The sequence below is a fragment of the Pan paniscus genome, chromosome 8 (genome assembly GCF_029289425.2).
Source record: "Pan paniscus chromosome 8, NHGRI_mPanPan1-v2.0_pri, whole genome shotgun sequence".
Classification (NCBI taxonomy): domain Eukaryota; kingdom Metazoa; phylum Chordata; class Mammalia; order Primates; family Hominidae; genus Pan; species Pan paniscus.
The window spans coordinates 128,283,051-128,384,386 of record NC_073257.2 but is presented as its reverse complement, the minus strand read 5'-3'; the positions used below and the strand labels follow the sequence as shown (position 1 = coordinate 128,384,386).

The window sequence follows — 101,336 nt, the reverse complement described above, 5'->3', positions numbered from 1 at the left end:
GCTATGCTAAAAAAAGGAAGGAAAAAAGTCTAAACTAATAATTTGTGCCAACTGTTTCTTTTGTTCCATACCTAAGATAGCTGGGTGATCAATCTCTGTTTCTCAGCTTTGGCTGTATATTGGAATGACCTGAAGATCTCTAAAGAAAACACCGATGCCTGGGACCCATTCCCAGGGATGCTGGTGAAATTGGGCTGGAGGATGGGCTGGGATTTTTAAAGCTTCCCAAGAGAGTCTGGTGTATATCTTTATATCATTGGCTGGTGTAATGTTTGATTAAATTATACACCTATGTTAACAGTGTAAGTGGTAAATACATTTGAGAACACACAGACATACTGAGTCACAGTGGAATCACCGTGCTGCAGATACCTGTTGATGTTTTACAAAGAGAGTGACGAATATCTGAGAATCCAGCCATTCTTAACATCCTCAATTGAGGATATTGAGGTTTCTTCTTTATTCTTAAAAATATGCCTATTTGGCAGCAGGGCATAGGGCTGGAGGGGGCGAATGGGGAAAATTATTGAGTAACTAGAAAGAATCCAATCTTGGGCATCAAGCAGTTTCTCACCATATTTTTCTCTTCTTAAAAATTATATTTTTTCCCCTCAGCATTAAAAACTGTGGTATTTTATCCAAGAAGTGAGAGGTTCAGTCTATTCAAGAAAATAAATCTATTGCTAAGATCATTCATTGGAAATAACGGAACAGACATCATCAGGGATATTGAACACAATTTTTTCTTCTTCAACATGAACACACTTCCCTTCAGAACCGGAGTTCTTTTCTTCATACAGCATGCTAAATACATATTCCATGGCCACGATATTGTCATATCAAAAATTTCACAGTCTTTCTCAACACCATTTCAGGATCAGAAGGCATTTTGTAGACCAACTGTTCTTTGCACATTCAGCCATGCATAACTGGCATTCTGGTGCCATATTTTTCAGTTGTGTCCTCCAGCCTCTTTGCTGCAAACACAGCTGGTGTTGTCTGTATTGATCCCAGTATACCTCTTCCAGTTTATCTTATGGCTCACACACCAACCATTGAGCTAGGTGGAAATCTTTGCACCTTTTGGCATGGGCTTTCCACAATACAGAGGACAAAAGGTCACCACACTTCTCCCTCGTGCTACTTTACGTATCGATGGTTTTGTACAACTGTATAAGCCTGTTGGCGTGCACAAGTGATAGTAATTCCACATGGTATACTAGTGATATGATGCAACATCCAACAGCTTCATCTGAAAAGGCATTTAACCGATAGCTTATTCTGTTTTCTCAAAAATATTTGTCACTGACTTTGAGACTGGTTTTACAAGCTCCTCTGCGATACTGCGACTTGCACCTGTTTTTGCCATAAGGGCTGCAACATTGAGTGATGCTTGTGTACTCTTGAACTCATATCCTATTTATAAACCTAATTCTGGAAGGTATTGTTTTCTGCTTCTTTAAAAAATAACACACTTAGGCCGGGCATGGTGGCTCACACCTGTAATCACAGCACTTTGGGAGGCCGAGGCAGGTGGATCATGAGGTCAGGAGATAGAGACCATCCTGGCTAACATGGTGGAGCCCCGTCTCTACTAAAAACACAAAAATTAGCTCGGTGTGGTAGGGGGCGCCTATAGTCCCAGCTATTCGGGAGGCTGAGGCAGGAGAATGGCGTGAATCTGGGAGGCAGAGCTTGCAGTGAGCCAAGATCGGGCCACTGCACTCCAGCCTGGGCAACAGAGCAAGACTCTGTCTCAAAAATTAAATAAAATAAATAAATAAATACACTTAATCAAGAGGCCACCACATTTTGCTTAAAAATGTCATGAGAATGTCAAAAACTTGACTTTACTGCTGGAGAAATGTTTACACACTACAGACCTGAAGGAAGATGGAAAAAGTTTTGCTGTTCAATTGGCTTCTCATGCTTTCAGATTCATTTGAGCCAAGGCTGGGTTTTGGTTTATTACACGCTTCTGTGCCTGGTACTTACGCTGCCATTGTCATCTCTGATTTCCCCTCTCACTGAACAACTTTGGAGCCACTGATTCTTTTTAGTGAAGTGGGGATGTAACAAACACAGGAAACAAACACAGGAGTAACAAGAAATTGTGCAAATTAACGAGCTCAATTGAAGAATAAACCCACAAATGGTGCGAGAAGACATCAGCTGAGAAGGCTTGCTACTAAGTAAAATGCTTGCTGAGGCCAAAGGATAGATTCCATCCTCAGAGCACATTGTTAAGAAGGAAGCAGGGGTTCCAAGGAAATGACAGTAAATGTTACATTTCCTATTTGTCAAGTGCATGCAAACAACATTGTTTCATTCCTTCATTCCTCTGAAACTTCCAAGCTAAATGCTCACCTCTTGATGGAACCCTCTCTGTGAAGTGTGGGACAGTGAACCTCACGAGGCTGAGGGCCATGTTTATTTTCTTCTTTTGAACCCTGCTGCCAAACATGGGGCCTGGACAAGAGCAACTCTATAAATACTTGTTGAAGTAATGAACACACGCGCCATTATCAGCCTGAGATACATGAAGTGTTCGTGATTTCTCACTTTATCATCACTTGCCACTCTCAGGCCCTTAGTGCATGTTAAGGAGATGCAAACAAATCACCTTTTTACGCCTACTCAAAGTGCACAGGGGATAATAGTAACACCCGAGCCGAGGATGACAAATCATTTTTGTATATCAATAATAATTAACTGGTTGTAACTGCCCAGATCGTTGGAGTGAGAAGGAATCTGAGGTCACATTTGATTTCAGTGGGAAGAGGATGTTGATCAATTAGTCGCAGGGCCATTGGTTGGGAGTAAAAAATGGTATTACATTGGCTATGCATTTTCCATTCCCGTCTTTAGTGGGTTATTTTGACAGTAAAAAGCTAAACACTTTAAATGCTGATGGTGGAATTGAAGGTGCCAGCAATAAGGTGGAGGAGTGATTGAAGATACCAGCCTTTTGATGGATTCTCCAAAAATCCCAAGGCTTTACCTGCCTATAGTCTGCACCATACAGGGTATTAGATGAGGCTTTGGGGACAATAAAACACAGGCCAATGGTTCTCTTACATGGATGAACATCAGAAATACCTGTGAAATTTTATAAAATCAATTCCTCAACTGAGATCTATTAGATCACATGATCAAGGGCAGTATTTTGGGTTCAGTTTTTTTTTTAATTCTTTGATTACTCAGATGTACATACAAATTTGGGAAACAGTGATAGACATCTACTGGGAGGAACTGAAATCTGAATCGTTCCCAGTAAGATAACTAGGAAGCTGTTTGTCAAAGCTCCTCCTTAGGATTCTATGCAGCAATGGTAGGTAGTGTATTTCACGACTCTGATATCCAGATATCTGGTTGTCTCTCTCTTTGTGATGTTAGTAGCCAATGATAATCATTGCTTAGATACTATAATTCTTTAAGGTTTGAAAATAATGGTATCCTAATTATGTTACTTCTATTTCATGTATTAGCTAGAATATTTCTGTAAAGAGGAATTTGCCTCTCTATTTACTATTACTTGCCTCTTTAATAACTAATTACTGTGAGTTACAATTCATATAGGAAAAACAGGATAAATGATTTACCATTTATTTGCCAATTTTCAAAGTAATGAGTTTATCATCCTCCAAAGGTGATGAATAAACTTTTTGTTTTGATTTCTAGTAATGTTTTGAACTTATGAGTAAACAAATTTTTAAATGTTTCCATCTATGGCCATTGCCATATAACTACTGTTTATTGATGATTTATTGATGCTCATAGCGTCCCATCTGCAATAAGTATGAGCCTCTTTAAGTCAGCTCCTTAGTCTCTTTAACATGACCCTGTAATCCTTGACAGTGTGCTTTCACATCAGACAAGATGTGCTGGCCTCATCTTCAACCTGAATTCAGCCATTTCTCTAAGAAGCTTTGGTTATTTTTATTGGGAAATGGCAAGTGGAGGTCACAATTTGGGTGTTAGGGTGTTCATCAGTACTGGACTGGTTATTGTTTCTAGACTGTACAAAAGCTTTTTATTTTAGAAAAAGAAAAAATGGATTATGAGTTCCCACTGGAATTCCATTTCAGTACTAAAGGATTTTATGTAATCTCATTAACCTTGCATCTGTATATCCCTTTTTTTCCATGCCAGAAGTACTGGTTCTCAATGACATCAACTTAATTTTCATTTGTTTTATCCTACAATTGTCTCAAAATAACAACACAGGCATCAGTCTCAAAATGGCAATATCAACACCAGCAACAACAATATAAATACTGGAAAGAGTTTATGTGGTTTTTCCTCGCAGATCTTTTTATCCTTCAGGTTATCCCACTGGGGATATAAATCAAATGACTGCTATAAAATCACTTGCAGTGGTTTATGTGATTATGCAAATCAGCCAGATACACACTGAAGTTCATTTATTTCATATTGAGTCCAATATTTAGGGATTTTTTTCTATTAGTTTATTTTGTTATATAATCATGTAAAATACCTACGTTTCCAAAATGAAATCTACAAAACAAAGTAGATTCAGAAAAGTCAGGCTTTCTCTGTCTTTTCCCACCTTATTTCTCTCCACACCATTGGTAATAATTTTTTTAAATTAAAAAATTTTACTTCCATTTTCTAAGTGCAGTTAAACAATTATATATATATATTTATTTATTTATTTATTTATTCCATTTTCTTGTTAATATGTTTTGGAAAAATCAAGCCACAAATTGAAAACACAAATGGCATATTCTTTAGGTAAAATATATAAAAAATTATATATATATATATATAATGTTGAGTTCAATATTTAGTTCAAAAATTATATATATATAATTTTTTTTGGCCAGGTGTGATGGGCCATGCCTGTAATCCCAGCAATTTAGGAGGCCAAGTCAGGAGGATTCCTTGAGGTCAGGAGTTTGAAACCAACCTGGGCAACTTAGAGAGATCCAGTCTTTACAAAATAGTAAAAAATTAAAAAGTCAGATGTGTGGACATGGTGGCATGTTCCAGTAGTCCTAGCTACCTAGGAAGCTGAGATGGGAGGATCATTTGAGCTCAGGTGTTCAAGGTTGCAGTGAGCTATTGAGAAGTGAAGCCATCTGGGCTTCTGGGTCAGGTGGGGACTTGGAGAACTTTTCTGTCTAGCTAGAAGATTGTAAATGCACCAATCAGCGCTCTGTAAAAACACACCAATCAGCACTCTGTGTCTAGCTAAAGGTTTATAAATGCACCAATCAGCATGCTGTAAAGTGGACCAATCAGTGCTCTGTAAAATGGACCAATCAGCAGGATGTGGGCAGGGCCAAATAAGGGAATAAAAGCTGGCCACCTGACCCAGCAGCAGCAACACACTCGGGTGCTCTTCCACACTGTGGAAGCTTTGTTCTTTTGCTCTTCACAATGAATCTTGCTGCTGTTCACTCTTTGGGTCCGCACTACCTTTATGAGCTGTAACACTCACTGTGAGGGTCTGCGGCTTCATTCCTGAAGTCAGAGAGACCATGAACCCGCTGGGAGGAACAAACAACTCTGAACGTGCCATCATTAAGAGCTGTAACACTCACTACGAGGGTCAGCGGCTTCACTCCTGAAGTCAGCGAGACCACGAACCCACCAGAAGGAAGAAACTCCAGACACATCTGAACATCTGAAGGAATAAACTCCAGACACACCATCTTTAACAACTGTAACACTCAGCACGAGCATCCGTGGCTTCTTTCTTGAAGTCAGCGAGACCAAGAACCCATCGGAAGGAACCAATTCCAGACACATTTTGGTGACCCAGATGGGACTATTGCCAAGCAGTGAGCACCACCCATTTCGCTTGCTATTCTGTCCTATTTTTACTTACAATTTGGGGGCTAAATACCGGGCACCTGTTGGCCAGTTAAAAGTGATTAGCATGGCTGCTGCACTAAAGACACAGGTGTCAGGCTTTCTGGGAAAGGGCTCTGTAACAACCCCTGACTCTTCAGAGTTGGGAGCGTTGGTTTGCCTGGAACCAGCTTCCGCTTTTCCTGTACTTCTGGGCTGAGCTGAGGGTCGAAAGAGAGGAAAGCCATTCAGCTCCGGGGTCCCAGCAACAAGTTGGTTGACCCTGCGACCGTAAGCAGAACTCTCAAAATTACGTTGCCCAAGTGAGACTCGCCCATCTATCCTATCTATCCTGACTCTTGCTTCCTGGGTCCTAATGCCTGTCAGACAAACTTCCTCTCGCCTCTCTTCTCCGAGACAAGTCCCGCTTCTAAAAAACCACTCCCTGTCTCTGGTGCTTTTGTAGTTTCTCCTCTAAGTGTGATTTCTAGTATAAACCTCAGGACTCTATTCCCTTCTTTAGGCACTCAGGCTCACCAATCAGAAAGACATAATTTTTGCCCAAAGCCCCATCGGTGGTGGGGATTACTATCTGGAATTTTAGGATCCCTCCTGAGACTAGCAGGCCTAATAAAAGCTATTCCTGAAGCTAGGATATGGGGAGCTTCAGAAATGGTACCTTTCCTATTCATATAAGTGAGGACAAAAGGCATCACTCTTCCAACTCTGGAGATGCCTTCCCTCCCTCAGGGTGTGGCCCTCCATTTCATTTTTGGGGCATAACATCTTTATAGGACAGGGGTAATGTCCCAATACTAACAGGAGAATGCTTAGGACTCTAACAGGTTTTTGAGAATGAGGCCATAAGGGCCACTAAATCTGACATTCCTCAGCCCTCCTTGTGGTCTAGGAGGAAAACTAGTGTTTCTGCTGCTGCGTTGTTGAGCACAACTATTCCAACTAGCAGGGTCCAGGGACCGTTGCGGGTTCTTAGGCAAGAGGTAAAGTTTCTGTTGCTGCATTGGTAAGCACAACTATTCTGGCCAGCAGGGACCAGGGACCATTGCCAGTTCTTGGGCAAGAGGTGTTTCTGCTGCTGCGTCGGTGAGCACAACTATTCTGACCAGCAGGGTCCAGGGACCATTGCATCTTCTTGGATAAGAGGTGTTTCTGCTGCTGCATCAGTGAGCGCAACTATTCCGATCAGTAGGATCCAGGGACTGTTGCAGGTTCTTGGGCAGGGGGAGAAACAAACCAAAACCATGGGCTGTTTTGTCTTTTAGATGGGAAACACTCAGACATCAACAGGCTTACCCTTGAAATGCATCCTAAGCCATTAGGACCAATCTGACTCACACACCCTGAAAAAGAGGTGGCTCATTTTTTTCTGCACTGTGGCTTGGCCCCAATATTCTCTCTCTAATGGGGAAAAATGGCCACCTGAGCAAAGTGTAAATTATAATACTATCCTGCAGCTTGACCTTTTCTGTAAGAGGGAAGGCAAATGGAGTTTATGTCCAAGCTTTCTTTTCATTGAAGGAGAATCCACAACTATGCAAAGCTTGCAATTTACATCCCACAGGAGGACCTCTCAGCTTACCCCCATAGCTCCCCTTCCTATTAATGATAAGCCTCCTCTAATCTCCCCCTCCCAGAAGGAAACATGCAAAGAAATCTCCAAAGGACCACAAAAATCCCTGGGCTGTCAGTTATGTCCCCTTCAAGCTGTAGGGGGAGGGGAATTTGACCTAATCTGCATACATGTCCCCTTCTCCCTCTCTGATTTAAAGCAGATCAAGGTAGATCTGGGGAAGTTTTCAGATGATCCTGATAGGTATATAGATGTCCTACAGGGTCTAGGGCAAACCTTTGATCTCTCCTGGAGAGATGTCATGCTATTGTTAGATCAAACCCTGGCCTTTAATGAAAAGAATGTGGCTTTAGCTGCAGCCTGAGATTTTGGAGATACCTGGTATCTTAGTCAAGTAAATGATGGAATAGCAGCCGAAGAAAGAGACAAATTCCCTACCAGTCAGCAAGCCATCCCCAGTATGGATCCCCACTGGGACCTTGACTCAGATCATGGGGACTGGAGTCATAAACATCTGTTGACATGTGTTCTAGAAGGACAAAGGAGAATTAGGAAAAAGCTCATGAATTATTCAATGATGTCCGCCATAACTCAGGGAAAGGAAGAAAATCCTTCTGCCTTCCTCGAGTGGCTATAGGAGGCCTTAAGAAAATATACTCCCATCACCCGACTCACTTGAGGGTCAATTGATCCTCAAAGATAAGTTTATTACCCAATCAGCCACAGATATCAGGAGAAAGCTCCAAAAGCAAGCCCTGGGCCCTGAACAAAATCTGGAGGCATTATTAAACCTGGAAACCTCGGTGTTCTATAATAAGGACTAAAAGGAAGAGGCCCAAAAGGAAAAGCGAGATCAGAGAAAGGCCGTAGCCTTAGTCATGGCCCTTGGACAAACAAACAAACCTTGCTGGTTCAGAGAAAATGGAGCAGGCCAATCATGCAGTAGGGCTTGTTACCAGTGTGGTTTGCAAGGACACCTTAAAAAAAGATTGTCCAACAAGAAACAAGCTGTCCCCTTGCCCATGTCCACAATGCCGAGGCAATCACTGGAAGGCGCACTGCCCCAGAGGACAAAGGTTCTCTGGGCCAGAAGCCCCCAACCAGATGATCCAACAACAGGGCTGAGGGTGCCCGGGGCAAGCACCAGCTCACCTCATCACCCTCACTGAGTGCCGGGTATGTTTAACCATTGAGGGCCAGAAAATTGACTTCCTCCTGGACACTGGTGCGGATTTCTCAGTGTTAATCTCTTGTCCCAGACAGCTGTCCTCAAGGTCCTTTACCATCCGAGGAATCCTGGGACAGCCTGTAACCAGGTATTTCTCCCACCTCCTCAGTTGTAACTGGGAGACTTTGCTACAGATAGTAAGCATGCTTATCTAATCCTACATGCCCATGCTGCATATGGAAAGAAAGGGAGTTCCTAACCTCTGGGGGAAACTCCATTAAATATCACAAGGCAACCATGGAGTTATTGCACACAGTGCAAAAACCCAGGGACGTGGAAACAGCAGCATAAGTGGCTGGCAGAGACAGAGACACAGAGACAGAGAGTGAGAAAGAGAGAAAAAGACAGGAAGTCAATGAAAGAAAGAGACAGAGACGAAGAGACAGAGAGACAAAGAGGGAGTCAGACAGAAAGAGAAAGACAAAGTCAAAGAAAGAGAAGGAAAGAGAGAGGAAGAGACAGACAAAGAAGGAGTCAGAGAGGAAGAGAGAAAGAGACAGAAAGTCAGAAAGAGAGAGAGAGGAAGAGACAGGGACAAAGAGGGAGTCAGAGAGAGAGAAAGAGAGAGACAGTCAAAGAGAGAGAGGAGGAGACAGACAAAGAGGGAGTCAGAAAGAGAGAAAGAGACAAAGAAGAAGTCAAAGAGAAAGAGAGATAGAAGTAGTAAAGAAAAAACAGTGTACCCTATTCCTTTAAAAGCCAGGGTAAATTTAAAACCTATAATTGATAATTGAAGGTCTTCTCCATGACCGTATAACACTCCAATACCACCTTGTTTTCAGTGTAAATGTAGCCCAAAAGCACTGAGGCCACTGACAACCCGTAACCTTCCTATCAAAAATCCTTAACCCAACAGGTTTCCTAACAGGGGATCTAAATCTTAATTAATTACCATACAAAGGTCTGACCAGACCTAGGAGGAACTCCCTTCAGGACAGGACAATAGATGGTTCCTCCCAGGTGATTAAGGGAAAAAGACACAATGGGTATTCAGTAAGTGATAAGGAAAATCTTATAGAAGCAGAGTTCGGAAAATTGCCTAATAATTGGTCTGCTCAAACGTGCGAACTGTTTGCACTCAGCCAAACATTAAAGTACTTACAGAATCAGGAAGGAGCCATCTATACCAATTCTAAGTTAATATGGACTGAATGAGGTCTTATTAATAGCAAAGAATAATTGAAATCCCAAGCTTACAAGGTTTTCAACAAAAGTAAAGTTTGCTAACAGTGTAACATGTATTATCCTCCTACCACATGCTCTCAAAGGATTTCTCAGACAGTTTGCAAGAAATAACATAATCTATCCTTACTCTATAATCCCAAATAGACTCTTTGGCAGCAGTGACTCTCCAAAACCGCTGAGGCCTAGACCTCCTCACTGCTGAGAAAGGAGGACTCTGCACCTTCTTAGGTGAAGAGTGTTGTTTTTACACTAACCAGTCAGGGATAGTACCAGACGCTGCCCGGCATTGACAGGAAAAGTCTTCTGAAATCAGACAACGCCCTTCAAACTCTTATACCAACCTCTGAAGTTAGGCAACATGGCTTCTCCCCTTTCTAGGTCCCATGACAGCCATCTTACTATTACTCATCTTCAGGCTCTGTATTTTTAACCTCCTTGTCAAATGTGTTTCCTCTAGGATCAATGCCATCAAGCTACAGATGGTCTTACAAATGGAACCCCAAATGAGCTCAACTAACAACTTCTACTGAGGACCCCTGGACCAACCTGCTGGCCCTTCCACTGGCCTAAAGAGTTCCCCTCTGGAGGACACTACATCTGCAGGGCCCCTTCTTTGCCCCATCCAGCAGGAAGTAGCTAGAGCAGTCACTGCCTAATTCCCAACAGCAGTTGGGGTGTCCTCTTTAGAGGGGGGATTGAGAGGTGAAGCCAGCTGGGCTTCTGGGTCAGGTGGGGACTTGGAGAACTTTTCTGTCTAGCTAGAGGATTGTAAATGCACCAATCAGCGCTCAATAAAACGCACCAATCAGCACTCTGTAAAAACAGACCAATCAGCACTCTGTAAAATGGACCAATCAGCAGGATGTGGGTGGGGCCAAATAAGGGAATAAAGGCCGGCCACCCGACCCAGCAGCAGCAACACACTTGGGTCCCCTTCCACGCTGTGGAAGCTTTGTTCTTTTGCTCTTCACAATAAATCTTGCTGCTGCTCACTCTTCGGGTCCACGCTCTTTATGAGCTGTAACACTCACTGCGAGGGTCTGCGGCTTCATTCCTGAAGTCAGCGAGACCACAAACCCACAGGGAGGAACAAACAACTCTGGACGCGCCACCTTTAAGAGCTGTAACATTCACTGCGAAGGTCTGTGGCTTCACTCCTGAAGTCAGCGAGACCATGAACCCACGGGAAGGAAGAAACTCCAGACACATCTGAACATCTGAAGGAACAAACTCTGGACACACCATCTTTAACAACTGTAACACTCACTGCAAGGGTCCGCGGCTTCATTCTTGAAGTCAGCGAGACCAAGAACCCACCGGAAGGAACCAATTCTGGACACACTATGATCATGTCACTGCATTCCAGCCTGGGTGACAGAGTGGGGCCCTGTCTCTGAAAAATAAAATGAAAGCATACATTTTTCTTCAGCAAATATTACCACTTAACAGCACAGGCACCCAGTGCCATGGCAGGGAGAGCCTCCAAAAGCCAATTTGCATAGGGCACCTGGAGAATGAGTTCTACAGTCATCCTATCAAGATACAAATGATGACAGGTAGAAAAAATCAGACCCTGTGGGTTTTCACTCTTTGATTTATTGACTCTCTGTTGACCAAAGCAGTGAGAGAGACAATAGATAAACAGATATATGTTTTGGAGCATCACCGTTCATTTAGTTCCATTATTTAGAATGCAGATGCTTCCCTATGATGCTGCTATGACATGTTGGCGGCAGATTCTTTCCCAAATGGATCCACAAACTTCCCCCCAAGTAGAGTTTCACTCCCCTAGTTTCTCTGCCTTACTACTATTACTTCATTTGCACATCATTCCCCCACCCCTCACTTTGCCTGCCTTGTCATTAAAGTGGTTCATTGCCATGGCAACTAGAAATGGTGAACCCTCATTTTAGGTTCAGTAAAACTCTGTGCTCTATTTGGTCAGATTCCAGATTTTTTTTGGTTCTTATCACTCTTGTGGTCCACAATGTGTAAAACATTCACCTTTTTGCAGTACCACTGACACTGGGGCCAGACTGCTTGGGTCTGCCCCCTGTTTCTGCCATTAACCATCTGTCTGATCTTTGGCTAGTTACTTAATCTCTCTGTGTCTCAGGTGCCTCATCTGTATATACCTCATAGGGTTGTCATGAAAACTCAATCAGAAAATGCCCAAAGCTCTTAGAATTGTAGCTGACATGATCCTATATCTAGAAAAGCCCACTGTCTCAGTCCAAAAGCTTCTTAAGCTGATAAGCAATTTCAGCAAAGTCTCAGGATACAAAATCAATGTGCAAAAATCACTAACATTCCTACACACCAACAACAGACAGCAGAGAACCAAATTCATGAATGAAATTTCATTGACGATTTCAACAAAGAGAATAAAATACCCAGGAATATAGCTAACAAGGGAAGTGAAGACCTCTTCAAGGAGAACTACCAACCACTGCTCAAGGAAATCAGCGAGGACACAACAAATGGAAAAACATTCCATGCTCATAGATAGGAAGAATCAATATCATGAAAATGGCCATACTGCCCAAAGTAATATATAGATTAAATACTATTCCCATCAAACTACCATTGGCATTCTTCAGAGAACTAGAAAAAAACTATTCTAAAATTCATATGGGGCTGGGTGTGGTGGCTCACACCTGTAATCCCAGCACTTTGGGAGGCCAAGGCAGGGAGATCACCTGAGGTCAGGAGTTCGAGACCAGCCTGGCCAACATGGTGAAACACCATCTGTATTAAAAATACCAAAGTTAGCCGGGCATGGTGGTGTGCATCTCTAATCCTAGCTACTTGGGAGGCAGGGTCAGGAGAATCAGTTGAACCTGGGAGGTAGAGGTTGCAGTGAGCCAAGATCGTGCCACTGCACTCCAGCCTGAGTGACAGAGCAAGACTCTGTCTCAAAATAAATAAATAAATAAATAATAAAATAAAACTCACATGAAACCAAAAAAGAGCCTGTATAGCCAAAGCAATTCTAAGCAAAAAGAACAAAGCTGGTGGCATCATGCTACCCGACTTCAAACTATAGTACAGGGTTACAGTAACCAAAATAGCATGGTCATGGTATAAAAACAGACATATAGACCAATGAAACAGAACAGAGAACTCAGAAATAAGACCACACATCTACAACCACCTGATCTTTGACAAACCTGACACAAACAAGCAATGAGGAAATGATTCTCTATTTTAAAAATGGTGCTGGGAGAACTGGCTAGCCATACACAGAAAATTGAAACTGGATCCCTTCCTTACACCTTATACAAAAATTAACTCAAGATGGATTAAAGACTTAAATGTAAAACCCCAAACTATAAAAACCCTAGAAGAAAATCTAGGCAATACCATTCAGGACAGAGACACGGGCAAAGATTTCATGACGAAAATACCAAAAGCAATTGCAACAAAAGCAAAAACTGACAAAGGGGATCAAATTAAACTAAGGAGTTTCTGCACAGCAAAAGAAACTATCATCAGAATGAACAAACAACCTACAAAATAGAAGAAAATTTTTGCAACCTATCCATCTGACAAAGGTCTAACATCCAGAGTCTATAAGGAACTTAAACAAATTTACAAGAAAAAAACACCCCATTAAAAAGTGGGCAAAGGACATGAACACACACTTCTCAAAAGAAGACATTTATGCAGCCAACAAACATTTAAAAAAGCTCAACATCACTGACTATTAGAGAAATGCAAATAAAAACCACGCCAGTCAGAATGGCTATTTTTGTTTTATTAAAAGTCAAGAAATACCAGATGCTGGTGAGGCTGTGGAGACATAGGAACAACTTTTACCCTGTTGGTGGAAGTGTAAATTAGCTCAACCATTGTGGAAGACAGTGTGGCGATTCCTCAAAGACCTAGAACCAGAAATACCATTTGACTCAGCAATCCCATTACTGGATATATAACCAAAGGAATATAAATCATTCTATTATAAAGACACATGCACACAGGGCCAGGAGTAGTGGCTCTTGCCTGTAATCCCAGCACTTTGGGAGGCCGAGGCAGGCAGATCACGAGGTCAGGAGATGGAGACCAACCTGGCTAACATGGTGAAACCCCATCTCTACTAAAAATACAAAAAATTAGCCAGGTATAGTGGCGGGTGCATGCAGTCCCAGCTACTCGGGAGGCTGAGGCAGCAGAATGGCATGAACCCGGGAGGCAGAGCTTGAAGTGAATTGAGATCATGCCACTGCACTCCAGCCTGGGGGACAGAGTGAGACTCCATCTCAAAAAACAAAAAAAAGATACATGTACACTTATGCTCATTGCAGCACTATTCACAATAGCAAAGACATGGAATCAACCCAAATGCCCATCAATGATAGACTGGATAAAGAAAATGTGGTACATATACACCATGGAATACTATGCAGCCATAAAAAGGAATGAGATCATGTCCTTTGCAGGGACATGGGTGGAGATGGAAGCCATTACCCTCAGCAAACTAATGCAGAAACAGAAAACCAAACATAATATGTTCTCACTCATAAGTGGGAGCTGAACAATGAGAACACATGGCACAGGGAAGGGAAGAACACACACTGGGGCCTGTCGGTGTTGGGGGGCGGTTGGAGGAGAGAGCATCAGGAAAAATAGCTAATGCATGCTGGGTTTAATACTTAGGTGATTGGTTGAAAGGTGCACCAAGCCACTGTGGCACACGTTTACCTATGTAACAAATGGGCACATCCTACACATGTACCCCGGAACTTAAAATAAAATAAGAAGACTAACTAAATGGAGGGATATATCATGATTATGAATTGAAAGGGTCAATATTGTAAGCATGTTAACTTGTCCCAAACAACGTATTTGGAAATAGGAAAGGGAAAGAATAACAATGACCTTGAAAAAATATTTTAAAGTTGGAAGGACTTGTATTGTCAGATCTAGATATTAATTATAAAGACACAGTAATTAAAACTATATGGTGTTGGCACAAAGGTAGACCAAAAGATCAATGAAACAGAAAAGTCCAGAAGCAGACTCATAAAAATACAAACCATCTTATTTATGTTAAAGTACCAATGCAATTCAGCGACAGAATAAATGATCTTTTCAAAAAGTGGATCCACTAGATATATAATTGAAATGGGTCTTCACCCTGCCTCATACTGTACACAAACCATCTTATTTATGTTAAAGTACCAATGCAATTCAGCGACAGAATAAATGATCTTTTCAAAAAGTGGATCCACTAGATATATAATTGAAATGGGTCTTCACCCTGCCTCATACCGTACACAAACATTAATTGCTTGGTTCTAAAAATAAAACACTGGAGCTTTTATAAGATAACAAGGGAAAATATCCGCATGAATTTAAGTGGTAAAATTATTCCTTAATCAGAACATAAAACTCTAATCACCAAGGGAAAGTCTGATAAATCAAACTTAAAATGGATTAGAATTAAGAATTTTTATCCATCAAAAGATACTGTTAAGAGAGTGAAAAGGCAAAAGGCAAGATACAGACAGGGAGAAAATATTTACAATACATATATCCAACAAAGGAGTCATATTAATAATATATAAAGAATTCCTACCAATCAATAAGAAAAAGATGGAAAAGAGAAACCAATAATGGGCATAAAAGGTTAATAATGACTTTACTAAGAAAGACATGTAAATGTCCTATAAAGAGATAAAAATATGCTGTAGATCATTTGTCAAAATATGCTGTAGATCATTTGTCATCAAAGAAACAAATTAAAACCGAAATGAGATATCACTACACACTCACCAGAATGGCTAAAATTAAAAGGATTGTCAATATCAAATGTGGTGAGGATGTGGGACAAAAAGAACCCCTCAGCACTGCTGATGGGAGTTTAAATGACTACACCCACCCAGAGAGCTTCTCGACAGTACCTACTAAAGGGGAATATGTACATGCTTCATAAATCTGCAATTCCATCCCTAGGTTTATATTAAAATTTAACGCAACCACGCGCGTTTGCATTACAGGCTCATTGCATTGCATTACAGGCTCATCCCTGTAATCCTAGCACTTTGGGAGGCCAAGGTGGATGGATCACGAGGTCAGGAGATCCAGACCATCCTAGCTAACATGGTGAAACCTCGTCTCTACTAAAAATACAAAAAATTAGCGGGGCGTGGTGGAGGAAGACTGTAGTCCCAGCTACTCTGGAGGCTGAGGCAGGAGAATGGCATGAACCCAGGAGGCAGAGCTTGCAGTGAGTGGAGATCACACGACTGCACTCCAGCCTGGGCGACAGAGCGAAACTCTGTCTCAAAAAAAAAAAAAAATTAATTGAGCTGTACGCTTATGATTTGTGCACTTTGTTGTATGTATATTACACTTCAATAAAAAGAAGTTTAAATTAAAGTAAACTGTGGCAGCCCCTCTCCTAAGGGGCTTCCTTCCTAGAAATTAGCCTGGATTACACTGAGTATATTAGTGTCGTACATTTTCCAGTGCTCACTGTTTTTGCTCACCTGTGATTCACCCACTGTTCTCATTTATCCTCCTATCCTCCTCAGTGGGGTAGGAGCCTATCCTGTTGCCAATGATGTAAATAGGGAAAAAGAATACGAAGTGTTAGAATTAAAGATATAGGGAACCTCTGGAAACGTGAGTTACTCAGGTGACAAAAGCTAGAGAGATGGCAGGATTTTGCTCTGTTCAATGCAAGAATTTTCAGCACCCCAAAGATTTATTACTCATGGATTTTTTTCCATAGTTACATTAAAAAATGCAAATGTATTTTTTAAGCCAGTTGACGTAGAACTTTCTATTATCCTTTTGCTATGAGGAGTGATCTAAATTTAACATGAAGAGTTGTTATAGAAACTAATCACATCAGATGTTGTCCTAGAAGGTACTAAGTAAGGTAATTATTCAATCCTATGGAATTCAAGTGATCACATCTCTTTTTAGCTTTTTATTTACTCCATAACACTCTCTGTACATACAAACCAATGTTATATTTTGGTATGTTGGTATCTGGTATGTTGATATATTAAAATTGAAATCAGTAACTGGAGAAATTCTGCTTTAAAACATCATCTTTGTTGCTTGACTAAAATGCCTTTGTCACTTTTTAAAAACAAAACTGACCAGTTAATTGTGTGAAATTGGTTTGTAGGCAGAGCTTAAATATTTCCCTCATATGCTTTCAGTTGCTGGTCAACGAAGAGGAAAGTTCAGTTTCTGGAGAGAAATGTCTATTGATTACTACACCAACAGCAATTACATTGAAGCCGAGGCCAGTGAGTAAGATGGTAAGTTCCCATGTAACCTGAGGACAGATAGCTGAAGAACTCCCACAGCACATGCCCCGTGTGCTCTCACAACCTAAACAGTCGGTGAGGCTAGAGTTTCTCCATCCTGGTGCTCCTCTTCTGCGTTCCACGGGTACTGTCCCTGTCCCACCTGAAACATGTGACAGAAACATACATGGTAAACCAGCAAAGAGTTCAGGATATGAGAATCTTCTTTCTTTCCTGGTTGTAATTCATGCATTTGGAGAACGCATTGAGGTTTGTCCTTTATGTTTTATATAGCCCAATGTACACTTACTCCAAGAGCATCAGTCAATAATTAGGATAGGGTTTTTTAAAAAATGATATTCTACCTTAATACATGTTGTTGTTGCTAAATTTCAAGATTTGTTATAAACCAGAATTTTAATCCGAATGAGATCTTGAAAACTGAAAATTTCACTGCAAGAAGCATAGAGGTTTGATTCATTAAAAATGTGTGAAATGTAGAGGTTTGTTGATTACTAAGCAGCGGCAGGATGACACAATATGCTCATTCTTCCACTAGAGGGCACTGTAATAAATCTATTAAAGTCAACTAAGGCTTTCCACAATAAAAAGACAAATCAAACTTTTGGAAAATTAGAATTTATTTGGTGCAATCAGTAAACATCACTAAAACATAAAAATATGTAATTATAGCTGCATATGATTGGGGAGAATTATGACCACACATGAAAATCCAAAGCTTCTTTTGTATTGATTGACTGAGTCATTCATTCATTCATCCATCTATCCAGTCATTCCTGTACACATACTCTAACCTAATTTTCCTCAAGGATTTCACAATAAGAAAGTAACCCCAGAAATCATGAATGTTATCTTTGTTTTACAGATGGATACACCGAAGATTAAAGGGGAGAATAGATTTGCTCAAGTCCACTTCATTAATTGATGGTGGAATCAGAACTAGATCCCAGATCCTCTTAATTCACCATTCTATGCTCTATTCACTATATTAGATTCTAAGATATTGTGGAAGTTCAAACAGAAATAAACTTCTGTTTCTAAGATTTCAGAAAATGTCATCTGCATTGCTGGTACAAAATATCAACATGTTCCATTTGTTTTCTGGCCAAATGTTCCATTTGTCTTTTGCATTTTTCTTTTTTCAAGTTTTTTGGTTTGGGTGCCTTGGGCCTGTTTCTTTCTCTCTGTGATAACCAATGGAATTACAGTTTTTGGCCTCGAAAATTCATGGGCCTTTGTAAGTGCTGGTGAAAGAAACTTCTGTAAATAAGACAGAAAATGTTGCATATTTCCCCTGCAGCTTCAGAGAAAAAGTAAATGGCATCATGCATAATAAAAATGTTGCTGTAAGTGCTATTTCCAAATGCTAAAAAGACTTTGGTAAAACACCTGGACTTTAGATATTGACATTATAGTCTATGAATGTAGCCCTCATCTTACGAAAGGTCTAATTCTGATTGGTTGACTTAAAAATGTTTTGCTGTAGAAATAAAATTTAAATTCCTTTCTGCTCTCCAGAAGCTATATATATATGCATATATTTTCATTTTTAAGCCAGATGAGAATCACTCTCTTCCCTTTTTCCACACTTGCAATATAGCGACTTGGATTGAGTTTTTTTTTTGTTGTTTGTTTGTTTTTTGAGACGGAGTCTCGCTCTTTCGCCCAGGCCTGAGTGCAGTGGCGCTATCTTGGCTCACTGCAAGCTCCGCCTCCCGGGTTCACTCCATTCTCCTGCCTCAGCCTCCTGAGTAGCTGGGACTATAGGCGCCTGCCACCGCGCCCGGCTAATTTTTTGTATTTTTAGTAGAGACAGGGTTTCACCGTGTTAGCCAGGATGGTCTCGATCTCCTGACCTCGTGATCCGCCCTCCTCGGCCTCCCAAAGTGCTGGAATTACAGACGTGAGCCACTGCGCCCGGCCGGACCGAGTTCTTAGTTGAATAAAGAGTGTGAGAGTCTTGTCTGACATAAATGAACCGTCGGGAAGCATTGCCCGCTGCCAATATGCTCTTTTCTTTATTTTTAAGTGACTTTTTTTTCTTCCTTCACACACTCACGTTTCTAGCCTTAAGTTATTTTAAATGTTAGGTTTGCTGTGATTATTCCTAAATGATGGATTAAAGTTTGGTAATTGCATCTGTCTTCATGCTCAATGGACACTGTTCTGCAATTGACCCAGTTAGGGCCACTGGACTGTGTCCGAGAGGAGCCTGAGAAGAGTGGGTTAGTCATGGTCTGGTTGGATTTGTCCTAAATCTATTGGGCATGGCCTTTGCTCCCTTGGTCTAGCACCCTCAAGGAAATTACTGCTTCTCTGGCTTCAGATGACAGTCAATACATCCTTGATGGGTAGATGTATGTGTGTACGGATGAATGAAATGTCAGTTCTATTCTGCAGGACCATAGCTTCCAGAAAAATAAAGTACTCTGAATTCCAAAGTGAGATTGTTTATGACAACATATGTGTGGTAACCACAGAATTCAGAAAAGAAAACCCACTGTTTTCTCTCTCTGTAGTTATTGTTCCCATAGGAGATCAATGTGTGGAGAGCAAAGGTCTTAAGACTAGCTGAGAAAGCTGGTTCTTTTCTGTGCTTCTCTCACCCCTGTGCCTGCTTCTGTTATAATCTTTGTCATGCAGTATTAAAATCAGTGATCTCCTCTCCTGTGCCCTCTTCAATGCTGTGTGTCCCTTGAGAATAGGGACTATATATCTTTTTATTATATAGCCTCATTATTTAGCACAATGCTTGGCACATAAGGATAACTCAATAAATGTTTGTTAAATAAATGAATGGGAGAAAAGCCTATAAAAGTAAAGAGAAATATATGAGTATGTGAAGGCTAAATGTTTGCAAAACTCAAACATAGAAAATAGGCTGTATAAGGAAGAAAACATCTGCCAAAAATCTTTGGCCCTGACTATATAGACATTCGGCCTCCCTTATTGGAATAAAATCTGGTAGACTCTACTCTCCTGAGTATAACACTCAAATCCCATAGGGCAGAACTCACAGAAAAGCATGCATAAAATAAAGAAGCCCATCTAGTGTTATAAGTATGTATTTTTGGGAAAAAGTATAAAACAACACAACACAAGCTACATCTATCATTTTTATTACACAATCTACAGAAAGTGAAGATTTACAAAATCTTCTTGGCCAGAGGGTCTATGAAAAAAAAGATTGCTTTTACCAAGTGGAGAAGACCCCAGGAGGGACATGAGAATTTTTTGTTTATCTAACATGAGCTTAGGTTTTAAAAGACTGAGAAACAATAACTTGGCATGAATTATTATTCTCCTGTTCCTAAGGCCCCCCTGCTTGTTCTGGAGAGTTCCAGAGTCAACAAAATCTGAAGGCTGTATTGAACAGGAGAATTTCTATTATTCACTCCCATCACTGCCATCAATGATGAGCCTGGGGAAATAAATAGCCATGCAACTCAACCCGGTGTCAGAATCTTCCTTTAGCTTCTGCTTTATTTCCCCTAACCCTAGGCATAGTACAGAGGTCAGTGCTTCTGACGTAATTGGATCTTTACACAACTCTAATATTTGCCCCTTTCTTTCCTCCAGTCCTGGAGCACAAACCCTTGTAAACCTTCTCCCAGGTACCTTTCTCCTCTTAGCCTGCCATTGAGCAACCAGATTCCAAGCCATTCGATACTCTATTTTACCTACAATTTGAATTGGTATAGCCTTTTCAAATGTGTAAAATGCTATTACATACATAGTCCTTTAAGAAAAAAAAAGGGGGGGGTCTGCAGCTAACTTGAGAGCAGTAAGCAAGGTGTGAAAATTACCAGGGCTGTAGGCTACCAGGCATGCGGCCAGTCCCCAGGGCCTAATGAAGACACACCTGAATCTCACCAAGCCTCTCAAACGAACTACTAGTTACAGTACATATACAAGATAGAGAAATACTTTAAATGATACCAAGGGAATTCCATCAGTTTTATGTGAGCATTTTTATAGGATGAATGACCTGGTTTATTTAATAATTAGTGTGGAAGAAGCGAGAGGGGAAGCTGACAGAGGAAGAGATTTAGGAACATGTCAGTCAAACACAGTGTGTGGACCTTGCTTGGATACCAATTTAAACAAATTAACTGCCAAAAGCCATTTTTGAGACAATCTGGGAAATTTCAATACAACTTGAATATAAAATGATATTTTTAAATGACTTAATTTTTCAGTTAATCTCAAATTCACTTAAAAATGATTATTGTTAATTTTTATGAAATTCATTTTGTAGTTAACGGTAATTTCATGCACGTGCGTGTAAAGAGACCACCAAACAGGCTTTGTGTGAGCAATAAAGCTTTTAATCACCTGGGTGCAGGCGGGCTGAGTCCGAAAAGAGAGTCAGCGAAGGGAGATAGGGGTAGGGCTGTTTTACAGGATTTGGGTAGGTAAAGGAAAATTACAGTCAAAGAGTGGTTGTTCTCTGACGGGCAGAGTGGGGGTCACAAGGTGCTCAGTAGGGGAGCTTTTGAGTCAGGATGAGCCAGGAGAAGGAATTTCACAAGACAATATCATCAGTTAAAGCAGGAACAGGCCATTTTCACTTCTTTTGTGGTGGAATGTCATCAGTTAAGGCAGGAACCGGCCATCTGGATGTGTACGTGCAGGTCACAGGGGATATGATGGCTTAGCTTGGGCTCAGAGGCCTGACATTCCTGTCTTCTTATATTAATAAGAAAAATAAAATGAAATAGTGGTAAAGTGTTTGGACAGTGAAAATTTTGGGGGATGGTATGGAGAGATAATGGGCAATGTTTCTCAGGGCTGCTTCGAGCGGGATTAGGGGCAGTGTGGGAACCTAGAGTGGGAGAGATTAAGGTGAAGGAAGATTTTGTGGTAAGGGGTGATATTGTGGGGTTGTTAGAAGAAACATTTGTCATTTAGAATTATTGGTGATGGCCTGGATACAGTTTTGTATGAATTGAAAAACTAAATGGAATAAGAGAAGGAGAAAAACAGGTATAAAAGGTCTAAGAATTGGGACGACTCAGGACATCTGATTAGAGAGTGCCTAAGGAGATTCAGCATAGTCCTGCCAGCAAAGATTATTTATTTACTTCAAGAGTTAAGAGTGGCAGTTTGGGGATAGCACCAGGAGCTATCAGCTGTGATGGCTTGGAGAAACAGTGTAAACCGGCAGTGTAAACAAGAGCAGGGCATGTATGAGTAGTTGAGAATGGTGAATAGGAGTATGACTAGACAGAAGATAGTAGGAATGACAAGTTTTTCTGGGGCACAGTCTAAGTTGGTCTGGTGTCTGGAATGAGACTGGGGCCTAATAAAAAGGAGCATCTATACAGGAGCTCAAATGGGCTGTACCTTGTAGCACTCTGAGGACAGGTCTGACTTCTGAGAAGGGAAAGTGGTAAAAGTATTGTCCAGTCCTTTTTAAGTTGGTGGCTGAGCTTGGTGAGGTGTGTTTTTAAAAGACCTTTAGTCCGTTCTACTTTTCCTGAAGACAGAGGACCGTAAGGGATATAAAGGTTTCACTGAATACTAACAGCCTGAAAAACTGCTTGGCTGATTTGACTAATAAAGGCTGGTCTGTTATCAGACTGTATAGAGGTGGGAAGGCTAAACTGAGGAATTATGTCTGACAGAAGGGAAGAAATGACTGCGGTGGCCTTCTCAGACCCTAAAGGAAAGGCCTCTACCTATCCAGTGAAAGTGTCTACCTAGACTAAGAAGTATTTTAGTTATCCTCGAGCTTGATGTGTAGGGAATGGAGGGGGCCTGAATAATCCCTGAGGAGTAGTAGAATAGCAGATGGAATACTGAGAAGTTATTTCCTTGAGGATAGATTTCCACGATGGAAAGAAAATGAGAGGTTCTAAGAGGCGAGCTAGTGGCTTGTACTGTAGCATCGCTTGCCTTTGCTGGTGTGTGGCGATTAGGCCTGGTGGAACTGCCATCAATAAATCAAGCGTGATCAGGGTGAGGAACAGGAAAGAAGGAAATATGGGGAAATGGGGTGAATGTCAGGTGGATCAGAGAGATACAGTCATGGGGGTCAGGTGTGGTATCAGGAATAATGTGGGAGGCCAGATTGAAGTCCGGGCCAGGAACAATGGTAATTGTGGGACTTAACAAAGAGTGAGTACAGCTGAAGGAGCCGGGGAGCAGAAAGTATATGCGTCAGGTGTGAGGAAGAAAATAGATTTTGGAAGTTATGAGAAATGTAGAGAGTAAGTTGAGCATAGTTTGTGATTTTGAGGGCCTCTAAAACTATTAGGGTGGCAGCAGCCGCTGCACGGAGACATGATGGCTAGGCTAAAACAGTAAGGTCAAGTTGTTTGGACAGAAAGGCTTCAGGGTGTGGTCCTGGCTCTTGTGTAAGAATTCTGACTGCACTAATCATGCCTAGGAAGGAAAGGAGTTGTTGTTTTGTAAGGGATTCAGGTTTGGGAGATTAATTGGACATGATCAGCAGGGAGAGCACGTGAGTTTTTGTGAAGAATTATGCCGAGGTAGGTAACAGATGGAGAAGAAATTTGAGCTTTGGAAGGGGATACCCGATATTCTTTGGAGAATAAATGCTGAAAGAGCAGAAGTGTCTTGTTGAGAAGATTCAAAGGAAGGGCTGCAAAGAAGAAGGTCATCAATATATTGAATAAGGTAAGAAGCGGAGGGGTGGAAAGAAAGTAAATCATGAGAAAGAGCTTGGCTGTAGTAATGAGGACTGTCCCTGAAACCTTGCGGCAGCACAGCCCAGGTAAGCTGCTGGGACTGATGGGTGTCAGGGTCAGTCCAGGTGAAAGCAAAGAGAGGCTGGGACGAGGGGTGCAGGGGAATAGTGAAAAAAGCATCTTTAAGATCAAGAATGGAATAGTGAGTTGTGGAGGAAGGTATTGAGGACAAAAGAGTGTATGGGTTGGGCACCACAGGGTGGATGGGCAAAACAATTTGGTTGATAAGGCGCAGATCCTGAACTAATCTGTAAGTCTTGTCTGGTTTTAGGACAGGTAAAATGGGGGAATTGTAAGGAGAGTTTATGGGCTTTAAAAGGCCATGCTGTAACAGGTGAGTGATAACAGGCTTTAACCCTTTTAAAGCATGCTGTGGGATGGGATATTGGAGTTGAGCGGGGTAAGGGTGATTAGGTTTTAATGGGATGGTAATGGGTGCATGATCGGTCACCAAGGAGGGAGTAGAGGTATCTTATACTTGTGGGTTAAGGTAAGGGAATACAAGAGGAGGATGCAAAGGAGGCTTTGGATTGGGAAGAAGGGCAGCAATGAGATGTAGCTGTAATCCAGGAATAGTCAGGGAAGCAGATAATTTAGTTAAAGTGTCTCCGCCTAATAAGGGAATTGGGCAGGTGGGGATAACTAAAAAGCAGTGCTTAGAAGAGTATTGTCTAAGTTGGCACCAGAGTTGGGGAGTTTTAAGAGGTTTAGAAGCCTGGCCGTCAATACCCACAACAGTTATGGAGGCAAGGGAAACAGGCCCTTGAAAATAAGGTAATGTGGAGTAAGTAGCCTCGGTATTGATTAAGAAGGGGACAGACTTACCCTCCACTGTGAGAGTTACCCGAAGCTCGGCGTCCGTGGTCTAGGGGGCTTCCGAGGCGATCGGGCAGCATCAGTCTTCAGCCGCTAAGCCAAGAAGATCTGGGAAGGAGTCAGAGAGCCTTGGGCCAGAGTTCCAGGGGCTCTGGGAGTGGCTGCCAGGTGAGTTGGACAGTCCAATTTCCAGTGGGGTCCCGCACAGATGGGACGCGGCTTAGGAGGAATCCTGGGCTGCAGGTACTCCTTGGCCTGGTGACCAGATTTCTGGCACTTGCAGCAAGCTCCTGGGGGAGGAGGTTCTGGAGGAATGCCTGACCGCTGCGGTTTAGGCGTTTGGAAGTTCTTGTGTGCTGGAGATGTGGCTGGGGTTTGTCTCACAGTGGAGGCAAGGAATTGCAACTTTTTTCTATTATTGTACACCTTGAAGGTGAGGTTAATTAAATCCTGTTTTGGGGTTTGAGGGCCGGAATTTAATTTTTGGAGTTTTATTTAATGTTGGGAGCAGATTGGGTAATAAAATGTATATTGAGAATAAGACGGCCTTTTGACCTTTTAGGGTCTAGGGCTGTAAAGTGTTTCAGGGTTGCTGCCAAATGAGTCATGAACTGGGCTGGGTTTTTCAGATTGGATGAAAGAGCCTAAACGCTCACTGATTTGGGAGAGGTCTGATAAAGAAAAAGGAGCATTAACCTTGACTATGCCTTTAGCTTCAGCCACCTTTTTAAGAGTAAATTGCTGGGCAGGTGGGGGAGGGCTAGTCGCGGAACGAAACTGTAAGCCGGACCCGGTGTGAGGAGAGGAGGTGATAAAAGGATTATAGGGTGGAGGAGCGGAGGCTGAGGAAGAATTGGGACCTACCTTGGCCTGGCGAGGAGCAGCCTGGGGAGGAGGGGAGAGGTCAGATGGGTCTGTAGAAAAGGAAGATTAGAAAGACTCAGCGATGCTTGGGGTTGGGACTGAGGGGACTGGTGGGAGGGAAAGAAGGAAGATTTGGGATGAGTTGCATTGGGAACAGAGACTAGAGAGGGACTGATGTGTAAAAGAATGCCTGGACGTCAGGCACCTCAGACCATTTGCCCATTTTATGACAAGAATTATTTAGATCTTGTAGGATGGAAAAATTGAAAGTGCCATTTTCCGGCTATTTGGAACTACTGTTGAGTTTGCATTGGGATCAAGTGGCATTGCAGAAGAAAATAAGTTGCTTAGATTTTAGGTCAGGTGAGAGTTGAAGAGGTTTTAAGTTCTTAAGAACACAGGCTAAGGGAGAAGAAGGAGGAATGGAGGGTAGAAGGTTGCCCATAGTGAAGGAAGCAAGCCCAGAGAAAAGAGAGAGTAGAGACATGGAGGGAAGGGGTTCGGGGGTTCTTACCCTCCAGAAAAGCGGGAAAGGGGTCGGGGCATAGAGATACAAGGTTGGGGCACAGAAATAAGGGATCGGAGCACAGAGATATAAGGTGTTGGGGTGCGGAAATAAGAGATCAGGGCACAGAGATATAAGGGGTTGGGGCACGGAAATAAGGGATCAGCATGCAGAGATATAAGGGGTTGGGGTACGTGCCCCTCCCCTAGAAAAGCAGGACTTGCCGCTAAGGGTGAAGGACAAGGGGTTGGGGGTTTCTTGCCCCCCAGAAAGGCGAAGAAGGGGTAGAGACATGGAGATAAGGGGTTGGGGTACTTGCCCCTTCCCCAGAAAAGCGGGACTTGCCGCTAAGGGTGAAGGACCAAGGCAGGCGTCCTTGCGTGGTCTGACACCTCTGAAACCTGGGTGAATAATCAGAGATGCGTCCCTCCAATGATTAAACACCAAGGGAAGGCTGCCTTCCCTAGTCCGTGACCAGCGCCGGAGTTTTGGGTCCACGGATAAAACGTGTCTCCTTTGTCTCTACCAGAAAATGAAAGGAATCGAAATTAAGAGAAGGGAGAGATTGAAGTGTGGTGCCAAGATTGAAAGGAGAAAGAGGTTGAGGGATAATGAGGGAGGTTGGAGAAAAGAGTAAAAAGAGGCCTCTTACCGGATTTGAAATTGGTGAGACGTTTCTTGGGCTGGTGGGTCTGAGGACCTGAGGTCGTAGGTGGATCTTTCTCACAGAGCAAACAGCAGGAGGACAGGGGATTGATCTCCTAAGGGAGGTCCCCCGATCCGAGTCACGGCACCAAATTTCATGCGCGTCCGTGTAAAGAGACCATCAAACAGGCTTTGTGTGAGCAATAAAGCTTTTAATCACCTGGGTGCAGCTGGGCTGAGTCTGAAAAGAGAGTCAGTGAAGGGAGATAGGGGTGGGACCGTTTTATAGGATTTGGGTAGGTGAAAGAAAATTACAGTCAAAGGGGGGTTGTTCTCTGGCGGGTAGAGTGGGGGTCACAAGGTTCTCAGTAGGGGAACTTTTGAGCCAGGATGAGCCAGGAGAAGGAATTTCACAAGACAATGTCATCAGTTAAAGCAGGAACAGGGCATTTTCACTTCTTTTGTGGTGGAATGTCATCAGTTAAAGCAGGAACTGGCCATCTGGATGTGTACGTGCAGGTCACAGGGGATATGATGGCTTAGCTTGGGCTCAGAGGCCTGACAGGTAAGCAAGTTTATCGTTTACAGATACATACTAAAGTATAAATGGGAGAAACAGCATTATGTCTAGGATTTGGCTTAAAATACTCCAGCAAAAACAAACAAAACAAAAATAGGGAGTGTGTTTGTGTGCACACTCATAAAATAGGATTGGCAATATATGAAAATTGTTAAACTGGTTGACAGGCACCTGGGGGTGCTAGTTTACTGCTTTCTTTGCTGTTGTGAATATTTAAAAGTTTCTACAAATTTTTTTTTTTTTTGAGATGGAGTCTCGCTGTGTCGCCCAGGCTGGAGTGCGGTGGCAGTGGCGCGATCTTGGCTCACTGCAAACTCCGCCTCCCAGGGTTCACGCCATTCCCCTGCCTCAGCCTCCCGAGTAGCTGGGACTACAGGCACCCGCAACCACGCCTAATTTTTTGTATTTTTAGCACAGACGGGGTTTCACTGTGTTAGCCAGGATGGTCTCGATCTCCTGACCTCAGGATCCGCCCGCCTCGGCCTCCCAAAGTGCTGGGATTACAGGTGTGAGCCACCGCGCCTGGCCAAAAATAATTTTTTTTTTAAATTTTTAAAAAGAGAGAGAGTGGCAGGGAGTTGACAACAGTGTTGAACTCTGCTATGGGACAGAGCAAATGAGTAGAATTTCCCATTTGACTTTGTGACTGGTAGTCATTGGAAATCTGGGTGAGAGCTGTTCTAAAGTCAGATGGGAGCAGAGAGGAATTTAGGATGGGGAAGGATTTATTTTATTTTATTTTGTAATGGCAGGGACTTCAGATTTTAAAAACCAGATGCAATGAGAAGTTGAATATATAAAAGAAAGAAAAAGTAACCCACAGGGCAGTGTTCCCAAGAAAGCAGGAGAGGGTGGAGGCCATTGCACAGGGGCAGGGATTAGCCTGGGAAAGAAGAGGCAGCTTCCTTATTAGAAAGAAAAAGGATAGAATGGATGCAGATGTAGGTAGTTGATGTGTTTGGATCAAGAAAGTAGAGATTGCTGGCTGGGCACGGTGGTTCACGCCTGTAATCCCAGCACTTTGGGAGGCCGAGGCGGGCGGATCACGAGGTCCGGAGATCAAGACCATCCTGGCTAACATGGTGAAACCCTGTCTCTACTAAAGATACAAAAAAATTAGCTGGGCTTGGTGGCGGGCACCTGGGGAGGCTGAGGCAGGAGAATGGTGTGAACCCGGGAGGTGGAGCTTGCAGTGAGCAGAGATCGCGCCACTGCACTCCAGCCTGGGTGACAGAGAAAAAAAAAAAAAAGAGTAGAGATTGCTATCTGATCATGGCATCTGTTTTCTATATAAAGTAGGAGTAGGAGAAGAGTTTGGGGCAGGAGGTGTCAAAAGAAACGCATTTCAGGACAGTGCTGATCACAATATACATCATATCATATACATTCTAATTACATCCGTCTTCTCTGTGGCACCACTGTCCCAACAGCACTTCAGGTGCTGGCCCAGAGAAAAGAAATCTGAAAGTATTCAAGGTTAAGATTTTGCCTAACAGTTAAAAAAAAAAAAAAAAAAGTCAGCAAGCCGGAAGGGGTGGCAACTGTGGTCAAAGAGGACATTCCACTTGGCGAGTTTGGAGGTGCGCATTTTTGAGTGATATGATGACAAGGCATGAGTGTGGGTCAATAGTCACAGAGAGTGGAGGGAGTAATGGGTAATTGGACTGCATTTTCAGCATTCATCTAGGAAGCAGAACAATTCCCTAACAGTCCTTGCCCAAACAGTAGTAGGCCACAATTGCTTGCTACAATAATGCAGGGCACTCAGAGGGAAAGGGAATCATTTTTTTTTAGTGCTTCCTTAGGGAAAAGCACACACAGAAAATAACGGCGTCAACTTGAACTTTTGGAATTCCTTTGCCTAGATAGTTCATGCACTATTTTTCATCCTCATACATTCTTATAATGCAAAAAAGGGGACAGATATTAAGAACTATAGGACAGTAAGTCTATACTTTATTAAAATAGGGTTCTCAGAAGTTAATTGACTCCCATTAGTCTTTTCAAACCTTGAAGGAGCCAGCCTAGAGATCTCCTGGGCGAGGAGGCAGCTAGTACTCACGTTGCCTAAGGCCACGGCCGGATCCATAACTCTTCCTCCACCTTGGGACCTGTGCAGGCTCGGGACAGCTGCTCTCAGGAAGACTTCTCTCCCCAGGGTCTGTGCTGACTCCACCACCAGCTTGCTAATGAATGCTGGACTGCGACACAAATAGTACGGCTCAGTCCCTTCTACTGAGCTAACTCATAGCCACTCTGCTCCTAGGTTGGCCTAGGTGTGAATATGTGCAGCCCACCAGTGAGAGCAGTACACACCGCTAGATCATGCCAAATGTCCCTGAACCCGCTTTCTTCCTTCTCCCCAGCAATCTTCCATCCCTTCCTTGCAAAATGGGAGAGTCATCCCACATGCTTCTCTGCTTTCCACCACAGCACAGATTTATTTATGTACACCCACGGGTCCTTCTGAAGGTTCAGCTGGCAGCGAGGCACCAAGGAGAATCGAGAAACCCTCTGCAGAGTATCTGTCATCATTTCCTTCCAACAATATTTATAGCGCAGACCTATAGGCTAAACACTGAGCCTAGTGATAGAAAACAGAGCAAATGAAAATATGAAATTTCTCCCTCTTGCTGGCTAAGGACAACCGACGTGGAAGAAATTGAAGCAACATAAAGAAAAAAGAAACACAATGCACACATTTAAATATTATAATATTGTTATTGCAAGAACAAAGGGTTAACCAAGTGCTTTACAAATGAAATGCTGCCTTGAGGCTAAATACAAATTCACCATAGAGCCTTCAAGACCCAGGGAGAGGAGTAATTCTCCTGTGGCAGGGACTTTGGAGGAAGGGGGCTATACCCTGGGTTGTTGAACTTCAGGTCCCATTGCTAACTGATGAACACATGACAGATAAGCTCCAAAATCTCTCTTGTGCACACCCTGAACACCAAGGAACACCTTGGAAATACTAGTGCCATCTCATTAGTTTTTATTATTACTAGATAGACACATCAACCCACAAGGTTATAATCTACTATATATCATGCACTATAGTCATAATTTGTCTCAGCAAGATTTAACAACATAACAAATAGTTTTATATAATTTTAGAACAATGATTATTATACCTGAAAATGTACTTCAAAAACTCAGCAAACCAGAGGCTTACTTTTGTCCAGTGAGTTTATACACTCAACCTACATTTGCATCACCTCCTCTTATTCAGGAAAATTCCAAAACAGCTCTATTTTGTCAATGATATCCAGATTCCTACAGATCATAGGAATTATCTTTTGTCCCAGGGTTCAGTGTGTTTTTAAGGTGCAGTTAGATGAACATTCTACACAGAAAAAAAGCAAACCTGTACTTGACTCTGAGTAAGACCCTTGTAAATGACTAAGTCATTTACAAGGGTCAAATTTGGTCTGGATGCCAGGTGGAAAGAGACACTTTCCTTCATTGCTCCTACTAAAGAAATCCATCAAGACTGTATCTGAGATTAGCACGGTTTCAGGTTCTGGAGAATATTAGGTCCCATAATGTCTTGGCTACAGAAGGTAGATCTGAAAGTTTTTAAGGAAAAAAAAAAGGAATTTTAACCTGATGCCAGGGAAGAAAAAGACATGGTAGATCCCCCGATTTAATGAGTAATTCTTATTTTCTAACACTTCTGCACATATAGCATTGGTTTCTTAAATTTTCCCTTTCTTTAATTGCAAAATTTCAAAGTCTATAAATTTTTATGCTACTTGCACACTTCAAATTATCTATGGGTTTAAACACCATTTATAAAATGTAAACTACGAAAATGAAAAGGAAAAAGCAATACTTACTTATATCCATATTTCCCAGAGGTATTTATCACCATTTCTGCTCCCAACTTATTCTGAGAATCTTCAAACAAATGTTTTTTCCACATGAACTGAACACTTGTAATGTTTCCAACGTTAACATCTGCATCGATTAATTTTGTGTAAGTCATGCCTGGCTCAAGTTTTCCACTGTAAACAAAAATAAGACTCGTAAATTTGCACTGGGTATTCACAGCACTGAATGAAAGAAAACACATCTGTGTATGCACTATGGAAGAGAAACTTGTATTTGCTAGCATTTGCTTGTAGGAGATTTATTCTTTCCATGTGTATTGATCAGCATCTCAGAATAGCATGGTTCTGAAGTTTGAAAGAAGGGTGAAGTAAATGGAAAGCTTGGCTAGGTGATTTTTAGAGAATACCTAGAGAGGCATTATTGTGATTTCTCCATAGTGAAAGATCTGGTCTTGGCTTTGTAGTATCAGAAACCAGATTATACTGACACCAGGAAATCAAGAAACTCTCAATAGTGGACTAAATGTACACAAGACTTATCTACAAACCAGGAGCCTGTTCACCAATTCACAGTGTGGAAATACCTCCCTTCGATTAACCAGAGTGCTCCCATGCCCTTTTTCTGGTACCTTCTTTAACCACATAAAAGGAATTGGGTAACTAAACTAGTGATCAAAAGACATTTTGTTGATCACGGCAATAGAGCAGAGAGAGGTGCCATATCTCAAGGCATAAGGTATGTTCCATCCAAGGCAAAGTGAAACCAATGACATGTTTTTTCCCCATCATGCAAAAATTCTCCACTGTGACCCAGATTGGTCGTGGCACCCAAACCAACATCTCTTACCCATAAGAGCTTCCTGACTCCCATTTCCTATGGCTATTGCTAATATTCTCCTTCTGATGAAACAGTCCCTTTTTTTTGTTGTGTTGGTAACATAAATTAAACTATAGTTAGTAAATGATTAAGCTACAATCCAATCTAAATTTGTCCCCATGTTGCTCCATACTGTATCACCTTTCCTTATTTCTTCATAACTTATAACTATTCTTCTGTTAATGTATCATTTGTCTACTCAAACTACAAATATAAGCTCTGTGAAAGACGGACCTGTGTCTGCATCCCCAGCAATTAGAACAGTTCCTGGCACAGCGTAGGCACCTGCATATTTGCTGAATGAATTAACGAATGAATATTGCTATTCCTAGGGTCTGTCTTATTATATTACTAGTAGAATTAATTGATTTAATTACCAGAGGAAACTGTTCTTCCAAGTTCTTAAGGGTAATCTTTCTGTTATTCCAAGAACTATCTTCACTCATTGCCCATACATTGCAGCCCTTTATGTCACTAGAAGCCCAATTAGCTAAGATATAACCTATGGTGAAGCTGGACATTTTTTTTAAACAAGGTCAGGGGTACATGTGCAGGTAGATAGGTAAACATGTGTCTGTTGTACAGATTACTTCATCACCCAGACATTAAGCCTAGTACCCATTAGTTATTTTTCCTGATCCTCTCCCTCCTCCCACCCTTCACCCTCTGATAGGTCCTGGTGTGTGTTGTTTCCTTCTGTGTGTCCATGTGTTCTCATCATTTAGCTCCCACTTATAAGTGAGAACATTCAGTATTTGGTTTCCTGTTCCTGCATTAGTTTGCTAAGGATAATGGCCTCCAGCTCCATCCATGTTCCTGCAAAGGACATGATCTCATTCTTTTTTATGGCTGCATAGTATTCCATGGTATATAAGTACCACATTTTCTTTATCCAGTCTGTCATTGATGGGCACATGGGTTGATTCCATGTCTTTGCTGTTGTGAATAGTGCTGCATGAACATATGCATGCATGTGTCTTTACAATAGAACAATTTCTATTCCTTTGGGTATATAATCAGTAATGCGATTGCTGGGTCAAATGATATTTCTGTCTTTAGGTCTTTGAGGCCTTCCACAATGGTTGAACAAATTTACATTCCAACCAGCAGTGTATAAGTGTTCCTTTTTCTCCAAAACCTCACCAGCATGTTATTTTTTGACTTTTAATAATAGCCATTCTGACTGGTGTGAGATGGTATCTTATTGTAGTTTTGATTTGCATTTCTCTAATGATCAGTGATGTTGAGCTTTTTTTCATATGCTTGATGGCCATGCATATGTCTTCTTTTGAAAAGTGTCTGTTGATGTCCTTTGCCCGCTTGGTAATGTAGTTGTTTGTTTTTGCCTTGTAAATTTGTTTAAGTTCCTTACAGATGTGGGATATTAGACGTTTATCAGATGGATAGGTTGCCAAAGTTTTCTCCCATTCTGTAGGTTGTCTGTTCACTCTGTTGATAGTTTGTTTTGCTGTGTCGAAGCTCTTTAGTTTAATTAGATCCCATTTGTTAATTTTTGCTTTCGTTGCAATTGCTTTTGGCATCTTCATCATGAAATCTTTGTCTGTGCCTGTGTCCTGAATGGTATTACCTAAGTTGTTTTCCAGGGTTTTTATAGTTCTGGGTTTTACATTTAAGTCTTTAATCTATCTTGAGTTAATTCTTGTAATATATGGTGTAAGCAAGAGGTCCAGTTTCAGTCTTCGGCATATGGCTAGCCAGGTATCCCAGCACCATTTATTGAGTAGGGGATTCTTTCCCCATTGCTTGTTTTTGACAGGTTTGTCAAAGATCAGATAGCTATAGGTATGCGGCCTTATTTCTGGATTCTCTATTCTCTATTCCGTTGGTCTATGTGTCTGTTTTTGTAGCAGTACCATGCTGTTTTGGTTACTGTAGCCCTGTAGTGTAGTTTGAAGTTGGGTAGCATGATGCCTCCAGCTTTGTTCTTTTTGCTTAGGATTGCCTTGGCTATTTGGGATCTTTTTTTTTTTGGTTCCATATGCATTTTAAATTAGTTTCATCTAGTTCTGTGAAGAAACTCAATGGTAGTTTAATATAGATAGCATTGAATCTATAAATTGCTTTGGGCAGTAGATAGCCTATTAGAAATTTAGCAATTTGGCCAGGTGCGGTGGCTCAGGCCTGTAATACCAGTATTTTGGGAGGCCGAGGTGGGTGGATCACTTGAGGCTAGGAGTTCGAGATCAGCCTGGCAAACATGGTGAACCCTGTCTCTACTAAAAATACAAAAATTAGCCAGGAATGGTGGTGGGCACCTGTAATCTCAGTTACCCAGGAGGCTGAGGCAGGATAATCACTTGAACCCGGGAAGGGGAAGTTGCAGTGAGGTGAGATCATGCCACTACACTCCAGCCTGGGTGACAGAGTGAGACTCCAACTCAAAAAAAAGAAAGAAAGAAAGAAAAAGAAATTTAGCAACTTATATAATGGTCTTATTTATTTGTGAGTTGCACAAGTAAAAATATATGCTTATATTTGTATAGTATTAAATGGATGGGATTAAAAATATACCTTATATACCATCATTTTGTTTCCACTTGCTCAATTATCTAGATCTGTCTTTTCATGTTATTGATATTGCCATTTTAATGATATTGATTCTGCCTATCCATGAGCATGGAGAAGCTGGACTTATAAAACTTGTTTGAAGAATAGAACTAAACTAGCATACAAATTTAGCTAGCTGACTTCATTTCAAGATGACACATCTGCTGTGAACCTTCAATGCTTACTTATTCTTAAAAGAGGATTGGGTAACTATGCAACAGCGTTACAAACAGCTTCTTCGGCCGTTATCAAAAGAACAGAGATGTGGAAACGCTCTCACAAATCTTAAAAGAGGCAGAAACTGCATATTCATCACCAGCTGCCCCAGGTTAGATGCCTCTGTGCAGGGCACAAATCACACAGCTTTACCCAGTGTCCTGTGAGCCTCAAAACCACAGGCACATGATTATGCTGAACTGCTCTCAGAGGGAGGCTTGATGGAGCCATGAAGAAGAGGTAGAAACAAAATAGCAGACAGGAAAAAGTATCTGCAGCAAAGAAACAGCATGGGTGAAGTCCTGCAGAAAGGTAAGGGTAGGATCTATTCAGTACTGGGTAGTGCAAACAGTGTAGCCTCGCTGAACTGAAGGTGGAATAAAGTCAAATGGTGGGAGACATGGTTAGGAGAAGGGTGGGCTGGAGCCTGTGCACCAATCAGGATCCAGATCATCATTCACTGAGCTTATATTTACAGGCAGTTGGACCAAGGCAAGATGACCTGCAGAAACTCTGCCAGTGATAAAACGGATGCATCTCTCAACTGACAAAATAACCACAAAATCTCTGCTTTTCGTGCCTGTGCCCAGTGTTTGAGGATGATGGAAATCACAGAGATAAAACACCTAATACATTCATCTGTTTGCAGAAAAGGTTGCATCTAATTAGTAGGTATAATGTTAATTCTGACATAAATTACAGAATAAAATAATGGACATGAACATAATACAAAAATGCTAAGGCTGAACAAATAAAAGACAAAGAAAATTTCAAGATAAAAGGAGGCTTTAGCAAAAGATACAAAATGAACATCTGAACTGGATTATTTTTAACCTCTGACTATTCTAACACATGTCCTGTATCTGTGGGTGATGCTTAGATAGCTTATTAGAAATTTAGCAATTTATATAAATGTCTTATTTGTTACTGACACAAATAAAAATATATGCTTATATTTGTATAATATTAAGTGAATGGGATTAAAAATATATCTTGAATACCGTCAGTTTTTTCCACTTGCTCTATTATCTAGATCTGTATTTTCATGTTATCATTTCCTAACATTTTCTGTTTCTAGTTGGAACTGTAGAGAAAATACATATTATGATTTCTACTTTATATTTGGAAAACATGAAGTAAAAAGAAAAATCAAAGATACCATGGTAGCCTGTGGAATTGTAGGAAAAGAGAAGACTAAACAGCTTACTGAGCCAGTCTCACTGAGTGTTACTGAGCCCCCAGCACTATGCAAAGCGTCAGTTTCTCACTCTGCCTACCTGACAATGGCAAACTCCCCAGTTTTCCCAATTGCCCCGCCTACACGAAGAAAGACAGTTCCTTGAGTGACTTCGCTTCCACTGAGTTTAACAGACAATTTGTGCCTCCAACCTAGACATAAGGAAACAAGAAGGAAAGGGAGAGAAAGGGTTAAAAACACATGGGAAGTATGACTTCCTGGATCCTTTAATGGAAATAAAATTTTCAGGGTTGTATTTGAACAGTGCTGCACATATTCATGCAAAAATACAACTTTAGTTTCAGTGAATTTGGTGATAAACTACGTTTAAAAATACACATTATGGGTCACATTTTAATTTTCCAGAATAAATAGTTTAATAATATTTTAAAAGAAAATTATTTATTTTTCCAGGCATTTTTATGACTTCTAAAAATAGAAGTCCTGTGTCTTCTTTTGTCTATTTCCTTTGTATTGTGTGGCATATATATAGTATGTATACTTTCTATAGCCAAGTTTTTATTTGCCATAATGTGACAATTAATCCAGAAAAATCTAGGAAACCAATTGGGCAAGAAGATGTATGCTTTTATAATCATTTAGAGGCAAAGTGAGTCATTCTTCTTCTCCTGCAGGGATATGTGCTAAGAATGCCCAGTACACATAGATACAGATCAATATAGTATCTGTCAGTAGATCATTCCCTTGCAAATGGCCAAATGTGACTTTTTACATCTAGAGCTAAACAGATCTTTTATTCTGAATTCTGAAATTACTGTATGCTTAATAACAAACTGAAAAAATGCAATTCTTCATATGATTATTTGAAAATAATTGAAAGGGGAAAGAAACCTACCAGAGAGGAATTTTAATTCATGAGTTAATCATTGCCAAAGAATTTTCTTTCTCTTCTCCGCCCATTCTACTGGAACCTGGCTCCCCCGCTGTCTCTCCACTGAAACCACCCCAGCCAAGCTCACTAAGGGTTGAACTGTTTCTTCATCCAATGAGCCTCTATGGGGCCCTGTCTCATTTGACCACAATACAAAGGAAATAGACAAAAGAAGACACAGGACTTCCATTTTTAGAAGTCATAAAAATATTTGGTGTGGGCCGGGCTCGGGGGCTCACGCCTGTAATCCCAGCACTTTGGGAGTCCGAGGCGGTCAGATCACGAGGTCAGGAGATGGAGACCATCCTGGCTAACACGGTGAAACCCCGTCTCTACTAAAAATACAAAAAACTAGCCTAGCGTGGTGGCGGCGCCTGTAATCCCAGCTACTTGGGAGGCTGAGGCAGGAGAATGGCGTGAACCCGGGAGGTGGAGCTTGCAGTGAGCCGAGATCGCACCACTGCACTCCAGCTTGGGCGACAGAGCAAGACTCCATCTCAAAAAAAAAAAAAAAAAAAAAAAAAAATTATATATATATATTTGCTGTGGTGTATGTCTCCTCTCTTCCTGCTCAACTTTCTTTCCTTGGCTCTTTTAACGATAAGCTTTGCTGGTCTTCCTTCTCTCTGCCCATTCTTCAGTCTCCTTTGCAGGGGCCTCTTTCTCTGCTCTCTTTACTTCTTATCTGGCACATTCTTCTTGGGTAATGATGTCATCCACTTTCACCACACTGACTACAGTCTGAGTGACTCCCAACTCTCTATCTGTAGAACACATCCATTTCCAGAGGCTGAGATCCATATCTCTACCTGCCTCATGGTGCACAGACACTCTCAAACCCTAAAGGCAGCTCCAACGTAACATGTGAGAAACTAGCCTATCATCTTGCTCCAAACTAGCCTTTCTTCCTGTGTCGTCAAGCTCAGAGAATGACAGCTCATCCACAGCCAGAATTGTCCTTGACTTCTTGCTTTTCTGCATTTTTAAATCCATTCACCTAGGTCCATTTTGCTTCCACCTTCTAACTATCTTTGCAACCTCTCTACTTCTATTTTTTTTTTTTTTTTGCCTGAATTGTGGCAATAATTATGTAACAGGCACCCTGCTTCCATCTTGTGGCCTTCTAATCCATGCAGAAACTAAAGTGATTTTTCTAAAAATAAAAATAATCTGGTAATTCTTAATACCCTTCAATGGCTTTCCATTCACCCACAGACAAAGCCCAACCTCTCCACTTGGGACACAAGGCCCTTGCCTCATGATCTGACCTGATTTGTCTCTCCCACTTCATCTGCTATCACTGTCCTCCCGGTCTCTACAATCCCAGCAGGGCCTTCTTTCAGTTTCTGCTCTCTCTTACTTCCAGGCATTTACAGACGTGGTCACTTCTGCGTAGAATACTTCCCTTCTCCCTCTTACTCATCCTTCAGGAGTCAGCTTAGAAATCTCTTTTCCTCAAAAGGCTCTCTGACCTTTATGCTCTGCACATATCTTGAATGTTTCCTAAGAGAAAGTTTATTACTCAGGATTGGAACTGAGATTTTACTTGCTGTCTTTCCCACTAGCCTAAACTCAATTAAAGACCTCACTGTGTTGTTCTTCACTGAAATCCCAGTCTGGCCTAATGCCCAGTTATTTAGTAGACACTCAATAAAAACTGTTGAATTTTTAAAGATAAGTACCTTAAAGCATTACAATTAAACTTAGCTATGATACTTACGGGCAAATGGGGAAAGGGACCCTGTGTTTAAAAAATAATGTGATCCATTAGTCTTCATATTTTTGAGGTGAAATCTATCAGCAAAATGACCCATTGTTGGGCAACCTTCTTTGGGACAAAAGAAGCAATTTCCCTGATGACAGAAAATGAGAGGTGATTACTTATGTAATTAGAAATGTTGCCCTTCAATAAACTCGCTATATATTATTAAATAATAATAAATCTCCAGGATCTAAATAAAGGATATGCATTTTAAAAGTGCCTAACAGGCCACCATGTCTGTTTTCAAAAATAAAACAAAACCAACTGAGGGAAAAAGAGAAACTCCCTATTAGAAAAATGGATAGATGATATGAATAGACAATCCACGGAAGAGGAAACTCAAATAGTCAATAACTATGCAAGATGTTCAGTCTTACTAGTTGTCAAGCATATTTTAATTAAAACAAGGTAAAATTTCATATTCAGCAGATTTGCAAACATTAAAGCAATTGGCAACACTGAATATGTGTAATAGGGGAATTCTCATTTGCTTCTGATGGAAAGTTGTATTGTTCTTCACTGCATTCCCAGCCTGGAATATAATTTTTAAAATGTCAAAAATATAATCAGATCAAATTTTTTAATTTTTAAAAATTTTCTCTGCACACAAAAGAACAGTCCTTGAGCTGGGAGACTTCAAACTGAAAATGGTAAGAAGCCCCCGCTTACAGCAGTCACAAGACAGTTTATAAAGGCGGAAGTATTTTGACCTTTTTTGGTGATTGGCTATTATGCATTAACATTCTTCTCTAGGGCAAGTAGAGATATTTATGTTGATTTGTCTACAGCTGATTGGTTTCATTTCCCTGAATCACGCGGACAAGGAGGTAAAGCTTATGTTTTTGTGTTTCATTTATGATTAGAGCTAGTGTTTCTGGAAAATCAGGATGACTTGGTTTTGGCTATGTGGTCATGGGTGGCCTTGGGTTATATCTAAATTGTGGCCTTCATTTTTATTTTTCTTTAGCAATCGATAGACATTTTAAACAGTGATTTGGTAATGTCTAATAAAGAAGGAAATGCATGTATGTTTTGATAATTTCACTTCTGTTGTATGCCATGAAGGAATTCCACTCAAGTACATAAAGAGACATACAAAGATGGCAGAGTTGGTAGACGTTGCTTTTTTTTTTTTTTTTTTTTGCGAGACAGAGTCTCGCTCTGTTGCCCAGGCTGGAGTGCAGTGGCCCGATCTTGGCTCACTGCAAGCTCCGCCTCCCGGGTTGATGCCATTCTCCTGCCTCAGCCTCCCAAGTAGCTAGGACTACAGGCACCCGCCACCACGCCCGGCTAATTTTTTGTATTTTTAGTAGAGACAGGGTTTCACCATGTTAACCAGGATGGTCTCGATCTCCTGACCTAGTGATCCGCCCTCCTCGGCCTCCCAAAGTGCTGGGATTACAAGCGTGAGCCACCGCGCCCGGCCGACATTACTTTTAATAACAAAAACTGGAAACAATAAAAACTCACATTAGTAGGAGAACTAATCAATAAATTATGCCTGATTCCTATAAAATAAATACATTAGATCTATCTACATCAATGTAAATTTCAAATTTTATATTTATAATATTTAATGAAAACAGCAAATCCAGAAACATAATATGATAGCATTTATTTGATACATATCAAATTCAACTCTGCCTTAGGGGAAGGATTGAAGGGAATATAAGGTCCTTTGCTTCTTTAATTTTATTTGTATGTTTTAAAAATCTAAAGGAAAAGGAATGAAATGTGAACATTTTAAAAACATGGGTAGCAGTGCTTGAGTATTTGCTATTTTAGGCTTTGAACTTTTAATTTAATAAACCATGGACATTTAGGCTAGGGCTACAGTAACATCCTATTTATTTATTTATTTTTTGAGATGGAGTCTCAATTTGTCACCCAGTCTGGAATGCAGTTGTTATTCAGAGGCATGATCATAGCACACTGTAGCCTCAAATTTCTGGGCTTAAGAGATCTCCTGCATCAACCTCCCAAGTAGCTGGGACTACAGGTGCATGGCACAGCTGGCTCTGACTTACTTTGATTGTATGACTATTAGGGTACAGTACAATAAAGTACGTCAAGGAAATTGATTCATTCTAATAGTTTGTAACCACAAGTAGCATCCATGTGGCATGAGCTAGCTTCTAAGGGTACTCCAATTTGGCAGATTAACTCTTATCTCCAAATATACAAAGACTCCAAGGGCCTGCTTCTCCTAGAAGTAAATGCCAGGATCCTGTGGGTGCTCAGAGTAGCAGCCGAGGCAGGAAGAAGAGAGAGGTCGGGGACAAGGAGGATATGTGGAAAATGCTACTGTTTGGCTGTCAAGCTTTCCAAGAATGGCAGGAAACTGACAGGATGGCCTAAACCCGTCCATCTGCCAAGCTCTGTAGCAAAAGGGACATGCTTCTTCATGTCACAACACAGCACTTATTCACGAAGTACTATTACTTACCATAAACTTCAGCTGAATAGCCCACATTTTCTACCATGATAAAACAGGGGATTAGGTCTCTAAAGCACAAGAATGAAGATCTTTTCCACTTCCCACTACAAAATAGATTTTCTTTCTTTTACTCAAGTAAAATCAGATTTGGTAGTTTGTCACATATTGATCTGTGTAGAGCTCCTGTGAGCTATCTATGCTTTAGTTCTGCTCTGTATAAATAATTAAATTTTAATAAAATAATTTTCATGTTCCAAGTAAATAGTAATATGTTTGGTTGTAGCTATTGATTGGTTCAGCCTTCTTAGGGCATCTTTGAAGATGACATTTAAAATATATATGCAGAAATATTTTTGCCCTAGACTTATGCCTATTACACAGTAACATCTAATTACTGCATAACAAATGGCCAAAAAAACAAAATTGTGTATAATTTTCAAAGGAGCTGAAACAACCAGAATACAAATAGTTGGTTGAGTTATTTCAACCCTCCAGCAATCCCAGCTACTGTTCAGTACTCAGCACAGAAACAATCCATTATTTCCCAAAATGGCAGGTGCATTTTTTTTGCTACCTACACAAAGCCCTAATGTTTAGCTGGATGATTGTGTTTCAAAAAATTACTTTATAATTAAATTCCAAGTAAGATGATTTACTTACTGCTTTAAAAGATGTGTAGGATCTACAAGGATAAGCAATAAATGCATCAGGATTAAGAATGCTTTCAGCATAAAATTGATAACTTCGGGCATGGTTACAGTCAAAGAAGGAAGCCATTTCTGTGAAAACAATTCCCAATTAACTGATAGCAATTAACTGATAACTGGTAGCATAAACCATTTCTTAGAAACAGTAACTGTAAGTGGCAGTCTTCTTGAGTTGGGAGGGCCAGACCTTTTGTCTAGGCTTGGATATTGTACATTTATCAAAGTTACATATAATTTTATTTGTACCAAAGAATTATGTGACTCAAAAGGGACATTCAAGAAGTGGAAATAAGCAAAAGCAAATGTGGATGACTTTGTGCTTTGACACAAATATACTGAGTCACTTCCTAGTGACAGTGGCAGGAGGCAGACAATTTCCTAGGCAGATAGGGGCGTGTCCTCAGTGAAACCCAACCTTTAAGCCAAAAACAGTGTGAAGCCTGAAAACGAAGCTGCCAGTTCCAGGTAAAGTCCCTAACCAGAGTGAGAACTTCTATTCCTGTTTGCCTGGTCTTTCCTGAACAACGTTTTTGGTTCTTTCTGAACAAGGTTTTTTGTTTGTTTGTTTTGTTTTTTTTTTTTAGATGGAGTCTGGCTCTGTCGCCCAGGCTGGAGTGCAGTGGTGCAATCTCGGCTCACTGCAAGCTCCACCTCCGGGGTTCACGCCATTCTCCTGCCTCAGCCTCCCGAGTAGCTGGGACTACAGGCGCCCACCACCACGCCGGCTAATTTTTTGTGTTTTTAGTAGAGACGGGGTTTCACCATGTTAGCCAGGATGGTCTCGATCTCCTGACCTCGTGATCCACCCACCTAGGCCTCCCAAAGTGCTGGGATTACAGGTGTGAGCCACTGCACCCAGCCTGAACAAGGTTTTTTAACCAATCTAATGTTGCTTTTTCCAAGGCTACCTACAGCCAACACATCCCTCATTCTGAGCCTATAAAAAGCCCAGACTAAGCCACACTCTGGGGACTACCTGCCTTTGGGTGGGAACTACCTGCCTTCAGATAGGGGCTACCCACTTTGGGTTCCCCTCTCATCCAAGAGCTGTTTGGTCACTCGATAAAACTCTTCTCCACCATGCTCACTCTTCAGTTGTCTGTGTAACCTCATTCTTCCTGGACGTGGGACAAGAACCTGAGACCCACCAAACAGCAGGTGCCAAAGGAGCTGCTGAAACACTGTAGCCATCCCACCCCACGCGTCAGGAAGCTGCAGCGGGGCTGGGACAGCCCAAGAGCTGTGGTCTGGAGTACAGCAATGGGATCAAACAATGTGAGACACACCCCTATTCGCTGAACTGTGCAGAGGGTGGGAACAAATGAGCTGTAACACAAACAAGCCATAATGTTTCCTGGGGGCTTAGACCTCAAGGCTCCCTAAGCCACAGCTGTAACATGCTGTATGTAACACCCCCTTTGGGGCTCCGTGGTTCCTGCCATCTCCGAGTTTTTTTGGCACCACCACATTTCCCTCGTTCAGAAGCTGGTGCCCAAGGTGGAAGCTGCTTGCAGTATGCCTGGTCCAGCCACAGCCTCGTGTGGAACCAGTGCCTGTACTGGCCTGAAGCCACCTGCCCTACCACAGCAGTGGGCATGGCTGGCTCACCCTTGGCAGGTGTGAGATCCAGGTCAGCAGAGTGAGCTGAGCACAGGCTGCCAGGCCAAGTGGGTGAGATAAGTCCAGTGGTGAGCCCAGCAGGTACAAGTGAAACTCAAGCAGAGGCACTGCAGGCTGTGGAGGTCTCTGGCTGGTGAAGCAGCATGGAAAAAAATCCTGTATCACTAGGACCTCTGACACAATATCCCTGTGCATATAGTATCTCCACTGTAGACCAGTTAAGACTCTGCCTCTCTGTTTCTGCAAGAATAACTGAACTCCCTCCTATTCAATCACAAAACAGTCAGCACTGTGAACCAGTGCTGGGTTAAAAGTGTAACAGGTGGGGGGTTTTATAAAGAATGCTAAAGATGAATTAATTTTGTCATTATCAAGCATGACATTATTGCCATCAATAGTTAGGATTATTGGAATAATAATAAGATCTAAATACATCTGCACATTCCAAAATTTTCATAACATTCTAGTCATTTATTCTTTCTTTTCTTTCTTCTTCTTTTTTTTTTTTTTATTTTAGAGATGAGGCCTCACTATCTTGTTGTGCCCAGGCTGGTCTTGAACTCCTGGCCTCAAGTCTCAAGTGATCCTCCTGCCTCAGCCTCTCAAAGTGCTGGGATTACAGGTGTGAGCCACTGTGCCCAGCCATTTATGCTTTCTTTTATTTTACATAACAATATTTTTACTGAATGGCGTGGACTATTCTTTGAATGACCTACACAGCTTAGCCAATCTTTGAGAAACTAGATTTTGGTTTTAGCATATGCAGTATAATTATTATGTAATAATTGCTTCCAACAAATGACTCCTTCCTGGGTCCTCACCCATTTGCAGTATTATGTAACCATTCCTTCTCTCAACATGGAGGCCATGTTAAAAATACCCCTGCCCCATTACAGGCTGATCTTGTAACTTGCTTTGCCCAGTAGCAAAGAACCAAGATCAGTTCTGTGGAGAAACTGACACTGGTTAAGTTCTAAGGCCTTAAAAGACCTTCCAGCATCCACTCTTACTGTCTTGAAACCCAGTTGCAATATTATGAAATCCAGGCTACCTGTCTGGGGAGAGAGGTCCTGAAGGATGACAGACCACCTGACAGAGGAGAACAAGTCCCAGGGTTCCTGACACGGAGGGTCATCTCAGACCTCCTCATCCAGCTTAGCCCAGCTCAGCCCCCAACTGGATGCAGTCACCTGAGTTGCTCCAGCCAACACCACACGAAGCAGAATCTCAGGAGAACTCTGCCTGAATTCTGACCCTCAGAACGCTGGGCAATAACATAATTTTTCTTGTAATTGTTCACTGTGGTTTGTTACAAAATAGAGAACTGAGACAGCATAGTTTCAGAAATAATGTAATATCGTCAGCACAGAGTAATAATTGGCATCATCCATTTTTATTAAACAAAGACTTCTCTTACATTAGGTCTCTGTATATCTATAGATTTATATTCACAATTAATTGTGATTTAGACAAGACGGTTCATTAGAATATAGCAAACTGTTAATTTTAAAAGTAATGGTTTGTTAGTAATAAATTTAAGTAAAATAGAACATCTTGAAGTCTTAAAACTCATCCAAAGGTTTAACATGAATGATAAATGTTCTTTTAATCCAATAAAGTTATAGGAAATCTTAAAATGTCTCAAAATGATAGCTTATGATAAATGTATATTTTAGTTGAATTAATCTTTCATAAAATTTCATATGATCTGTGTATAACAATTAATTATGTAATGAAGTCTTCTGATCTATATTTTGTCCTAATAGAAAGGATTCATAGTCGTAATATAGAAAATAATGAGGAAAATCAATTTTATAATATGCCTCTTTTGTATGAATTTTGCTTATCTGAACTAGGTGAAATTGGCTTTAATTCTTATTTGTTGCACCTGTAGATTAGACAGTTGTGTGGGTTTTTAAAATATAGTCATTACAAATATATACTTCTGATCACATTTTCTCTTTCAGAGCAAATATTAAACCTTTGTAATTTATTTCTAGTGAAGTAGATACCTGAGTTACACTCAATACTATGATCTGTGTATCTTTCCTCTACAACAGCCAAATGAAAGAGCAAGTAATTTCAACTCCTTGATATCTTGACTACAGGGGATTGGGCTATGAGATATTCAGAATCATCCAGGTATCCATTATCATATCATCATATATATATATTATTATTATTATATATTATGGGTAATGTATTTCATTAATTATATGATGAAATGTAGAGATAGGGAAGAACAAATTTCCCAAATAATAAACTTTTGGTGCCTTTTAACTTGATGCCATATAGATATTGTAACTATTATTATTGGAAACTACTATAAAAAGTTAAATACTACTTGTTTAATTTGTAATTACAGCATCCAGAGTGATTCTTGTTACGAGTAACTCAAACCACGTCTCTTCTCTGCTCAAAATCCACTCATGGCTCCTATCTCATTTGAGTGAAAGCTTAAGTCTTTTCTACCATCCACAAAGTCCTGTGTTATTGCCCTCTGCCTGGTTCCCTCTCCAACCTTATGCCCTACTTCTCTCCTTTTACCTAGTTTCAGCCACAACAGGCTCCTCACTGTCATGAACCTGCCAGGCTGACTCCTGTTTTCAGCCCTTACACTTGCTTCCCCCTGTTGGCCTGGAATGCCTCTCCCCTTGGTGTCTATAAGGCTAACTCCTTTAGGTCATCTTTTCAGTAAGGACTCCCTTACCATCCTGTCAACAATTTTCTTCTTCTACTTTACCTTCACTGTCACCAACACATCATATTCCCCTTCCATGCTTTATTTTGTCCCCTTAGCTCTTACACTATTTATTGGTTTCCTAACAAGTTAGAAAATGAACTCCATCAGGGAGGGACCTTTGTCTTTTGTATTCATTTCCATATTTGCTGTTCCTAGAATAATGCCTAGCACATAGTAAACACTCAATACATATTTGCTGAGTGAATAACACACCTTCCTTGTTTATATTGAGTGACTGCAATATGCTAGAGATTGATAAGGCACCAGGGATACAAAGTTAATGAAGACACGGTACCCGATCTTGTGGATCTGAGAACTGGTGGGAGAGCTTCTTATATGCAACTGTGTTTTGAGAGAAAATACATTTTATATGTATATTATACACAAAAGTAGATGGATCCCATCTAAGGAGAGAGCTCAGTGAATATGCATCAGTAGCATTCATAGTTTAGAAAGTATTTACCTTTTTTATAAGCATTGAAGTTAAATTTCAGTAAAGGTGTAATTAAGTCTTCACATCCTGGCATGTGCTTCCCTCCATTTGGGTAAAAGTCAAGATGACCACAAGCATCAATGGTTCCAACACCTGAAATAAATAAAAACAGGGTAAATGCCTCTAAAAATCTCCTCTATGCTTCAGTGAAGTTTCTGATTCTGTTAAAACTTACCAAGCTCAAAGAGGATGCGAGCTGCATTTGTATGAATAACGTCAACAAAGTTGGCATCCGAGGGGTCTAGCCTGACTTCCTTTGGAGTGTTGTGGAAAAATGGCCCAGCTGGGTCCAACCCTAGAGAAAGCACAACCAAGACATGTTCTATGGAAGTGCACATTAATATTGTTGTTACTTTGGAAGCATGTGTCCTTTCCTACATTATTTCTATCAATCAAAGATCACTCAGGAAAAAGTACAGATACATAACCTAAATCTATAAATGTAGGGTCTCTATATATTGCAATATCAAGTATCTACAGATAAGTAATGCTATGTTGAGACAATGCCAAAACAACTAACAAACTAAAAAAATCACAGTGGCTATTCTAGGGTCTGTATATGGAATACCATATATACAATAAGGTTATGAATTACAAAGGTTCTTGAAAAGCAACATTTGTAGGCAAAAAATTAAATTAAATTAAAAACACAACCACTCTTTGATGTGTAAAGATGAATCTACAAAGCAACACAATTAAAATAACAGAATCCTTGTCCTGAGCTATGGCTCACTTAGTTCTACTTTTCATTAATAGTAATACAAATGAAAAGCCCGAAGCCCAGGGAAGTGAAGTGACTGGACAAGGTTATCATGTGTTAGAGGCAAACTGGACTAAGAGGCCAGGTGTCCAGACTCTCATCCCATTGCGTCATGTTCAAATGTTTCGTAAAATAAGGGCAAGATAGCTGGAATTCTTTAAAATGTTATGATCTTTCACATATTCAATCATTTCTGTATTTGACAATTATTTGTCAAGCACCTAGTATGTGCCAGGAACTAGGTTTAACATTCAGATATGAGGAATAAGACCTTGCTTTGTCTTCAAGGGATTTTCCATTTGGTGGGAAAGGCACCCCAGTCAGTGTCCTCCGTGCAGAGGCAGTGGTGATCATAAGTGTTATCCAAGCACAGAGAAGCCACATATAACCCAGTCTTGCGGAACTAGGACATGCTTCTTCAAGAGATAAGAAACATGGCTGGGCGCGGTGGCTCACACCTGTAATCCCAGCACCCTCGGAGGCCGAGGTGGGTGGATCACGAGGTCAGGAGTTCGACACCAGCCTGGCCAAGATGGTGAAACCCCATCTCTACTAAAAGTACAAAATTTAGCCAGGCATGGTAGTGGGCACGTGTAACGCCAGCTACTTGGGAGGCTGAGGCAGGAGAATCACTTGAATCCAGGAGGTGGAGGTTGCAGTGAGCCAAGATTGTGCCACTGCACTCTAGCCTGGGTGACAGAGCAAGACTCCATCTCAAAAAAAGAAAAAGAAAAGAAACACTAGTAGAGATCTGAAGGGCCAGAAGAATTGGCCAGGGCAAAGGTAAGGTGGCCAGCAACCCAGGGGAGGACAGAGAAGTACACGGCCTCCAGATGAAAGCATCGTGTTTGGGAAACTGTAACTAGTTTGCTAAGGCTGGTGTGTAGAGTTCTAGGATTTGGTGGAGGATGAAGGTAGTATTGCTAGCAGGAGCCAGATGTCAGCTGAGCCATGTCAAGGAGTTTGGACATGACGTGGTCATCAATGGGAAGCTGTTGTAAGCTTGCAAGCAGGGGAGATTTATGATCAGATTTATATTTTAGAAAAATCCCTTTGCTGTGATATAGAGGCTGGATCCCGGAGTGGGGAGGATGCAGAGTAGCATTGCCGTTGACACCTCTGGGAATGTGGCATCAGCAAGGAAGGAATGTCTGTGTCACAGTCTGGGGTGTGTGCTCAGCACACTTAGCTTGTCATAGGATGTGTGTGTTTTTTTTTTATTTTTCTGACGAATATAATCACTAAAAGAGTGATTATAGAAAAGCAACAGGAGAGAAGAGTGGGCCTAGAATGGAAACTTGAAGAATATGAACAGATAGGCAAAGGCAAAAGAAAAGAAACTCATGAAGTAGCCTGGAGAGAGGGAGTCGAAAAAACAGAGACAACCGAGAAGATGCGGAATCATAGAAGCTAAGAGGAGGGAGCACTTCAGCAAGGCGGGAGGGGTCCACTGGGACAAATTCTGCAGAGGGGTCAAGTAAAACACAGAGTCAAAATGTCTGATAGAGTTCCACAAAAAGCCACTAGTGATCTGGCAATAGTGGTTTTGGGGAAAGAAGCTAGGTAGCAGCGGGTCAAGGAGAGAATGAACCCTAAGGAAATGCAATCACTCCACTTTCAACTTTGTGGAGCTTGGATCTAGAGGAATACAATAGGCTAGGGCATCATTTAGAAGGAAATGAGAGGCCAGGAGGGAAGGGGTTCGTTTCAGCACAGCGCTTCTGTTGATAAGACCTGAAAAAAAGTGAACAAATGACTTAAGTCCACAAAGCGGGGGAACTCAGAGCACAGGTGGAAAGACACTTAGACAAAGAGATCAATGAAGTAATGCAACATGCATATGAATGAACCATTCACGCTTAACAAAGAGGAAAAAGTATTTATCTCACAATTAATCTTCAACTCTTGGAAGAATTTTTATTTTACTAGTGTGATTACACACAACTTTCTAATAAAGTCGGGATTCCTGGAGAGAAACATCCCAAGATAGGTATACCTCAGATCTTATTGATTGGAGGACAAGGCAATCAGATTAAAAAAAAAAAAAAAAAGACAGTCTTTCCAAGACGTAAGGAAGAGGGAACATTGAATTTGTTGTTCTAGGATATCTCAGGAGAAAAGTCTACAGAAGGGAAGAGAATTATTAGGTTCAACCTATTAATTAACCTTAGGGAGACAGACATGACCTCTTACTACATGAGTGAGAACTAATCATTTAGGATCTGAGTGTGTAGTATGTATGTGTATTTTGGTACGTGTGTGTCAGCAAAATGAGAGTAATTTTTCCTCAAATAAGAATAGCTTTGATACTGTCTATAAATAAAAATAAATAAAAGCAGAATCAGCTGAGTAACCCCCTAACTATATTTATTATGACAACTACTTACCACTTATACATAAATACCAAAGACATAAAAACTTATGTATGTCCTTAATATGTTTATCATATTAATTTTGTTTTTAAGTGGTTAATTATGCAGCTAAAATCTGTTTGTGAGGTCTCAGTTCTTCTATTACTCAAGGAACATGATTGCCCAAAAACTAATTTCTCAGAGGAATATAGATTAAAACATCCACATAATATTAATTCTTTGGACATTCAGAAAGCCTTTAAAAATCTGTTTTCTATTTACCCAGCAGGGTAATTCACCTGATGGGAAAAACTAGAGTTAAATAGTATCTGATTTTTGAAAAAACTTAATAAAAACAAAATCTCTTTGAATTGATCATAACCCAGTATGAATTGTAAATGCAGTTACGTGTTCTGCTTCACTCAGGCCTGGTCATCTCACAGCCTGCCTGAGGCTGTGAGGCCCCATGAGGTTCCATCTTCAAAAGAGGAACTCATTCCTTCTTTTTTCTGGGCTTGAAAATTGACCGCAAAGGGTCACATAATGACTTCAGTGAAAAAGTTCAGTTTTTATTATTCTAAATAAGAATGGTGGTGGTGGTGGTGGAGGTGAGTGAGGAGGATTTAGGAGCAGAGAGCTAGGAGAAGAGAGATGACTTATAGCAGGAATAAGCCTGTTCTACCAACAGATTGCAGAGACAAAATACTTTAATCCCAATTTGGACTTCTAGGTATTTTTTTTAAAACTGTGTTCTAAATTGAGATTTGAACTTAAAGTGTGCATGTATGTGTGTGTGTGTGAGAGAGCGAGCACGTACACACACATGCACACAGAGCACAGCAGTTTAACAAAGAGAAAATGCGCTTCTGTGGCCAAGCCTGGAGTCAATGCAGTAAGGGAGGCTTTCTGTTAAAAACAACAGGCTCATCCATAATTATAAGACCATGTGATATAATATTTGTGTTTTCAAACACAAAAGAGGCACATGTCAAAGGGTATGAGAAGCACAGAGAATTAATTCCTGCCTGAGGAGGAAACATTTGAGATGAATCTTGACAAATGGACAGTGAATGCTCAGCAAGAGGGACAACAGCACGTGCAAAGGCACAGAGCATGAAAAACTGTGATGAAACATGACAAGTTTACGTGACAAGCTAAGAGGTTGCACACAAGGAGACACCCTGAGAGATTTGGAGCAGTGGAGTGGCATGGCCTGCACCTGGAAAGATAAGCCTGGCAGTATTTGTAGAAGACTAGGCTGGGGCACCAGCGGGGACCAAGGCCAAAATGCAGGCAAGAGATGAGGGACTGAGCCAGGACAATGACCAGGGGATGGACAGGGAAAAGGCAGATGAAGGAGACGTGGGGCTTGCTTACTGGCTGTTGGTGGGGGGGTGCAGAGGGAGAGGCCAGCCCCGCCTGTTGGTAAAGGAGCTGTTGCTTTGACCTTCATCCATCTCACACAATTGGTTTGGAAAACAGAATGTGGGGAGGAGACATGATTAATTATTATACCCCCAAACCCAATTCATGCTATATACTTTGCTCCGCAACTTATTTTTAGACTTAACGGTATATCCAGGGATAATATTAAAAATGGTAACAACTGTGTAAGCTGCAGTCTAGGTGTGTCAGGAATGTCCAGGACAATCAGTGGGATTCAAACTCATTCTTTTTAAAAATAACTTTTAAAAATTGATATATAATAGTTGTCCATATTTTGGGGGCACATGTGGTATTTTGAGACATGTATACAATGTGTAATGATCAAATCAGGGTAATTGGGACATCCATCGCTACAATCATTCATCTTTTCTTCGTGTTGGGAACATTACAGTCCTTCTCTTCTAGCTATTTTGAAACATGTAATAAATTATTGTTAACTGTAATTTCTGTATCATATACTAGAATGTACTCCTTCTAGCTATGGATTTTTGTACCTGTTAACCAACTTCTTTTTAGCCTCCCCTCTCTTCTTCCCTTCCCAGCCTCTCATAACAACCATTCTACTCCTACCTCTAGGTAAACCTCATTCTTTGCATTACTGGTATGAAATCCCAAAGGATGGAATGTGTTATAATTGCTTCAACCATTCAATTGAGGGTGAGGGAACACATAGTTTCTTTTACTTTGTCACCACAGACAACGCTGCAATGAACCCCCTTGAAGCGAATCTGCACATTTCTGCTCTGAAAACACGTTCACGTTTTATTTCATTGGAATCACATTTTGTAGTATCTTATATTTTCTTCTGCAGTATTACTTGGTGTTCAGATACTTGGTAGTGTGTGTAAACAATATTTAAACACACTCAAGGCCCAACTGCAGGGCATGCTTACCAGTTATTCTTCCAAGGCCTGGTATCCTTGACCCAGCTTCCCCAGCCAGGTGTGCTCCCAAGCTGTGGCCAATCAAGTGCACTTTAGAAGGGGAATATTCAAATTTTTTCTGAAAGAATTGTTTAACAGAATAAGTATTGTAAAAACAGCGGTGGAATAGCTTAAATATGCTTTAAAAATAGAAAAAAAAAGGATCAACATGGTTCTCCCTTTTGCACATAAGACAGGGACTGGTAAAGTCACAAAGTGACACCTCTGCCTACATCCTTATCCAACTGAAGGAGAACAGATGAGCTTGGAAGAATGCCTTCTATAGGAGCTCTCCTCCTTGTGCTAAGGGGCTGGCCTGTGGTCCTTGGAAACAGGAGAACAGCCCTAACAACTATATTCATGGCTTCTAGCTCCATGCTGATCCTTCCTGAGGCCCAAATCCTTTCAGCATGCTCACAACATGCATCAAAGGCAGCTCATTCCTACACTGTTATCCACCTTGCCTGTGTCTGTATCCCAGGTTAAGGCAACACTAGAAAATGTATGGGATAACTTTGGTTTTAAAACAGGAGCTTTTAAGAATATTCACAAACTCAAATAACTCAATATCAAGAAAGCAAATTATCCAATTGAAAATGGGCAAAGGATTTGAATAGTTATCAAAAGAAGACATACGAATGGCCAACAGATTTATGAAAAAAATGTTGAACATCCTTAATCATTAGAGAAATGCAAATCAACATCACAATGAGATATCACCTCACATCTGTTAGAATGGCTATTATAAATTAAACAAGAGCTGTCAAAGATTTGGAGAAAAGGGAAAACTTGAACACTGTTGGAGGGAACGTAAATAGGTATAGCCACTATGGAGAATAATATGGAGGTGCCTTGAAAAACTAAAAATAGAATTACTATATGATCTATCAATCTCACTTCTGGGAATATATGCAAAGGTATCAAAATCATTATGCTGAAGAAGAGATATTTGCACTTCCATTTCATTGCAGCATTATTCTCAATAGCCGAAATATGGAATCAACCTGTGTCTGTCAATGAATTAATGGATAAAGAAAATGTGTTATACCTGCACAATGAAAAAGGAAATTCTGTCATTTGTGACAACATGGAAGACATGCTAAGTGAAAGAAGCCAGGCATAGAAAGACAAACACTGCATGACCTCACTTAATATGTGGAATTTTAAAAAGTCAAACTATGTAAGTAGAGGATAATAGTAGTTATCAGGGACTGAGATTGGGGTGTGGTGAATAGGGAGATATTGATTAGTGGGTACAAAGCTTCAGTTACACAGGAGGAATAAGTTTCTGAGATTTATTGCTTAGCATTAATAGTAATGCATTGTATATTTCAAAATTGCTAAGAGTAGGTTTAAAACACTCTCATTATTAAAAAATGGTACATCTGCCGGGCGTGGGGGCTCACGCCTGTAATCCCAGCACTTTGGGAGGCTGAGGCGGGCAGGTCACGATGTCAGGAGTTCGAGACCAGCCTGACCAACATAGTGAAACCCATCTCTACTAAAAAAATAGAAAAATTAGCCAGTCATGGTGGTGTGTGCCTGTAATCCCAGCTACTCAGTAAGCTGAAGCAGGAGAATCGCTTGAACCCAGAAGGCAGAGGTTGCAGTGAGCTGAGATCACGCCACCGCACTCCAGCCTGGGCAACAGAGCAAAACTCCATCTCAAATCTCAAAAAAAAAAAAAGAATGAGATCATGTCCTTTGCAGGGACACAGATGAAGCTGGAAGCCATCATTCTCAGCAAACTAACACCAGAACAGAAAACCAAACACTGCATGTTCTCACTCGTAAGTGGGAGTTGAACAATGAGAACACATGGACACAGGGAGGGAACAACACATCGTGCGGCCTGTTGGGGGTGGGGGACAAGGGGAGGGAGAGCATTAAGACAAATACCTAATGCATGCAGGGCTTAAAACCTAGATGATGGGTTGATAGGTGCAGCAAACCATCATGGCACGTCTATACCTATGTAAAAACCCTGCACATTCTGCACATGTATCCCAGAACTTAAATAGTGCTGGCATCTGCTTCTGGTGAGGCCTCAGGGAGCTTAGAATCATCGGGGAAGGCAAAGGAGGAGCTGGTGTATCACAGAGTGAGAGCAGGAGTAAAAGGCAAGTGGGGAGGGGCCGTGCTCTTTACAATCAGATCTTGTGTGAACTAACCGAGCAAGTACTCACTCATCACCAAGGGGGTGGCACTAAACCATTCATGAGAGATTCATCCCCATGATCTAATACCTCCCACTAAGCCCCATTTCCAAATTGGGGATGACATTTCAATATGAGATTTGGAGGGGACACACATCCAAACCATATCATTCCACTCCTGGCCCCCCTACACCTCATGTCCGTTTCACATTGCAAAATACAATCATCTCTTCTTACTCTTCCCCCAACATATTAATCATTCTAGCATCAACTCAAAGCTCAAAGTCAAAGGTCTCATCTGAGACTCAAGGCCAAGTTCCTTTTACCTATGAGCCCGTAAAATAAAAAACAAGTTATTTACTTCCAAGACATAAGGGAGGTACAGGAATTGGGTAAACAGTTCAATTCCGAAAAAGAGAAATTGGCCAAAAGAAAGAGGTAATAGGCCCCATGCAAATCTGAAACCCAGCAGGGCAGGCATTAAATCTTAAAGCTCCAACATAATCGTTGACTCCATGTTCCATATTCTGGTGTGAGGAGTGGGATCCCAAGGCCTTGGGCAGCCCTGCCCCTGTGGCTTCTCTGGGTGCAACCCACATGCTGCTCTCTGGGGTTGGAGATGAGTGCCTGCCAGTTTTTATAATCATGGATCTTCCAGTGGATCTAACATTCTGGGATCTGGAGGGCAGGAGCCCCTTCCCACAGATCCACTAGGCAGTTCCCCAGTGGGGACTCTGCGTGGGGGTTCCAACCCCACATTTCTTCTTGGCATTGCCTTAGTAGAGTTTCTCTGTGGGGGCTCTGCCCCTGCAGCAGACTTCTGCCTGGGCACACAGACTTATCTATACATCCTCTGAAATCTAGGTGGAAGCTGCCAAGCTTCCTTCACACTTGCACTCTGAGCATCTGCAGATTTAACACCACTTGAAAACTGCCAAGGCTCATGGCTTGCACCCTCCAGAGCTGTGTTCTAAGCTGTATCTGGGGCCCTAGTTGCTGAGGGTGGAGCCCGAGCAGCTGGGATGCAGGGAGCAGTGTCCTGAAGGCTGAGCAGGGCAGTGGCACCCTAGGCCTGGGTTCTGAAACCATTCTTTCCTTTTAGACATCTGGGCTTGTGATGGGAGGGGCTGCCTCAAAGATCTCTGAAATGCCTTTCAGGCCTTTTCCCCATTGTCTTGGATAGTAGCACCCAGCTCCCTTTTGGTCGTGCTAATCTCTCTAGCAAGTGGTTGCTCCACAGCCCACTTACATTCTGCTCTTGAAAAAGCTTTTTTTGTCTGCCACATGGCTAGGCTAGGCTGCAAATTTTCCAAACTTCAATGTTTTGCTTCCCTTTGAAATATAAGTTCCAACTTTAAGTCATTTATTTGCTCCCATATCTGATTGTAGATTGTTAGAAGCAGCCAGGTCATATCTTGAATGCTTTGCTGCTTAGAAACTTCTTCTGCTAGATACCTGAAGTCATTACTCTTAAGTTCAACATACCACAGATCCCCAGGGTGTGGACACAATGCAGCTAAGCACTTTGGTAGGGTGTAACATGGGTGACCCTTACTCCAGTTCCCAATAACTTTGTCATTTCTATCTGAGACTTCATCAGCCTGGATTTCACTGTCCATATCTCTATCATCATTTTGGTCACAACCATTTAACAAGTCTCTAAGAAGTTTCAAACTTTCCCTCATCTTCCTGTATTCTTCTGAGCCCCACAACTCTCCCAACATTGCTCATTTCCCAGCCCCAAAGTCACTTCCACATTTTGAAGTATCTTTATAGCAATGCCCTGCTCCTTTTTACTAATTTTTTTTGTGTTAGTTCCTTCTTGTGTTGCTATGAAGAAATATCTAAGGCTGGGTAATTCATAAAGAAAAGAGGTTTAATTGGCTCATGGTTCTGTAGGCTATACATAAAGCATAGTGCCAGCATCTGCTTATGTCCAGAAGCTTACAATCACGGTGGAAGGCAAAGGTGGGACTGGGGTATCACACGGCAAGAGCAGGAGCAAGAGAGTAAGTGGGGAGGTACCATGCTCTTTTAAACAAACAGATATTGTGTGAACTAACTGAGCAAGAACTCACTCATCATCAAGAGGATGGCACTAAGCCATTCATGGGGGATCCACCCCCATGATTCCAAACCTCCCACTATTCCCACCTCCAAATCGATGACCACATTTCAACATAAGATTTGGAGGCGACACGCATCCAAAGCACATCCTCCTCTTTGTCTATTTTTGCTTTCGCTGCCTGTGATTTTGGTGAAATATCCAGGAAATCATTGTCAAGTCCAATGTCATAAAGCTTTTCTTCTATGTTTTTTTCTAGGAGTTTTATAGTTTTAGGTGTTATGTTTGTCTATAATCTATTTCAAATTGATTTGTGTGTGTGTGTATATAGTGTAAGACAAGGGTCAAATTTAATTCCTTTTTATGTGGATATCCAGCTTTCCCAATGCCAGTTGTAGGAAGAGCCTATCCTTTCTTCATTGTGTATTCTTGGCACCCTTGTGGAAGATCAGTTGACCGTACATACATGAGTTTCCTTCTGAGATCTCTATTCTGTCTTTATGCCAGTGCCACACTGCTTTAATTGCTGTACTTTCGTAATAAATTTTGAAATCAGGAACTGTGATGATTCCAGCTTAGTTCTTCTTTCTCGAGATTGTTTTGGCTATTCAGGGTCCTTTGTGCTTCCATATACATTTCACAATTGTTTTTACTATTTCTGTTAAAAAAAAGGCCACTGGAATTTTGATAGGTATTACGATGAATCTGTAGATAGCTTTGGGTAGTATGAACATTTTGATAATATTGATTCTTTTGATTCATGAACACAGGATGTTTTTCCATTTATTTGTGTCTTCTTTAATATAGGTCTGTTCAGATTTTCTGTTTCTTCATGATTCAGCCTTGGTATGTTGTATGTTTCTAGGAATTTATCTATTTCTTCTAGGTTATCTTAAATTTTGTTGTGTAATTATTTATACTAGTCTCATGTTCCTTTTATTTCTGTGGTCTCAATTGTCATGTCTCCTTTTTATTTCTTATTTTTTAAATGTTAGTCTTCTCAAGTTTTTTTTAGTCTAGCTAAAGGTTTGTAAATGTTGTTCATCTTTTCAACAAACCAACTTGTACTTTTGTTCATTTCTTAATATTGTTTTTGTATTCACTATTTTGTTCATTTCTACTGTAATTTTTAATATTTCCCTTCTTCTGCTAACTTTAGAATAAGTTTATTCTCCTTTATCTAGTTCAAGGGTATCCAATTTTTTGGTTTCCCCATGCCACAGTGGAAGAAGAATTGTCTTGGGCCACACATAAAATAAATTAACACTAATGATATCTGATGAGCTTAAAAATAAGGTCCATGCATAAATCTCATAATGTTTTAAGAAAGTTTACAAATTTGTGTGGGGCCACATTCAAAGCTGTTCTAGGCTGTGGGTTGGGCAAGCTTGATCTAGTTCTTTTAGGTGTAAAGTTAGGTTGTTGAATGGAGAGCTTTTTTCTTTTTAAATTTAGGTGTTTATCACTATAAAGTTCCTTCTTAGTTTGCTTTTGCTGAATCCCATAGGTTTTGGTATGTTGTGTTTTTGTTTTCATTTGTCTAATGGTATTTTATAATTTCTCTTTTGATTTATTCTTTGACCCATTGGTTGTTTAAAAGTTTTCTGTTTAATTTGCACATATTTGTGTATTTTCCAGTTTTCCTTTTGCTATTGATTTCTAGTTTCATTCTACTGTGGTCAAGAAAGATACTTGGTATGATTGCAATCTTCTTGAGTTGGCTAAGATTTTGTTCTGACCTCACTTGTGATCTATCCTGGCGAAGGTTCTGTGCGTACCTGAGACGAAAGTGTATTCTGCTGTTGGGTGAAATATTCTATGCACATGTGTTAGGTCCATTTGGTCTATAGTGTTGCTGAAGTTGTTGTTCAAATAAGTTTTCTTCTTATTTGTTTTCCATCTAGGTGATCTATCCATTATTGAAAATCAGATAATGAAGGCTCCTACTATTATTTCACTGCTGTGTATTTCTCCCTTCCAATCTGTCACTGTTTGCTTTATATATTTAGGTACTCTGGTGTTGGGTGCATATATATTTATAATTATTATATCTTCCTGGTGAATTGATTCTTTTATCATTATATAATGACCTTTGTCACTTGTGATACTTTCTGACGTAAAGTCTATTTTGTCAGATACAAGTACATTCATTTGTTTTCTTATGGTTACCATTTGTGTTGATTATTCTTTTCCATCTCTTCACTTTAAACCTATGTGTGTCTCCAAAATATAAAATGAATCTCTTGTAGACAGCATGTAGTTAAATCTTTTCAAAACTATCTATTCAATCACTCTATATCTTTTGATTAGAGAGTTTAATACATTTACATTTAAAGTATTATTGATGGAGAAGGACTTATTGTTTTTTGTTTGTTTTGTCTTGTTTTGAGACAGGGTCTTGCTCTGCCAGTCAGGCTGGAGTGCAGTGGCAAGATCATTATCACAGCTCAGTGTACCTTCAAACCTTTGGACTCAAAGAATCCTCCTGCCTCAGCCTCCTGAGTATCTAGGACTACGGGTGCATGTTACCATGCCCAGCTAATTAGAAATTTTTTTTTTTTTTTTTTTGAGATGGAGTCTTGCTCTATTGCCAAGGCTGGAGTGTAATGGCACTATCTTGGCTCACTGCAACCTCTGCCTCCCAGGTTCAAGCAATTGTCCTGCCTTAGCCTCCTGAGTAGGTGGGATTACAGGCACCCACCAGTATGGCCAGCTAATTTTTGTATTTTTAGTAGATATGGGATTTCACCACGTTGGCCAGGCTGGTCTTGAACTCTTGACCTCAAGTGATCCGCCTGCCTCGGTCTCACAAAGTGCTGGGATTACAGGTGTGGGCCACCGCACCCAGCCCTAAAACAAAACAAAACAAAACACCTTTTTATAGAGACAGGGTCTCACTATGTTGCCCAGGCTTGTGTTGAACTCCAGGTCTCAAGTGATCCTCCCACGTCAGCTTCCCAAAGTACTGGGATTACAGGCATGAGCCACCACATCTGACCACTATTACCATTTAAAAAAATTGTTTCCTACCTTTCTGTCTTATAGTTCTTTTGTTCCTCTTTTCCTCTCTTGTTGTCTTCCTTTGTGTTTTGTTGATTTTTTGTGTTAATATACTTTGATAGCTTTTTAAAATCTTTCGTGTATTTTCTATAGGTACTTTCTTTGTGACTACCATAGGGTTTACATAAAATATCTTATAATAGTATAATAGTGTATTTTAAGGAGATAACAACTTAATTTCAATCATATACGCCAAAGTCAACACTTTTACTTGTTCACATCACATGCTTCATGTTATTGATGTCATAATTACGTCTTTTTTATTGTGTATCCATTAACATATTTTTAGTTATAGTTATTCTTAATACTTTTGTCTTTTAACTTTTATACTAGAATTAAAAGTAATTTACACACACGTTACAGTATTTTGTATTTGTCTATATGTTTACCTTTACCAGAGAGTTTTATATTTCCACATACTTTCCCTCTTTCTTTCTCTTTTCTTTCTTCTCTTTCTTTCTTTCTCTTTCTTTCTTTCCTTCCTTCCTTCCTTTCTTCCTTCCTTTTCTCTCTCTCTCTCTCCTTCCTTCCTTCCTCTTTCTTTTTTTTTTTTTTGATGGAGTCTCACTCTGCTGCCCAGGCTGGAGTGCAGTCTGCTGCCCAGGCTGGAGTGCAGTCTGTTACCCAGGCTGGAGTGCAGTGGCACCATCTCAGCTCACTGCAACCTCCGCCTCCCAGGTTCAAGTGATTCTTATGCCTTAGCCTCCCATGTAGCTGGGATTACAGGTGCACGCCACCATGACCAGCTACTTTTTTGTATTTTTAGTAGAGATGGGCTTTCACCATGTTGACCAGGTTGGTCTCGACTTCCTGACATCAAGTGATCTGCCTGTCTTGGCCTCCCAAAATGTTGTGATTGCAGGCATGGGCCACCACGCTCAGCCTTCAATTATTATATTCTTTTGCTCCAAGATTTGTTTGGTACTTTTTATATTTTTTTAATCTTCTTGTTGAAATTGTCACTTTGTTCATGCAATATTCATTCTCCTGACCTCATTTAACATTTTTATGATGGTTAGTTGGAATTCTCTGTCAGTTAAATCATATATCTCTGTTTCATTAGGGTTAGTTTCTGGAGATGAATCTGTTTCTTTGGTATATATTGTTTCTTCATTTTCCTTGACTCTTTATGTTGGTATTTGCACATTAGAAAAAATAGCCACCTCTGCGAGGGTGTTCATGGATTGTTCTTTGTGGGAGAAGACTCTCACCAATCAGCCTAGCCAACAGTTCTGGGCACCTGTCAAAACTTTGTGCTGGTCCAAACTACTATCTTCATTCTTAGCAGCCCTCAAGCATCTAGAATAAGCTGAGTGCCATCAGCACTTCCAAGAGAGTCAAGACAGAAATCAGTCTCTCAGGCAGCCCCTGGAAAAGTTGGAACTTTTGATTTGCAGTCTAACTCTTTTCCTCCCAAGGAGAACATGGGATCTAGGGTATTCTACTCAATCACTTTGTTTGTCTGCACTGAGCTAGGGGAAGGGGCTATAGTGACTGCTTGAATGACATCTTTCTTCCCATCTTTGTTCTCATTGGCCCCTAGATACTAAAATATTCTGGGTTCTATCAGTGCTCCAGGACATGTGAGATTGAAGTGATTACCCTAAGCAGCCCCCAGAAAAGCTGAAACATTGGATATGACGTCCCACTTTTTCTGTCCACAAGGTGAAGCGGGAAGCTAGGAGTTTCCTTCAGATCATATGGTGCTGGGTCAGGGGTAGAAGTTAAGACAAGAAGGTATCTCAAATTTTCGTCTGGCCTTCGTTGTAGCTGGTTTTATATTTACCCAGGATGTAAGAGCCTCTCAACTAGTTTCTTAATTTCTCACAAAGAAAATTTGTCTGTTACTGTTGAATCAGTGTGCTTGTCAGAGAAAGAAGGATCCAGGTCTCCCTATTCTATTATCTTAATAATGTCACTCCTGAGCAAGCACTTTTAGTTTCACCTAAGTTTCAGGCTCTCATAATTATCACGAAAATCAAGCAATTGATTTATACTTGCATACATTTTTCATTTGATCAAATATTCCATTTTTTTCCACCAGTTATGACAGTTTTATAAGTCACAGAACAAAGAATATTTTCTCTCTCATTTACATATGTGAATAACTGCCAATGAATGCTACATGGTCATTAGGACATCCCTTCCTCTACTGTTGCCACTATTTTTTTTTTTTTTTTTTTTTTGAGACGCAGTGTACCACTCTGGCCCAAGCTGGAGTCAGCGGTGCCATCTCGGCTTACTGCAAGCTCCGCCTCACGGGTTCACACCATTCTCCTGACTCAGCCTCCCGAGTAGCTGCGACTACAGGTGCCCGCCAACACGCCCAGCTAATTTTTTGTATTTTTAGTAAAGATGGGGTTTCATTTTGTTCGCCAGGATGGTCTCGATCTCCTGACCTTGTGATCTACCCGCTTTGGCCTCCCAAAGTGCTGGGATTACAGGCATTAGCCACCACTCCCGGCCGACTGTTGCCACTATTTTAAATGTCTATTTTCTTTCCTATCTCCTTATATAGGTTGGTATTTGAGATCACTCTCAGCCCTTATCCCCTTCATTCTTCTCCTTCTTCCCCATCTTCCTACCCCATTCCCAAGCACTGCTTGCCCCAGTACCAATCCAGGTGGTGAATTGTGGTGGGCTAGTAACTTGTGATGAGATGACAGAAAGAGAGGTGGAGAAGAGACTCAGCTGTTCCTTTAGCTGCTCCTTCTTTAAGCTTGAATCCTGAATTATCCCCAGAGGCCCTGGAGCCCACTCACCCTAAACCCTTTTCCCACTTCAAGGTTGCCTATTCAATTCAATGAACATTTTAATTCAACAAACATTTTTCCCTTCAGTTCTGCAAACATCTCCTGTCAGCTTCCTATGAACCACTATTATTTATTTACTGGACATAGGAAAGCCCACAGCTCAGGCCCTAAGGTCAACAAAGAAACTCACAAAAGCTTACAGCTGGCTTTTTTTTTTCTAAAGAGAAGATGAAGATGAATCTGATTTCATCCTTTGTACACAAAGACTTTCTCTAAAGATCTTGTACCTTAGTCTTCCCTGATAGCGTGGAAAGAGAAGACAGAGAAGTGTTGGGGCATAAATGAGTCTTTGGATCCCTAATTCCTTCTTCAGAATGTTTACTGACAGTGGTCAATGTTCAAATATCACCTAACCTGGTTGCTCATACAATTTGTTTCTGCTTCTGCCATTCTCCATTCTACTGCCTTGCATTTTCTTCACCCAGTACTTGTCACCAACTGACATTTTCTTGTTCATTTGTTTCTGTGTGTGCCTCCATTGCCTACTAGAGTGTACATTTTGTCAGAGCAGAAACACTCTCTTACTTACAAGTCATATCTTCCATGCCTAGCCCACAGGAAGTGCAGAGTGAAATATATATTTGTTGAATGAATGAATGAACCCTCCTTAAAAATCTGAAAGGATTATGCATCTTTAGATTTTACTACACTGCATTTTAGGGTGGGAAATTACTTTTTAGAAAGCATTTGGAGATTTGTGAATGTCGCAGAGTATAGGCCTAATAAATAGCAAGGTCTATTTTATTCTTTCAGAGAATATGTGGGTTAAATAGTTATGTCTGGACTGGCCTACAGACCTAACTAATTCACAGGCACAGAACCCTGTTTTTGTGTGAAAATACATGTCATATTCTAAACAAATAATATTTGAAGGATGGTAACAATTTATAATTCTAAGGATAGATTTACAATGTGATGAAACTGATTGAGGTGGTCTAACATGCTGACCAAGGCAGTGACCTTGCGGGGGCAGTTTTTAGTGATGAGCCTGTGTAGACACACTGCCACCTAGTGGTGCTTCAAATAACCACAGAATCTTTACTGCGAAGAAACTTTTCCTTTTTTGTCTGCCATATACAAATGCTTATTATTTCACATGTTCAGTACCTGTCTAAGCTAATAAAAAAAAAGACATTAAATTTTCCCAACTTCTGAGTGTTAATATCCAAAACCAATTCAATATAATTAAAAAAAATCAACTCTTCTTACCATGAGAACATCAATAAAATAAGCCACCTCAGCACCAACAACACGGAGATTGTTTACAGCATGGATGTATTCCCGTGAACCGTTGATCCAATCTAAATTAATGCAATTTATATCTTCCAGCTGTAGCAACACCTGGCACAAAGATTTATATAAATATTAAATAAATAAGTGTTCAAGGAAACCGACGTGTCTCAACACTTGATTCCATAATAAGAAATTATACTAGTAGGTTGATATGGTTAGACTTTGTGTCCCCAACCAAATCTTATCTTGAATTGTAATCCCCATAATCTGCACGTCTCAAAGGAGAGACCAGGTGGAGGTAATTGAATCATGGGGGTGGTTTCCCCCGTGCCATTTTCGTGATAGTGAGTTCTTATGAGATCTGATGGTTTTATAAGGGACTCTTCCCCCTTCACTTGGCACTTCTCCTTCCTGCTGCCTAGTGAAGCGGTGCCTTCCGCCGTGATTGTAAGTTTCCTGAGGCCTCCCCAGCTATGCTGAACTGTGAGTCAATTAAACCTCTTTCCTTTATAAATTACCCAGTCTAGGGCAGTTCTTTATAGCAGTATGAAAATGGAGTAATACGTAGGTGTTAATAGAGAACCTACCACAGGCTAAGCTCTGTCCTAACCCATATATATACGTATGTCCTAACCCATATATATATATATATATATATACACACACACACACACACACACACACACATTAGTAATTAGCACCTATGCATTAGTACCTATCTCACGGAGTGAGAATTAAATTTATATATATGTGTTTTATATATACTGAATATATATATATATATAAAACACATATATATAAATTTAATTCTCACTCCGTGAGATAGGTACTAATGTTATCTTCACTATATGGCCTTATAAATATTTAACTGCTTATGATGTTAGCAGTCTATTAATCTTAAGTATAGGAGAGAAAGATTAATTTCATGGAGTTAACTTGGAAATTGTTTTTCTTAAATTAAATGAGAAATTGATCATACCATTTAATCTCCTGTCAAGAGAAGAATTTATTCAAGAGTGATTATACAAATTTGCTTCCCTTGTAATCTGTGCAATTTATAATAAAAATAAATGGGAAATGGATAACTAATTTGAGGCCCTGGAACACGGATAATTGTGGATAACTGAATGGAAGATTTCCATGAATATACATCAATACCTTGCAAAGTACATTCATGTTAAACATAAAGCTCGCATGCTAGTGTAAAAAGGAGCTTATTCATGTCATACATTGCACATGTCTCTCTGCCATTTGCCATCTGTTTTCCATCCAGCTATGTTGATACGCGTGATCTTGTCTGTTCCAAAATATGAGGCTTGGATAGTTGAAGAATTTACCGCACTGATCTCCTGTTTCAAGCAGAAAGAGATTAAGGAAAAATAATAATTAAAAATTATTTAATAGTTAGTAGACCTATTCTAAAGCTGCTCGAAAGCCTTTCACTAAATTTGATCTTTAGCAACCTTCTTTAATATATTTTTACTAAATAGTTATGGCTACATATTATAAAAGTACCAAAAATTATTATTATTATTATTTAGAGATAGTGTCTCACTGTGTTGCCCAGGCCAAAGTGCAATGACTCCATCATAACGCACTGCAGTTGCAAACTCCTGGGCTCAAGCCATCTGGCCGCCTCAGCCTCCTGAGTAGTTGGATTACAGACCCATGACACCACACATGGCTAATTTTAAACAATTTTTTTAGAGACAGGGTCTCACTATGTTGCCTAGGGTGATCTTGAACTCCTGGCCTCAAGTGATCTTCCTACTTCAGCCTCCCAAGTTGCTGGGATTATAGGCACGAGCCACCACATCTAGCTCAAAAAGTTAATGCATTATAAAATGCAGTATACAAATTCAACACAAGGAAAAAATCTTTGATTTTTAAAGTAATGTTTGAAAGACAATGTTGGGAAGTTTAAATCATAGTTTCAGTAAATCTTATTTTTGTATAACATTTCTCAGTGATCAGTGTAATTCATGAGAATTAAAACATGCCTAGAAGCATGCCAAAAACATGGCAAAATGAAGGTTGTCCACCCCACTTTATGAGTAAGGAATTGAGGTTAGAATCTCATCACATGAAATACACCAGCATATTGGAGATAATTTTATATGATTATGTCAAACATTCTTTTGTATTTCTTGTATTTTGTTGGATTGCCTTAATAACAAAACTCTCAAAGACTTTAGGAGACTATAAATTTAAGTGATTTTATTATTTAAAACAATAAAAGGCACAAGTATAAGCGATTATATTGGAAAAAATGAATACTTAAATCAGCAAATAGCAAGTCTGACAGTGGTGAATCCTATAACCTGGAAGCAACACATTTAGATATTTATGAAATTCAAACAAAGAGCCTATTTCTGGCTACCTGTGTTTAATAGTAATGCAATTAATCATACAATTTGCTGGCTAGGTAAAGTGTCTCCAAGACTGTAAGCTAATGGTTATGAGAGTCATAAGTTGGCTTGCTCAGTAATTGTAATAGCTAACACTCCTATCTGTCTATTTGCCAGGCATTGTTCTAAACACTTTATAGAGTAGCTCATTTAACTCTCAAAACACTGTGAGGTAGGTACTAATTTTAAAAATTAGAAAAGGGGACTCTGAGGGGCCAAGTAACTTGCCAAAAAGTACTGCAGCTAATGAATCCTGGAGCCAGGGTTCAAATCCACATGGCCTTTGAAGTTAGGTGCTTAACCACTGGGCTCTCAAGCTATGTTCTGATTATAGTGTTCTCTGCTGATAGGGCCCAAACCAGATGTGGGATTTGCTGAAGTGAGCAATAAAATCAATCATCTTCAGGCCTTCTAGGAAGCATTTTTCTGCTAAATAATCCAATCCAAGTACAAAAACATGATTCCATCTATGTCTCTAAGATAATCCAGATGCTCACTCATTTCAACTCTCTTAGGCCCAGCTGGAGCGCCTCAAACACCTACTATAGTCCCATTTCTACATCTGAAAAACCTTTTGGAGGGAATTTAGTCCGAAAAAAATTGTTTATTCTTTTCTCAACATGAGAATAGCATTCTGACAGGCATTGTGGGGTCTGAGCATCTGTTGTCATGCTAGTGTAAAAAGGAGTTTATTCACATCATACATTGCACATGTCTCCCTGCCATCTGCCATCTGTTTTCCATTCAGGTATGCTGATATGGGTGATCTTGTCTGAGATCAATGAGGAGTTTAATCAAGTAGAATAAGTAGAGAAAACACTTTCACATTCACTCTGGCACAACCCTCTAAAGCAGCTTTTCAACATAAATGTGGGAAACTCCATACACCATCATGGGATCAAAAGAAGACAGCTTAGATTCTGCTGCCACAAGGATAGAAACGAGGAAATGATGTCAATATTGTACAGAATAGGTTATCGAGAGGAAGGGCTAATTAAAGTATCAAGGTTTATCTGGGCCTTTTAGCATTCTTTGACTGAGTAGACATGAAGCATAATAGGTACGAGATCAATCCATTCTGATGACTACATTTCCAGTGATATCATCTCTAGCAAGTAAAAAATAGTTACCAGTTAGGTATGTTCTATCCTTGACTAAAGCTGCAGACACAGAAACTACCGGAAGTGTGCAACATGTCCATCACCACCAGTGACTGTATAAGTCACTCTAGGTTAAGGTGTCATGGATTCATGGGGGAAGTCGGTTGGTTTTATTCTTACAGAAAGGTAACTGTAAAGACCTGTGACCTCCAGAAGACCAAGTTTATCGTACCACACCACATTTACATTTGACAATTCCTCACTTGGAGAAGAGAGTATGTTAACTGTGTAGAGTTAATTTCTGATTTGTTTATAAATGAGTCCAATTCATATAGCATATGAGTCAGGCCTGTGGAAATCCTTATTTTAATTACACACCTTGACTCATCCTATATCACAGTTGTTAGAAAAACACTTTAACAGCAAACAATAGGCTTCCATCCATTAAAAAATTCAGATACATATCTGGTTTAATTACACATGATTCTTTCCAAATGGAGGGAAGTGGGGAAGATGTGAAGAACATTATTTAGGGAAGTACTTAGTTTTCCAATTTTCTCTTCATTGGCAGTAGGACCCAGCTTCACCTAAACACTGTCTTTATCACCTTCTGTTTTACTGACCGTGCTCCACAGAATTCAAGTGCATGGCCACTTATATAAAAGGATAAAAGGATCAATGAGCCTGATGAGTCCTAAGAGTGAAGATCAGGGAATAGAGTTAGTCCTAAGTGGATAAATATGCCCTGAACATCCTAAAAGGCAAAGAAGGTGCCCCCAAATACTTGTATTCAACATAGATTCTCTTCACTTAAAAAAAAACTTAATCTATTAGCGAACAATACAGTCAGGATGGCTAAAGGTGACCCCTAGAAACCAAATGGCAAGATGTCTGCTTATGCCTTCTTCATGCAGACGTGCAGAGAAGAACATAAGAAGAAAAACCCAGAGGTCCCTGTCAATTTTGCAGAATTTTCCAAGAAGCGCTCTGAGAGGTGGAAGATAATGTCCGGGGAAGAGAAATCTAAATTTGATGAAATGGCAAAGGTGATTAAAGTGCACTATGATCGGGAAATGAAGGATTATGGACCAGCTAAGGGAGGCAAGAAGAAGGATCCTAATGCCCCTAAAAGGCCACCGTCTGGATTCTTCCTGTTCTGTTCAGAATTCTGCGCCTAGAACAAATCCACAAACCCTGGCTTCTCTATTGGAGACGTGGCAAAAAAGCTGGGTGAGATGTGGAATAACTTAAATGACAGCGAAAAAGCAGCCTTACATCACTAAGGTGGCAAAGCTGAAGAAGTATGAGAAGGATGTTGCTGACTATAAGTCGAAAGGAAAGTTTGATGGCACAAAGCATCCTGCAAAAGTTGCCCGGAAAAAAGTGGAAGAGAAGGATGAAGAAGACGGGGTGGAAGAATAGGAGGAGGAGGAAGAAGAGGAGGAGGAGGAAGAGGAGGAGGAGGAATAAAGAAACTATCTGTCTCCTTGTGAATACTTAGAGTAGGGGAGCTCTGTAATTGACACATTTCTTATCTGAGAAGTGTCTGTTGCCCTCATTAGGTTTAATTACAAAATTTGATCATGATCATATTGTAGTCTCTCAAAGTGCTCTAGAAATAGGCAGTGATTTACACGAAGTGGCCACGGGTGTCTGGAGCACCCTGAAACTGTATGAAAGTTGTACATATTTCCAAACTTTTAAAAATGAAAATGCAAAAGAAGTCAAAATATACATAACATTAAAATCAACATTTTAACCATTTTAAAGTGCAAACTCAGTGGCATTAAGTCATTCACATTGTCCTGCAGCTATCACTACCATCTTTCTCCAGAACTGTTTTCACCCCAAACTAAAATTCTGTACCCATTAAACAGGAACTCTCCATTACCTGCTCCAGATATCTCCTGTAAATGAAACCATAGATTATTTGTCCTTTTGTGTCTGGCTTATTAGCAAAATGTGTTGAATGGTCATCCATGTTATATTATGTATTGGCATTTCACTTCTTTTTAAAGCTAAGTAATATTCCTCTCTTTACTTCTTGATAATTATAAAACTCAAACTTTTGAGGAATGTTTCTTTATGTGTCTCTATACCCATAATAAGAACTTTTTTTCCTTGTTCTAGAGACAGCCACATCTACAGAATTACTCAAACTCATATAACATATGGGTCAGGCCTGTGGAAATCCTTGTTTTGAGTACATACCTTGATTTATCCTATATCTTAGTTGTTGAAAAACACTTTAACAGCAAACAATCAGGCTTCTATCCATTACAAAATTCAGGTACAGATCTGGTTTAACTACACATGATTCTTTCCAAATGGAGGGAAGTGGAGAAGGTGTGAAGAATATTATTTAGGGAAATACTCATCTACAGATGGCTGGCAGATTTCAGTAAAGAGTAGTGTGTACACATGTATGTGTGTCTGGTGAGTAGAGAGCTACAAATCAGACCATATTTGTACGGTAGGAATGCGTAGGAGAAGCCTGTCCTGGCTGGCAAGGCCCAGCAGTATGTGATGGGCCTGATGGAAAGTAAGCCCTGAGGTTACAGATTCAGGTAAAGACTGGAAATGATCTTCTCTGGCCCCACTCTTTTCCTGCTCCCTAAATATAGATCCTCCAACCACTCCTAGTCCTGCCCTCGTTTCTCTGCTTCTGAGATTTCATGTACTCTTTGGGTTTCAATTTGCAACCCCAGCCAGAAGACTTTTGAATCTTTTTCTCCAGCTCTGGGCTGCCTGCTTCGCTGTTAGACTAACATCTCCAACAGCCTGCTCAAGCCTCACCTGTCCAGAATCTAACTCCTTCTCTTTTATCCTCAATTTTTCTGATAAGAGGGTTATCATTTTCCCAATCATTTACGTGTGAAATCTCAGACTAGTTTATGATGTCTATCATGTTGATTTTCTATTATCATAACCACTTTCATTACTGCAGTTCAGGCTGTTTCCCGTGTGTGATCCAAACTGCACTATAGCTTTCTATTTAACATTGTCAAATGGACCTTTCTGTGATGATGGAAATATTCTATATCTGTACTGTCCAGTATGGTAGCCACTAGCCACATGTGGCTATTGAGCACTTGAAATGTGGCTGGTGTGGCTGATGAATTGAGTTTTTAATTTTATTTAATTGTAATTTTAATAGTCACATATGGCTAGTGGCTACTATGTTGGACAGCACAGTTCTAAATGGCCTCATAGTCACCTCTAGTCTCTTCCAGCTTCAGACAAGAGAGCAACAGCAGCCAGAGTAAATGCCCTAAAGCATCTCTGAAAAGCTCTCAATGGGGCCCCATGGCTTACAGGATGAAGTATAAACTCCACAGGAAGGAACTATACAATTTGTTCCTCAACTACTTTTCTAACTAACCTTACTTTTGAAGACTCCTTCTCTGCCCACAGACTAACCCAACACGTCATTCATCAGACGGGCCTGTGGTTTCTCTCCTTTATGTTCATGCCACTTCCTTTGCCATTACCCTGCTTATCTCTGCTTGTGAGCACCTTGCCCATCCTGCAGGATACACCTCAAATACATGTCCTCCTCAAAATGTTACCTGGTTCCATCCCTGACCTCAAGGTGAGCTCTTCTTCACTTTGTTCCCAGAGTCTTTCAGTTGCATCTTACATCACAGATCATAATTTGTGTTGCAAGAAAGGTATTTGTTTGTACATGTCATTTCTCCCACTGTAATAAAGTCAAGACTGTTCTGTTTATTCAATTCAATAGACAATAGGCATTGTTGCTTATTCACAGTCTTACAGATGGAAGGTTCTCATTGACTGAACATAATATCAAGTTTACCTGTTATGAAATAACATAAGAGCAATCTTCATATTTAAATCAGATATATCAGAACAGATAATATAGAACAGATAACATAGAAAAAATCTGACTCATAACACTGAAAAGAAATGTTTGCATTTAAGTCAATAGCATATGTCAGAATAGGTTACTGTATCTATGTCTTCTGTATCTATAGGCAAATCTTATATTTTAGAATAATCCATGTGTGAAGGCTGCAAGTTAGCTTACCTGATAGGCATTGGGATTGTGTATAGTGTAGAGCAGGAAACGAGTGTTTATCTTCTCTGGAGACCAGGGTAAACCTACCAACTCTGTTGAGAAAGTCCTGGTCCATGGTAAACCATCTTTGAAACACCCTAACCTTTCATAGCAAACTTCTTTTCCTGCAGCAGAAAGGTGGAGTGTCAGTATAGAGGAACCAGGCTTAGAGAGAGGCTGTGTTTCTCACTGTGAGTTAAAGTAGACTTTAATTTTGGAAATTAACCCCTTATTGGATTTATGGCTTGAAAATATTTTCTCCTATTCTATAGGGTTGCCTTTTCATTTTGTTGACTAATTCCTTTACTGTGCAGAAGTTTTTTGTTTAATGCAATCCCACTTGTTTATTTATTTTATTTCGTTGCCTGTGCTTTTGTTGTCATATTCCAAAACGATCATCGCTAAAGCCAGCAACAAGGAGATTTTTCCAATGTTTTCTCATAGGAGTTTTATAATTTCAAGTCTTACATTTAAGTCTTTATTCCAAGTTAATTTTGTATATGGCATAAGGTAAGGGTTCAATTTCATTCTTTTGTATGTGGATATCCAATATTCCCAATACCATTTGTTGAACAAACCTATCATTTCCTCATTGTTATATTCTTGGCACCCTTGTCAAAGACTAGCTGACCATGTACACACAGGTTTATAATTTTGTATATGGCATAAGGGTTCAATTTTATTCTTTTGAATGTGGATATCCAATTTTCCCAACACCATTTGGTGAATAAGCCAATCATTTCCTCATTGCATATTCTTGGCACCCTTGTCAAAGACTAGTTGACCATATACACATGGGTGTATTTCTGCACGCTCTACTCTGTTCCATTTGTTTATGTGTCTGTTTTTATGTCAGTATCACACTGTCTTGATTAATATAATTTTGTAGTAAATATAGTTTTGAATCAGGATGTGTGCTGCTTCCAGCTTTGTTCTTCTTTCTTAAGATTGCTTTGTTATTTGGAGTCTTTTGCGGTTCCACATTAACTTTAGGATTGTTTTCTCTATTTCTGTAAAAAAAAATACCTAAGGAACTCACACAACTTAATAGCAAAAAGCAAATAACTAAATTTAAAAATAGGCAAAGACCTGGACAGACATTTTCCTTAAGAAGCATACAAATGGCCAACAGCCATATGAAAAGATGCTCAACATCGTGAATCACTATGGAAACGTAAATCAAAACCTTAATGAGATATCATCCCACACTTGTTAGGATGGTACTGGCCACATTCCAGCCTCAGCAAAGCTCAGCCAGAAGGGCAGGCTTGAAGCCGAGAGATAACAGCTCAATAACCCAGCTCATCCCACTCTTCACTTTGTCTCACCTCTTCCTCCAATGCGGTCAATACACTGTTTTGTTTTTTGTTTGGTTTTTTTTTTTTTTGGCTCATTTATTGGCTTCTATTATAAATTTAAATAGTAACCTTCTATTTTTTGATCCATACATCATATTCATTAGAACCTGACTCCCAGTTTCCTAAGAGGAAGATTTTAGAGGTACTGACTCTCCCTCTCTTCCTCCCTTCCAGCTTCCAAGGTCTGTCAGCTTCATAATGTTGCTTTCATACTATCAAAATTGATAATATTCAGACTTTGCTCTATAAGCAAAATTAATCCTTCCATGTTTTGTCTGCATGCTGACTCCAAAAAGTTGAAAACCAGTGAACAGAATTTATATTATTATAACTAGATAAATATTTTTGGCTTCAATCGACTCGCATGCTATAATTACATTTCCTTTTCTGCACTTCCATTGTTCAGACACTCATTCTCTTCAAAGGAAACGATTCAAATGAATTGTCTTTCCTAATATTTGAATTACTCAGGATCAGTGTCATCGTGGTTTACTCCATATTTGCATCATGCCTTTCTTGTACTCTTTGTGTTTTCCTATATTCTCTGGTTGCCTTTTTTTTCTCTTCCTGGAAGAATGAACATGTGCCTTCTTCAATATATTCCTATTATATTGAAGCTTCTTAATATTTCTCCTGCCTGGAATCCATTCTGATCCTTCTCTAATTTGAACCAGTGACCTCATAGTTGGATCATGGCTTTCTAAAACAGCCTTCTGTTTTCCCTAGAATGCCCAGTTGCCCTTATTTTTTGCATTCTGTTGCTTTTTTCTCCAGGTCCTCAACTACATTATTCAGTCTATGGATTTTAAAATGAAGATTTTTATAACTAGTCCTTATTTTCTATGTTTATCACTTACCAGGGTTATCTACCACTGTGCTCTTTTTTCCATAAGAAAATACTCACAGAGAGTGTAAAGTTAAAGGAAAATGGATGTGATAAAGCACAGTGAGCAACATTATAAGGTATTAAAGCCACTTAAGAAAAGATTGAAAGATTAATAGTTCTGTAAAAATAATGTTTGCTATAAAGTTAATACATTGAAATTGGGTCAATAACTTAAGTGGCCAATAATAAAGGATATAGTTTTAAAATTATGGTATTGAGGAATATTATGCAGCCATTAAAAATGGTTATAGAGAATTTGTAACAATATCTGTAATGGAAAAAAGTAAAATTCAAAGAAAGGTACCAAAATATTAATGGTGAATCCCAGTGGTTTTAATTTTCTTATTTATACTTGTCTATGTTATCAAATTTTCAGTAATAAATATGAATTACCTTTATAATAATAAAAAAAAAGTCACAAAAGGAGAGAAAGAGTACTTCTTTACCAAACGATGCCCAGTCTGGTTTTTTCTTTTTGTCTTACTACTGCTAATAAAAAATACCAAAAACAGATTTAGCCTTATGTGTCATACATGTGAAAAAATGAAGACTTAGAAAACGTGACGATCTAAGAGAAATGTATTGCTATTTGTGGCAGGAAAATAATTGAACCCTTATGCCGGTCACTCTATCACTAAGTGGAATTGGGAGATATAGCCTAGCTTTTGCTAGGTTACTTTATGGTAATAAACAGCCCCTCACATCTCACTGGCTTACAAAAATTAAGGTTTATTTCTTGCTCATGTTATCCTTTGGCTGCAGTGGTTTTAGGTTGGGCCTAGCTCTGATTTACCAGCCTTCTGCATTGCAGGATCCAAGCTAAATGAGTAGGCTCTGTTTTGAGCCTGTTGGGGCAGAGGAAAATGATGCAACTGTGGAACCATGCAAAGGCTCTTAAAGGTGTCTAGACTTAGAATACTCTCTTCCATGTCATGTGGTCAAAGATGAATGTGTATAATGGTCTTACAGGGATGGAGAGTCAATATGGGGAACAACAATACAATCTACATACTATGGAAGGGTATGTAGATTTCAGTTTCTGTAAGTACCACCAGTATGACAACCTTACATGTCCTACAAGAATGAAAACCCGTTGTTATTTTAATTTGCATTTATTTAATTATCAGAAACTTTGAATATCCTTTTGTGCATTTCTAGCCATTTGTTCCTCTTTTGTGGATGAGATCTTTGTGTCCTATGCATATTTTTCTAAAGTTTGTTTTTGCTTATTTATTTGTAAAAACTCTTCAAAGAGTAGAGAAATTTGCTTCCTTTTAGTCAGATATCTGGAAAATATACTCAAATTTGTTGTCTATATTTTTGTTTTACTTTACTTTTGTCATTTAGAAATTTTGCATTTATGCAATCAAAATTATCAGGCTTTTGCTTAGTGGCTTTGGGGTTTTGTTTTATTTGGAAAAGGCTTCCTCACTCCAAGACTTTTTTTTTTTTTTTTTGAGATGGAGTTTTGCTCTTGTTGCCCAAGCTGGAGTGCAATGGCACGATCTCAGCTCACTGCAACCTCCGCTTCCCAGGTTCAAGCGATTCTCCTGCTTCAGCCTCCCGAGTAGCTGGGATTACAGGTGTGCACCTCCACACCTGGCTAATTTTTTGTATTTTTAGTAGAAACAGGGTTTCACCATGTTAGCCAAGCTGGTCTGGATCTCCTGACCTCGTGATCCGCCCACCTCGACCTCCCAAAGTGCTGGGATTACAGGCATGAGCCACCGTGCCTGGCCACTCCAAGACTATTAACAATTACACACTTTTCTTTCATACTTCTTTCTAATGTTTTATCTTTTACTTTTGAATGTTTACCCACCTGGGATTTATTCTGGTGTAAGTAGTAAGACTTTCATCTAGAATTTCAATTCTTTTACCATAAATTTATGCAAAGTCTAGTCATTTTAACTTCATCCACATCTGAGGTTATTTCACTTTATTTAAATTTGCCATCATGGCATCGTTAGTTTTATTAAGCAACTGCCACATAGGTTTATGAATTCTATCTTTCCTGTTTGTATGATTCACTTCTACTTATATTTTTATTTTTATTACTTAAATGCTTTCTTCACCTTTACTTATTTTTTTTCCAGTTTCTTCAGTTCTTGAGTCATTATATTTTAATATATTCTCTAGTTGAAATGCTTTATTTCCCCTTTGGCCTAAGAATTCTTTAAAGAAACATTTGAAAAACAGCACATTACATGAAGCTAGTGTTAATTGGTTACGAAATCATGTAAATTGGCATATTAGTTCTTATCTTCCTAATTTCCACTTTCTAAAGGAGTCACTTCTCTATCTTACTGTGAGCAGGCTTTTCCGAAGACATAGAAAAGCTGGAAAGTAGGTTCGATAATCTGTTCAAGAAATATTTGTTTGTGCCTATTATTTGCCAGATGCTATTAGCACTGGAATTCAGCATTGGAAAAAACAATTCTAGCCCTCATGGAGTATATAATCTAGTAGGGGATGTAGAGACAGACAATAAATAAGAATACGTTTTTCAAAAATGGCTACATTAAAACAGTGACAGGTGCTAGGAGGAACCTAAAGCAGGGAAGGGATGAGGGTGTTTGTGTGTTTAGGTGAGGAGGGGTTTGCAGTTAAAATAGGGTGTCCAGGGTAGCATTTGCATCAAGACCTGAGGGGGAGAGGAGCAAACCACGTGCAGATGTGCGGGACAGCATTCCAGACAGAGGGAAGGAAAGCGCAAGACTCTGCAAGGAAGCAGAGAGCCTACTGTGACTGAGGAATGAGGAGGCACCGGGACTAGGGCCCAGGGAATGGAGACAGGGAGAAGACATAGCTCCACAATGTCTTACTCTGCAATTTCAAAATCTAAAAATCTCTGGGGAAAAATAGTTGCTTTTGGGCTTGTTCATTTATTTGTTTTCTAGTTTGCAGTAACTAGTTTGGCAGCAATAACAGACCTAAAGCTGTTTATAGTCTTTATCCCATTTAATATGAGATTAAATTATGTGGGATCGTAGTCATGTATTTTACTACATAAATATGCATGTGATTAAATATGGGGTTCTGTCCTAGATTTTTCTGGAAATTATGTATTATTACAGTATGTTTACCATAGCATGTTTCAAAATAATAAAAAAAAACCCTAACATTTGTAATGCATCTGGCCCCCAGGAGTTTGAATAGGGGTAGGTGGATGAGGAGCAGGGGTTAACGCTAGGAGGTAACAGAGGGCTAAAGCATGTAGCACTTGGTAGTTCACTGGCTCTTACTCTGAAGTGAGATGGGAAGCCACTGGAGGGCTCTGAGCAGAAAAGTGACATGGACTGACTTGGGTTAGCTTCTGGGCAAGGTAGAGGAAGAGGCCAGTTAGGAGACTATTATAACAAACTAGATAAGAGTCAGTGGTGGCTAAGACTAGGGTGGTAGCAGTGGTGTGGTTACAAGTGGTCAGGTTCTGCATGGATTTTGATGGAGGATCCAAAGAGTTGTGCTGACTGATTGGCAGTGAGGTATGACAGAAAGAAAAGTCAAGGATGATGCAAGGTGTTTTGGCCAGAGCACCTGGAAGGCCATTAATTGTGAAAACTTTGAGATGAACAGATTTGGGGGTAGATATTGAGAGTTCAGTTTTGGATATGTAGATTATATATGAATTAGATACCTAAGTGGAGCTACCTTGCGTACATGAGACTGGGATTCCAGGGAGAAGTTCAGCTGGAGAGATTACATTTGGAAGTCATTAGCATAAATGGTAGGTACCAGAAGATTGAAGGCAATGGACTCTGTTACAGATTTAATAGATGAGATATAGGTAATAATACAAATGAATGTAAGCTCAATTGTTAAATTTATGGCAGTTGTGTAATAGATATGTGGTGTGTAGGAGAAATATATGTATTATCTAAATTTTACATAAGTATGTATTTTGTTAAAATAACTTCTTATTAGGCAGACATTTCTCTCCTCAATTCCCTTCTTATCCAGTGTAAATCCTACAGTCAATTAAAACCATACCCCTGTACTCTCCTTGAACTTCTCTCCTGTTCTTGCTTCACTTGGCTTAACCACAACTCTGGTTAAACCCAACACTTCACCTGTTTCCTGTCTACACCTGTGCAGCTGAATGTGCCTGGAGGAAATCACATACCGTACTGACTATCTCACTTTTAATTTGTGGTTATGAAATTAAAGCAGATCCTAAAGCTACCCAGCCATCATATCATATTTTCCTAGGCCCTTCATTTTCCCAGACTCCTGGGTTATTTCATTCTTCTTGCCTCTCAAACCTCCAACATCTTCATGCCCACCAATCCTCTTGGCTGATGACCCTGTTTCCTATTTCAATAGGAAACCAGAAACAAAGAGAAGAGATCTTTTACAAGCTCCCAGCATGTCTATCCAGCTACCTGCAGATATCTGCCCTTCTATTTTGCCTTCACTCTGTTCACAAGAGATGAACTGTCTTTGTTTCTCGCAAAGGCAAACCTTCATCCTATTAAGACTCCATCTTCTCTCACCTACTGAGGGGTAAGGCACAACATTACTCCCTTCTCTTTCTCCTGCTTTACCAACTTTCCTCCTCTCTGCTGGATCATTCCTAGCCTCACACAAACATGCTGTTATTTCTTTCATCTTAAATTGACTTCTAGGATGCTGACTGTCCTAGGTTTCCTACCACTTCACTGAGTACTTCTTGGCAGTCTTGTTTGCTAGTTTGCCTTCATCTTCCTGATTTCTTAGTGAGGAAGTGTCCTAGGACTCAGTAGTTCCATCTTCCTTCTCTACCTGCAGTCACTCCCTTGATGATCCTGTCTGTAGTCATGGCTTTAAATATCATCTCAGCAGATCAGGGAAAACTGCCTATTTCTTAATTCTGCCTACACCAGTCTAACTGCTTTCAGCACTCAATTAGGACTGTCCTGGGGCAGGAGAATCATGCAAAATAGAATATAGTTCTTGAAATATGAAAACTAATGATAGTCCTATCTCTTTCATTTTTTATCCAATAGAGAAGAGCTGGAGGTCAGGGACTGAAAAACACTGAACTGAAAGTCAAGATTGGCCAATTCCACAAGCTAGCGCCAAGATGTTACACAACGAATCTCTCTGTGTTTTGTTTTCTTCATCTGTGTAAATAAGAGCGAACATTTATTGATTGCTCACTACTAATATGTCCCAAATCCCATGCCAAGCATTTTACATGAATTGCAGATTGAGTATCCCTTATCCAAAACGCCTGGGACCAGAAGTGTTTCAGATTTTGTGTTTTGGAATGTTTGCATATACACAATAAGATATCTTGGGGACAGGGTCCAAGTCTTAACACAAAATTCATTTATGTTTCATATATACCTTATACACATAGGCTAAAGGTAATTTTATACAGTATTTTAATAATTTTATGCATGAAACAAAGTTTGTTTTAAGTATTTGTATGTGAAATATTCTGCTTGTGGCATCATGTTAGTGCTCAAAATGTTTCAGATTTTGGAGAAGTTTAGATTTTAGATTTTTGGATTTCAGATGGTCAACTTGCATCTTATTTAATTTGCACAACCCTATAATTTTATTTTGGTTACTGTCCTGTTTCTACAGATCAATCATCTGGGCTTAGAAAGGTTAAGTACTTGTTTAAAGTTAAGCAACTACCAAACAGCAGAACGAGGACTAAAACCCAAGAAGATTCAGAATTCAAACCGGTGGTTGAACTGAATGTTAGATGTGACGACTGTCTTCTTACCACCATACTATCTCAACCAACTACGTGATACTTTACAACAAAGGGGTTGATCTCTTTCAACATTAAAATTATTTGATTCTAGTTTGGTTAAAATAAATCAACTAATTTTAATGTTTGCTTATAGGCACAATATTAAACATGGATGGTAAAAGTAGCCAAAATCACTAACTCTTTACATTGTAATGTCTAAGGAATCCATAGTATAAAGAGCAAACATGTCAATGAATACTGAGTTAATGTTTAAGAAATGTCCACAGACTAACAGCCCTCCAGAAAACTGTGACTGAAGTGGGAAAAAAAATGGACATTCCAACTGACATTAATAATCAGTTAATTCATTCAATTATTGAGTATCTACTATGAGTCAGCTACAGAATTTGGAAATTTGTATATATTTTCTCATTTATTGCTATGTACCCATCTTAGAAATGAAGAAATTGAGACTTCAATGTCTAAGCCCATAAGACTAGTAAGTGGCAGAGCTAGGAGCCCAACACAAGACTGTCCGGCAACTCTTTTATATTGTTGGAAATAGGTGCTTCTTTATGTTCATAAGACTCATTCAGTATTAAGTGATGCATTTTCCATTGATAATTTTATGTTAAGTGAAAAAATAAATAAATACTAAGAAATATAAGCAGCCAATATTTTAAACATATTCATAAAAACAATAAACTACTTAAGAATGAAATTAGCAATAGTAATTTCTAAAGAATAAGTTCATGTCAATTACATTTTAGATGTAAGTATACTCATTATTTTTAAAGAACTTATTATAAATTATGAATCTTACCTCTTGATGTGCCAAAGAACAAGAATGCAACAATCCAAATTCCAAGCATCTAAGCTGATTTTTTAAATCACATAAAAATCTTCTTGAAGATCTTTACTTGTAAAGTCACCTCACTATAAAATACTAAGTGGTTTTCCTCACAATGATGCAACTCAATGTTTAAACTCTGCGTTTAAAAGAACATGTTATTCCACCTTATGCTCTGCAGAGTAAATAAAATTATCAGGGTGTGCCTTACATCTTGTGATTGGCAATGGAAACTTCCAAGGTTTTGCTGTTTCATTATTAGTAATATTTTGGTTAAGCACAAACTGAGTCACTCTTGAAAGTTACTTTAAGGTTACAAGGTGTTAGATAATAAGCATTTAAAAGGTAATATTTTTTTCCAAACCAGGATTAGGCACTTTCAGAATATTTTTCCCTAACTCATTTCTGTGTGTAAGCATCCCAATTAATACAAACAGACCCTGCTATAAGATGTTCCGAGTTCAATAACAAACATGGCTAATCTTTTCCTCTTATCTGTGTGGCAGTATAATATGGGAGTTATCATTATTGTTTTCAGAGCCCGAATGCTGGGACCAAATTCTGCCTCTGCCACTTATTAGCAGTGTGAACTTGGGCAAGTAAGCCTCACTATTCCTTTCCTTACCTGTAAAATGGGGATGATCATGGTTCCTAGCTCATATGCTAAATAAGATGATTGAATTATTTATTGTCTGAATAGCACCTGGACATAGTAAGTACTATATTACCTGTTAATTTTTTGGTGCTGTCATTGTTCAACTATGTTAATGGGTGTATGGGCAAATTGATGTTCAAATATAGCTAAATATAACCTTACATGATTGTACATAGGCTTCATGATATACTTTAACGTAATAGAAACTTGCCATTTTGGCTACTATGTTAACTTAAAGTGATGAGCAATTCAATCTACAGATATTCTTAGTCAGTTTCTCAATTTTTAAACGCTCATAGAAAATAGCTAACATTATTTCTTAGTTTTTCCTAACTTTTTGTTTCTGACTATTATAATATTAAAATTTCCAACATTTATGAGGCACAGCCTTTTCATACAAACTTTGTTACATTATGCAAGAATTAGACAAAGAAGAGATTATGAACAAGAGTACTTCCAAGTCCTGGATGCTTTATTTGGTTGAAACCTTTCCTGGTATTCATGGCAGCCAGTCCACACTGGCATGCAGACCTGCAGTAATTAGAGAATTAACTATTCAACAGCACCAAGCAGTGTGCTGGACACACTGTGAGTGCTCACACTATAGAAAAATCACCCTCTAAAAGCTTCACTAGTTACAACTGGCTGTTTTTTTTTCCAAGCAACACCTCAAGAATCAATGTTTTCAGCCATACCTGTAAGATAAGTATGAATAACATTTAATACATTCATCAGTAGGAGCTCTCAGAAGACTACATGTTATTTATATCTGCATCCCAAGTGACAAGCACAATGTCTGGGACTTAGTAGGTACTTAATAAGCATTTTTAAATTAAAAAGTACAAAGACCTACAATGATAATATAGGATATTTTTAAAAACCACATCCTTTTCTGTGTTTTTACAGCAATTTATAATGAATCTCTTATAACACTTAGGATATTATAGAATTGTTAGGTATTTACATTTTACTCTCCTCCCCCAGATCGAACTATTCTGAGACAAGCTGGGTTTTGTTCATCTCTGGGCCCCCAGCACATAGCAATAGGTCTATCATCACAGGCACTTGGTCAATATTTGTTGAAAGAAAAAGATAGCATTAGATTTCATTGATCTCATAGCATCCAAGGAAATTCTTACCCTAGAGAGATTATCATTCTGAGAGATGAAGACTCATACTTTAACAATTGTATTTAATGAGTGTCAGATACTAGTGAATCCATAAATGCTTGCTGCAATCATTGTAGTTCTGCCTGAAAAATGTCCCATATAGGAGTTAACAATAGCTTTTAAAAGTTCATCACAAAATCTATTCTCTTTCCAAAACTCCCAGCCCAGCATTGCCAATACCTTCTGGGCCTTTCAGATACTTTATCTGAAGCATAAAGTCATCATATCCAAATCTTAAGAAATGCTTTTCTCTCCAAAGAGCTCTTCTTCATGCCTTCCCTGTTCCTGTTATTAGAACTGCTATTATTTGAGTCACAAGCTGGAAACATTCACATCATCTTTGACACCCTTAAGGTCCCTGCCTCCCTCATTCCATGAGTCGAGCCAGGCCCTGTTGATCCTCCTTCAATGGTGTCTCCTTCATTCATTCCCTCCTGTCAGACTCACTGTCAACATCCACACTCAGATCTTACTCTTATGCCTGAAACATTGTTGCTGGCCCAGGCTTCTCTCTTCTCAATGAGGCATCACAGATATTGTTCCCAGGTAAACCATCTGGAGTCACATCTCTGATCACACTCTCCTCGAATGTCCCTATTGAATAAAGCTCAAATTACTTAACTTAGATCAAGGACTTGCTTGTCTTCTCCTTGGTCTACCATCTGAGCTGTAAAGTCCATGCCCTTCACCCATGTTGCTCCTGTCCACCTGCTGAGTGTTGGGCATGCTGTTTCTTCTACTTTGACAGTCCTTCCTCACCTTTTTCTATATATATCTACACCCCCGTCATAAATTCAAGCCCCAGTTCAAATGTGAACAATCTCTTTCATAAATATTTTTTCTGATCATCCTCAGTTGGTTAAGATTTCTCTAGTTTCTGAACACTCACTGCATTTTGTTTATTTTTAATCTTTTATAACTTAAACATTATATTACTTATTTTTTACCCCCTTTACTAAATTGTAAGCTTGAAGGCCAAGAGCATACATTTGTATGCCTGTTGGTACAGGTTTTTTCTAGAACACAGATCTGATCATTTTTCTAGGAGATAAAATCTAAACTCCTTAGCATTCCTGCAGGGCCTTTAGCAAACTGCCCCCACGTGCTTCTTTTACCACTTCCCCACTTTAAGCACCCTTCAAGCTGAACCACTTAGAACAGCAGTCCCCAACCATTTTGGCACCAGGGATCAGTTTTATGGAAGACAGTTTTTCCACGGGATGGGGAGGGAGGATGGCTTTGGGATGATTCAAGGACATTACATTTATTGCATACTTTATTTCTATTATTATTACATTGTAATATATAATGAGATAATTCTACAACTCGCATTAATTTAGAATCAGTGGGAGCCCTGAGCTTGTTTTCTTGCAACAAGGGTCCCATCTAGGGGTGATGGGAAACAGTGACAGGTCATCTGGCATTAGATTCTCCTGGGACACGCAACCTAGATCCCTCACAGGCGCAGTTCACAGTTGGGTTTGTGTTCCTATGAGAACCTAATGCGGCCAGTGATCTCAGAGTAGGCGGAGCTTGGGCAGTAATGCAAGCGATGGGGAACGGCTGTAAATACAGATGAAGCTTCGCTCACACATCTGCTGCCCACCTCCTGCTGTGCAGCCCAGTTCCTAAGAGTCTATGGACCAGTTACCAGTCCGTGACCTGAGGGTTGAGGACCTCTGACTTAGAGCACTGCCAACAAACTTGTTGTGCCTATACCTGCATGCCTTAACTTGTGCTATTTCTGCAACACCTTTCCCTCCCTATTCCCTACCAGGTAAGCTTGCGTTCATTTATTACCTACTCTGTAAAATCATCCTCAACCCCTAAACTGGAAATTATCACTTACTCTTGGCTCACCCGCACTTTAGACATATGTCTCACTCTGACGCTATTGCATGATAATTAGTCACATGATGGACTGCTCCAAGGAGGGTTGCCTCCTTGAGAACAAGGAAATCAATGCTTCATAGTCGTGTTTATATTACTTAGTACCAGGTAAGGGGCCTGTCACGTGGACATTTTGTACTTTTTGAACAAATACTGTAACAAATAAATGAGTGGGAGAGAGACAAAGAAAGAAACTTAAATAAATATTAATAAATAAACTAATATTTATTTGGTGAAACATTTCAAAATATAAAAGTACTTGTCCATGAGTCCAAATTTGTATAATTACAACCCTCAACAATTCATGGCAAAGGAAGAAGTCATCCTACGAGTTTATTCATTTCATTCTTCATGTTTCTAGTATATCTAGGCACCTTTTAAGAAATGAACTTCAGGCCTATTTCACTTTTTCTGAACTCCAAAGATTATATGTATTGTTCTCTCTGATATATTAAAATATTGACATATAATAAATATATAATAAACATTGCATAATATAAAATATTCAACTATAATATATTAATATTATATATTATAATATTAATTATATATTATGTATTTAGTGTATTATATATATATTAAAAGTTATTATATTCCAATATAATAAATAAATATTCCCACAACAAATAATGCCAAGTATTCAATGTTGGAACTGACAAATATTTACCTTTAATCAGGCCAAATACTGGATTATCTCATCACCTAGTTCAATATTATTTATTTATGCTTCTGTCTTTCCAAAATGACTACTTCAATTTAAAAGAATTTAAATTTTCTGAAGAAAAGAAGATTTGAGGGTATGATATGCTTTAGCTGTGTGTCCCCATTCAAATCTCATGTTAAATTATGATCCTCAGTGTTGGAGGAGGGACCTGGTGGGAGGTGATTGGATCATGGGGACCGATTTCCCCCTTGCTCACTCTGATAGTGAGTGAGTGAGTTCTCACGAGATCTAGCTGTCTAAAGTGTGTAGCACTTCCGCCTTTGCTTTCTCTCTCTTGTTGCATGTGAAGATGTATGTGCTTGTTTCCACTTTGTCCTCCTGACATGATTTTAAGTTTCCTGAGGCCTCCCCAGCCATGCTTACAGCCTGTGGAACTGTAAGTCAATAAACCTGGTTTCTTCATTAATTACCCAGTCTCAGGTAGTTCCTTATAGCAGTGTGGGAATGGACTAATACAGGATAATTCGAAGACAACTAGGTTTTCTCTTTTCATGAGAGAGGGCTGAAATAGAATGACATGTTATTTCAGGTTTATTTAACACATATCCTTAAGTTCTTTACGTGATAAATCACAAAATATCTTTAAAAGCACTTATTTCCCTCTGGAAGATTTTAATATTCAAATTTTACATGACAGGACATGACATAGAAAACACAATCCAATTTGACATCTGAGGAGAGTGGCATGAGAAAAGAGCTCTTTGGAAATAGAGATAAAGAGAAATAAGGGGTCTTGGTCTCCACTTCTGATACTTCCAGTACTCCCATGATCTAGGACAATACACTATTTTTTAAAGTTTATCTTTAACAGACAGAGTCTCACTATGTTGCCCAGTCTGGACCTGAACCCCTGAACTCCAAAGAGCTCTTCTTCATGCCTTCCCTGTTCCTGTTATTAGCACTGCTATTATTTGAGTCATGAGCTGGAAACATTCCCATCATTTTTGATACCCTTAAGGTCCCTGCCACCCTCGTTCTATGAGTCGAGCCAGGCCCTGTTGATGCTTCCTCAATGGTGTCTCCCTCATTCATTCCCTCCTGTCAGACTCACTGTCAACGTCCACACTCAGAACTTCCTCTTTTGCCTGAAACATCGTTGCTGGCCCAGGCTTCTCTCTTCTCAATGAGGCATCACAGACATTGTTCACAGGTCCTCCCGCCTCAGCCTCCTGAGTAGCTGAGACTACAGGCACATGCCACCATGCCTGGCTTAGGACAAACACTCTGAGTTTTGACTCCCTTGTCTACAAAGTGAGGAAGTCGAAATTGGTGATATATAGTCTTTTGTGGTTGTAAAACAGTCTATGCTTTAAATTTTAAGGATATCTTTCATAGATATTCGAGTAAACTTTTCTGAGAAAAAGAAATTGGCCATTTTGGCTTCCTACCTCACAATGAGGCTGATGCCATAACCACAAAACTACCTGAAAATGGGATTATTTCCTGTGACCTGTGCTGTCTCAGTGTTCATCATAGTCAGGTGGCGACTCTTGGAACCACCCAGAAAGAAGCTTCTCTCTTGGAGTAGGATATCCTTAGGCAATTTTAGGAATAGAGACTGACTTGAATTGCAACTAAATTAACTAAAGAATCAGTGTGTCTTGATGAGTAAAGGGATGAGTTGTGTCCAGTAAAATCTGAGACCTTGCCGTGTCATGAATACCAGTTATTCTGAAATGACAGAAACAGATCAGCTCTTTCCCACATTGTGAAAGGGATAATGAAAGCAATAACAAGGAGCCAAAGATTGTAAGCTTCACCTTAAAGGAGGGAGTCCCACCCTTGGGCTGAGAGACTCCTAAGAATGGAATTGGATCAGTTGATAGAAGATAAAGGGCTCAATTTAAAAAGAAATCTTCTAATAGGAAGAATGTTCCCAAACTAGAACTTATTATTTCAGTAATATTATCATAGGGACATCACTGGTTGTAAACAGGGCTTTAGGGATTTAAATATAGATTCCTCCCTCAGGGAGACTACAGTCTAGTAGAAGTTGTATGGCATATATTAGTAAATAAAGAACTCTAAAGCTGGATAGAAGGTAAAATTTATGAACCAAGTAGAAAGGTAATAAATCCAATGTCATAGGCAATGTTCAAGGAGAGGCTATATGACTATTTGGGATGACGTAAGAGAGATTTATTCATTGGGTAGAAAGTTAAACTACATGACCTTCAAGATTCAGTTCTTTCCAACAAATGCTTTGTGGTTTTATTAAGACTATCACTACAGTAAGGATTTTTAAAAAGGACTGTCTGATTTTCTCATTCATTGACATCTCAGTTTAATGTTTGTTTTCTCTTGCAGAAATGTATCTCTATTATATACTATCATTTCCCAACAGTAGTTCTTAGAACAAACACTCTTAATTAATTTGCTTAAAACGTGTCTGAGGATTCAATGAGTTAGAAAAAGCCAACAGAGTATATTTAAAATTATTTCTAAAGGGCAGACACGAACTTTTTTCAATATAGTCATGATGGACTTTTTTAAAGGAAATTTTAATTATTGGACTAATATAATAAACTTACATACATCTATAATTTCTATTCACTTTTCATACTATTTTAGCCTTAAGATTAATTGTTCAGAATCTTATTTCGCAGTCACTCAACTTTTATTGACTTCAATATTGACGGAGTTGGTACAAGTTATAAAGCTTTATGTGGCATGATATATAATTAAAATACTTTGTCTCATAACTTATATTAATGGGTGCATGTCAGAGAATGTCTATTCGCCTCTGAGAAGAATGTAAACCCACATTAATTAATTTATTGTGAAAAAGCCTATCGGGGCCATTAACCACCTTGTCTTTGCCTTACCTAGCAAAGCGCTAGCAGCCACAGGCCGAGGTTGAAAGCATGAGCACTCTAGGCTTGGCCTAATCTACTCTCATGTAGACGTCCATTAAATATTCAGCTAGCCTACTGGGTAAATTTTTCAAGATGGAATGCCACTAGATTAGATTAAAATAAATTTGAAAAATGTATCAGTAGAAACTATCTTTTCTTTGAATTACCTACTAGCAACTTTGATGAGCACTTTGAAGAGTCCCAAAATTTCTCCAAATGTATTCACCATTGCTTAAGTTAACTTATTTTATTCACATAAGAAATATTTTCTTTTACTTTCAAAGTAAAAGTAATAGTAATTTTATTTCTAAATTATTGTAGTAAGGGAGCCTCTCACTATTATTCCCAAATACTCATACATCATTTCAGCTGAACAGTAGTGGGTATGGTCTAACTGTTTTTAGAACACTGAGTTATAAATATAAATATAAACAAGTAGCAAGATCTGGTCCATTGTTTAGAGGTCAAGATACTTTGTCAGGATGCCCAAGAGTGATAAGTCTCTAGTGACTTATTTAGTTACCCAAACTGACAAGAAGCTGCTACATAAGGCAGAAAGAAAATGTAACAATGTATAAGGAAAAGATTCACTTCTGAAGAGACAAGATACTCTGGTGCCTGGTAATTACAGTCTCTCCTAAGGCCAGATCAGGAATGTTCCTGTTGCTTGGTGAGTGTCTCATCTGATCAAGGACAGCTAGTTAAATGATATTTATAGTCACTGTTATCAGTCTAGGAAAAGATAATGCATCTCTCTCCACAGTAACAATATCCTTGAGGCCCTTGGTCTGGGTACATTTTTCCTCTAGACAGTGCTGGAGACACTCTGACAAATTCTTACTCTTTGGACTCTCTATTTATAAAAATCATATAGATTATTCTCTTTAATATAGTCTTTCATCAAAGGATGACAGAGCACCATATAGAGGCTTAGGTCAAGGCAGAGGTCACTCATTCAAATGCCTACAGAAGCCAGCCAATCACGTAAATCAGTGAGGCAGATTAGATGTCAGTTTAGTTAAGTGCCAGAAAACAACCAAAATTACTTTATGATCTGTATGTTCTCATTTATAAGTGGCAGCTAAGCTATGAACATGCAAAGACATACAGAGTGATATAATGGACTTTGGAGACTCAGAAGTGGGAGGGTAGGAAGGGAGTGTGGGATAAAAGTACTATATATTGGGTACAACATACACGACTCAGGTGACAGGTGCACTAAAATCTCAGAATACACCACTATATAATTCATACAACTCATAACCACTTGTACCCCAAAAGCTATTGAAATTTTTAAAAATACTGTATGTTTTTTGAATAATGACAAAAGCATGTAACATAGCACAAACAAACATATGACAGAGAGATATTTGACATTTTAAAGTAAAAACAATATTGAAAAAATAGACGTATTTCATTATTGAAGTTTTCTTTCACAATTTGTTACTCCTTGCCATTGTAATCTATCATTAGACATCACTGTCAGGCCATGAAACCTAAACCACAAATTATTCAGCTTGGAACAATAATTTGATTGGCCTAGTTTCATGTGCAAAAACAGAGTAGACTAACATTGATACTATTTAACATGTATAGGCTCTGTTTGTACAATCATCGTTATCTACAGATATATGTTCAGCTCTGGAATTTCAACAGCAATGTATTTAGTTTTTAGTTATTCATTGCTTTGCATTTAAAAACTTCAATTTGTAGCCCCTTTGTTCATAGTATCAATAACAAACTAGAAAGGTAAACTTAAGCAGTGTTAATGTATTTTCATAAAGCTGGAAGTCAGAGAAACCTTTTGGAATTTTGTTTTAATCTCTACAGTTTTGATAATGTAGTTCAGGCTATGACTCTCATTTGAGGAAAATGATTGTAGTATAGGCTACTGGGCCAAGTTATTTCTTGCCAAATTAGTTTCTATAAGGTGTATTAGTCTGTTCTCACCCGAGACTAGGTAATTTATAAAGAAAAGAGTTTTAATTGACTCACAGTTCCAAATGGCTGGGGAAGCCTCAGGAAACTTATGATCAGGGTAAAAGGCACCTCTTCACAGGGCGGCAGGAGAGAGAATGAGTGCCAGCAGGGGAAATGCCAGATGCTTGTAAAACCATCAGATCTCCTGAGAACTCAGTCACTATCATGAGACCAGCATGGGGGAAACCACCCTCATGATCCGATTGCCTCGCACTGGGTCCCTCCCATGACACATGGGGATTATGGGGCTTAAAATTCAAGATGAGATTTGTATGGGGACACAGCCAAACCATATCAAAAGGCATCATCTGTTTGTGAATGCCTTTGCAGGGAAATATTCAAAGTCTATAGGTTCTAATATCAGCCAAAATAATTAAATACTTTGATTCACTTTTCATTGTCAGGGATTGCTTAGGGATTTTCTCTTGAATGATATAAAAGTGTCCAGAAATATCTCACAGCATTCAGCCACAGAAGTTCATGTACTACAACAGGCAACCATACATGTAATTCATAAAAAGAAGCCCTGGAGTATCTGGATTTCAGCCATGGGATTTTATTCTGTTCACATTGTCAATTACCACACATTCATACTATATTACCTTTTAAATTCTTTGGCACAAGGCACTTCCTGCAAAATGACATAATTAGGAGATCTAAATTCTATGTCTCTTGGATAATGTAGCCTTCTTGAATTTGGGTTTTCACATTAACACTATTCATTGCAGGAGGTGAGTCACAGTGACTGGTTTTGACCAATTGATGATGCATTTTGCAAAACGTTTCTAGCAACAAAGATAAGTCATTTGCTGAGTTCCAGTTAGGGCCTCTCACCTTCTGACACAAAAATTCTGATCAATGTCACCGATTACATATTGCTAACTAGGTGATATTATTTATATATGTGCTTTCATCATCTGCAATAAAAATGCTGCAACCAATTTAATTGTTTTCATATGACTTGTCTGTAAGTATTCAGAAGTAACTTCAATATACTTGTCAACAGTATTTCCAGTAAAATGAAGTTTACAAATGCTTATCTCAGTGAAAGACACACAATTTCTGCTGTATTCTATGATGCTCTTTCATAAACTTGCTATGTGTAAAAGCTTTTGATATCTGGGGATTTTTTTCAGTTAATATAGAACCTAATTTATATTAGCATCAGATATTTCATTCATAGTTAAAAACAATTGCTTGCTGAAATTTCAGTCCTTTTTGCAGTCTAAGTTCTTCATTCCCTCATTTTCTCCATATCCTAGACATATTATTATGGTTTAATTCATACTGGCCTCTTAAACTGTGGTTCTTTCAATACAGTCATCTTTTATTTGCATATTACACACAGAGGAATATTCTTTATTTCGTCAAAGAAAGATGCTCTTTTCCACTGTGCCTGAATTAAGCTTCTTTTTTCCGCATCCAGTAGAGATATGAGTATACGGCAGCAATTCTCTATTCTAGGAGAAACAAGTGCAAGGGGCAAGTGAAATCAGCCTCAGCATTAGAGACAATAGGGAGTGACGGTGCTTGTGGCTAACGAGAGAGCAAATGAACCATCGAAGGGAACAGCTGCTGCTGCTCCACATAAAAGAGATGGCTGATAGTTTCCACGCAGGAATGTACTTTCAGTATTGTCAAGATTGATTTGTTTTTAAAAGAAGCTAAAATATAGTTCAATTAAAAAAAGCAACAGGCCGAGCACAGTGGCTCACACCTGTAATTTCAACACTTTGAAAGGCCAAGGCAGGCAGATCACCTGAGGTCAGAAGTTGGAGACCAACCTGGCCAACATGGTGAAACCCCATCTCTACTAAAAATACAAAATTAGCCAGGCATGGTGGTGCGTGCCTGTAATCCCAGCTGCTTGGGAGGCTGAGGCAGGAGAATCACTTCAACCCGGGAGGCGGAGGTTGCAGTGAGCCAAGATGACACCATTGCACTCCAGCCTGGAAGTTTTGCTCCAGAAAGAGCAAAACTTCGTCAAAAAACATAAACAAAAGAAAACAAACAGAAAACACTACAGATCAACAGGACAGATAGAACAGGTCAGCCAGTTAGATTAGCCTTATTAGGCAGTCAGTATGCACTCTCTGTATTAAAATTTTCCATAATTTCATAGAATTCTACTTTTCTAAAATTATGCCAATCACTTTGAATGGAACACTATATATTGTCCAACACTTCAAATGTTTGCAAAAATTTTTATAGATGGCATAATATGAATTTCTTATTTTTATTATCCCAACAGGCTCTCCCTACTGGTAGACATGTCAGTGGCATAACCCTGCATCCACTATCATAGAGATGATGTTCTGTGGATGCTGCCTTGCCACAGATGTGGGACTTCTGGATACGCACATGACCTAGGTCAGGCCAGTCAGAACCTCCTCAGGTTTTTGTTTAAACACTTGAAGGATACTCTCTTCTCCTAAGACTCACTACCTGAAAGTACAATGAAGTCTAGAATTGTTTATAGTCATTTTCGCCGACACACGGAAAAATTTACCTTAAAATGGTGCCAACATGGAGGAAGAGAGCAAAGCCAAAAACCAGAGAAAAAGGTCATAATAACATTCAAACTGCACAATTCAGACATTTCTAAAGCCAGAATTTTCCTTGATCTTCCTCATTACATAAACCAATATATTTTCTTTTTGGCTTAGGCTGCCTGCCCATTAGTCATGTAATAGCCATCTAGATGATCAGGTCCACTGTCATGGTATTACAGCACTTGTGTTTAAGTAACCTTTAGTGTACTTAATAATGACCCCACATCACAAGAGTACTATTCCTGATTTATGGATTAAACTATCATAGGTGTACTGGTATAGGAAAAATCATAGTATGTATAAAGTTCAGTACTATCCAAGGTTTTGGGCATCCACTGGGGGTCTTAGAATATATCCTTGCAGATAAGGGGGTGGCTACTGTATTCAGAAGCACAGAGGGTTCTACTCTACCGGTTGGGTGACCAACTCTCCCAGTTCTATTATTGACATCCCCAGTGGGTAGTCTCAGGCAATTCGTTGAACTGCTCATTTTTTTTTTCACACATAAAATGGAGAAAATAGTACCTATCAAACCAGTTTCACATTTTTTGAAGTATCACATGGAATAGTGAATATGTAGGGTACATAAGCTTTTAAAATTCCTTAACAAATTTAACACATGATTAATAAAGCTTTTAGTAGTTTGTAGAATGATCAATGTGTGGAAGACATTAGTCTACTTAACAAAATAGACCAAATTTGTTTTAGAAGAGTAATCACTGTAATGGAATTTCTCATCTTAAAAATACACTAGCTTAAAGGATTTCTAGGGGAAAAAAAAGCAACTAAAACCAGGATAATGTTTATACTATATATTGTCTTAATTGATAGCCTTATAGTGAACTAATTTTAAACAATTAATGTGTGAAAATGAAAAATGATGACATCTAAATGTTCATTGTGTAAAGACAAAGGGACTTAGTCAATCTAAGCTAGAAAATATGAAAATTTACACTTTTAGTATGTTCTGCTCTACAGAAACAGTGGTATTTCTGATTTCTGAACATCTTTTAAAATGATCTTTTATTCTAATAGGATCTTTTCCCCTTTCATTAACTTCGAAGATAAACTTAGACTTTTAGGTAAAATAAGTACCAAATGAATAAAACAGTGATGTATCATCAATATATAACACACTAATCTTAAATAATAGTATTCTAAAATGTTTTAGTCTTTCATACAACAATGAACAGGTCTTTTTTTCTCAAAATCAATGTGCTCTGTAATATGTTGCTTAGCTACTGTTGCCAAGTATTTTTCTGTTTTATTTTTCTTGAAAAGGAATATTGTATCATATAATCTTTGGGCTTCTCTTGCCCTACCTTAACTTCTGTTCTGTCTATACAAATCTAAGAATCTACACATATATGTTTTTATTTTAAAAAAAGAATTATATATGAAAGTGGTTAGAATTTAAATGGATTCAAATGTTTACATTATGTTTCAAATCCTCACAAATGAAAAGTTTGGGTTTATAGCCCATACTATTCAGTTATTCTCTCCACTTTTGCATTTATGGCCATTTATAAAATGTATAAATAAAACATGAAATACCAAAGGCTAAGCAAAAGTGATTCCATCATTTAAGAAATACATGATGAAAATATATTCCATTATTTTAAAAATACAAAACTGTAATAACTTTCCCCAATTGTCTTTTTCTGACTCTTCAAAATCAAGTGTGGACCTAAAATGGAACAGTCTTTCCTCAACTCTATTACTGTAAAAGAAAATGATTTTCCTCCACTTATTTAAAAAAATAATAATGTGTTCTGGTCACCTCTCAGTTGTTGGCTCCTAAGTAGTAGAAAACAAGGTTGTGCACAAGGCTAACTCCCCTATTACACTGTGAGTTCTTCAAGGGCAGGGCCTTGTTTTGCTCATCCTGTTACCTCCAGCACCTAGCACAGTGCATGAGAATGAGGAGGCGGAGCTCAGTAAGAGTGTTGAAGGAATTGATGAATGATGAAAGGCCAATGGTTAGGATTCTATTTGTAGAAATGGCCAGAAATACCCTAAGAAGGGAAATAAAGACACCATCTCATCAGCTATGACTGCAGTGTAACCCCTAAGGAAAAAATAAGAGGAAGCATTGTTACCAATTATTTTAAATACATAGTAAAAATCACCCTAAAATTTTCATCCGTCTACTGAGATCTCACATGTTGGGTGTGTATGACTGACTACAGGATAGGATGAAAGAAATACCATGAGATTAGAAACTAAAAAAAATTTTGCATGCCAAGGACCATTTTGATCAATGTTGGGAAATTTTGTTCCTTTTGAATTCCTGTGTTGTATATATGGATATTCAATATTTTGGAACAAGTTAGGGTTAGAATTGTTTTCTCTCCAGTGAAGGGCTACATGGAAGCATAGGCTTATCTTCCATCTGTTTTCCAGAGCCGAGGGTGGGATTGTATTGAGAAGAAAACTGGGCCAGAAAGGGCAGATAAACTCATTTTCAGTACTCCTGACCTTCATCCTGGTACTCACATAGATCCTTTGGTTTAAAATGAGCACTTTGGGACACACTGATGAGTTTGATGTTGATCAGTATATGCCCCAGGATTTCCTTGATGACTTTCCTTTGTGCAAAAGAAATGGTGGTCCCTGAGCAGTTTATGGAACCCACTCATGTATTTTAATAAGTAAGACCTTCCATCATCATTATTTCACTGAGAGTAGCACCACTGATTATCACAGCCATAATATCAGACATTGCTGAGAGCATGTTCCTTCAAAAATGGAACCAAGAGCTGTGTTGCTTATGTTAAAGACCTGTATATCTCCTTCAGCATTTCATTTTTTTCCATTTCTTAGATGACTCAGGGCAAAGTCTGATATGAAATTACCAATAAAATCTGACTGAACTCATCCCAAGTAATATCCCCAGCCAGTGAAACCACACAATAACTAACACATCACAATAACAAAGAGAATTCTCATACTAATTTTGTCCATATTACACTGGCAGAAAGCTGTTGCCCACAGTCAGCAGAATGCAGAAAATGTATGCATGAGAATACAAGGAGATGAGCCAAATCTGGCTCTGGCTGTGTGGTATCTAAAGTTTTATCTATAAATAAGTGTACAATGTGTACATTTTCTCAGGAACTGCTACTTTAAGTGAACCTGCCATTAGGGTGAAGACTCAGCAATATTATAATGTTCCTGACTGGATGTGAATATTCATGTGATCTTGACTATAAAATTATCTTACTCAAGGGGTCTAGACAAAGAATAGGCTTCAGGCTAGGAGGACATTGCAGTAGTCCTCAGAAACGGTCATGCCTGAGCTAGGAATACTGCAGTTCTTGACAGTTAGTCAACAGTGAACACTTCCTCACGTGGTCCATTGCAATGATCAACACCATAGCTGATATTGTTAGAAATGCTGTAGAAAACAACAGCAACCTAGGCAGGGAGACAGCTTAGAAAAGTGTCTTGGGAAAGAAGTGACTCATACTATTAAGAATCCGGATCCAATAAACTGGTAATAATGCAAGTTCAATAAACAAGTTGTCAACAAATTTTCTAAAATATAATCTGAGACACTAAGAGTTTATACATAGAAGCCAGTCTAATTTTATCTGGATTCAGACATTACACAGTTTACTTGAAAGCTAAAAAGTGTATGTCTAATTATAAGGAGAAAAAAACTGAAAACCAACCAAAGTAATAAACAAATGAAGCCTCACACTAGTGGGGCAACCCCAGTGGGCTACACCAACTCCCTTCAAAAGGGTTCCAAACCTAAAACTGCAGGAACATGTTGAGAGGCCACCAGTGACCCATCAAATAAGAACCTAAGCACCCGTATTTACTGCTTACAAGCTACTCAGTTTTTACCACATTTTTGTTCAATAAATATAAACTACTGCCGAAGTATTTTATAGCTCACTAGAAAAAATTTGTTCCATGATTTTAAATTCACCATCACAGAGATGCCTTCCAGAATATCAAGCAGGTACTGAGTTCTGAATTCGTGCCAGAACATTAAAAGCACAAACCACACTTTCTTCTGCTTTACATTAAGAAATCAGTGCTGAGAAAGCAAACACTTATCCTTAAAGGACAATGTCATCTACAAAAAATGCAACCCCCAAGGGAAGCCCTTGAGTCTGTCTCAGAGTCAAGAAATTGTAGATTTGTGTCTATAATTATGTCTATATAATTTATATCGATTACAAACTCCTTTCTGGACTATAAGAGGGATATACATGTTTTGGACTTATGGACAGAGTGAAGCTATGTGAGAGGTTTAGTGTGAATGGTTGAGCCTGGTGGAAGGTAAGAAAAGGGTGACTGGATAGATAGGACTTGATCTTTCTGACAGGAATGGCAAGGAGAACCTCAGCCTTATTCACATGGAATCAGATGCCAGTGCCTTACCGGAGAGGAGGGATCCAGAAGAGAACGTCCAAGTTCAGGGATATATCCCTTCGTGGCCTGGATTTCAGGACAGAACCCAGTGCCCTCCCTCCCCCTAACAAGAGAGGAGACAAGGGAGAGGCAAGAGAACCAAACTCTAGAGATTTACGGGGAAAAACATTACCAAACAGCAAACAGAGATACAGCAGTGTAATCCACACCTTCCTACAAGAGTGCAATCCAAAAGTGTGAAAAAGAAAATAATTATCTTTGGCTCTGAGCAATCAGCAACAAAATAGATCTTTATGGCACAATCATACTTGCTTGCAATTGACAGATCGCTAGATAAAATAGTTTCTGATGCTGTGTCCTAGTGAAAGAATCAGGTTTTTTCAGTTGATATTCGGCAGTCAGTGAACTAACGGGTTATCTGAATTGCCCTTGCAATTGCATCCAGTAGATGGTCAAGCTCAAAGGATGATGCAGACAACAAAGATTATCACATGGAAGAAGACTGGCATTGACACCAGCTTTCTCGTCAATCCACGGGCACATGCGTTCCATATTAAGCATCACGATCTGTCCAGTAAAGACAAGTGGGATGATGGCTCATTCCTACTTCAGCTCCAAACAAACTTAGAGAGTTCCCAAGACATTCTGAAGGCTGCTCTCCGCCTGTACCTACGCTTCACTCATTTTTAACAAGTTGGTCTTTGAAAAGAAGCCTGGATTGGGACAAGGCTTGTTTTCTGCAACAAATATTGAGGAATTCCACTCTGAAATACACAATACCATGTGTAGGTGGGCAACAGCTCTGAAAAGGCCAACTCAAAAATGTCTTTCCCAAGGAACTCAATAATACCAGAACCATTAAGAGTATTCCTCAGCTTTAGCTGACTTCTGGAATCACTTGGGGAGCTTCAGTGCTTTGGCAGCAGTTTTTGTTTGCTTGTTTGTTTTGTTTCATTTTAGCTTTTGTTAAAAATGTACATGAAGATGTTTGAAGATGGAATAAAATATATAAGGATACAGATCATTAGAATGCTAACATTCACCTACCTAGAAATAGACGGGAGCTTCCTCAATTTGGTAAAAGGCATTAAAAAACAAGCCACAGTTAGCATCATACTTAATGGTGAAACAATAAATCCTTTCCCCGGGAACAGGGGAAGGATGTTTGCTCTCACCGCTTGTGTTCAACAGTGAACTAGAAGTTCTTGCCAGCCCATTTAGGCAAGAAGACGAAACAAATGGCATCTAAATTGGAAAAGGAGTTTCAAATTTGTCACTATTTACAGATGACATCAGTGAGTATGTAAAAAAAAAAATCCTATGGAATCTTCATAAAAATCTAGTAGAATTAGATTTCTACTAGAATTTAGCAAGATCACAAGGTACACAAGCAATATTAAAAATTAAATGTATTTGTATACACTGGCAATGAACAATTATAAAATTAAATTTAAAGTGATACTAAGTATAAAGTCACCAAAATCACAAAGTATTTTAGAAAATATCTTACAAAAAAGATGTATAAGACTTCTACAATGAGAAGTACAAAATGTTACTAAAATTTTAAAACGCCTAAATAAATGCAGATACGTATTATGTTCATAGATTGGAATGTCCAGTATTGAATGTTGATTTTTCTCTAGTTTAATCTATATACTCAATGAAACTCCTAGTAAAATACTATCAGGGCTTTTTGTGAGGAAATACACATGCAGATTCTAAAATTTATATGAAAATGCAAAGGATTCAAAATAGCCAAAACGGTTTTGAAAGATAAGCGGAGTTGGTAGAATTGCACTGCCTGATTTCAAGGCTTACTACTTAAAGCTACAGTAATCAAAACACCAAGGTATTGACACAAACGCAGACATATAGAGGCCGGGCGCGGTGGCTCAAGCCTGTAATCCCAGCACTTTGGGAGGCCGAGGTGGGCAGATCACCTGAGGTCAAAAGTTTGAGACCAGCCACGACGAAACCCTGTCTCTACTAAAAGTACAAAAATTAGCCGGGAGTGATGGTGGGCGCCTGTAATCCCAGCTGCTCAGGAGGCTGAGGCAGGAGAATTGCTTGAACCCGGGAGACGGAGGTTGCAGTGAGCCAAGATCGTGCCACTGCACTCCAGCCTGGGCGACAAGAGTGAGACTCCGTCTAAAAAAAAAAAGACAGACATATAAATCACTGGAACAGAAGAAAGAGGCAGGAAATATATATGACTAATTGATTTGTTTTACTATCATAAAAGTATATTTAACCAAAAGTTTAATATGAAAACATAAATGACCCAATTTTTACATAAAAATAAAACAGGCCCCTTGGAGAGGGGGCATGGATTTCCCTGCTGAACAGCCATTGTTTATACTCGTCACAAGGCTTCTAACATGATGATACTATTTCCATATTACTACCTTTCCAATTTTGTTCTGTTGATCACTAGTTGCCATCTCCACACATTCATCTATCACAAGATTCGTAAAGTGATCAAATCCCTGCAATATTCCTTTGACATGTCTGCCACCATTTAATTTCAATAACTTCTTGTCCATAAGTTGTTTCAACTTGGGAGAGTGAGCTTTGCTGACTGATTTTTGACCAAAGCAATCTAACGGAGAACAGGGAAGTCTTTCTAAAAAACAAATTGCTCAAAAAAATTGAATATTCACATGAAAAAAATAATAAACCCCTTTCTCACTACATACACAAGAATTAACTTGAGATAGATTATAGACCTTGATATAGTTTGGATGTTCGTCCTTCCAAATCTCGTGTTGAAATGTGATTTCCAGTGTTGGAGGTGGGGCCTGGTGGGAGGTGTTGGGGTCACGGAGACAGATCCCTCATGAACGGCTTGGTGCCATCTCCATGGTAATGAGTAAGCTCTCGCTCTGAGTTCACATGAGATCTGTTTATTTAAAGTGCCTGGCACTTACCCCGTCTCTCTCTCTCACTTCTTTCACCGTGTGACATACCAGCTCTGCCTTCACTGTCCACTGTGATTGTAAGCTTCCAATACAGCCTGCAGAAACATGAACCAAAATAAACCACTTCTCTTGATAAATTACCCAGCGTCAGGTATTTCTTTAGAGCAACAAAAAAATGGACTAACTGAGACCTAAATGTAAAGCCAGAACCTGAAAGCTTTTAGAAAGAAAACATAAGAGAACATCTTAACAATTTTGGAGTAGACAGAGTTTTTGAACAGAGCACAAAAGGTACTAACCATTAAAAAAAAAATGGATAAAATGGCTTTCATTAAAATTAAACATTTCTATTCATCAAAAGATGTTATTTAGAAACTGAAAAGACAAGCTACAGACTGGGAAAATATTCGTAGCTCCTATAAATGGCATAGGTATATTCAGAGTATAAAAAGAAGTCCTATACATTTAAAAATAAGTCTGAGTTTTTTAAATGGGCAAAATTCTTAAACCCTTGGTAAAGGAAGTGATATCATTGGCCAGTAAGTACAGGAAAAGGTAGACAAAGCCCCAAGATGACAAAGTCATCAAGAAAATGCAAATCAAAAACACAATAAGATACTATTTCATACTCGATAGAATGGTGGGGAAAAAATTAAAAGATTGACCATGCTGATAAGAATGTGGAGTAACTGGAACTTTCATGCATTATTGGTAGGATTATAAAATAGTACAACTACTTTGGAGAATTATTTGGCACTTTCTTATAAAATAAGCATACACATATCAGCAATAACTCAGCAATTCAATTCCTAGGTATTTACCCAAGGTAAATGAAAACATGGTCACAAAAAGGCTTTTATAAGAATGTTCATAGCAGCCTTATGAATAGTGGCCCCAAACTTGAAACAACACGTGTCTATCCTCAGCAGAATGAATAAATCCATCACAGTATATTCTATAATAGCTTACCACTCAATAGTAAAAAAGAGTGGTAACAGCCACACAACATGGATGAATTTCAAAACTATTACATTTAATGAAAGAAGTCAAAACAGTTCATACTTGTATGTATGGTTTCATTTATATGAAGTTCGAGAACAGGAAAATAATCTTTGGTGATAGAAATCAGAGAGTAATTGTTGAGCAAGGGTAGGGGAGTGAATAATTGACTGGGAAAGAACATGGGGAAGCTTTTCTTTTTTTTTTTTTTTTTTTTGAGACGGAGTCTCGCTCCATCTCCCAGGCTGGAGTGCAGTGGCGCGATCTTGGCTCACTGCATCCTCTGCCTCCTGGGTTCAAACAATTCTCCTGTCTCACCCTCCCAAGTAGCTGGGACTACAGGCACCTACCACCACACCCAACTAATTTTTGAATTTTTAGTAGAGATGGGGTTTCACCTTTTTGGTCAGGCTGCTCTCGAACTCCTGACTTCAGGTGATCCACCTGCCTCAGCCTCCCAAAGTGCCGGGATTACAGATGTGAGCCACCGTGCCCAGCCGGGGAAGCTTTTTGCAGTGATGGAATGCTCTATATTTTGTTCTGGGTGATGGTAGCTTTCACAAATATAGATATTTGCCAAAACTATTGATCACACCCGTTAGGATGGCCATTATTTAAAAACAAACAAAAAAACAAAAGAAAACAAAACAAAAAAACAGAAGATAACAAATGTTGGCAAGGATGTGGAGAAATTGGAACTTTTGTGCATTGTTGGTGGGAATATAAAATGGTATACAGCTGCTTTTGAGGAACTACCATACTGTGGGAAAGAGTATGGTAGTTCCTCAAAAAATTAAACATAGAATTACTATGTGATCCAGTAATTCACTTCTGGGTATATACGCAAAATAATTGGAAGCAGGGAGTCAAACAAATACTGTACACCCCATGTTCAGAGTAGCGTTATTCATAGTAGTGAAAAGGGGGAGGCAACTCAAGTGTCCATTGACAGATGAATGGATTAAAAAATGTGGTATATACATTCCGTGGAATATTATTCAGCCTTAAAAAGAAAGAAAATTCCTACACATGAAACAACATGGATGAACCTTGAGACATTTTGCTAAGTTAAATAAGCCAGACACAAAAGATCAAATATTGTATAATTCCACTTAGATGTACCTAGAATAGTCAAATTTATAGAGACGCAGTAGAATGGTGTCTGATATGGGCTGGCAGTGGAGAATGAGGAGTTACTGTTTAATGGGTATACAGTTTCAGTTTGAGAAGATGAAGTTCTGGAGATGTAGTGGTGATGGTTGTACAACAATGTGAAAGTATTTAATGTCACTGAATAATATAGTTAAAATGGTTTAAAAGGCTAAATTTCATGTTGTCTATAGTTCATAACAATAATAAATTCGTTGAAATGGACACTTAAGATTTGTACATTGTACTGGATGTTATATATACCTCAATT

The 101,336-nt window shown here is 39.4% G+C and overlaps 1 protein-coding gene and 2 pseudogenes across 1 annotated transcript; 1 reads left to right on the top strand and 2 right to left on the bottom strand.

The window, feature by feature from the left end:
* Positions 1–29,931: 29,931 nt before the first annotated feature.
* On the bottom strand, positions 29,932–79,976 carry PNLIPRP3 (pancreatic lipase related protein 3). The gene is made up of 12 exons (XM_003825619.4): positions 79,762–79,976; positions 70,979–71,133; positions 64,652–64,771; positions 63,399–63,530; positions 52,066–52,174; positions 46,791–46,910; positions 46,586–46,708; positions 41,713–41,831; positions 38,574–38,706; positions 36,002–36,113; positions 31,070–31,237; positions 29,932–30,799 (listed from the first exon to the last, which is right to left on the bottom strand). Exons 1-12 carry the CDS (start codon positions 79,808–79,810, stop codon positions 30,736–30,738), a joined length of 1,404 nt encoding a protein of 467 aa, XP_003825667.1. The 5' UTR covers positions 79,811–79,976; the 3' UTR covers positions 29,932–30,735.
* LOC103782808 (high mobility group protein B3-like) lies at positions 67,782–68,400 on the top strand (annotated as a pseudogene).
* Positions 79,977–98,352: 18,376 nt separating the features above from the next.
* Positions 98,353–98,962, bottom strand: LOC112441018 (small nuclear ribonucleoprotein G-like; annotated as a pseudogene).
* Between the last annotated feature and the right edge of the window lie 2,374 nt (positions 98,963–101,336).

Bases quoted from the DNA above. Each gene is read 5' to 3' on its own strand.
- PNLIPRP3 (XM_003825619.4), bottom strand. From the start codon at position 79,810: ATGCTTGGAATTTGGATTGTTGCATTCTTGTTCTTTGGCACATCAAGA. The intron at 46,911-52,065 runs GTAAGCATGCCC...TGCTTTCTCTAG, and splicing joins AGGCCTTGGAAGAATAACTG to GGTTGGACCCAGCTGGGCCA. The intron at 38,707-41,712 runs GTAAGTAAATCA...TTCTGTCATCAG, and splicing joins CCTACACATCTTTTAAAGCA to GGAAATTGCTTCTTTTGTCC.